At 35.0% G+C, this 103,970-nt stretch overlaps 2 protein-coding genes across 2 annotated transcripts; one reads left to right on the top strand and one right to left on the bottom strand.

Moving 5' to 3' along the window:
- Positions 1-26,429: 26,429 nt before the first annotated feature.
- CCDC73 (coiled-coil domain containing 73) lies at positions 26,430-82,751 on the top strand. Its single transcript, XM_062576308.1, has 18 exons — positions 26,430-26,561; positions 35,411-35,482; positions 38,876-38,947; positions 39,638-39,673; positions 41,177-41,251; positions 43,865-43,903; positions 50,104-50,239; positions 52,674-52,753; positions 58,420-58,548; positions 58,904-58,963; positions 60,550-60,654; positions 66,370-66,480; positions 68,353-68,484; positions 70,906-70,941; positions 72,406-72,571; positions 73,651-75,213; positions 78,492-78,625; positions 82,545-82,751. The coding sequence occupies exons 1-18, from the start codon at positions 26,430-26,432 to the stop codon at positions 82,749-82,751; spliced, it is 3,285 nt and encodes a 1,094-aa protein (XP_062432292.1).
- An 843-nt stretch (positions 82,752-83,594) lies between these two features.
- EIF3M (eukaryotic translation initiation factor 3 subunit M) lies at positions 83,595-99,374 on the bottom strand. Its single transcript, XM_062577121.1, has 11 exons — positions 99,258-99,374; positions 97,597-97,729; positions 96,656-96,794; positions 96,121-96,244; positions 95,480-95,574; positions 90,831-90,914; positions 89,335-89,434; positions 88,783-88,864; positions 84,875-85,018; positions 84,269-84,329; positions 83,595-83,849 (listed from the first exon to the last, which is right to left on the bottom strand). The coding sequence occupies exons 1-11, from the start codon at positions 99,297-99,299 to the stop codon at positions 83,729-83,731; spliced, it is 1,125 nt and encodes a 374-aa protein (XP_062433105.1). The 5' UTR covers positions 99,300-99,374; the 3' UTR covers positions 83,595-83,728.
- Positions 99,375-103,970: the final 4,596 nt, after the last annotated feature.

Here is a 103,970-nt window from a genome sequence, read left to right as displayed (position 1 = left end):
AGAGTGACCTCTGAATCCAGCTGTACCTGCATCAGAGGAGAGGACTCCCAGTGTGCACTGATACATGCTTATGCATTAGTGTTTACAGAAAAAATAATGAAAAATTATTATATTTCGTAATATGTAATGTTAAATGTTATAATAGATGTGCATGAGTTTTATAGTTACTATCTATATTTTATAAATGAGGTAAGCCTTTGTGTTTGCCATCACTACATCTCTGCTAAGATAGAAACAATGAAGAAAAACCATCAGCAAGGTTCATCCAGCCAAGCAGGTAGGGATGGCCTTCATTATCCCCACGGTATGCACCACCTGTGTTTCTGAACTATCCCTGAATTTCTGCTGTCTCAACCTTAGCAGTCAAGTTTGCTGTTTAAAGCAGCACTGTAGCAGCAGGTGTATAGAAGACAACAGTGTACACAGCTTAAGTTAATTATTGTAAAAGTAAATATTAAAATCAGCATTATGCAGTAACTATATAAGTAAAAGTGTGCTTAAATCCTGATTTGTTATCCAGATCATAGGAAAGATAAATATTAGAAAAAGGGTGCAGCAAATGCTTCAAATAAATAGAATAAGAGTATCTCCTGTGTGTATGCAGTTTACAGTACAGCAGAATGATGAACAGCTTTTGTACATGACTTCCCTATTTTTGAATTATTTGTTCAGAAAAAGTAGTTTGATTACCAAGTTATGCAGTGAGGAAGCTCTGAAAAAGACCAGACTGTTAGCAAAGATACTAAGTCATTTTGTTCCACCTTTCTGGATAAATTCTAGTAAACAAGATACAGTGATGTGTAATTAAAGATATTTTGAGAGCTGAAAAATAAGCAATTAATTTAAATCACTTGCTTTTAATGTTTGAGTGAATATAAATTCATATTTCTAAAAATATTACTATTTTACCGACAGTACTAGCTAATATGTTTATGCACCTATATTTTTTTAACTTCAGTCCTTAAAATTATGCTTGGTTAAGATATTGCTGAAGATTTGAGTCAGAACTGCACACCTCCTCACAAGAGGACGGTGATATCAGTTTATGATGTTTGTATAATAATTATTCAATTCTACCTATATTGCTGCAAATGAACAGCAGCATATTTATATTAGTATAGGAAAGGATAATATATTGATTTCTGATTAGGAGGGCTTTGGATCAGAAATGCGTGTAATTCCCTTTATACAGTGTCCCATTCGGACTGTGCTAGCAAGAATTTTCTTGTGAGTGATATAAAATTGTAGAAAGTAACACCCTTTCTTTCACTCTGATATACAAATATGTCGTTCCACAACTTTTTGGTTACTAAATTTCTTTTAATTATTTTTCAGTTTATCATGGACTCTTTCTCAGTTGATGTAAGATGACAAATTGTGGATAGAACTGTTTTGTATTTCAGTAAGGGAAAGTACATGATTGTATGATTGAGAATGACCCCCTCTAGTGGTTTTTGAAAATGTGTGCGTCTGATCAGTTCTTTGTACTGCTGTATTTAATCTCCTGAATCATATGTTATAAATTTGTCCTTTATACAAAATTATATGTGAAGTTTTCATGTTTATTAACTTTCATCTGAGCATGCTGTAGCTTGCTCTCTAAGTAATGCCTCTTTACTAAAGATAATCTGACATAACTAAGATTTTAATTATCGTTTTCATACGATTAACGCCAAGATTCTTAGAACACCACTTTCAATAATAAGCACTTTAATAAATGAGTGAATCGTTTTGGAATCTTGGATAACCATGACATCCTATTCCATATAGCAGATGATGTAGAAAAGGGTTATACTATCTTATATTTGGAAAAAAAAACTTTCTCAAGTATACCATGGCTTTCCCCTTCTGCCTTCCAGTAAATTTTTTTTTTTTTTTTTTTTTTCCTTTCCCAGCTATATTGTTTGGTCTAATAAAAGACATAAAGACATAAGATATCATACTGATTGACATACTTTGCTTCATTCATATCTTTATTTGGGAAAAGAACACTATAGTGATTATGCTATAATATAATTTTAAGTGCATTTTAAATACATTTAAATTTCTGGTATACATATCAACATTTTATCTTTTTAATTAAGGCTAAGCAATTCACCCTCAGAAGACGTAAGTATTCTGTGTGTTGGTCTTGAGGCTCTGTGGAGTTGTGAAATTGGAATCCATTGATAAGCTGTCATTCTAACCACAGAATCTGTCTGTCTAACCATATTTTTATTACAGTTACTGTTCATCTTTTTTACAGGAGAGTTAGTAACTTTTCCATTAAAAGCACCACTAGCATGAATGAAGCATTTTTTTTTAATGATTAAAAAAAAGCCTATATCTAATAAGAATACTTAATTATTAACCACTTAAATGTTAAGATGAATTTTACTGTTCCAAAATGATGGTTAAACGCTTGTAGTAGCAAATGAATAACAAATGTAATTATATGTTAAATTAACAAAGTTTGTCAATGGCAGTATGCAAATCTGTATGGGAAAGTTACTTAACTAAACGCAGTTGTTAACAGAATGTCAGTAAAAGCCTTTCAGGACTGATTTTCAGATATACTTGCATCTATATTCAGTACTTGAAAAGGAATGAAAGTATTATCAATACCGACTAGGGACGCAAACATCCCCTCTGCCTTCAGTAATGGCCCAGTCCTCCCAGCTGCCTCCCAGTCCCGTCTGCTCCCGCTGAGGATGCTGACAGTGCTGCTTAGGTAGCAGGGTTAGAGTCCTGCTTTGCTGGCTGCTCAGAATATTTCTGCATGCAGTGTAGTTAATAAGGTAGCTCTTTATCTATTTCTGTTGCTTTACATTTTCAAGTAAGTCACATATTTTTCTGAACAGTTGATATCCTGTACTTAAATTACTTGCTTATTCACACTAGGGGGAGCTTTCTGATGGCCTTTCAGCTTACTTTTATAGATCTACTTCGATTTATATTTCTGAATGTCCTTGCTGAGAATCTGTACTTTCAAACTATACAAACCTGTATAAAATACATCTTGAAATTGTTTTGTTATCTGACAAAACTGAGTTTTCAGATTATTTACAGGTGGAGTAATGTAAGTAGGCTGGCACTGTTGAAAGGGAAGTTACACTGAGTAAGAAGGAAGTAGATACATTGGGACTGGAAGTGCGGGGCTTGGTCCTGAATTCTAAATATTCACGGCATTCTTATGGTCCCACTGTTGTGTGACTGATCGGGCAGGCTAATAACGTGTATGGTGGCAAGAATAGCAAGCAGGTGCCCTATGTTGCATCATTTCTGTAAAGATTTTGTTATATATTGAGAACATTTGGCTCAAGACTGAGGTTTTGAAGAAACCTCCTATAAAATTCTCTTAAAATTTTCAATGTAGGTTTTGAAACATGAAAAGTCTTCTGGATTGTTTTTATTAAAAAAAACTAGGAAAGGAGACTGTGTTTTTGTTGGAGCTGTGAGGGAAAGAGTTTGTTTCTGAGCTCTGACGTGGACAGTTGCAGGACCTTCATCACGGAGTCTTCTAGAACACAAAATTAGAAAATGGTGTGTAGTGCTGCTCCAAAAATATGAGGCGTTTGAAACTGTCAGCAGCATTGATAATGGCCTGTCAAATTTGAAGTTTTCATAGAAGTTACACCATTGGGAGAGGTTCTGCTCTCTGCTGTGATGAGCTGGATCACAGATTTTTTTCTCTAAGGAAGAGAGATTCTTGGTGATTTGCTTCTTCGACTGTTCTGCTGTTGACTCTTTTCTTGAGGCAGCTGAGATCTTGTCTGCTGTTTAGGTTTCATCTAGACTTCTTGTTGTTGCTCTGCTTCTTTCAGCTTCCATACTAGGAAGAGTAGAGGAAAAAAAAACTTAGAGTTGATGAAATTTGTTTTTATTTGTCCATGCATTAATACGTTGTTTCTCTGGGCAAAACCTGCATCACATTTTGTCTTTGCAAATTATGGTTACCATCATATTAACTAAGATGCTGGGTGGGCTCACGGAATGGTTTTTAGTAAACTATGAATCAAGTTATCGAAACAAGTGAAGAACTTGTTCTGCTTCTTCCTCACTGCATTTTGCAATTTTCTTGTCAGCAATTTTCAGAGAACTATGCCAGTGGAATGGATTAAACAGGTATATTGAATCATACTGTACGTATGCATTTGTTTTAGATGTTCTGGCTTTTGTTCAATATATACCTTGCTTATTAATTCCTATACTCTGCTTATCTATAATTAAGATGCTATTTATCTGACCAACCAAACAAGAACTTTTTATTAACTAGTAAGGAGATCAGCTGTAATTTTTCTCTGCTTACTTTTTTACTTGTAATCTGTTTTATCTGGTGGGGAATAATGTCATTATAAGAATTCACCTGAATTCAATTAATTTGAATTGGGATGGAGCCCATGAAGAGGAGGTGACTGAGTAATTTTTGCAATTGTTTTTAATTTTGCAATTTTTTTATTTTTTTGCAAGTACATGTGGGAGTTTTTCTATCTTTGAGGTTTAACCCAGGGAATAAGTTTGTTTTGATTTTTTGATTCCTGAAGATGAACGAAAAATATTTTTGTCCTTTAAATAAGTAGTTTTCCTATGTTGAAATTTGTAAGTAAGCGCTAAGCAATCATTTAGGCCTCTTAGAAGTTGCAGTTTTTCAGGGGTTGCAAAGGTAATTTAGCTCACTGCATTGTGGATATTTTTTTTATACAACAGTCATATTTTGCCAGTCTGCGTAGCTGTCAAAAATGGCTATACCATTAACTAGTATTTATGCATGATCTAGTAGCTCAGTTATCCAGCTGAGCAGAATTTTTAACATACATAACAGCATCAACTAGTGAATCTTGGAAGTTAGCCTTGAGTCAAAGGGTTGCCTCTGCTCTTAAGGCCAGAGTTGAACTGGATATTGTTGTGACCACAAAAAGAGTGGTCATTATTGTATATGGGCGTGCAAATGAGTTACTGTAACACAACAGGTTATAGCAATGTTCTTGATATCTTTCATTTGTCTAAGTGAAAGATGGACTGAATTAGGAGCCAGAAGAGGACAGGTCTTAGTTCTGCGCACTTGAGAACCTTTACTTAACAAGGCCTAGAAGGAACAAGACTGCAGACCTTTACAGAGCTCATTAAACAGGTAAATTGATTGCCTTCTCTGGGGAATTGATGGTTGCGGTTTGGACTTTGATTTTAGCTTTGTAGCAAGCTTCCTCTCTTTTGCCAGGCTTCCTCATGGTGTGAATGTGATATCCAAACTTAGCTGTGCCCTGTGTTGCAGTTTAGCATCGTGTCACTCAGCTGTAGGAGATAACTCACGGTTCCTGATAGGTGTACAGTATTCACCTGTTGTAAAGAATCTAGCAAATTAAATGTGTGACCCATCATTTGGTGGCTTTAAGCAAGTAAAGGAGCAGTATGTTCACAAAAATAATTTTCTGATTTATTTCTTAGCTTTTTTTCTTTATAATTTTTTTTAGACAAGACTAATACAGTAACTCATGTTAAAGAGGGTAGAAGTTGCAAAGTCAAATAAGTTACAGAAAAACAACAAAAAAAGAAAATTAACCTGTGTCTACACTGATATAGTTTTGAATGTGTTTGTGCATTTGTGCAGAGAGGCAGAGGCCCCATAAAATAGCATAGACTTTAAATCCTCATTGAATAAGTGGTGAGAAATTATGTTCTCTGTTTAACGTGTTTGATTAGTACTTGAGAAAATTAAGTTGTAGGAGGCTTTGTTATGTATTTTCTAGAAAGTTTTCTTAGCTTTTAGGCCAAAAGGGCCTGAAGGATTTGACGATCCAAAAGGACCAACAAATCTGACTTTCTTTAGTTATAGGCTATTGAATTCCATGGTGATCAGTCTTTTTTTTTTCTTTCTTTTTTTCTTTTTTTTTTTTCTTTTTTTTTTTTCTTTTTTGCACAGAGCTTTCATTAAGGCATCTAGTCTTTATCTGGAGTTACCAAGAGATGGAAAAGTCACTATTGCCATTAGTAGTTTGTTCCAATACTTAAATGCCCGAGTTCTTCAGAAAAATGTTTGAATAATTTTTCAATTTGAGTATGAAAGATGCTAGATAAACTGATTATAGCATTTATGCAATAGGCTATATTAAAATTCCATTGGTGTAGGCTCATTTGTAGTGGCTGACTTTACATAAAAAGTACTAAAGAGTTTAAATAAAAATATAATGATGCAATAGTGGGAATACATTTTATATAAGAAATACATTTACAGTACAAGCAGATGGAAAAGCATTGAGTGCATAGGGAACAAAGGGACTTTGAGATGCTTTGTAAATTCCTCTAAGTGTCACATTTGGTAATACCTAGGCACCTCAAAGTTATTTGCCTTATTCTTTGAAACTAAATTTAAATGCACAATACTTGTCAGAAATTCTATTTCCTGTTAGAGCAATCAAAGGACAATTTTGAAGCATATATTTGTTTATATGAAGCTATAAACACTTAAGTGCGCATGTTAAAGGCTGTAAGAATGTAGGTACAAATTAATACAGTTGGAGTCTGAAGAAATGAAGACCAAAAGAACACGCTATTCAACCAGTATTACAGAAATGAGGCTAGAAAAAAACTGTTTTCAGATGCTTTTTTTTCCTCTAGATAGAATAGTATTTACTGAACTTAAAATTATGAAAGAGATTCATTTTATATAACATCAGAAAATGAAAAAAAATAAACACATGCTACCAGCTGCTTTGAAAATGTCTGTTTAGGATTAATTTAGAGAATTCTTTCAACCAAAAAGTATGTGTATGTATTTATCACTTTAATAAAGATATATGCAATTAATTGAAAACCAGAGTAGAAAATTAATTCCCCTCCCACAGTCTTAATGAAGAAATAAAGAAACTAATTTCCCAGTGCTGTTAGAAGGATAATCCACTCCTTCACATATTAAGAAATTAATGTAACAAATCCAGTCAGCCAAAGTGTCTCTCTCCCCCCCCCCCCCCAATCTCTTATACCAGGTTATTTTGTATAATATAGCCACAAAAAATAAAATTGAAATAGACTTAAGTCTCTTTATGCTTTTTAGATGTCAGTATATGCAAGTTTTGTGGCTGATGCTGTTCCCAGTAAAACCATCCATTGAAGTTGATGGTATTGCTGGTTTCAGCTTTTTATTAACAAAGAAATTGTAGGTTTAAAAAAACCCTTTCAAAAAATAATAAATTATTGGGATATATGTAAGTAACTGACTTATTTGCCTTTCTAGTATTTGGTTTTTAGCATTGTAAAGAGATCGTTCTTTTTTAATGTGACATGAATACAGAAGAGTTTTTTATTATTACTATTTAAAAGTTGTTTTGATTCTGATACTATATTTTTCAGGCTAAGAATATATTTGAGTTTTTCAACTGAGAAACCAAGTCAGCAAGTTACTTTAAGGTATTTGAAATGTGTATATGAAATATGTGAAAGATGTGATATCTGAGTTACAGTACAGAAAAATTATTTTTTATCTTAAGGCTGTTTATTTTACCTACATAAGCAACTTGATTTTAGCTAACTATGCACTCAGTGTGTTTAGGCTTTTGCAATTTACATTCCTAAACAACTACAATATTGTGTTAATGTCCTTTTGAGGAAGGCAGTTTAGATAAAAACTGGGAAAATCTCAGAGTAAGGTATTGAAACTTGTTACTTGTGGTAGACATTGCAAGGACTGAATCTTTCTTGATGCTGAGCTATTCAGCAAAGCACTTAACTATGTACTTGCAAAGGGTGTCACTGATCACAAAAAGCTAAAATGTAAACTATATGCTTAACTGATTTCTTGATCAGGGCTGATTCTGCAACAGGTTGAAGAATTGAGCTTTATTAGCTATTACATGCAGGATTTTTTGCTACTGTCTCGTGCCGGTGTTAAGTAGTTCAAAAAATCAGAATATATCCACACCAAGAAGCAGTGCACATACAGCTGTTCCTAATGGCAAGGAGAATTTTAACATATAAAGCTTTTTGAAAAGATTTGACACTACAGAATTTAAAAGATAAGAAGACCAAAAATTTTTTGTGGTATGCAGGGATGATGAGGAAAAAAGAAACATATCTCCTCCGCAAGTCTGAGCAAATATAATGTAGAAAGACACACTTAACGTGGGGGGAGGAGAAGCAGGAATTGGGATCTGAGCTTGGCAGAAGGCCGGGGCCACACGTGGCGTCTGTGCAGTGGGAGCTGCCAGCTCTCAGCCGCACGGTGGGTCCGAGCTCAGCGCGCGCAGGCTGGCCCTGCCTTGGAAAAGGCAGCAGTTTCTGAAGCAGCCTCTTGATCTGGGATGCCTGAGCCATCACCGTCATTGCATCCCTTCAGGGATCCCAAATCGTATGTTTGGTGTTATCACATGCCCATGACAGTCAGTCCGGCTAAAAAAAGGAATATACCATGGAGAAGAGTTAGCAGAAGAAAAAGAAGTAGATCAAGATCCGTTGTATCAGACAAAGGTTTGTCTAGGCCATAATACATAAATTTTATTCAGCTACTGCGTTCTGAGTACGAGGGAGTACTGTAGCTGAAGTAATGGGTATATACACACACTCTCTTAAGTTCGCAGAGGCAAAATGGGAATAAAGGCTAAATTCAACCCCCTTTTGCAAATCCTGAGCAAATAATTCCTTCCGTACTTGTCTTCACTTTATACCAAACCAAGGGAAGGGATGGTATTCTTCAAAGGTAAATATTTAATCTCTCAAATGAGTGAATATTCCTTTTCTTTTTTTTTTCTCCCACACCATGTGTAGCATAATGTCTAACTAGTTGTATGTTACCATCAATAATTGTCAATTCCATCAGGAGAGCTGTGTGAGAAGAGCAGTGTGTTTTTCGGGACTGTATTCATGTTTTTTGTTTGTTTTAATATTTGTATACAGATGTATTACTTATTTCCAAAAATTAATTCCAATGGCTATTTCTTCTAATGTCTTTAACAGATTCTTTTTTTCTAGTATTTCAGTAAGTATTATTATTTTTTTTTTTTTGGATTTTAATATATTCTTGCACAATTAAATTTCTTGTAAACCCAGCTTGCTTAGTTGAAAACCACCACAAAAAGATTGATGTTGCATTAAAAAGAAGCAGTCTAATTGCGATAATTAATAACTTGGAAGAAGATACCATATATTTATGGGCAGATTTTCTTTTAGAGCTTAATGCAAAAATACGAAAGTCTAATGAGCAGTGCACTTGCTGTAGCCTCCTTTCAGATGTATTGGTCTTAATCATATTACAGATTTATACAAAAATGATTATGAATGGAACCATCAAATACAATTTTATAAACAAGTACGAAGGAAGTACAATTCTCATTTTTAGTCTCACACATCTTCACCATATCCAAATCGCTTGTAGAACACACTAAAGACTAGTCCGGGTTATTTGATGCTGCTTTCATACCAGGAATATGAATCTTCAGTCCTAGCATTAAAGGCAATCTCAATATATTTCTTAGTAATTTAGGAAAATCTTATCAGAGCAAAATCTAAAGAATGTGGAATTATTATTAAATATTTATATATAAAATTTTGCAACATATCTGGTTGTTACTCATTTCTATCTTAAACAATTACTGAAATTTTCCTTTCAGATTGAACTTCTTAGACTATCAAGAACAACAGCTTATGTAGCTATTTAGAATAGCAGTCAAGATAATGATTGAATTCACAATTGACTATAACCCTTGAATCTTCATTTTCATGTAGTTAAAATTTATAATGGACCAAGCACATTCTATGCAGCATTGGCATTTCTATTGAAGTTACAGGCAGAAAATAACCTTTTTTTCCTCCCTCTTTAAAGTGTTGTTAGTTGCAACATGTTTGGTCACTTAAAAATACACAAATAACCTAAAATACATTCTTTTTAACACAGAACACAGATACCTAAATTATTTCATATTGTTTTACTATTTACTTGAACTATCTTTTCTCTAATACTCTTGGTTAGTAGTAATAGAAAAGGAAAATACCAGTTGTCTTTTGTGTAGGAGAATGTGGTTCTTTGTTTTAAAATAGCATAAAGTGATAAAGCAAATATTTTTAATTTCAGTGTACCGTGTTCAAATTCTCCAGAGAAGTAAGGTAAGTTTATACAAAAGGAACTTAAAATACATATGCTGATGTAACAGCAAATATTATTCCCTAGAAATATTATTTGTGGTTGAGTCAAAACTCTTCTAATGAATATAATGTTACTCATATTACAATTTTATACATACTGTGAATCTGAAATGCTTAATACAGTTATGTATTTTAAAAGGAATTTTGGTTTCATATCCAAAACATTATATTTTTGAAGAAAATTTATATAAGAATTCATAGTGAAACCAGAAGAGCAGTGATACAGGTTTGCTTACTATGTTAATTTGTTTAGACTAAGAATTGTTATTTTAAAGATTAGAGTGTTATGTTGAATAATGTCATGATTGCCAGCAGCTGTCATAGCTAGTATATACTGATCTGGTGTTCATTTGTAGCACTGTCTTTAAACTTCAGTATAAAGGTCAGCCCTCTGCTCTATTGAGTTTTTAGCTGCCAACTGTGGCCTTGACAGGAATAAATCTCATGTTACTGGTGCCAATCCAAATTATGTCCCAGTCTAATAGATCTAGATTACCTATTTCAAAATCATTGCAGAAGAATGCTTACTGAATGGTTCTTTGGAAAATATTACATTTCCAGGTATCATTATGTTTCAAATAAATATTTTAGTTTTTGCCAAGTAAATCATAAGATTTTAGAAAAAAGAAGCAACTCATTCCACAGTGACTATGTTATCTTTCCATAAAATGTGATTTATGTGCAACATTAAATGCACATGGCTATTGCTATGAACTTTATTGAAAGACACTTGAGCTATACACTTTATAGAAACAATGGTTTCATGGAAGGTCATGCTGTTGTGGAAGATAATATTTTAAGTGAAAGGCAAGCAATTGTGATTCAAAGTCAGAGCAGATTTTTTTTATATGCTTGAATTTTAGTACAGAGAGGAAAATAATGAAAGCAGTTCCTATGTCGGCTTCAAAACAGAGGGTTTTTCTTCTTCTTTCTTTTTTCTTTTTCTTTTCTTTTTCTTTTTTTTTTTTTTAAGATAGGACCCACATTTCTAGAATTCACTTGCATTGCTCCATTCCCCTTGTCCAAGTAATGAAATAGGTATCGAAAACCTGTTTGTTTCCCATGTTCATTATGCCGTTTCTTTTTGCACTTCTAAATTTTCCAATTTGATCAACCAAAGATAGTGGAATCTAATAGCCAATTATTAGATGATTCTACAGCTCACATAAATCCTTAATTAGTAAGTTCCTGAGTCCTTTTTTGTTATACTGTCCATTTCCATGTGATACTTACTTGCTTTGCCTGAGATACGTGACTAAATGTTCCCTTTTCTCACTTCCATGCAACAATCTGGCCTTGAATTGCTGGGAAAGTTCACCCTGTTTCCATTCTAGTTTATTTTGACTTCTTTTCTGCATGGTCCCCTTTTGGTAAGATGGCCTCAATGGCAACAGCTGATGTGGTAGAAACGTGAATGTAGTGTGCGCACAAATAGAATATCCCAAACTGTTAAGGGCACTGGCCCACAAACTGGTAGTGCTAAAGAGGAAATTGGGCTACGAGGTATACATCTGCTTAAAGCTGCAGCACCCATGTGTCCAGTTGGAGGGATTAGTTAGACAAGGCTGTTTAGAAATTTAGTTCCTGACACTTCATGTCTAGTATTGTGGTTTGTCAGTTGTATTGCTGATCTTTGTCCTAAATGTGTAGTTCAGATTGCTGGTTAATTACATGTCATTAATAAATGAATAAACTGCTTCTCTTCTGATTTGATTTAAATTATGTGAGTTGAGCAGTTTTTCTCCTGTGACAACACTCTATATGTGATACATCCTTATAGAGAAAATAAAGCAAAATGGAAGTAATAGCAAAAATACTGAAACAAAAGTTATGGTGAACTTGCAGAGAACTAAGGGAGGGGAAAAAAGGAACCTGCTCTGGCATTTGAGAAAAGAGCTAACAGATGAAGTAAACGGTTGGTACCAGTACAGCATAGTAAATGCTAATAACATTGCTTAAAAGAAAAATAGCTCTTTTCGGGCAATCTTCACATAGGCTTGTATTTTATGAAAGTTAAATAGGTTAATTATGTTGATATATAGACTTTGGTAATATATTTGAACTGTATTGCAAACACTATTAAAAAACTAACATTACCTATATTGACTAGATTAAAAACTGTCAACAGGGAATATCCATTCAGTGTAGGGTCCCATAGTTTATGTCTATTTTTTCGTTACTTACCTGAGTAATACTCTTTATTAGTGGTATTAAGAAAATCACAAAAATAAATGTTAAGTTTTGCAGAGGACTATTGGTAGAGTGATAAACTGACATATGATTGTTACTACATAAGTAATGAGTAACAGCATACAATTTTGAAGCTGTTTTTTATGAACCTGTATGTTGAACACATTTTGGTGGTTCTTCCTATAGTGCCCTTAGGAAAAAAAAAAAGAACTTTTCTTTTCAGTAGTAATTCCCTTTCCATTTTCTTTTTATGAAACTTACAAAGTTGGACAAGCCATTTTGTATTATCTGATCTTTAAATAATCGAGCTGTACTTAGCATGCTATGCTTGTTGTATTATCTGGCTCTTTTTATCTTGAATTCAGTGGGAGTTTTTCTGTTAACTTCAGTGAGAGCAGGATCGAGTTCTAAATATATAACATTTGGGAACTGAACATCCAGCTACGTATATGTGTAAATAAAAGGTCAATTGCAATGAAAGTGAAAATCCACTGACATTTTTTTATGAACAGATAGTATATTCTGGTTATATATTTTTTCCATTAGTAATCCAGTAATACTTAATACAGCGATGAAGACCTATGAGAACATACTGCTAATAACTACTCCACTAGTTTAAGCCTTATGTGTATTAACTGAAGATTTTTTCTGTATTATTTCTACAAAGATCCATTTGCAGTACTTGGAAACAACAGCACTCTGACCCTTGGGTCTGGTAACTGGTAAAGTTAATGAGCACTAACGTGGTAATGGGTTAGAAACGACGAGGTCGCGTGGCCACCAGTTCCAGTAGTGTCTGACAGTGCGGCTGACGGTGCCGCGGTCAGTTAAAATAGAAAGCATTCGGAACTGGTTGTGTAACTGCACGTTTCATGTATTACTAGAATCAGGCTTTCTAAGAAAATTTCTTTGTGACCTTGTGGGGACAAAACAGGCTATCCAACAAAAAGTTTTGGATGAAAATTTATTTGGGCTGGGTAAGCAGAGGAGAATATAGTTCTAATCATTGTAATTCTGCTTGTCTTTTTCATGCCAAACACATGTTATTTCAGGTATTATATTTTTAAAAAATCATCTTTCTGAATTAGAGCGGAGATGATGATTTGATATGAAATATTTCCTTTGGTATGTGTGTACAGACAGAGTTGGACTGTGTATCTCCCAGAAGTGAAATCACCTTTGCCTTTGTGTGCATTTGGACTAGTAGTTAAGTCAGAGTAATATTGCTATGGTTTAAACCAAAGTCGAATAGAAAAATGCAGTTCACTGTGCCAAAACAAACTATTTGGGGAAAACAGCACAAAAACACTTGCATATTTCATGTAGCTTGTATGAGATGCGCTACCAGCAACTTAAATTTCAGAATTAAGTGGAAGTCTGCACGTCCGAGCAAAATACGCGTTGCAGGCTCTTTGGGCGGCGTGGGGAAGCGGGGAGGTACCGGCCTGGCCCCCAGGGGTGCGTGGACGCAGGTACTTCCGAGGGGACGCGTGCAGGTGCGCCCGCGGAAGGAGCTTTCGGGTGTGCGAGGAGGAAGTGCCCGCACTAGCCAGAGGGCAGCCACGCACCGTCCCTCCCTGGGGGGGCCGCGGCTCGTGCCGCGAGCGCCGCCCCGCGAGCCCCGAGCCGCCTCTCCGCGCCTCACAGCTGGCGGCGGCGCGCGGGCGGCGGTTGGCGCTGGCCGTTGGGATTGGCGGGAAGGCGGTGGGGAGGCAGGGGGCCGCGGCGCGCGGGTGGCGGTTGACGCTGGCCGTTGGGATTGGCGGGAAGGCGGTGGGGAGGCGAGGGGCCGCGGCCCGCGCCTCGCCCCCGGGGAGAGGGGTAAGCGGGGCGCCCGGCCGTGGGGTGGGGGGAAGCGGCCCTGCTGCGCTGGGTCTGGGAGCTGGGAGGGTGGCTGGCTTAGCCGGAGAATGACCCGTCCCTTCCCCAGCAGAGGGGAGGGAAGTAAGCAGTTTCCCAGCTCGCCTATGGAAGGCTGCAGCGCTGTTGATAATGCTGGGCCTTTCCCTGAGACAGCTGTGTCTGTCCCCTTCTGGAGCCTGTTACTTTTCGTAGAGAATCGTTCGCGCGATGTCCCATCCAGGGTCTGGGATATTTACTTGTTTAAAATTCTACCTGGGCTACTACCGGGCTTCTGTCAGCATAAGAAGAATAATTAGCCTGCACACTAAAGGTCTATAAGGAAAAACATCACTATCTAGTGCATCTTCTCTGTTGGAGCTGTGCTTTACAAATCTGCGTTTTGAATCTAGCTAAGCCAGAATTACAAGTCTGCTCTTTTTTCCCCCTTTCTTTCTTTTCCTACATGTTGCTCCTTGCACTTACATATATTCCTTAATTTGTTTGATACTTACTGCATCACTTGTGTATGAGTTTCTGCATGTTTCAGCCTACAAGTAACTACAATTACGTGTTCCTGATTTGAGACCTGGGTATCTCTTCTGACTTACTTTCTTCTGACACCTTGGTGCCAACTGCATATCACTGTGCTCGTGGTGATAATTCTTTTAGCTGAAAGACTACCTAAAGGTGTAGCCAACAGTAGAGTGATTCAAGTTAGGAAATTTATCCTCAATAGGAAGGTTTCATTCTTCATGCCTTTCATCTGGGAAGAGGAATTTGAATAAATATGTAGGTAGACTGTACATATTTACACTGCATTTCTAGTAAGAATCTCTGATACACTGTTTCTGGTGTGTATGGTAAGGGCTACAATGTGAGGGGGAAAAAAAGCTCTAAAAATACTGTCTTAAGTATGATGATGTGTAACCTTAAAACTTGCTATTTTGATTTGTCATGCCTTCTGCATTCAAGACTTTATCTCAATGTCATTATGGTATTATAATATCTTTAGAGTAATATCACAAACTATTTTTGCCTTCTATTAAAAAAAAACACAAAAGACTGTAATTGCTAATTTTATATTAGATTGGGTAACTAAAGGAGGAGGGAGAACCTTCCTCTGTTTTCTGAAAACTCCCTACTGCTCTATGGTTCTGGGGATGTTGTGGCTTGGGAGGAGTTACAACATCAGTTTCTGGTTATGGCCTACCTACTTAACTTCCCCTTCTGACCTTCCCCCTTTGGGAGCTGTTCCAAACCTGGTGCTGGAGGAACTCCATGGTACAAGCCTATAGGAGCATGCCCAGATGCAGGATTAGGTAATTTGTCTGATGATGACATGATCACTTCACTGATACCAACGTTCTCTCTGATGCTCAGGCAGTGCAGAAACAATTTTAGCCTTTTGTTATACCCTGTTGCCATAATCTTCTGCAGTGGATTTAGCTGAGAGACCAATTTATTTTCCTTACTGACACTGTCATGTAGGAAACACCACAACTTGTTGTGGTTCTGAATGATGCTCCCATAGCAGACAGCTTTCTTAAACTGCTAATTTTCATTTTGGAGGTTTACAGTGGGGAGTCCCAAAATATTTAATGATAATGTTAGTGTTGTTGTACTGGGGCAAGGATTACAGAGAAAATAGTACTTTTTGTCAAAATAACTGTGTGTGCTTGGGAGGGGAGGGGAGAATCCAGGACCCAAAAACCAACAGCCTTCAGGCTGAAGGCTCTGATTGTAAAATATTAATTCCCCAAATGTATGAAAGGAGTTAATTGGATAGTGTAGTGGTTATCACATCTTCTTTACATGCTGAAGGTCCTGAGTTCAAGCCCCAGTGGAACCAGCACCAGGAAATCTTTGGGAGGTTGGACTAGATGATCTCCAGAGTCCCTTCCAACCTTACTGATTCTGTGATTCTGTTAAGTGGTGCTTGAAATAGCAGAGACCTGCACTTGGAGACACAGGGGATTCCTTCCACTCATTCTACTTCCATGTCTAGCCTTTTGGACTAGATTTAGATGAGAGACTGATTTATTTTGCTTAATGAGACTATCATGTTGGAACCACCACAGCTTGTTGTGGTTCTGAATGATACTTCCATAGCAGACAGCTTTCTTCAGTTGGACTTCAGCCAGACTAAATTTCACGAATCTTTAGATTTCTCACATGAATATGTTTTTTTTGAATATGTTACACCATTATAAATTCATCTGATGTTATATTATTTTGGACTGATCCCTTACTTAGAGGTATTGAGTCTAATTATTTTTGTGATAAGTATCGTTTTAATTTAAGGATTGTATGTTTGGCAGCCCATCTATGATGGATGTAGCTAAGGTAAGAGTGGCCTTTTGCCTTTCTAAGGAGTTGTTTTCTAAGATGACATATAACAAAGGGGCAAGGGGAGGAGTTTTGTGATTTCTTTGCCTGTCTGTTTAGGGATTTAAATTCCAAACATAAGATAGAATTAAGACATTTTGAATTGTAAAAGGTAGCTGGATCTGAAATCTATTTTGACTATGCAGTGATATAAAATCATTATAAAACAATTTAATAGCTTCTAGACTAGTTGGGGGTATTCTTTCAGGTTAGATTTGGGAAATTTAACCCACAGTTTTGAAATACAACTCTAAATGATAACAGAAATAACAGATGTGATACTTACATGCTTTACACTTGGTATAGTTATTTCACAACTATAATTATAAGGAAATAGTAACTTCTAAATCAGAATAGGAGGGCCTAGCTGATTCAGGTGACAGATGATTGAGTCATTAACTCCATACTTTTAATCCTTCAGCTGCTGCTTGTTTTGTGTTGCTACAGTGCTCTTACTGGATGAGGAAGCTAGAACTCTCATTGCTTCTGATACCATAGTCCAGGCGCAAGCATTCTTTTAAGTAACGATTTAATTGTGGTTATTGTCCCTAAATATAGTGCTATGCCTCAAGTATTAGGACACCATAGTTACTAGGATGTCGACTAGGTGGCAGTATGGTGTTTTAAACGAGTGTAATCTTTGAGTCACTGTGCAAGACAAACAGACGATGTAGTTGTATTGCATTTCTGTAAAAAAGATCTCTAGGACTTTTCTATGTCTATAAAATTTGGATAGATTTTTAGGTTCTTTTAATCCCTTGAACAAAGAATTTCTCTCTTATTAATCATTAAAAACAGTTCAAATAAATCTTGAAAAATACTAAGAATGAAAGGTTAGGGAGAGGAGGAGAATATATACCAATGTGTTGCAAGTACCTACACATCTTAGTTTTAACTAGATTGCAACTGACCTGTATTTCCTTCTTTTTTTTTCTCTGAAATGAGCTGACATTTTTCCCTGTTAATTTCTTCATAATCATTTTACTTATACTTGAAAAATCTCCATTGTCTGTGATCTTGCTGTAGTTTCTGAATTTGCCCTTTAAAAGATGGATACAATATACTGTATAACTATTTTTGATTGAAGAAGGCTAGGATCCTGAAAATGCATTTCTGTGTTTGTTAGATGTACTACACTGGCTTACATAATATGGAAATTTTAAATCACCCATTTTTTTGAAAATGCTTAGGCTGGCTGGCTTTCAAGAGATGATGTAGTGTCGTTAAAAGAATTCAAACTACTGAAGGGTCCTCTTGTAAAGGAAAAGAAAAATATGTGGATCCAAAACATGTTAGTATTTGGACAAGCAATTCCAATCTACTAAAATTTGTCTAGAATTCAACAGGTAACCAATAAACATTAGAGTGCCTGACAAAATAAGCTTAAAAAGTTCACACTTCAGGTTAAATTACTACTGTATTTAGAATGAAGTAAATCTTTACTGAATTCTGGTCTAAAAAACTAAATTGGAACACTTTGCTCGAAACAACCATCATCTCAGAAAAATCCAATATTGCAGATGGAATAAAATCTACTCTCAATTAGAAGGACTTTCCCATGTGCTTTCTGGGTCATCAGTTTGGTCTTCTCAGGAATGTGTCTTATTCAGTCTCCCTTGTTTGTGCTCCAAATGCTGTCATATGTTTAGTATACCCATAGCAAAAACTTAGCGGTTTTATTTAGAATGGGTTGAGGAGTAAATGAAGATCTTAACTATACCACTGTATTTTATAATAATTCCACTTCTCTATACTCCCTATCAGTAGTTTCATAAACATGTTGAAACTGAGAGTAAGGAAGATAGAATCTTGTGGAGTAGCATATGAAAGCTCTTCGGGAACAGCGGAAAAACTCTCAAACCATTAATTTTTGACTAAGAAAACCTGACAAATCCAACAACCAAGAGTTGTTTGGCCAATATATATTTTTTTTTAAACCTGAAATTTTGAAAAGAATAAACATGTCAAAATGTGTATATACTTGCAGCATGTTGATATGTAACATCAAGTTCTCCTCTTCTCCCTAACCTTTCAGTCCTAATATTTTTCAAGATTTATTTGCACTCTTTTTAACTACTAGTAATAGAAGAATTCACTGGCCAAATTGTCTCAGATTACTACTGTCTAATGATGATTGGTCAGCAAAGATTCATTTGAAGAAACTTTTTTAAGGGCAGTTGTTGTGTTCTATTAAGGAGATACTGCTGACACAGTGCTTTCCTGAAATTTGACAACAAAGTCAATTTTGGAATAAAGGCACAGCTTTCAAATGAGAATCTTTAAACTCATCTTGAATTTAAACAAATACTATTGAATTTAGGCCAGAAGCTTTTAATACAATAACTTGTATTGGTGACTTGATGTGAATAGAACTATTTTTTTATTTGAGAAACAAGAAATAATTACAGGTTTACTGATCTGCTCCTTGGATAAAATGCAGTGAATTAGAAGCTTTTAATACAATAAATAAGGGTGACTTGATGTGAATAGAACTATTTTCTTATTTGAGAAACAAGAAATAATTACAGGTTTACTGATCTGCTCCTTGGATAAAATGCACTGAATTAAGTGGAATATCTACTATATGGAATAAATCTACTGTTTCAACTCTTTAGTTATTACAACAGCACAGAACAACATTTTGCTTTCTTTAACAACAGACCATGTATTACTAGCTTTGTTTCAGAATTTCTGTCACAAGCAGTCTAGACAATTCTGTCTTCTGTGATTTCGCTGAGGTAAACTAGAAAAAGAGCATGACATGTAAGTTCAGGAAAGAGTATGAAAAAGCCTACCTAGAACTACTTGATCAAAACAGTAGATATGACAAAGTCTTATTAATCTATCGGTGAAGGGATACAGAATGTTCTCCAAAAAAGCCTTGAAGCGGCAGTCTGGTTTTACCAGTCTTCAAAGGTGTGCAGTCAGAACATAAGCTGTGTGCTGATAGGAATGTTGTACTTAACTCTTCCACTACAAAAAGCAGCACGTGATCCAAATTAGTGCTGCAGGTTAATTTAAGAATCCTGTAGTTGCAAGGTCAAGGATAAGATCCTGTTCCATTTAGTAGAAGAGAGTTACAGCTGGACTTTTGTGCATTATTGACGACATAGTGAGCTAGAAGGACCCTTTGCCTCACCTGTGGCAGCGGTTCTTATATTAAATGTATGTTCCCCAAATTTACACTTATGTACTATACAAATAACAGACTAGATTTTATGAAAATTTAGTATAGTCAACATTTATTTAGAATTATATGAATTAATATGAAATGATCCTTTAAAATATATCCTTTGCATTGCATAATTTATTGAATTTTGTAGTAAATCAGGTAATGTTATCAACCTTCTGCATCCAGAAAACAACTCTGCCTTGTATGCCTATCTCATCCTCCTCCTAAATGGTTTTGAATATAAAATGTTACAGTTACAAAAAACGTATTTTAGATTTTTATTAGTTTTCTTCTGTTCTTTTGAATCTTTTTAAAGAGTCTAGTTCTTGGTATTTTCAGGAATGAAGAACAGAATTCTTTTTTAAATAAAATTAATGGGACTCTGCATAATTTGGAAGAACTATCTTGTAGGTTGGCAATTAAATTTTGCAAACAGGAAAATTCTGGATTTTTAAAAATTGGTTCACTACAAAGATTTAGGAGTCTTCAGAGGAAATGCTGTTTTTTCATGGTGTTATAGGAATCTTTAGAACATCTTAATATTAGATGAGAATGGATAGATGCAGTTAATGTTTTTAACATGGTAATAGAAAAAGTCTTCAAAATACGATTTTCATGGTGGATTCTCTGCTAGGAAATAGCACACTGTCTATGTAAAGATAAATAATTTCTGTAATTGCTTTAAAGAATTCCTTCATTTAAATAATTTCTGTAACTGCTTGAAAGAGTTCCTTCATTCCCGGAACCTGCATTTTTTGTGAAATGTTGAGGTTATTTGGTTTGTTTGCCTTTTATTTTCACAATTAAAAACTAAAACAAAACAATTCCTCAAAGAGACACAATCTAAAAGGAAAAGAAATAGAGAATTAAGTCAGTACATTTCAATCTGAAGAATATCATATTCTTTTATCTGTTATGTGTTGCTTACAGGCAGTATATGCTGCTACCTCTACTCTAAAACCTGAGAGAAGCTCTAGGCACATGCTGGCCTGTCAACATGGCTTTTTCAAAGCTTGAAGGAGACTTGTACAGAAGAACTGTGGGTAGGCAAATCCAGTGTGTGTTGGCTGGGTGTGGGTGGTGTCTAGGAAAGGTGTACTGTAAGTTAGTTCCTCTTCCTAAGCGGGTGGTGTATATTCCTGTTAGAAGATATGGAATGAAGTATTATTATTTTCTATTAAAAATTAAACCCTTATGTTTCTATAAAGCTATAATTTGAAAAATGAATTATAAGACAGTATCAAACATAACTGCATAAAATAGTGTTAAGTCTGTAATGTTTTTTTAAAAAATTACACCGCCTACAGAAATTTTCTTAATCTAAAATAGACAAAAATACCAGTTACGATAGGGAAAGAGTGCTGTCTTTGAATATTATTTCATCAGAGTGAGCCCAAGAACTTTAAAATGCTGTAACTGTCATGATCCAGTAAGATAGATGGTAATTCACATAAACATTCACACGATGGATTTTTGAGTGAGTCTGTGATTCTTGTAGGATGTAGCATATTTCAGTTTTAACGTCCATTGTTGTCCCTACAAAGGATATATGCTAGGTTGAGTTACAGGCCGTATTTGGTATCCCTGTGTGAGAGTAGGATATCTTGTCATGAAGGAATCTCACTTTGATGTAATCATCAAGGACTGTCATTTGCAGCCGAGGTGTAAGACAAAAAGTTGGTTGGAATCTGGAAAATGATTAGCACCTACTTTTACTCTTCCTAGCAAATTGGGGATCCTGGGCTCTTTAATGGTCTTTTATGCCCATTTGGTACAGTTTGAGACTTGTTTTCAAATTTCTGGTCATTTTATAATAGAAGTCAAGTATTTGTCCCCATTTATTCTTTAATTAAAATGAGTGGATTAAAGTTGAATCTGTTTTTACTTCTGTCCACTAAAAGCAGTTAGTTGTCCAGTATCAAATACATTTCCTTGGCTTTTAACTGATATTTTATGAAAGGAAGGAAAAAGCGTATTTGTGAAATTTATCATCTTTAGTCTTCTAAAGGACCAGTTAGTGCCTCCAAACCTATTTTGGCCTTTAATGATCGTAAAAGTAATTTTATCCTTTTTTTAAATACTGATAACATTATATTTAAAAAGTCACAGTCTTACTGTGCCATTTTTGGATAGGAAATTTTTTAAAAAGAAAATTTGATTTTAAAACTGACAGTATTTTTTAGTAGCTTTTAGTTTAACATAAAAATATGGAGCATACTAATTAGACTGTAATTTAGGTACTGATAGTTCCTCTGCATCAGTAACATCTTGAAAATACATTAGCTCAACATATTCCTATTTAAATTCTAACCAGTGACTTGACGTAAGTGTATATTCATACGTACCTGGAGGAATTTATTTCACTGGCATCAACTTTTGTATTGTTTTTTACAAATAGCTGCAGAAGCATTTTTTTAAAACGTCAAACATAATGCGCTGCATCCAAAGTTTAAGGGTGATAGCATTCATTCTCATAATTAATGTCTGTTCATGTGATCAGGATAAAATATTTTTTTTAGCTAGTCCTTGGATCAGAAGTTATAAGACTGAAGAAGGTAAAATTTCTTCACTAATAATTTCATTTCTCTTTTTCACCAAGCACAGAATTTGATGATTTAACTTCAGCTTGCTTTTTCTGGATATAACATTTGTAAACACTGGACATATAAAAGTCTGAGTTTCTTGAGGCAAATGCTTTATCTGATGTTTTCTTTTTTTTGGTCTGTAAATAACTGTAAACAAACAAATGAAAATCAATTATTATTTATCAATGATGATACATGCTTAAGAACTGATGCAGCCTACAATGAAATACCATAAATTATGCTGTTTTTAACAAGCCACTGAGGGTGTTGTTAAAGTGCACCTGAAGGGCTTTTTTTATAAAAACTTCTTAGAAATCTGCACTCTGCAACATTCAGATGTGTTAAGTCTCTTAACAGGAGGAATATATTTCAAAAAAAAAAAAATAAAAAAAAGTATAGCCAGCAGTTGCACTTTTGGTGCTTGGATGTTTTAGTTAATATCAAAACCTACAGTTGTTATTGTGGTAAAATGATAGTGTGAAATTGATGCTGTTATAGTATAACGATAAGGACGTGACTCATGTATTTTATGTACACATGCATTCAACTGTAGTGACAAATGGTTTCATGCTGTGTGATTAAATGCATATTAGCATTTGCCCTAGGCATTTGATTATTACCATCTTTACTTCATTACATTACCACACTGTATGGCCATATAATTTATAAGATAATACAGACATCACTTTGTTGCTGATAGGAATTATTCTGTTTTATGGATGGTGTCCTTTAATTTTGCCTTTCATGGATTATAAAATTGGTTAATATCTGCTGAAGTGAATCACTGGAGAAGCAAATAAAGATGTTGGCCTCGGGTCACAGTGTCATTTGTGATACTGGCAAAATCTTACAGCCTCATTTATCCCTGTACATGATTGATAACACCATGGGTTAAATGGGGAAAGCTTTGCTTCCATTAAAGGATCATCATGAATGAAGACCTCCCACTTAAAAGTCAGGCATGATGAGAAGACAAGAGACTATCTACAGGTCAAATTAAATAACTTAAATAATTTAAGTGGAATGACAGTGTAATTTGTTCATTCTGTGTTATTACCCTGACCCCTATCAGGCTTATAGGCTAACTTACTTTCTAGTGTATTTAAGATGTAATTTTTAATAAGTGCTTTTCAAAGATATAAAATCCTTTATAGCACTTAAAATTGTGTTTAAATGAACTTCATAATGTGCTTTTTAAAAAGTGGTCTTTGTCATTATTTTGTTAAACATAAAGCAAGCAACAGAAAAACAAACATAAATGCTTCAAAATAGGAACTTCAATCACTTTTTTAAAAAAAATAGATCCAGTTTTTTTTAAATTATTATTTTACAGGTACTCTGACATATACCAGTTGTTAAAATAAAAATGTATCTATTAGAAATATTTTTGGTTGTGTAGAAAGTTTTGTATATTGTTTGCTGTATCAAAAGGACATCTATTAGTTATCATACATTTTTATAGTCTCTCCAGACAGTTGTATTTGTTATATTAAAAGTAGGCATTTTATCAGTATAAGGCAGATGTTTTTGAAGTATCCAATTTTGAAACTTTGTTTCATTTTTTTTTCTTGTCAAGCATGTAGTATAAATTATTTAGCGGACAATAAAGTTCTTTGAGTTGTGGTGGAAGAATCCACAGGGATGTCTCACACTCAACTTGGAGGAGGAGGAAGAGAGGGAGCAAGTATAACATGTGCTGTACTGGTTAACATGTACTGTACCTTCCAGTTTTCAGCAGCAGGCTGTGTTTTGTTGCAGTCTCAAAAGAAAGTCTGACCTCTCTGTACCAGAATAAGTACAAATTACACCTGAGAAAATGGTACTTCATGGTGAAGGGATGGGTGAAGACTCAATGAGCTTTACTTTGAAAATCCTTTATCCTTACTGCATTAGGGAGGTGATACTTTGCTTATCAAGTGGTCCTGCTAAGATCAGTGAGCTGAGGGAAAGTCCATGGATGCCTGAGGCCCCTTTTCTTCTGTTCCTCAAAGTATAACACTGGTTGGAAAATATTCCCCTGAGAAGATAGTCCTCAAATTGTTTTTATGATGGAGAATAAAATTACAAGCCTGAGCCTGTAAAGATTAATGTATGTTCTTCTACCAGTTGACTTCAAAAGAAATTACTTCTTTGCTGAAGTTCTTTAGGTGCATCTACCTTTGTAGGATGAGGCCAGAGTTAGGGCACCATTTTTCTGTGTCTGATTTTTTTCACAAGCGCTCTTGGCTGTTTGCTGTAGCTACACGTGCTGTCATGATTCTCTATTTGGTAATGGTACTGTTTTGCAGAAGTTCATCACTGCAGAATCCCTGAACTCCAGTGTTTATAATGTGAACTGACAACCAGTAGAATGAGACCATGGATCATGTCTTAGCATTATATTCTCAGTATCTTGTTCTTCAGAATAGAATACAACCTGATCAAAAGTGATATCAAATTTCTCCTTAACTAATTATTATGCATAATATTAGCATTTTTATTAGCTTTGTAGCCATGGAAACCTCCTAATATCTGAAATGGTATAAAAAGTTTTGTTTGTAGAACTGTTTATGAGTTAAGGATAGAACATCTATCAGGATGGAATTGATTTTGAAAACTTGGATGAAAGAAACAAATTTTTGTATGCTTTTGGTAGTCTTATTTTGTCAATTCTAAATTCTTTGGGTAAAAAAAAGATTGGTTTCTGTGCTTCATATCCTAGTGCTTTAGATTAAAAATGTTAAGCCTAAATTGTATCTAAAATGCATGCATATTGGTTAAATGCACAATATATGTTGGCACATTGAGGTTACAGATTTGTTGCCTGAAGTGGTGTATGTCTGTGCATAGCTTTTATTCAGATATTTATTCAACTCTCCTCCTCTGAAAATCCTTCAGAAATATGTGTTTTTTCACTGGCAAAGGAATGTAAAAGCTTATTTTTGTCTTACTGAACAGCTCAGGAAGTATTGGTTGTATATTTTAAGATGTAAGTGAGCCTATGTGTATGGGATTTGTTAATTTGTTTATTAACAAAACCATCATTTCAGTAACTTCATCCAAATTAGTGGTAGGGTAAATGAGCAGGGAATTAATCCATTATCCATGACTAAGCAGCTTAAGTTTGATCTGTACTGGAATTTTATTTAGATGACAGAAAAAAAAAAAGAAAAAAAAAGTGGTAAGCCCTGATTTGTAGTTGTTATGGCTCCATGATACAGACCAGGTCTCTGTTCTTCCTGCAGTAATTCCTTCCAAAGGGTTCTGCAGCAGCAGCCAGGTCAATTGTAACTCCTCTACTCTGCCTCTGCCTTTCTGAATTCTTAGTACAGAAAACATACTTAGCCATGGTGCTGGGAAGAGATAGTATTGTATTGAAGTGTACGTGACTAAATTGTTTTAGTGGACTGTTGGAAATTCAGTCATGTGTATAAAAAATATGATACTGAAGTAGAGTTGTTACCTATTCGTAAATAAATCCAAATGCTCATTTAACTGACAAAAGTAGTGTGATCATCTTCTCTGATATTATTAACAAATATGCCTTGCTCCTACAGAGGCATATATGCCTCATATGTTAGCATAAATCCTTGCTCGTCAGTAGTTGATGTAGAGCCCAAAATTTTGGATTTTGGTACTTGATTTAATGGGAATAGGAGAAAAACACAAACCATTTCCCCCCCTTAAAGTTCAGAAGCAGAAACACGAAATATTACCTGCAGCTCATGATTTCAGGCCAGCCTGAAGGTTTTCTTTCTCTCTCGCCTTTTTTTTTTTTTTTTTTTTTTTTAAATTGAGTCATATTTGTGACTTTTGAAATCTTGGGGTTGGCAACGTTACACTATTTTTTCATGGCCTAATGTACTAGTTGCAGTACCTGCATGCCAGTGCGGGGCAGTTACTCTGGAAAAAACCTGTACTGCTTCCTTTTTCATGCTTACCATAATCTTTGTTCAAAACTAAAAAGAAAACAAAATAAAGCTGTTTGTTTTTTCTTTACAGTACTACACGTTAATTTAAAATAAAAATGGTAATATTTACATATTGGCTATAAGTAGCAGTTTTACTCTTTTTTGCTTCCACATTTGCAGTTTTCTAGATTATCTTCTTTAAAGCTAAACTGAAGAGGAAAAACACGCTTTTTATTTTACAGAAAAAATTTAAGAATGGATGAAGACTTTAAGACAAAGGCACTTGACTCTACTCTTCAAAGTCCATCAGAGACATTACTTTCTATTCAACTGTTAGATTTTAAAACAAGTTTATTGGAGACAATAGAAGAACTGCGTATAAGAAGGGTAAATGTGTTTATATTGTTTTATATTGTTTTCAGCATTTCTTTGTCTTGTTTCTGTCTTCCTTTATGTGATCCTGTTCAAGTGTTTATTAATTTATTAAAGTTCTTACAATATTTTAAATAATCCACCAACTAGCATTATGTTTAAAAATAACATGGACTTAGGCAGTGTTTGTGTTTGCAACTTTTTTGTGGGCAGCAGAAAGACAGCATGGTTGAGCAGGATCCATGAATTTATCTACAAAATTAGCATACCTGATCTCTGGGATATTGGCAAAAAACTATATTAAATTTTATACTTTATTATAGTCATTTCATATCGTTAAGAAAGGCCTTTGATATGGAAAAAAAACAGATAGTCCAAGTTGTGACCAAGTCCATAACTATCTTTCTCATTTAAAAGGTGGTTTTTCTTGCAAATGGCAGATCAATGCTTTTAACTGGTTTTATTTTTTTTTTTTGTGCTTTTCTGAATAACAGAGGAGAGCAAAGAGCTAATTGCTAAACTGTCAGGTTAGAACTCTCCAATACTAATTTAAGTGTTTAGCGTTTTGTTTTGGTTTTGAAATAAAAGCAGAATCATGAAGTACTATGGTCGTTGTTTCTGCATAGCTAAAGGCAGTTATATTTTTCTGTGGTTAATTTTTCAGTTTGATTTTTTTTTTTTCCTCCTAAAGTTTTTGAGACATTGTATTTTTTTGAAAGGCATAAAGACATACTTTAGGTATTTGATGAATTTGACCTGTTCAAAAGATGCGTATTATTACTTCAAAAACTTCAGTATTAATGACATTCTTGATTTATGCTTATTTTGATCTAAGTCAAATCCTGAAATGCTGTAATCCTCTCATTTAAAAACTGTAAACAAAAGAATTTGAAAAAGTCATCCAATGCAAAAAGCCAGCTTTTTTTTTTTTTTTCCCCAAGTGTGGTATTATAGAAAGTTACCAAAGTCTATTCACTAGACTCTGTTATAATGGTAAGTTTTAGTCTGGTCTAACTATTTTTTTTAAATCAAAAGTAAAATCTGAAGGATTCCACTTGCCTAATATTCCTAGACAGACTCTTTCCTCGCGAGGTCTGTTAGTAGCCAAACTCCATTTACCCTTTTAACCTAATTTTGCATTTTTAATATATTTGATCAAAGCCTAAGATATTTAAATTCATGGAGAGTGCCTTCAAGTTTCTTTTTTTGTTGTTGTTTTGGGTTTTTTTTTCTGTTTTGTGTCCACTGTACTACATGAGTACAGTGGCTGTGGTTTAGTATGGGCTTCCTCGGGAAGGTAAGCCATTTTTTGGCTAAAGATGGCTTTGGTTTCAGAATTAATGGTAATGCCTGGACCAGAAGCCAGTTCCCATTCATAAGATATGCTGTCAGTTTTTAAAACATTTGTGCCTTCATTCATCCCAAAAAATCCTTACCCATTTATATGCAAGTTTAAGTCCAAAAAAGTCAAGCATTTTACAGCTAGTCAATATGAAAGCTTAGAGTATCCCTACATGTGTTTTTTGTTTGCTGTTCCAATCAATTCAGGGCTGCTTGCTTAATAAGTTTGAAAATTGGAACATAAAACAGTAATATTTTGAATAAGTGAGAGCTATGAAATAAGGTGGCGATGTGTAGTGCCATTCATTTTTAAAGTAGAACTCTGTGGATGTTTTTGCTTAACAATGGTGGTACAAAATCCTTTCCTTATTCTAGTTATACATGTTACATATCCAACCATCACAAAGTTACTTGGTAAATTTACAGTCTGCTCTGAGAAAAAGGTAATGCCTGGATCTCATACTCTAAGGACGGACCAAAAAATAGCGCAAGCTTGCAGGATTGCAGTGCTTGCCTTCTGCTGAGATAGTTTTTCCATGGGCAAGAATGAAACAGCAGCTTACCATGCTATCCACTGAATAGGAAAGTGAAAGGCAGAGCAGACAGTCTGCTAATTTCTCACTGCTTTTGCAATTTCCTTTCCAAATTGCTTATGAGGCTCATAGTAGATTAATAGCCTAGTGGAGGCACCATAGCAAAATATGGTGAATTTTACTCTCAATTTTTGTCTTTGACCTGTGGCTTTACCTTAGATGAAACATTTTACCTCTGTGTGAAAACAAAAAATTTCATAAGCTGGAGCTGTATTGACTTGCAGTTATTGGCGAGTTTCATACTTCTATGTACTTTTATGTATTGTGTAACAATTCTATTGCTTGAGTGAAAGGGGGGGTTGAAGTAGCAGGTTGTATGAGAATTGGTCACTAGAGGAAGAGATGAGATGTTTCATATCTGATCATAACACAGGAATATGAGGGTTTTTCAACTTCCGGAATCAATTTCAGGAGTGAAAAGGAATGCAGTAGATTCTCCTATCATTTTACTCCAGTATGTTTCATTTTGTTACTATTGATTCTATTCTCCTCTCCACCCCCGACACTAATGCCTCTTTTCCCTATTTTTCTTTTCCCTATTTTTCTTTTTTTTTTTTGCCTGTCTTCTAGTATGCCTTCTTCTGTTCTTATATAACTTAGACCTCCCTTTTGTACTTACTCACTTTTATGCTAGATAACAAAATGATCACTAAGCAGTCATGGAGAAAGAAAATACAAAAAGTTCTTTTTTTTTCTTCATAAAAAGACAAACCCTGAAATCTGTAGCCTATTATCATGATGCAGATATTTTGCCTCTCAGAACACCTCATCTTGAGCTTTTTACAATAGCTGTCTGCAGAAATTCTAGCTCACCCTTGTTCTGCAGAGCTGTATGTGCTCTTCCTCTCAACTAAATTTGCACAAGTGTACTGCAGTTCCTCTTTGTTATGGCTTTGGCTATTCTAATCTGATTTCTTTAGCATGTCGACCTTTTCACAGGTTTTGTTGGGGGATGTACATACGTATATGAGCTCTGCTCATCCTGAACTGCTTTCCTCCATTTGTAGAACATGTTCTGCTTTCTGGCAGTTTGTGAAAGGATTTGCACTGCCCAGGACCACACCATGCAAGGACACTTCAGTTAGCACAAATGCACCAGTGCCAGAATGGAAAAGGTGTGTGTAGTTGTGCTAGCAGAGCTACCTCGTTTGTTTAGCTGTGCTACAGCCAGTAACATAGGCAAGTGTATGTTCAGTCTTGAGTTGAAAGCTGAAGATTTGTGTTTGGAAGAATGACTTATGCCCAAAGGAAAAAGTGGTGCTTGAGGTATTAAATGAAGAAAGTTGATGAAACCATAAACCTGCTTACCAGGAGGAGCAAAGTAGAATTACAGTTGAGCTATGAAAGATATTAAAATGTTGGTGGACTTGCCAGTTATGCTTGTAATGGTCATATTGGCTGTGTTATATCTAGAATGAAAATAACAAGTGTTATGATGGGACACAAACTAAACCTTACTGGAGGGATGCTGTGCAGAAGAACCATCTTCAGAAGTGTGGAATAGCAGTAAAATTAAGAGTAGCAGCAATTTGGCAAAAGGGGATTAGAGGCACTTGCAGTAGATCTATGGTAGTCTAGGGGACAGAATGATCCACAGTGAACAAAAATGTAAATTTGAAACTGTTGCAGAGGTGATTTTTCTTTTCTTTTTTTAATGAAAAAGAGCTTGGTTTTAAGATTTCTCCAAGCTGTTGTGTGGGATGAGGTTACAGTCATGAAAGAAAGGTAAGTTTCAAATATTTTGAAGTTAGTATTAATGAGAGGGGCAATTATTTTGTAAAAGGGAAGTAAGGCAAAAACATTTTATAGAACTGAAGAGGATGCTGGGGAGGTTAAAGATTTTGGTGAGGTTTATTGCAAGAAACAATTCTGACAACTAGCAAATAATAACAGTGAGGTGCTTCATTTCATTTTCTTAAATGATAGAAGAAAAATAGAGGGGAAAAAAGATGCAATGATAAAATAATATGGGATAGAAAGGTTACTTTTATTTTTTTTTTATCTAGAAGCTGGCAAGCAGGGCACTACTAACTTAATCACCAGAGAAACAGAACAGAAGATTGCAGTAGTCTGGTAACTGAATTTTTGCCTAAGTGTAAATTAGGGTACTCTTAAACAGAATGGTGGAACCAAAAAAAAAAAAGCTGAAAATAATAATAAAGTATCCTGAAATAAAAGAACAAACAAAATTGAAGAGCTGTACAAAATTGTTTGTTAAGACAGTAAGCAGTATGTTAGTTTATAACTTCTATTTTAGCAAATAATGTGTCTTTTGATTAGGAACAGATTACTTGGAGAGAAAAGCGTAAACGTCAAATGTAAGCAGTTAAAGGAGTATGTTTAGATGGATGATTTTTATTTAAATATAGAACAATTACAACTTTTTTAGTGGAATCAGAGCAAAGCAAAGTTTTCGAAGGAAAAGAGATGGTTGGAATACGTTTCTGTTTCTCTACTTGTATGAAGATGGAGTTGATAGTGTGCTTCTGACTGAGGAATGCTTTTGAGAATAAATTCCGAAGACATGGTTATTCAAAGTTTTGATTAATTGTCTTAGGATGTTTTTGAATCTTAATAGCTATCAGGAACTAAAATTAGAAAAAAAGCTGTTATAACATGAATAGTAGAAGGTAGTTTCTCTACCTTCAATGTTTGCCCTGGGGACAAAACTTAAGAAGAATATCCATGCAGTCTGCTAAAAGTGGTACTTGATTGTTTAGTTTATGAAGGGTATTCTAATTATACTAGGAGACAATCAGAAACTGTGGTTTCTGTGAGTACTATTTGATTGAGCTGCATGAGAAATTGCAATTTCGTAGGAGGCAGACTGTGAGTTTGAAAAAGATAATAAAAGTACCTAGCAGCAGTTTTGGCTGCTTGGACATGAGCCAGCTGTACTCTGTTCCTAAATCTGTTCAGGGTCAAGAATCGAGGGGGCTTGACCAATCCACAGCCCATCTTGTAAAACTACAGCCTGAAGCAAACACTTTAAAGAAGGCTTGACACTTTCTAAAGGTTATAACGAGTAAATAAACCATCAAATTACTCCTCTTTTATTGTTATGGTAGTCTTTTTATAAAAACACTTAAATTCATGTAGTCCTAAGGCATCTAATAAAAGGTAAACACTCTTAAAATTTTGTGTTCTTTGATACCTCATCAAAGTTGTGTGTAATATTATGCTCTTAAGTATAGCAACAATGTTTTTGTCTTATTAAACAGTTGTAGAAACTTTTTTAAAAAAAATGCTTTACACAACTTTTAAAGCTTTCAATTCAAAATGAGTGAACTATAAATGTCCTTTAAAAGAAGTAAAAATGATGGATAAGGCTTATAATTGTTAGCCATTTCACAAGATAACATTTTTAATCATATAATTGTCATTCTTACTTTGAGTATTTATTATGTTTACTGTTTTTCTCAGCAGTGGTTACATATATACACTTTTTGATAGCTTCCAGATTTTCCTTTAGAATTTGGATACAAGTAGATTTGGGAATAAATTGTAGGAATGTTATTTGTTCACTCAGTTCTTAACCTCTTTAGTATTTAAAGCTCATTAAAGTTCATTAAGAATTGAATATAATGCATTTTTCAAACTTGTAATTTTGTATTTAATTGGCTAAATGTAAAGTACTGGTATAGATAGCGCAATTACTAAACTATAACTGACTTAAATGTTAATGTGCTGTTTCTTAGAATAATATCGAAGTTTTAAACTAAGTATATGCACAAATGTATTTGTCAGTATGTTGCTTTTCACTATTCTCATTCAGATTTTAAATCGTTACCTACGCATTTTAAATTGAAATGGTGTGCATGTTTGATTATAAATTGCCTGTTCCATTTTATAGAAAAATGTTTTGGTTTTAAAATCATTTCCTTCTTATATACACTAAGACTTTTGGTTGCATTTAGGTAACTTTAGGTAAGCTTAGTCTATTTGAATGGAAATTTTGTTTGTCAAGAATTTGTAACATTAGTGTTTGCTACCTTGCTCCCCTTTTAAATAATACATTCTTTGTACTGAGCCCTGGCACAGGTTGCCCAGAGAGGTTATGGAGTCTCCTTCTCTGGAGATATTCAAGGCCCGCCTGGATGCAACCCTGTCTGACATGCTCTAGGTGACCCTGCTGAGCAGGGGGGTTGGACTAGATGATCTCCAGAGGTCCCTTCCAACCCTACTGATTCTATGATTCTGTGATTTTCTCTCTGTTTCTTCAGTTGAGTTTGGATGAATATTTGTTGATCTCCAGCAACAGTGGAAATCAGTGATATTTTTGCCATTAGTTTCAGTGAGGTCAGAATCGCACTGCATACGCTAATTTTTTAGTATTTGTTATTTTATTCTCATAAGCTGTATTTCCTTTCTGATGCTAGTCTGCTGTTGAAGTTTGTTGCATAAATGCTGTAAAACTGTGCTTTTGGCTCAACAAATATACTAAGAGTAATTGAGTTTGTAAAGAAGAAAAGGCTAGACAGTTTTATTTATAAAATCTAAAGAAATGCAACAACCGTAGTATGATTGGTCTGCATATATTCAAAATATATTCTTCCCACTTGCTTGTTTACTGGATCGAAATCCTACTTTTGTCTATCAAATAGCCTTACATATGATAGTGCCTGCATAGGAGAGTGATAGAAATATGTAGCCTGGAGTTAGTGAAGACTACATTGAAATCTTTATGAAATCTTTAGGTCTCTTCTCCAGCTGTATCATGTTGGCTCATATTGGAGAAACAAAAACTAAAGAACTTTTTACTAGTTCTCTGGGGGCCAAGTTTTAATTTTAAATATATATTCAATATTATATTTGAAATTTATATGAATTTTGACACACATTTTTAGGTCCAGCAGGCAATTCTTGAAATACTTAGGAGCACCCTTATATGGACAGAAGTGTGTTATTTCTGTCCACACATGTGCCTCTCAACTTCCTGCTAATCAAGGAAGTCAGTTTTGATCCTAAAACGTATAAACAATATCACTATTAAAAAAACTGTTTTAAATGCTTTTGGGACATGGTTTGCCATTTTGTTTCTACTGAGAGTACAGTGTTTCTACTGATAATGCAGTGGGACTATGAATCAAATATTACACTAAGTGAGAAAAGGTTGGAAAACTGTAAACCAGACTTGCAGTAGTTGTAGCATTATAAATATCCTCGTGTTAAAAACTTGGAACCTTTTATTAGTGCTGGGTTTAGGAAAGACTTTGCATTTCTAAAAGATGCAGCATGCTTCATTATTTATAGCCAACCATTTGTATTATCTGCTTCACTAAGAGGAAGAGCCTCAGTTTGTTCTTTTCCTTACTGTTTCAGAATATTTATTATTTTATCCAATGGTGATTTTTTCATGGTAAGTAATAGTAGTTTATAGTATTGTTAGTCAGTAGAGTTTTGCTTACAGATATAAAGAGAATAATTTATTTAGGACTGGTTTTAGTTTTTTTTAGTAGAGCCATCCACCCCCCCCCTTTTGTTTTGTTTGGTTGTTTGAGCTGTTTTTGTTTCCCCTGAGTACTATAGCCATTTTTTTACAGTAGTCTGGGTTGTTGAAATGTGGGTCATTTCATGAGCACTATTCTTTCCCCTCATCATTTAGAGTGCAGAATTTGAATTGTAGTGGGGAAGACGAATTCAGAAAAGCATAGTGCTACACATAATTTATCAAAATTCAATAATTAAGAAAACATTTCAAGTTTTGGGAGTATGGCTCTTTGTGTCTCTAAAGGATATTCATTACTTTGAGTGTATGCAGGAACAGGACATCAGTGAGCTGCTTATCACAAAGTAAATCAAATATTGTTCTTGAGATAAGTGATAATTCTCTGATAGGAGAACTTATTTTGCTTGGAGTATTGTATTTGTAAAATAAGGTCAACACTCATTTTTAAAAAACCCAATTGACTCAAAACAGTAGCTGATTCCAAGTAGAAGCATTTTGCTTTAATACCAAAACATTTCAGAAAAAATCCCATAAATTGTTAGCAACCTTGATTATCAGCAGAGGTATTTCTTTTATTATCACAGTAACGGTTTGATTCTCAACAAGATACTTCTGTTCTTACAGAAGTAACACATTCCTTCCCAACTGTTATTAGTCTACTTTCTGGTTTGTGAAGTAAGCTTTAGACTTTAATAATCTTTTCAGATAGTCTGATAGCTCACCTTATCAAAACTGTGTTGATTATCCATGACTTATCTCTAATTTTGATTGGAAGGCTTCTTGACACAAAAGATTATGATAAATGTTTCACTTTTTCTTCTAAGTCATAACTGAACAATGTTTTTATTACATCTTTCTATTTTTTTTTGTAAATGATACTTTTGAAAGCTTTGCAAAATATAACAGAACTGATTGCTAACAAAAATTTCTAGTTGTTTTGGGAAATATCAAAAAAGAACAAAGATATAACGCTTTGTGAGCTGAATCATTAAGATGTCATGAAGATTCTGAATCATTAACCATGATTATCTGCATCATTGGTAAACAGTTGATTCTTAACACACTTCTAACTTGTTGAATTTATTTTTGTCTCAATATTTTGGTGTGGCTCATCAGAATCTTCAGGCTTTTTTCAACTGAGAAATTAAGATAAATCTGCCTGTTCTATTCCTCCTGACTCTGGTTTTGTTGTAAGATGCAGAAGAGAGTATATATGAAAAGGGAATTGTTCCTGGTAATTAGCCATGATCTTCTATTCTCCTTGTCAGTCTGTTATTTATTCTGCAAATTTTCTGATTTAAACAGTAGGTCTGCTATTTAACCACATATGGAGCTTTGTCTTCCTTTTGCTGTACAGTATATAGGCACATACTGTTTTGTGCACTGAACTGTAACGGAAGAAAAGTATAAGAACACATTGTATTGGTATTTGATTTGCAAGCACTGGTCTTATGTAAATTATGACTTTTTTTTTTAACTAGGAGACAGAGATTCATTATGAGGATCAAATAAATAAAATTGTTGTTGAGAAACAGGAACTTGAGTGGCAGAAGGTTGGTAACTTTCCTACATAGTTTTAGTATTGTATTAGTTAATTTCAATGTAATATTAATATGGAGTGTGACTTGATATAATCTTTTTAAAAGATTATTATTACTTTACTAATAACATGGTAGAAGCTACTTTACTGTCTAGTCATAAACTTCCGTAACTTTTTTGATTGCTGCCAGCAATATGCTAAAAATCTGACTAACAAAAAAGAGTAACATCTCAAAATTTGGCATAACTAGAAATATTTAATCAGATGAGATGTAGAACTTGAAGCGATAGGGCATTTAGTTTGAAGTGAGGCATCTTGACACAATATTGTGGAGGAGGCTATACAGCAGCTTGTTTGCACTGTGCTTGGTTTTGGCAAGAGCTAGTACTAGTGCAGTTGTTCAAACAACCACCTTGCAATATGTTTGGGGTGGGGGGAGAATTTTTCTGAATAAATTTTGAATTTGTTTTAAACAGCAATTTACAGGTAATGTACATACTTAAAAGTTGTTAGCTTTAAATGTTCAGAATTAAGTTTTTAATAAAATGAATCTAACATTCTTTTTAGGGTTAGGGCTGCTGAGGTTATGCTTTCATAGGAAATCCATTCCTTTTGCTAATACTATCAAACCTATAACCCTGTCACTAGGTCACAAGATAAAAGGCTTCACTCTGTATTTTACGATCACAGAAAAAACAGTAACTTCAAGTCTATCCTTGATCTTGGGATTTTTTTAACATCTCAGTAGTAAGGGAAGGCTATTTCTTCTTGGAGTTCATCCTAACAATCTTAAATTAATAATCCTAACTATGTGCCTTTTTCTGAAAGATATATATGTGCACACAAAAACAGGAAACATCTTATATTTATAAAAGCAACAGTGCTTTTAACTTGTAACCCTTTTTTGCTTTTCTTAATCTAGCATTATGATCTTACTCAATAATTGAGATTCAAAAACAGTGATTTCTATTCCTTCTGAGACCTTGACAACAATTTAATTTACCATTTAATAAAAAGATGTGACTTAAAGTCAGTTAGATAACTGTACTTTTTTCTGCACTTCGTATTTAACATAAACACATGGCAAAATTAATGTAAACAATGAGTTGCAGGTCTTAGTAACTTCATGCAAGCACATATGCAGAGCTGTGAAACTTCAAAGGAACAAACTAATATGAGTTTCCAGTTCTGGAGAGCCAAGTAAGATGAAAATGCTAAAAAGTGTATCATTTAAATTGAGTTTGTGACCTAATGCTTTCTGAATGCTGAATCACACTGACCTCAACAATAGCTCAGTAGTAGCTCAGTAAGTAGTAAGTTTTTACTCTTGGATTATAAAAGGTTTCTGTTGTATTCTCCTTCAGAGATCCCTTTCAGCCAACATTTCTGTGATTTGGCATACATTTTATTTTACCTTAAATCTGGCAAACTGATTTCAAATAAGGACAAGACTTAAGCTAAGTCTCTGATTTAGTATCATGGTTATAGAGACAACTCTTTGTCTTCATTTTATGAATATTGTTGCTGCTGTGCAAAAATGCTAGAGTGGGGAAAACAATGAGTGGAGAAAACACTCATTTAAACCTAACGAGTATACTCGTACTTGCTATAACATCACAATATTGCAGGTGATTTTACTTATTTTTTAAAAAGTAAATGTCCTCTACACTCTCTGTTGTTCACACACACATACATACTGTGCACAGGAAGTATAACCCAACCTGAATTTCTGAAAAGGTTATGTATAATCATATTATTTAAAAGTCTCAGCTGTGAGGCCTGTTGGGAAACCAATAGTATGATGAATATCTGTAGAAAGTTGTTTTTGTTTTTAAAGTAAAATACATGACTAATATAAAAGGAAAGACTGATACATTATGAAACGTTCACTAATTCTTTTGTCCGGTTATCCATGGTATCAATGACAAAATTATATATTGGATGATCGTTTGTGAAACCAAACTTATATCTGCATAAATTATTATCTAATATTACTTTGAATTCCTATAATCTAAAGATGAAATCTCAATTTAATTAACTGTAGATATCAAATTTACTCCTACATTGTGTCCTGCTGAGAATAATTGATTTGCTGGTGCTGCAATACCGTTTCCAACTTTCTAACCTAGTTGTTATGCCTTTTATGCACTAGAGAACTGATGTCTTTGAACATAAGTTCTAAGAGAAAACTTGGCTCAGTCCACAGGACTCTTGCTTTTCACATCTTTGAGTATTTATTTATGTAATAAATACTACTTTTTAGAAACTTTCTGTAACTATCTTATAGTGAATTAACGAGTATGTACATTAATATTAAAACAGCTTACCCTCACAGGTTCTCTTCTTGTTCATATTAAAGGGTAACAGCTTACACTTGTGGAATTTGAAAGTGACCAAAATTTTCTGGAAAAAGCAGCAATTTTGGAGTTGCCTTTATCTCTTGAAAAACACCTAATCTCTCAAAAAGGGAGGAGAAATTATGCTTCCTATTTGTGAAACTAGTTACTGATTGAGTTTCTCCCATTCTTTTTTAATAACTTAAATTTTTATTTATTTTGTACAGTCAATCAGTTTCCTATTTCACACTAACACTTCTTAGCTAAAGGCACATTTGTATTTTGAGACAGTTGCTCAATGACAATCTTTTGACTCCTTTTACATAATATTTGCTAGTGTGAGGAACTTCAAAAGCTGATCTTATATCTTCCATATTACATCACTTTTGATTTTTATTTATTTACTTATTTATTTGTATAAATCTTGAGTGTGGGATCAAGAAGCTTGCAGATCTTAGACTGCCAATTTATGAAGAGTAGTATCAGTCTGAGATTATGATATGAAACAGTAATTAAAAAAAAGGCACATCTGTAATTCATTTTCATATTTTTTATAAGTAGGAATGTAGCCATGTACCAGAATGATTAAAATCTTTCTTACACTTGATATTTTCTGCCTTCCTTCAGCTCTTTCAGGTAGTTTGTTGAATGACTAGAATTTAACTGAAAGTAGCATAACAGATTATTATTTTTAATTGGATTTTGTTAATTGAGATGAAAATCAAAATTATATTTAACTCTCTGGAACTATGTCAGGATACCGTCTTAAGATGGCAACAGATGTTGGATTGATTCTACAGTTTAATAGAATGGATGAGTGTTAGTTCTGGAGCTGCAACAAATCTAAATTCCAGAGGACAGAATTGTTACTTCATTATGAATTAGAAGAGACCACTACCAAAAAGATGATTATCAGTTAACAAATGTCTCTTTTTAGTCGTCAGTCTTAGTTAGTTAATTGATTGTGTCTTTCTAATAACATTTAAGAATCTTTTTAATTTAAACACTACATGTAAGATTTGTTCTACAAATGATATTTAAAAGATACTTCTGTTATTTCCCATGAGCAGGAAGCTCTGCAGCATCAGACTGACATGTTGCATCAACAAAACAAAGAAGCCGTGGCGGCTTTTAAAAAACAGGTAGCAAAATAAGGGCCCCCAGCTTTGACAATAAGATTTTTAATTACGATGGCATCAGTTGGTATTAAAATACTTTTCTATTGCATATTAAGTGATGGAATATACCACTCAAATCAGTAACCCAGTCTTCAGAATCATCTTCGTTACTACCAATTTGTAAGCACAGAATCTATAGACAGAATTCTTGGAGAAGATACGGCTGCTTTTAATCTGTTCTTTTATTTATTTATTTTTTCCTCTCTCTCTAAAATAGCATGTCTTCTGCAAGTTCAGATTCATAACTCACAGTAGATCTAGCATATAGAAGTTTAATATTTTAAAGTATGTTTCAGTCTGTGAAATCAGGGTTGTATTTTTATCTGCAATATGTGATCAACAAGTAGTGTATGAGTTGAAAGAACTTGTAGAAAGCAGTCGTGAGAACTGAGATTGTTCTTGCATGGAGTGTTGAAGGATTTTATTGCTGATGCTGCATCAGCAGTCACACTATCACACAAAAAATTAGCAAGTGATGAAATTTTTCCATTTGTCTTGACAAAATAATTTGTGATTTGCAAGTTGCTATTGCAGTAGATCGGTAATTAAAAAAGAAACATTATGCAGAGTAACGTAACCATATTGTCTTGTCAAGTTGTATGAATAAAATACTATGTGTTGATTTGTTGTTTTAATTCTTTTATGACAATCAAGTTACAGGCAAGGGTGTTTGCCATGGAAGAAGAAAAGGTATTGTTTGTAACTATTTATTATTTGTCATCCAGTGAAGCACATAAGCGAGTGCCAATGTTTTATAGCTTGCCAGATATGTTCTAAGTATGAACTAAGTGTATTATTGTGTATTATTTTTCTTGCTTTTGGCCTTTGCAAAAGATACTTGTGTATAAACTAGAGAATTATAATTACTTGTGAAGTATAATTACTCGCTTGTTTTTAACCTATAGAACTTTAGTTATTTGTTTTTTTAAGGCCTGCTAACGCTAAAGCAATTGAAGAGTAAGTGTTACTTTGATAGTTCTGTATTGAAGCTCTACAGAGCTGTGCTTCATTTGAGGATTTTGGAATACTATGTCATAGCCTTTTTCACATGCTAGTTAACCAAAACTAAACATTTTGACTGGCTTAGTAAAGCAGTTTTCAATAGGTCGTTTATTGGTTTAATTGAGCTAGTTTCATGAGAAGCTTAACTAAGCTGAAGTACAATGTTCCGAAGCCTGAATGTGCCAGTATGTGGTGGTGTTTTTTTAACCACCTGAGTTTTTGTACCAAATGGAGCTGCTGTTTCCTCTCCTGAATACAGGATTTGCACAGGCTATTAACAGAGGCCTGTTCTGAACAAGCGGTCAAGCCAGTGAATGTCTCCATGTGCATTCTCTTGTTTCACTTAAATTTCCAAATGATTCTTAAGTAAGAGTGGATGGGTATGCTTTGTATATCATAATAATTCACATAGAAATTTACTAAACAATTAGATGAAACTATTTTTAAAAGTATATTGATATAAAATATTTTGCTGCATATGTAGCATCTAGCTAAGTTCTTTTTAAAAATATTTTAAGTTTGTTCTTATTAATTCATCCAGCTTGTCTATACAAACCTACGTACAAGTCTCTGTTTGAATTTTCAATGATAGCTGTTGATTCAGAATTAAATTTTGTATTATTGTTCTTATTTACCTCTAGTTGCTTCTATTGAATCCAATAGTACTTTCAGTACTTTATACCAAAGTAACTGAAGGAAAAAAAAAAAAAAAAAAAAAAAAGCAGTTAATGTTTTAGGACAGAGTTTGAATACGAAGAACAGTTTTTGCTCCAATTTACTTTTATATATTTATATATTTTTTCTGACTCGTTGTGGTTGTTTCAGGAGTTTGCACAGCCAGTACTATGTTAGAAACAAAATGAGCACCCCAGGAACAGTTGAATGGATTTTCCTGCATGCACGTGCACATGCACATGTGTGCACACAAATGTATACACACATATTTATCTGTATATGTGTGTATATACATATATACTGTATATAGTACATATACACAGTATATATGAGTATATGTATATATACACAAACATATATATTTATATACAAATAAAGTGATTTGCTGAATTCTATCTGAGTGTTCCATATATGAATTGTCCTCTATCATAACAGGGCATTGCTTTATTTTCATAACAATTTTGTTGTAAATGTATTTATTTTGTCCAAATTCTGAAGTATAGCTTTTTTTGAAAGGGAAAATATCAACTTGCTGTTGAAACAAAAGAAAAAGAAATTGATGGACTGAAGGAAGCATTAAAAGCGTTACGGGTAAACTGTTAAATAACTTTCCTTGATTTTGTTTCTTGAGGTTTCTGTATTTTCTGCTTAATCTATGGCTTGCAAATGCCTGTTTTTCAGTAAAAGTAAATTTCAGTGGGATAAACCCACAATTCACGCTGGTAGCACTTGATGCTATTTCTGAATGGTGTTTTATCTTGTTGCATGATACTGGATCACCTGTCATGGCTGATTATCAGTATTTGAAATAAGGGAAAACTTCTAATTTATATTTTTCAAGAATATACATAGGGACATAGCAAGTAGTCAGTTTTCTTTTAAAGACTGAGTTGGGTATGTTTGAGACATAAGAGAGTAGGACAGTGAAGGCGCACATTCAAAACAGGAGAATTAGCATTGTGATGTGTTGATAGATTTCAGGTATTGTCAGCTTCTAATTATTTTTCCATGCAGAAGTGAGTGGTATAGTCATTAATTTCAGTGAAAACAGAATGGTTATAATTCACTTCAATTTCAGATTGGAAGAAGAATTTTCTGTAAGATAGACCTATTTCTATTTACTGTTCCACTTTTTGGGGAGCAGGTTTAGCTCAGTTGGGTAGGGTGTGGTGGTGTTAATGCCAAGGTCATGGGTTCAATCCCCGTATGGGGCTATGCTGAGGGTTGGACTAGATGATCTCCAGAGGTCCCTTCCAACCTTACCATTCTATGAATATCTATAGTCTTTTAGGTCAGTGAAATCCTAGATTTAGAACTTGACACTAAATGTAGATTTTTTTTCACGTTTACCTACAAACTGATTAGCTTTACATTTACTCAGATTTGCTCAGATTTCTGGATCTGAGTGAATCTCCAAGTTGGGGAGAGATGATCTTCATGGATTTTTTCTGATTATTTTGTGTTATTGTGGATGCAAAAGAGATAATTCAATTCTACAATAACTAAAGAAATGATAACCCTTCTGTCTAATTTTGTACACCATTTAGACACGTACCAGAAGCACTACATTTAATCAGAGCCTCAGTTAGGATAACTGAAGTGTTTTGTAAGTTGTAAATTGATCTGATAAGTGGTAAAGTGGTTTTACAGTGGAATTCTGGTAAGTATGGACATATCAGATATAGTTGGAGAAAATCAGAAGTAGACTTGCCAAAGGAAGGATGATCTCTGAATGATCTGGAGAAATCTTATTTGTGTTTTGACACTAGAAAGGTAGTAATTTCAATTGTTGGAGATATTTTGATCTTAATGTTTAAATGGAATTATTTGGTTACTATAAATGCCATATATTAAAAATAAACTTGGTGATGCTCTGTAGGAACTTTAGTTCTTTAGGTATTCTTCTCCATCTAAATAGTGGATAGTAAGATCCAAATAAGATATTTGCAAAATATTTCGTTTTTGCTAATATCCTGTTATAATAGATTGTATTAACCTGATGTCACACAGTTCAGATTTAATCAGCTGGTTAACACTGAAGGTGTTCTGGAAGCAAAAGAAACTTCTTCCCATGGTTGGCTTTCTTTGCCATAGCTGCAAGGGTTTTGTTGCTTTGTTCAAACCTTGGCATTGCATAAGTGATGTATTAAATCCTTCTATGGTCTGCTGAACATAATAAATGGGCAGCAAGGGTAATGAAAGATTCCTCTGGCCTTCCTTAAGTAAGGTAAACTGAAATTAAAAAAAAAAAAAAAGGTTTTAAAATGTTTAATATTCAGTTGAGAGTATAAATCAAAAATTTGAGTAATAGTATAGTTCAGTCTTCAGATCTAGGAAATTTCTGCTGTGTACAGGGCTTGACGAACCAGGAAATCATAGTGTGAACCTGTGGGCCCTGAAAAATTGTTTGGAAATCAGACTAAAATAGGAGTGGGCAATTTCTAAATCAGTTCTGCAGTCCCTAACTAAAAAGTCAGAATTCCACCTTAAAGTAAATGTTCTCTAGACTTATTTTTTCTAGAAATAACATTTCCTGTGTAAGATTTATGCATATTGGGTTCTTTGGTATTTTTTTTTCTTGACATTCTCTATATCTCTTGTAATTTTTATAGAAACATTGAAAGTGATGCTCTTGTGACATTAAGTATTATCCTTGTCAAAATCATCTGTGACATCACTGGTGTCCTGAAACATATGGTAGTAGAAAGAAAAATACTGTGTTAATGACTACAAATGTCAGTCATGTTATTAAAGCATACAAGATGGGTATAAAAGTCTTTATATCCTATCCTTCTAAATGACTTCCTAGAATTTTGTTTTTGAACAGGGAACACATCTTAGAGTATAAGACTTAAATGAATATTGCTATTTCTATCCCTATTTTCTTCTTTGTTTTCTTCAAAGCATCCAGATTAGAATCTGTTTACACATCATTTTTATGATATATGTCAGGACACACAGATTTATACTTTTTCAAAGTTTGTATAGAAACAAATCGATGTAATGTTTTCTACATCATTTAAGCATAGAAATGAAACTGTATAAAGTGAGTATAATAAAATAGCGTAATCATTAATTTGAAAATAGTATTACCGTACTGAATCAGCAATAAGTTGAGTGTGTTGAGAATACCAAAAGAATGTACAGGCTGTCTTCAGAAAAATGTAACTACAATTTAATTAATAGCTCTTTTTGGTTTTACAGATTTCGAAGTACGCTTTACAAAAGAAATTGAATGAAATGGTAAGAAATTAATAAAAGTAATAAAGAACAATCTTTATGAAGTAGAATATCAACTTAGAGAGAGATACGAATAATGGAATTATATTACCCTTACTCTTATAGGATCAAGCATATTCATCCTCAAGAAGTAGCAGAGATGTCCAAGGAGGAGATTTGTTTTTGTTTGGTTTTTAAGAAAAACTGATAATATTTTCCTTTTTACTTTTTTCCCTTGTCTTTTCAGAATTACTTCTTAACATCAGTTCCCCTGAATAGTTTAGATTTCATCCAGTACAGCTTACTCCCTTTGACATTGAGAATAAATCTATACAGAGTGACAGCTTAGTCACTCTGAACCCTGTTGTCTGTTTTAGGAAGTGAAAGAGTGAGCTGCAGAAACATTGCTAAGCTTGATTGGGTAAATGCTGTGAAAATTCTGCTGCTGCTCAACTGGAAAGAATAAAGATAATATTGTCAGACCATTATAAACTGTGATTTTAATTAAGAAGCTCAAAAAACTAGAGTCCAGTTTAGCTTTAAGTACCATGGCATTTGTACTGAAAGTCATCTTCAACGCTACAGTGGTTTTACACAAAATATGGTGAAATTGAATAATGTGCCCTCTGACCTGGGAGATAAGGCTACAAGTTAAAGATCAAAGGCAACATAAAATGTGTTTTGTCTTACTTTACTTTTAACTTGCATTTGTTCTTAAAATACATCTGATTTAAAACATGTTTAAAATAAAAATGTAAGTTCAATAATTTTTATTTCATTTCACATAGTACCATTTATTAATGTGTAAGTTCTGTTTTCCGTATGAAAGAGAATATTTAAATCATTACACCTTTCATATAAATTAGAAATACATCTGTGCTGCTTAACCAAATATCTTACTTTCCTATGTTTATAAAAAAAATTAAAATAATTTACTATTTGAATATTTTGAAAACATTGGAGTACTGTTATTTGGATACACAATATGCTTATTTAAAATGCTATTGAATGAGGACAACTTAGAAAATCTCTTCTGGGTGTAGCACTACTAAATGTAACACCTATGGCATGGCCATGTTTATACAGGATTCTCTGATAAAAGATGATGAAAAAGAAAAGAATGAAGAAATTAGAAGTTAATTGTTCAGTCTTATGCAGCAGCAGGTTAATAAAGTTTTAGACTGGGTCAAATTCTTCCAACTTTATATTATCACAAATGGCTAAATATATAAAAGTAAAATTGGGGAAATTCCAATTCATTTATTTATTTGAGATCCATTTCTATTTCAGTTATAAGCTTGTTAAAGAGAGATTAGATTGTGCTCTGTCTATTGTCATGAGAGCAAGCAGATGTACTGTTTTATTTATCTTTGGTACCTTAGAAACTGTGCTAGTCAGTATAGCAGCCATATCTGCTGAGGAACTGAGCGTGCCCTGTTGACGTAGCACTTTGGTTTTGTTCATTTTATTGTTCTTTGAATCTAGCATACACGATGTTCATGTATTGTATATACACCGTATTTTTTATATCTATCCAGTTAAGTTTATGTGAAAATCATAGTGTTGGTATCATTGATATGATGAAAATATGCCAGAATTCTGAAATAGTCAAAATTTTTGGTTTGTATTGAAAAACTATACAAAGATGAAGAAATGAAGGATTTTTTTCCTTCCATTTTCCTCCTATTTCCATTATGAAAGTGTTGATTACTGTGTTGCGTAGTCACTTTGCACTTGGTTGCATATGCCAACTCTTTATGCAGTCCAGAGGCTACAGGGTAATTTTTACCAAGCTAGTTGTCTGACAGAATAGAATTGAAAATGGCTTCTGCGTTCTTTCCCTTTCTTGCTGCTGAAGTAAAGGAGTAACTGTTGGAGGAAAGCAGTCTTGGTCAGGTCTTTATTTGCTCTTTCACTAGTTTCCTGGGAGGTGATAGAATGTAGTGCTAGAACACTCTGAACGTATAAATAAAATCTGATACAAAGTAGGGGGGAGGAGTAAATTTTTCATCTGTTTGTGCATTTCAACCTGCATTGTCTGTTCCTGGGCATGTCTGAGGAGGTGAGCAGTTAGAGTTATTTCTTTTCTCCACTGATTTTTTGCTTGCAGTACCTAAACCTTAAAAATGCAATGTGGTGCTAAAGTATAAGAATCAAGAGTAGGACTAAGGCTGCTGTTGGTATTGTAGAGACAGTGTCTTGGATGCAGTCCAAAGGAGCAAATTTGGAGTGCGAATTCTCTGTGTAGTCAGTGGGGAGACATTGGTATCTGCAAGGTAGTCATTCAGAGCATCCATGTTAGTATGATTAAAATAGATAGGGTCAATACACCTGTGAATGTGTAGTATTTGGTATAGTTTCACTTCCTAATTGTGTTTATGTTGGTAAATTAATTTTCTTGGGACCTTTTGTTGAAGCTAAGGTCAAGTGGCATGAAATGGCCCAAGTCCATTAAAATCTATCCCCCTTCAAAAGAAAGATGCTGCATTCCGATGTGCTGGATCATTCTTCGTAGTAAGTCTGAACTATGTGCAGGAACTATGTTTATGAGTGCTAGGTGGCCTAAGCCAGAATATGCTAGGGACATTCTAACAAAGAATGAGAGAGTAAAGACCTTTCCTGAGAGATTCTCTGCCACCATTTAGTTTCATAAAATAGATACATTTAACAAATGAAATGAAAAAGGAATCCATGTAAAAGATTATGTCATTTTTAAAAGTTGGTTTGTTCTTAATCTAAGATAGGAATGTTATTTTTATTTATTATGTTATTTTTATTTCCTTTTCACATTTTTTGGAACTTGCCTGTAATTTTTCTATGCTGTATAACAATACAGTGTATAACAATACAGTGTGAAGGAACTGGTACAATCTAAATTAAAAATAATGATTTTGAGGGAAAAAATGGTGAGAACTGTTCAAACTAGTATGGGAATTGTCTTCCTATTTCAAAAACTTAAAGTTGGTAGCTCTGTGCATAGTTTTCATATGGTCTTGCCTCAGGTCTCCATGCCATAACAACTCCTTTTTCTCTGACACTTTCACCTCCCAATTACCACCTTCTGTTTCGCTGCATAACTCTGAGTAGTGACTCAATTTCCAGCATATTTTTCAGATATGAGCAATTCCCTCTTTGCCTTCCTCCAGTCACCTACCCGACCCTGAACTATTTCCCTGATCTAGTTCCACCAAGAAATCATTGTGCCTCAACAAACCATATGGCCACAATCAGTTCCACTCCCCATCCCAGCTTATCTTTATTACTGGTGAAGGGCAGTGCAATAATTCCTTTTCTTGCAGTATCAGACATTAGGATGGAGAAGCAAGATTCTGTGGGTCTTGCTCCAACTCCAGGGTCATATCCTCCCTCTCCTGTAGTATCTCCTGGTGATTCTTTATTGTGTTCTATGGAAGAATATTTTAGAGACCTTTTTATTGTGAGCAGAAGATTCATATACTTAGGAAGGATGTCAGAAGGCAAACCAAACTGCTTTTATTTTACTGCACACTAAGTCTGAAGTATGGCTTGCCATCAAAAGTCATATTTAGGCAAGAGGTAAACTCCAGCCACTCTTAACAGAACTTCTGAGGATATATCAGGCCAATTCCTTTTCTCATTGGAATGAGCCCTGGGGAAAAAACAAAGCATATTTTACTTTTCTAGTGAGGAGGAGGGAGGGACACTGCTGTGCTTACTTAAGAAATGAATTGGCAGAACGCTAAGAAAAATGCATATAAAATTACAAAAACTCAGATTTTGCTGCTATTCAAGTCTCTCATTGGTGACACTTGCTTGTTCGTGACACCTGAATGACTGTCAAGACAAAGTGAAATATTGTAATTTTTCCATTTTTTGCTATAAAACCCTCATCCTAGCATTAGTTAAGCACAGTACTTCAATACTTTACTTACAATTAAGAAAAATAGAAAGTATATGAAAATTCATTGCCTATGCTCCTAGAAGTGATTCTGTAAGTGGTGGTGTTTCTTTGCTAGTGCTTCCATTATGACTTTCCATTTACTGTAATGTGTTTAATTTCATACCTTATAAAACATGAAAAATTTGTATTGTATATCCTGTTTTGCTAGTCTTATGTTGGTCATTTCTTTTGATTACTATGAGCTTTTATTATCCTCTGATGCTTGGACATGTATTGCATTTGTTACTGTATGAGAAAGGAGCCTTACAGAAACCGGCCAGACTGGACCAGGTTCATCCTTGTTTAACTGTTGAATTTGCACATAGAAATGAGTTTGGCCTGATTCATTTTAATTGCTGTGTTGCTCTGCTGAAGATTAGGAATAGATTAGATGTCTAAATAAATGGGTATATTTTCTGAGAAATTAATTAAAGTGCTCTCTTTAAAGGAAATTAATTTAAAAGTTATCCAAATAGTACATGCAAAACTATCACCAAAAAATCAATATAAAGAGGAACAGAAAAGGAACCTGATGTATAAGAAAGGAAAGATAGCAATTAAAAAAAAGAACAGTGACAAAAATCACTGAATTTAGTTTCATGTGAATGTATGTTTTTTATCACCTCCTCACAAAACAGTAAAGAGTTATTGGTAAAATTAATGAAATTTAAATACATTTTACTTAATTATCCTGTAGTATTCATTACAACAAGGTATTACTTGGACCAAGAAATTAACAGAAATAAAATAAGGTATTAGACTCTTACAAAGGTAATTACAAAACTGCAAATACATAATCTTAAAATAGAACTGAATTCATATTTCAGGTTATTACAAGTGTTTATTGATACTGCTTTGGAAGTCATAGTTGTTCATTAAAAGATTACTTGCATTTTCTGTGAAGCATGTGGTATTAATCTGTATTACTTTCACTAATTAACTAAAAGTCCTGCCTGCTCTTTAGAAGTAGTTAAGATGCTTCCGTTTTTAGCAAGTATGTTGAAGTTATTTTTTTAGATGTCTCAAATATATAAATTCTTTCCTAACTGTCCTTACCCTATGTCATTTTTAAAAATCACAAAATGGTTGAGTTTGGCAGGGACCTCTGGAGATAGTCTAGTCCAAGCAAGGTCGGTTACAGCAGACTGCTGAGGACCACGGCCAGTTGGGTTTTGAGTATCTCCAAGAGTGGAGACTCTCTCACAGTCCCTACCAATGTTTGACCACTCTCACAGTATTAAAAAAGAAAAAAAAAGTTTTTGTGTGTTTAAATGCAATTTTCTGTGTTACAGTTTGTGCCCTTTCTCTCTGCTCCTGTCATTGGAGTCTGGCCCCTGTCTTTACTCCCCCAGCATCAGATATTTATACACTTTGATAAAATCCCTGTGGGCCTTTTCTTCTCCAGGCTAAACAATCCCAGCTCTCTCAGCTTCTCCTCATATGATAGGTGCTCCAATCCCTTAATCATCTCTACGACCCTATGTTTTGAACAACATTGAACTGTATTTTTGTTTGAGTTTTCATTTGTATTGCCATATAGTGTAGAATGCTTTCCTTCTGGAAAAGGCAGTACTTGTCCCAGTGTGTTTACAAAAACAGACTGGATGCTCTTCACATCATAGATTGCTAGATTGCTCTTTTTATTGTTTGTTTGTTTTTTGTTTTTTTTTTTAATTTTTAATTTAGCAGGATTAGTGTGGTTCAATGCTATTGTAGGGTCAAACGAGCAGCCAGGGCAGTAAGTTGCAAACGTATTGCTGCTGAAGCCACTGTTGTTGAATCTGCTGCTGAGGACATGGGCAGGAACCGCTCCAATCTGAACAGCTGATGGCGGATGGAGATTATTAAGCTGCATGGACATCCTACATCAGAGGAGTGAGAGTATGCAATGCTGCGCTGAATGGTGGTGCAAGAAGACAAATGTGTGCCACAGGCAGATGCTGAGACAGTGCTAGGCTATATTCAAATATAGTGACAGACCATATATATTCCATGTAGGCCACATAGCAAAGAAAAAGTTGAAGTAAGGATTTGAAGGAAATTAATGTAATTATGAGTATATTTACAGGAGAGCATAAGGGACAGCCTATGAGAATATGTGAAAATGCTTATTTGATTATCTAATCAGTAGATGGAGAAATTTGGAAGGAGAGGCCATCTGGAAATGGGAACTGATCATCAGATATGAAAAAATATTCTGGGAACGATTTTGCATTTTTATGCTATTATCATGATAAGCATTTGGAGAGGTCATACATGCTAGTTTGTATCAATAAGCAGGTGCTTCATTTCTGTTTCAAAATAGGATCAAAAGTTACAGATGCACTTAACAGCGAAAGAGGAACATCATAAGAAACTAAATGAAATTGAGAAGTGTTATGCTACTATTGCATATCAGTTTGGAATTGTGAAAGGAGTTCATGGAAAATTAGAGCACAGTGGTATGTATGTCTTCAGTGTCCTTCAGCGCTTTTTTTTGCTGTATTTTCCTTCAACACTGAGTTGAAAACACTTAACAGAGTTCAAAAATTGTAGCTGCCATGTACCATCTACGAAAAGTATCAACTGACCACTTATATGAGTAGTTAGTTTTTACAATATTTCTTTTTGTGGCAATGCCATGTTAAGAGCACAGTCTGTGTACCTCTTTTGCTCATTGCTGTTACACTAATACAGCTATTTATGTGACCCCATGGTGAATTATACTGAGGAACTGATTTGTGTTCAAAGCAATCTATCGGCAGACTCCCATGTCCTCAGAAAAAGTGTTCTACTTGCTTTGTATCAATTTCCTGGTGCTATTCGTCATACATCCACCTAAAAAGTTATAATAGCTCAAAAGAGGGGGTTAAAGAAGTAGTATTTCATTTTGTTGTACAGAAGTGGAACATCTTAAAACCAACTCAGTAAATAAATAAAGCTAAATAAACATAACTTTATTCAGTTACCATTGTTAGCTAACTTCTCACTAAATTAGATATTCAGACATTATAAATCTGTACCTCACCCTATTCATGTATTAAAGCATAGCAAAATTATTTGGAAATCTACTAACATACAGAAATCTTATTCCACATACCTTCATCTTCACTTTATGTGATTATATATATTTGTGTTTTCAATCTATAAAGTAATAAAGCTGGTACTTCAAATAATGAAAATCTCATTTAAAATGTAGTTTTGCACTCAGTAATTGAAATCCTTGTTTTACATAACTAAGAAGTTTTTTCTGCCTGAAACCAGCTCACTTTTCTAGTTTTAGTAAGTTGGTAAAATGTTGTGTGGACATCTGTGGTATTTCAGTACCTCAAGTTACTTCTCATATTCACATTTTTTGAAAATATATTAATGTTCAATATTAGGAAAAATGAAGAGAAAACGTTGCTGTGTTTCTTTTTACCTGTTATGGAAAAGCTCTGTCCAATGTGTGTCTGATACAGAAAATTCTCTTTGGAATTTTGTGGAAAAATGACATTTGCTGTCAGTATTTATACTACTTGAACTACATTTTAGCATGTTTCTACTTATATTTATCATTAATTGCAAAATGAATGTCTGGAAAAGATTGTTATGAACTGCTTTTGTTCAATAAGAAGCCAGTCTGTTCAGCAGTTCAACTCTATTGCATGTTTTACTTCAGTAGGAATTCAATTTGCATGGTAGTACATAGGAGTTATAGTAGGCACATAAATCGCTTTTAAATTCTAAACAAGAAACTGCAGTCAGTGGAAGAGTCATACAGGAAGGGTAAGAGCCATGTGTTTTACACAAATTTTTTAAAGTCATAAGCCGTTGTTCTTTATCTGTTATATTAAAACAGTATGTAGGGAAATAAAAAGTGAAAGTTGATGGATTAGAGTGTTGCATAGGGAAAATTCTACGATTTATAGTAGGATCCCAAACTTATTGCCTGTATGGGGTCCCACTATTAGTATTTTAAGGCTAGAGAGTGAATTTAGTGATATTTGTTGAAGTTGAAAGATAGGAAAGACTTGCACCAGTTTAATATCTGATCCTTTTCTTAATTGTGTCAGAAGGTATTTATTACAGTCTTGATAAGTATTTCATTTTTTAAGCACATGCTCTAAAGTAAAACTGCAAGCTTGCTTATTGTGTTCTAAGGCTGGTGCCCACCACTTCCCATGGAGTTTATCTTCTTAAAATAGCAAAGAGGAAAAAGGTTTTGGGAAACTTTTTTTGGGGGAAGAGAACAGATGAGAGGGTCTGGAGTTCTTGTGTTCATTGTTGTGCCAGCAGCTTTTTGAGAAAATAACATTAGGAGTTCATAAAAAGGAGGCAGAAAATAGAAAAGGCTGAAAATAGATACCAGAGGATCAAAATATTGAGACTGGATAAAGGTGACTGAAAAAGTGTAGGGACTGGTGAGTATCTTCAGGTTTTCACTGTAAAACTTTACACAATTTCAAAGTGAAATCTTGGCCTGGATAAAATCAAGGAGAAGATTCCTATTCATTCCAGAAGGGACAAGAATTTATTTTTAGCTCTTTCTCTTCTTCATTATCCTTTGCTGTTTGTGGTCTTTCATGTCCTATATGAATATAACTGTACATCTGTTAACTCAATTATTTGAATGTTCTGTAGTTCATTATGATAGGTCTCCTATGTTCTAATAATTAAAAACATCAGAAAATTACAAATTACAAGATGACACAGACCGTCTATTACTATCTGATGTAGTATTTGTATATAGTATCACAGAACACAGAAAGACTAGTTAAATCATATTTTCAATCTTAGTTACGTTTCCACAAAGATGTTAAATTGTTATGCATTATACAAATACATTGCAGTTGTAAATCAAATATACATTCAAATTTGAAAGTATATATTGACTTCTTAAACTTTTATTTAAAGTACAGGAAGCAATACAACTCAATAAGAAACTAACATCAGTGAATAAAAGACAAGAGACTGAAATAATTAATCTGAAGGAAGTAAGTATAATATGCATTTCTAAATGGCTAGACTGGCTTCTCTGGGACTTCTACAAGCTACTGTAGTATTAATTGAAGTAGTGTTCAGGCGGTAGAACTGTTCTTCCTAATGTAGTCAATGGTCTTGTGGTCCATTTTTATGTGCATATATTTCAGATGAATGCCCATCCAACACTGTGTAGCTCTGTAGAGTTTCTATAACTTAGGAATTTTTATTTTTCTCTACAACTTCCTATTTTTTTCTTGTTAGCAGCCTGTCTTTTCCTTGTGCTGTATTGTCATTGCCCCTCTTGTCTAATACAGAAAAGTGGAAGTGATTTTTTTTTTCAGTGTAGTCAAAAGAGACAGAATATGAAGATGAGGAAGATGGTTACCTATGCCATGGAAGCAAGGTGATAGCTTGATGGTAAGATGAGAGGCATAACAAGATCTCCATTAGGAGCAGGAGAATTTTGTGACAGGGCAACTGAAAGAGTAGGCAATAGGGCTGCTATCAGCAATGAAGCTGTCTGGCCAGTGAGCTCTTTTCTGCTCCTCATATAGTAGTATTTGCCAGATACGTTTTTGGGCTGCACTATCTCTTGAACAAATATAGTGGTGGTGTAGTAGTGTCTTTCTACCATGACCATTGCTTTTATGAAAAGTGAGATTTGAAGATACAGCAGTAATTTAAAATTTAGTATTGCATTTAGCATTGTTTTTTGTTCTTTGTTAGGAGTAGACAACTTGTTGTTGTTAAATTTTTTTGGAGTAAAATGCCTCTAGAAACCTGATTTGAAATTGAATTTTATCTTGTTTTGTTTTTTCAAGCACTTATCTTCATGTAGTAAATACCAACATTAAGTAATTTTTATCACAGAAAAGATTAATCACAAATTCAGTCTAGATTTGTTTAGTTGCGTATTAGATTATAACATGGCAAGCTGTCAAAAAAAATCAAGTTCTGAAGTGAATGTTTAGTCTCAAAGATTGCTGAACTACTATCATAAAAACAGACCGAGAAACACAACAGCAGTAAAGCAGAACACAGGGAAAATTTTCTACTTATTTTATGAATCATTATTAGGTTTTATAAAATTTAGAAATACTTATTGCATACGTAATTCAAATGATGAGTAAAAAATATATATATTTAATATATTTATCTGAAATATTTGGTGGGAGAGCAGCAGAGAAAAATTGAAAACCTATTTTTAAGTTGTCAGTGTTGATAACTTTCCTCTGTAGAAAAGCTATAGCTGTTAGAATGGCATTGTCATCATAACTCTGAAGGTCTATGGACAACTTTGTCTTCCCCACAATTGATAGATTGAAATTGTAAAAGTATTTTTAGAAGAACTGTAATTTGCATGTGAGTAAAATGGAAAGTCATCTAAAATGCAGCATATCTTTATTGTGATACATTTTAAACATAAAAATTCAGGAATTTGAAATGTTAAAGCATCACAGTAAATTTGATGGTTTTGGTTGAAGAAACCAAGAACAACTAATTACTTAAAATTCTATGAGGGTAAGTAATTTGTGAGATATGAAAAGAAAAATGTTTAAGAAAGTTTTTTTGTAATTAAATTTGTGAGTAATAAATATGTGCAAGACAAACTGGTAGTGATTTGTGTATACCATAATCAAACATATTGCTTGATCCATTTTTTCAGCTGTAATATTGATTTGTAAGGTCATGGGTGATAAATTTTAAATAAAGTGCTGTTAGATAAGCAGAAGAAGGGGCCAGATGAAATTTAATCTGACTTCCTCAGTTCACCAGGAAATGCCTTTGTCCTGGCTGTGTGAATTTCTTACTGGATGTTCAGTATTTGACTGTCTTATTCTGAATGTGTGTGGAAAAATGAAATAGGATTTAATTCCTTAGCCTGCTAGCATTGATGTAGTGCTGCGGAACTTTACTGCAGTAACGCCTTATTCTGCAAAAAGAGTGGGGTTTTGTTTATTTGTAAACGTGTTATAAATAACGTTGTGTATAATAGAATGACATGCATTTTTCCTCAAAATACAGAATTTCTGTGAAAACAAAGTTAAAGATAAGCAGTGCAGTAAGAATAATAGCCCATTTTTTCAACATTCCCTAGTTCAACAGCTTGTTTGTAAAGCATTTCTGGTAAGTTATGTAGCGGGATGGTGTACTCCTGATGTAGAGTTGTAACAGAGCTTCTTAGTTCAAGACAACTTCTGTTTGCTAGGGCTACAGACCGGTCTTTTGTGTCAATGTGTAAGTAAAGAGAAAGGAACTGCTTGAATCCAGTAAGAAATGCCCTGAGCTGATTTAATTTGCTTATGATTGTCCTGTACTTAGCCTAACTGTTGCAAAAGTGATCTCAAAATAGTCTTTCTCTCTCTCTCTCTCTCTCTCTCTCTCTCCTTTTTTTTTTTTTTTTCCTCTTTTTCTCTTTTTTCTTCACCTTTTTTCATGTTAGGAAATGTATCTGTTGTAGAGCTGAGGGAACCTACAACAGATGCAAAGCAATTGGAAAACTTTGACATTTAAGAGTTTGGAAATGGGATTATCAGGCTGTTTTCACTTGTTACAAAGCTCAAAAAAGTCCTTATATCCACAGCACAAGTTAGGGTAACTTACAAAGCTGATTATATATGCCTTGGACACCGGACTGACCTCCCCGAGATCTAGCAACTTGTGGGTGCAAACTACTTTTCTCTCTGTGTGTATTAGTCTCACAGCTGGAGTAGGAATGAATATCCTTGGTACTGAAATCTTAGTTTGGCTGTCAAGCTCTTATCACAGCCATTACTTTGATTCAGACCAGGGTGATTTCACACCTTTTTCTTAGTGGGAATATGAAGTTAGTGAGTGCAAGTTAATGTTTATGGATAAAAGTAAACTAATCTCTAAACTTAATAAAATTACAAGTATGTGATGAGGGTGTTCAGTGTGCACAACAGTAGAATTTGGGTTAAACAAGGGTCCATTCTTTGCAGAGTTAGTCTTCGGGGATTTGTGGAAAGAAACATTACATAAGAGGATGTGTTTTGTTCTTGACATGCTTATAATTCTAGTTATGATACCTGGCTTAACAGGCACTCTGGCATAATTTCATTTTCCATAACATTCACTTTAGGATTTGATCATTTACATATTAGATGTGATAGGATTTTTTATTTATGAACTATGAAATGCTTGATTTGAACTCTGGCCAAGAACACAAAACAAATCTTTAAAGAACATCTATGCTGACTGAGGCCTGAAAGTTTACCAGAGAGTTGCACCAATCTAGGTAGAGAGAAAGGGAGGTGGGGTGAGGGGAGTCTGATTATAATTTTGGATACACTCTAAGGCACCGGCACTGTCCTGGGAAGCAGATACATCTGCCTGCCTTGGCAGCTGAAGCCCTGAACCAGCACTTTGTGCTGGCACGTGGATTTGTGACCCAGAGGAGAGCAGAATGAGAATTTTGCATTGATTGAAACTAAATTTGACTAGAAAGGAAGTGAATTTTAGCTTAGGTCAGCTGGCAAAAGCAAAAAATGCATTTAAGCAGCAGGACTGTTTCGTTCTGTGATGCTCTTGACTTATGCTGACTTGAAGTATTTCTAAAGCATGTCCCCAAGTGTTGCTGCTATCAACATCAAAGGAATAGGCCTAAAGCCTTAGTTGTTTTTTAGCATTTTCCCACAAAATTATAAAATTATTTTCTATTCAATACAATTTATAAGGTTCTGTATACTCTCAGTGATATTTATTAATGACAGAAAACTATTGGAGGAGAAGCAGAAACCGGGGCTGAAAATTTCTTAGTTTAAGAGGACAAGAAACTGGATGTTTGTGTGCATGTCTAAAATTATTACATAATTTTTACAGCTAGATATCATTCACTACAGAAAACTTCCCTTTTATTTTTGGTGATCTATGTTCGTTCTTTTTGTTTGTTTTGTTGTTGTTTGTTTTTTCCTCGTACCACTTTGGTAGATAACCAGATCTGATATCTGATTGATATCTGATTGATTATACATATCTACCTGCTATATGCAAGGAAGAAAACGCAGTCATCTTTCCTACCCCGTGGTCATGATAGAAAATCAGCAGTAAGATTTTTCTGTGCATGGCACTAAACTCTGAATTTTGGAAAATAAGTAATACCAGATCCATAGCAGGCTTTTGCACCTGCTTATATAGCATACAGAGCTTAATAACCATTTTCTACATACCATAAATCTAGTTCTCAGTAAAAGACTGGCATTGTGCATCTTTTCACTTTTACAAAGTGAAACTGCTTGCATCGTCTTTTATTTAAATGTGGGAGCTCTCTTGATCTCTGTCATTACAGAGGAATCTAGTAAAAACAGTACAACTAGTATGTGTTCTTTTTATTTCAAAGATGGAAAAAGACTAGGTAACTGAATATTACAGTTCTAAAGCATTATTCTCTGAGTTGTCTAATTGACTCAGAGATTACACATAGTCCCTGTGTGATCATTTTAGATTTGTGGCTAAAATATTTGAGAAATTGTGGTGTTAGCAAAAATGATTTATTTAGAAGTAGTATCTATACTTGAGTTTTCCATATAACTTTGTATTTGTGAATTTCAGCTACAACATAATCTTCCCTTTTCTTTTGTACTGCTATATGATTTTGTCCAGAACAGTTAAACCATTGGTCTGTGATAAGATGGAATTCCAGTTTTGTGAAGAAAAGTTAAACAGACCAAACTTAGTTGTTAGATAAAACTATTACCATTCTGAATGCTTGGTTCACCACTATGGCATCATGAAGAATTCTTGATGCTATCTGTGAACAGCATTCATAACCTCTGCTATTTGTCTGAGTAAACGTCAGAGCACTCAAGGAGAGAGCGATATTAAACAGACTACCTTGTACCAGAATGGGAGGGGTGGGGGAGAAAAGGGCACAATATTTATGACTCCAGGAACTATAAGTTGTAATTTAATGAGATCAAAGCATCTGCTGTTTATTCGCTGCACTAGAATCTTGGAATAAACTGGTTAGAAAACAGATACCAAAAAAAAAAAAAAAAAAAGCAGGATATTTAAGAGATTATAAAGACTGTAAAATCAAAGGCAAATTTTAAATGAAAAATCATGTTGTACAAGCCTCTAGTATAAAATTAATTTAGCATTCTCCTGAGATTAAGTAATTAATGTTTCAGGGAAAGCAGAGATCCTCCAAATTTATAGTTAGTTCCTGTTTTTGCCAGATATTCACTGTTCTTCCTTTTTTCCTCCTGTTTCCCATGAACATACACAACAGCTCTTATAGGTACTTTTATTTCTATTGTATATCTCAGTGTAGGGGTTCTTACCAATATTAATTACTGTGCAACTCAATCTCTACTTCTAATATATTTCTAGGAAGAGAAAATATTGAAATACAGATTCTTATTCGTAAAAAAAAAATGACTTTGTAATGATTTTATCCAGAAATACTTCAATCAATTAGAGTAAAATTAGTGCAATACCATTTTACTGCTGAAAATAAACTTTTAACCACATTTGACAGTTTAAAGTAGAGCTAATCATTTTTATGAATTTTGGTTCCTCAGTTTAATTTATTCTGGTGTTTCCATACATTATTTAAAAGTAGGGCACGACTCAAGATAGTTTAAAAGATTTGTCTTTGTTTTGAATTGCAATGCCTATACTGGATGAACTATTTATACGTGTTTCCTGTGTTAAGGAACTGAAGAAAGTAACTACAGACTTGATAAGGTCCAAGGTCACATCTCAGTACAGGGTGGGAGAAGAAAACATCAATCTTGCAGCAAAGGAAAAAGTGTTTCAAGAACTGCAACAAAAAATCATTATGGTATTTTGGTATTTAAAGAAATTAAATTTTTGGTTAATATTTTCTGTTGCTTATTTAGAAAACATTGTGGCAATGATTCTGTGGTGTGTACAGATCAGTGCTTGCTTTCTCCTAGCTGCATATACTATATAATAAAATTATTTCCAAGACAATCTACCTTTTCTAGGAAAGTAAACGTATATGAAAATGAATAAAATTTCATAGCAAAATAATATTGCTAAGAAAACATTTCCAAAAACGCTTTAAAAAGTCTATAGATGATGATGCACAATCTCACACTAATACAATATTACTAAAGAAAGCAGTGTAATTTTAAATGTCTTTTGCAGTATTTAATGTTCCTTATTTTTTTAAGGAGACAGAAGTTAGTAAAAAAGTTCAAGAAGAGAACACTCGCATTAAAGAAGAAAAGCTGGTGAGTTGTTAATATAACTTCGGTATTTGAAATTGCTTATGAATGTCTATATATTACATGTAAAATTCTTATATGATCATACACAGCTATTAAAATTAACTAACTTGTTTACTTTTCAGAAATAATTTAATAAAATCACAGATGGGCTCTTACTCCTCAGTTTTGAAAAAGTAAATTAGCAGAGCAAGCTACATTTTTGACAGTTTATTCCAAGTCTTAATTTTTATCATTGAATTCAAATGAGAGAACTTTGGTATACCCATGAAAATAATTGTTCACGCATCTGTTCAATACAAATAAGCAAGAAGGTTTGCGTAATTATGCCTGCTGTTCTGCATTCAGGTATCCAACAGTTTACTGGCATTTAAAATTGGAATCATATCAATCACATGGCAAGGAAGTTGCAGAATTTTCATTATGCAGGTCATTAAATCAAACATGTCAGAAGTGTTGTCCCTCCCTCAGAACAAGGGTGATAAGAGCAGCAGCTTGCGTACGTACTCACTGAACAGTCATTAAAGACTAATGCAGCAGCACTGTTCCAGTCCTTAAAAGTCTGTCTGTATTTTGAATTTGCTTTTGAAAAATAATAAAAAAACCCCAAACAAACAAAACAAAAAAAAAAAAAAAAAAACAAAACAAAAAAAAAAACCACACATGGTCAGTCTGTCCTCATTACTTCCACAGTTCTGGATGTGCTGAGACCATTTCTGTGGAGATGCCTATTGCCTAGTTCACGTGTTATATGTATTAGACTAGGAGAAGGCCTGGTATTGCCCATGTTTATCCGTTTTGTTTTATATGAATTGTTTTTTCATAGGTATCTGTTCTGGTACAAATCTGAGGAGATTACAGATATAGACATTAACTTCATGTTTTCCCCAAAAGTTGGGCTTAGAAGATTTTGATTTTTGTATGACAGAGATCTAAAAATTTGCTATCTGGATTAAGTCAAGTTTTTGGCTTCAGTGGCTGTTGAACTGAGGCTGAATATATTATCTAAATGATAGCCTATTTACAATGAAGTGTATGCAGGGAAGCAGTCTTACCTAGTTAATTGAACACTACTGGACACAAAGGACGTAATTGACTGTGCTGCTGACCTGTCAGATGGTGCTGGGCAAGTCATTTCACATCTCTGTCCTTCAGTTTTCTAACTGTAAAACTGAACTAAAAATAACTTGGAACTTCAATGATAAACATGATAGACAAACTTTATTTCTCTCTGCATGAAAATATACCAAAAATATTACTTTCATTTTAATTAGGTGGCTATATCTGCATATGTGATAAACCAAAAATAGATAAACTTGAAAGATCTTTATATGTTTTAATAATGTGTTTCTCTCTCAATACATTTTGAAGCAACTGAGCACATTTAAGGCTATCTTCTTCCTCAGACTCAGTTATGTTCCTGCACAGATCCTCCTTCAGTAACTGCTGGTCTGGTCTTTAGGGAGTAGAGACTGGCTTGGCTAGATCATCCCTCTGTCTTAGAGTCTTTTGAAGGGTCTTTGATATTGCTTAGTGTAAAATGGCTTTCATTGTCTCCATTCAATGTATTTTGATTTGTTTTTATTAATAAGGAAATTCTCAGCTCTCTACAATGTGTGCAGGAGTTGCTTCAGCGAATAACCCAAGCGAATGTTAGAATGGAAGGTGAATTAAATGCACTGAAAGAAGAATATCAGGTCAGATTTTTCTTGATTAGACAAGCTGCTACTATTTGCTACGTATGTTTAAGTGTAGGGCTGTTAAAGACATCTGTACGCTTTTCAGAACTTTTGACCTCACTTCCATTGCTCCCTCAGCTCCCTAACTGTCAGCGTGAACCTTGAAACACACTCTATGGTTTCCCTTTTCTAGTTTTCCACCAAAAGTAAATCATGGTTGCCGTTTCTTATCAGCCATTTCTGGAGGGTAAAACCAGAATATGCTTGTGGTTTCTTTCAAGTATTTAGTTCTGAATAAAAGATTTTATGCTTCCTTTTTTTTGCTTGTAATTAATCTGCATGTAAATTATACTTCTTGTTGCTGGACAATACTTTAAAATTTCAGATCCTTACTGCGAGAGCTTGTTCCCGTTTTTATTAGAGCAGAGGGACCAAAAGAGAGGATATTCTTGGCTCTTTCTTGGTGTTCTGTCCAGTGTAGAATACTTGTTAGGGATGGTAAGTATTCGTGTTGGAGTATGTTGAAGGGCAACATTTCCCAGTTGCTCTTTGAGAGTATGGAAGGGACTTTAGAACAGATTAGAATCTAAATTATATTAGCAATCAAATTGGCCCACAGTTTATCAAAGATTAAGGTCATATCTATTCCAATCAGGTGTCCCATACAGAGTTCAGGTTCAACCGTTGATAGGACTCGTAATAATTTTTGTATATTACTTATCCATATAACTGTACAACTATTCTATTCCTTGCATAGCCTCTAAGGTCAAGATTTTGAACTACGATCTCGGTTTCAGAATTAACTTTTTGTGTGCATGTATGCTTTTGTTTCTAAGTAAGTGATTCTCTGCTGAATTGCAACTAGATTCAGTTCAAATAAGCCTTTTGTTTCACTTTGCTGTATGTGAGCAGTTTATCTTCTGCTGCACTATAAATATATGTTGCATTTTGGTTAAAGATGAGCTATGCTCTCCATCAGAAACCAGCTAGAAATTCACTGGAGACTAAAGTATTTGCTTTGTAGTACTGGATAAAGCTGTAGTGATGGGAAGAAGAGAAGTAACTGATTTCAGATGTCTATGTTCCTGCATTTGTGTTAGGCTAGAGTGTTAGTTTTTTTACGGCTATTAAAATTCTTTGATCTGAGTGTGCGCTAAAACCAAGAAAATATACTTCTCAGCTTGGAAAACGGTTCCACTAGTTTATTACGAATCTCCACAGTTTCCAGTTTCTTTCTCTTACATTAGCTTTACTAAAAACATTTAAACATGACAAAACATAGCTTAATGGGAAAAAGTTAATGTTTTTCTCTTACCATGTTTGAAACTTTCGGACAAGATCAATTTAAGCAACTCTACAGGCAGGAGATTATTTATATAGCATGCTCTTCTTTAACCATTCTTACTTATGCATTGGGTCATCAGTTGAAATAGTGAGATAGCTGAATTAGTTGCTATTCATACAATATCAATACTACAGATAATATCAATACTACTTTTTGTCAGAGTGAGAAAGTAAAGTTCATTTTCTTTTCTAAGCTGATTAAAAGTACTTTGTAAAGAAAAGCAAATTTCCTGAAGCTCAAAAAAAAAGTTGAAGATAATATTCACAGCTTAGAAGCAAAATAAATAAATGTGTAGTATTACTGTATTTCTAGTTTAATGTGTACACATTTTTATTGATGATTTTCATAACACTTTTCAAGTCTCTGTTTCTGGACTATCAATTAGAAGATGTATTCTAAAAATACTTTTTTTTTTTTCTGATAATTGCTACGAGCTATTATTTCCTCTGTCAGGTAAGTTTATACTTCGGTATGCACTGAAACTCCAGCTAAAGCTATGAAGTCTGTGAGTCTTTCCTTTCAAGACTCTACAGAAATGTCTGAGTTTAAGAAAAGTATGGCTTATTTTCTTGTTGTTAAGATTTGAATTGAGTACAGATCCGTGTTTTGTAGCCTCTGCAGGTCAACAGTTAATTTCTGTTTGCAGTGATATTAATTGTGATCTTAAGAGCCTGCTCTCATTTGGGTCCTGTTTATACCAGACATTGGGATGGTATTCATGTTTTCTAATTTCCTAACCACAAGACAAACTTATATTCATCAAAGCTTCAGTGTAGTTCTCAGGAGTAATTTCTTGTGGACACAACTGTTCTGGATGAATTTGGTGTTACAAGACATGGATAACTAATAGGAGGCTCTGACTCACCCTTTGAAAGCTCTGTTGACTATATAAGGAGTCTGGAATTCTTAGTTTGATGTTTGAGTTTTAAAGTTTGATGATGTAAATATTCTTTCTTGGTCTTCACTGTGGCAATTAAGATCAACTAAGATTTAGTCTCGGCTGAGATTTGTAAGAGCATTCTGTGCATTCTCAAAACCAAGGCATTCTCACTTGAGAATAGGAATTAAAGGATTTGTAATATTTATATAAGTGCTTGAGAGCTGATAGATGATTTTTTTTTCAAGAGATCACACCTGTAAACATAAACGTGGCTAAAGATTTTAAGGGGGGTTTGAGGGTTTTTTGTAAAATTCAATAAATATATAAATACTGTGATTCCCTGTTTTATCCTAAATGGCATGACGTGAATAACTGCTATATTAAAGGTGAATGTCATAAGGCTCTCTTTGTTCCTATGTGCATTTATAGGGTTATTTTGATGTGTCAAAAATATGTCTCTTTATGTTTAAACAGTAGACATACAATATTGTTGCCTTTTGCAGTTGCTCCTTTGACTGACAATTTGAGACAATTACTGGGCTGTTCCATTAGCAAATTAGCTACTTATTTTGCCTTGTAATTTCTAAAGCAGCAAATGGAACTTCTAAGTAATGGGCTTGAATACATATTTTGAGGGATCTTCCCACTTTCCTGCCAACTTCGGTGCTATTGCTTTCATTCTTATTGATTCTAGAATCTCAACCTTATGAATGGGGCCTGGAGGTCATGTAAAATTCCTGTGCTCCAGCCTACTTTCCTGTTGTGTTTGTGGACCTTGCTAAATAGGAAATTGGTATTTATTTCTATCTAAATAATAGACTTCTTATGGAGAATACTGGCCTATCTTGGCAAAAGCCTGTTTGTCCAAAAGAGAAATTGATTATCATAGCTAATGCATTACCACAAGTTATCACAACTTTTTTGTCAACCTGAAAGGTTGGAAAAAAAGACCCCAAAAAACAACAGAAAAAAAACCCTTCTTATTATGCGTGTTGAAAGCAAACATCTGTATCTGTGTGCCTAAATATTGTTGTTCTCCAGTACAAAACCTGAAGGACTTAAATGCTTGGAAATGTTTTTTCCAGAAGTGTTCCTTGGTCAATTGGAAGGAACATACACCATACAAACTCTTTCTCAACACAAACATAACTGTACTATTCAGTATAAAATATTATTAAAGTCCCTTCTACTGGAGAGGGACTTGCTTCTCTTAGCTTTGTTGGCAGCTAAAGAAGAAGGTTTCTCAGAATCTCCCCTAAGAAAGGATGTACAAAGGTCTCTTGATCATGTATGTTCTTGATTCACAGGACTAAAATATCTATAACTTTCAATTTTGCAAGCCACACACAAAGTCAGAGAGGACTTAACCAAGATGATCATGCTAACTCTGGCATATCAGAGTTATGGCTAACTCTGGCATATCTAAGCCAGAACTGGCATAGCCAAGTTCTGCTTCTCATTGCTGGAACAATCTACATACCCAGTAGTGGTCCATCTGCCAGTCATTGCAATCAGTCACCTCTCAGTCTTTCAGGATTATTCCGTATTCTAACAATTAGATACTTTGACTCAATATCCCTCCAAATTAGGAGTCTTCCTCTTCTTGGTCTCTAAAACTAGAATATTTCCTTTGAGTAAAGTAAAAAATATTAGACTGATTTATTTACATATTTAGAACAGATGTGGCTTTGTTTTGCACTACATGCCTCTTATCTCCACAAATTTCATGCTTCAACAACGCAACAACATTAATAATACTGAACTGAAAATGAAGATGGTGATGCTATGCTTGCTTATGGAAGAAAAGTATTTTATCTGTTGATATTCCTACAATGGATCTTCAGGATTAAAAAATGTTTACAATTAACCTTTTCAAATGTAGGGTTGATCTCATTTTCTGATGTCCATACTGCTTCTAATTACATCCCTTTATGATTGTAAGAAGATACTTTGGATAGTTTATTTTGAAACTATTATTATTTCAAAGGTGTTTCAGTGGGATATGGCTGTTAGCTGAGGGGTCCTCAGCTAATATTCAGTAGGCATTTCAGTCAGTGATCTCATATGCTAAATGGGCAAAGCCAGGGTTTACTTTAGGAGTGGAGATCTTCAAGGAAAGCTTAGGTAACACAGCTAACTTTATTTCTGCAGTGTTAGGTTTGTGCATTAATATGCTGCTTGTGTTATCCTAAGAGCTGTGCTATAAATAACTGTTATATTCCACCTGAGAGGAGGTTGCATTTAGGCCGCAAGTAAAAGAATCCTTGGTATGTGAGCAAGTTTATTGAAGAAAGGAGGCCTTGGCCTCCTGGTTTGTAGAACTGGTTGGAAGGTGCTACGTCAATGTAAGTGTTATTATTCAATGTATTGTTTGCATCTTCTTTTTAATTAGCTCATAATATAACAGATTTGCTCTGATAGATTCTGAATAATTTCTTCCATGTATATTCAAATGAGAGGTATTCTGAATTTTCATACTGTTGTACTTGTAAAATATATTTATATTAATAATGTAGATAAATGAATACAGGCATTTTTAAGTTGTTGCCAAGTGAATCAAGACATAGATTCATATTTTAATTAAAAGATTAAGTAAAAAGCAATTCCTCTTCAGTATGTCTCCATACATAACATTTTTCAGGTGGACTTTTCGAAGCAGCTCAGCAGTGTCTCACACATGTGCGTGCGCACACACACACATGCTAAAGTTATGTTTACATTATCAGATGTGTTTGTATCATCTATACAGTAGAGAATGAATGCAGTAAGTCCTTTATCTTCCATATTGTAGCCTATAAAAATATGATAGGATAAAAATTCCAGCAGTACCTGAGACATGTGAGAAATGTTATGTTGTATCAGTCTTATGATGTAATTTATCTGTATCTGTAAAGCTGAAACAGTTAAACAAAAAATGTTGCAAATACAATTATTACCACATAGAAACTTAATAAAATAGTACTATTATTTTAATGCCTTTTTATTCTGTTTCTATCATGTAATAAAAATCATCAGACATATACTAAATACTCAATGTTCTGATAAATATTTTTTACAATTGAAAGTTAATACAATTTATAGAATAGGTTAATAAACAATTTAGGCTAGAAACATTGATAAGCAAAACAAAGATATTTTCTTTGTCTATTTAGTAGTTTTTTCTTTAAGTGCACTGGGCTTAGATCATGCTACATTTCATACTTCTCATCTCTGCACTTTATATTACTTTTTCAGCACATTAAAACTTATGCAGTGAAACTGAATAATGGCAAGTGTTTTTATACCCTTTTATAGCCATTTCTTTTTTCATAACCTCCCCCTGTTTCCTGTTAGCTAAACTATAAGCACCTTTCTGTTAATTTATGAAAATTATTGTTGAGATAGCACATTATCACTGATCTGTATGGCACTTTCAGCATGTTAGAAGCAAAGGTCCAAGCAACATAAAACACATCAAAATTCATTAATGTAGTATTGATTATTTTTTGGATAATTAATTTTATTGCAGACCCTTGAAAGAGATAATGAGCTGCAAAGGGAGAAGGCAAAGGAAAATGAAGAAAAGTTCCTTAATCTTCAGAATGAGCATGAGAAGGCACTAAGAACTTGGAAAAAAGATGTAGGTTTATTAAATTAAATGTTAGAGTATTAAAAGGATTTTGAAATAGTCATCAAGCATTTCAGATAATTCCTAAAAGCCAAGAAAATACTGCAGAAATAATACAATCTTAAAAATATATAATTTCCTTTCCAGTAATGCAGACTTTTCTAGAAAATGACTGTGCTCTAGTAGAGGGTCAGTGTATTTCCTGCAATCCTGTAAAGCAAGAGCCAGGGTATTAACTGTTATCTTGAATTTAGCATTTAGAAATATTCTTGCCATTACCTAGAAGTAGAAGCTGATATATTTTTTCATTTACTTTGATTGAATTTTATGTAACTTCAGAATGTTAGCAATTTCATATCCTACTTATTCAGAGTGTGCCAACATTTCTAGGCTGCACTCTTGTACCCTAAAAAAAGGAATGTGAATCATATATTAAAAATTGAATGTACATCTGCATGGACTGAACTGATGCAATCTAAAGACACTCTCAAAGATCCATATGCCCAGAAAAAATGCAACCCAAAACTGAATCAGGTAGAGATGCTGCTGGATTGTATAAAGGCAGAGGGCCTCATTTGACAGGAAGTATTCAACATGGACTATCGGATGAGAAGGGAAAGGGGATTAAAAAAAAGTTATTCAATATTTCCTCTTCTTTCTACTACTTTATTATTTGTAAAGAATAATTTGTAAATAATACTTCAATAATTATTTAGTCCAAAACTATTGGGAAAATACAATAGCTGTAAAAATTATCTATGATAATAAATGCATGTGTAGGAGTGAGAAAGACGAATACTTTTTTAATAAGGCAGGAAGTGTTTCATGTGTAGAAATTAGACTTGTTAGAAATTACAAAGTTAGAAAGTAGCATTTGTTTAACAGCCTGCCTTTTGTCTTTTATTTCTACTGAATTGGCACCTACTGCCAGAAAGGTATTGAAGTTGATAGGAGGACTGACTCAGGGAACACTTTGTGTAAATTATATAAAGTTGTTCTTGTAATCCTGCTTTCCGCAGACTCTTTGAGTGCAGGTACTATTGGAGATGGTTGTAAGCCTAAGGCTACAAAATAGCTGCACTGCTCTGATGCTCACTGCTCTGAGGTTACAAGATTCCATCTCCTTGATTTCTAGGAGAGTCTTATACTACAGTTTTATGTATAGACAAGGGAATTTGCCATTTCTCTCAGCAACGTTTGCAACTAACTTTCAGAAGATGATTTCTCTTCTTCCATGTTTCTGCTATGGCTAAGTGAAGATTGAATCTCCTAATGGCTTTTAGTATAGCAGCATCATGAATAATGTTAACATACACTGCTCTGGAAATAACATTTGTGAAGTAAATGAAGAAATGTCTGTAAAATAACCCTTCTGCTCTTCATGCATCTTATCTTTTTGACCTTCCTTTTTGTTCTGAATCTAAAAATGTAGTTGTTACATATTCCTTGAAAAAATAGTGAATACTTCAGTACCCACTTACAGAAGTAGTACCAAGCAAATCATCTGTCATAGGTTCTTGACACTGTAGGTAGAAAATGAATGTTGACTAGCATGTCTATTTTTGAGCAAAAAAAGGAAGAAAGGTACAAATAAAAATCTTACTTTTTTTTGAGAGTTACCGCTTGAAGTAATAGATGAACAAAGCCTGATTCAGTAAAAAAGATACTCTGTGAGATAATGGAAATGTGGTTAAAATCCTTAATTTGAAAGGGCTCAAAATCATCTGATTCTGTGCTTCCATGGAATCTGTACCTTCATTTTATTATTCAGCATAAGGATTCACCTTAATTTGATAAGCTGTTAATAACACTGTAAAATGCTGTCTTTTATGTTTGAACATGCAGTAAAGATCAGTGTGCTCTGTGTACCCTCAATTATTGTAGGAGGAAAATATGAGAAAAGAGATAGATACTATTAAAAATGAGCTGAATTCCCTTAAAGGAGTTTATGGACGTCTTGAAGATTATCATTCTCCTCAGGAAAATCAGCATTCTGAGCAAGCAGAAAATCTGCAGGTAAGTGTATCCAATAACTGTAGCACTTTCCACTTTTTGTGAAAATACTAGACCATCAGAGAGAGATGGCAGTTAATAATCTGGCTCTGGTATCCCTTAATCTCCCTTTGACATTATTAAATCAAGTAATTTCTCTGATGTAATCAATGATTCAAGATCCCATTGAAACTTACTGTACACACAGAATATTCCTCTTTCTTCTTGACAAGTGCTTGTTCCATAAAAACTTGAGATGTTCATTGCCTCATTAATGAGTTTATACATAGTAAATAGCACTTATCTTAAATAGTCTAGGTTTACTGAGTCCATTTCATGATTATATAGATGTTTCTTGAATACTGTCTGTGCAGACTCACTGACTCTACCTATGTACAAGTTCCTTGGAAATGTGGAAAATTTTACTCAGAGGAACTACTTGCAGCCTCTCTAATATGGAACAGATCAGAATCTTCATTTTAACATATAGATTTTCTAAGGTCTTCAGTTTTAGTTAAAACCAACAACTTTATTTTGCTTAGTATGTTTAAGAGTCATCGAAGGTATAGCAGGCTGGACAAGCAAATGAATGCAGGAAGCAGAAGGCTGTTTTAGGCAGTGCAGCTTGAACTAGAATTTGCCTTGCGTTGCATGTGATTTTGCATGTGAACTAAGTTCACATTCAGTTATGTATTCAGGGCATGTATGAGAAGTCAGCAAATGGTTAAGCACAGAGTGCTTCTCTTTTGAAGCAAGAAACAGAATGTAGCATTGCATCTACGTGCTATCCCTTATTCAAACTAGACTGCAAATTTATAGCCAAGTTCTTTATAACGCAGAAACAACAGGGAGAGTGATAAAAACTTTCTCTGTATATTGAGTATATTATTTTTTTGGTTGAGTATTGGTTATGCCTTTTTTTTTTCTTTAGTTCATATTTTCATCATAGTCATTCATGTAGTGATTTCTCCTTCAAAAAAGGGAAAAATTTTGCATGTGCATGATTTTGTTTTCAGTGTTATGAAGACACCTTTACGGATTAGGATTGTAAATTAGATTTTTTTTTTTTTTAAGAATTAGTCTACGAGTGGCCAGTAAAATGATAAACCATAATAAAATTTTAGAATTTGGAAGAAAAGGAAGTTCTTCACACTATACATATAATAACCCACACGCATATATAAAATGTAGTTTGTGTTATATATACACATGTGTATAATACATACACACATATAAGAATACATACATGTCTCTTCAGGCTTAATAATGCAGTGGAAATTAGACCTGACATGAGTAGTCATCATGTAACCCAGTTAGCTCTATGAATTCTGCAAGCTATATGTGAATAGTGTAACTTTAAAAGTCATTGTTTCTTTGAATGGAAATAAAATATGAATTGTGTGTTAAGTTTAGGATGCAGAATCAAGGCATGCTACTATGATGCAGATTCAAGGCATACTACTAGTCATGATAAACAGTACTCATACTTACTCAGATAATGTATGTGTTCAAAAGTAGATAAGCTTAAAGCATATGTTTATAAACACAAAAAATGTCTGAGATGTTTTCCAAACTTGTATCTTAGATTATTTTATGGCAAATTGCCATACCACTGTGTGTTCTATGGTCATGAGATTTCAAAAGCTAAGCAGACTAGGCTGAGTCAAATCTGCAGTAGAAAGCTGCCAGGAAATTACAGGAGCTGCAGAAGATGATATCAGTTATTCTGATTTGTGGCTTTTCATCTTGTACCAGTAATGAGTTAGAGTCTAGTATATTAGATTTTTAACTGTGGCTTCCAATGTTTCAATGAAAATATGCATATATTTTTACACCTAGTGCAATCTGAAATTCTTGTGATTACTTGTGGGGCATTAAATTTAGCATATACGTAATTTCTTCATACTGCTTAACTTGTGGAATGGTGAGTCAACGGCCTCTTTGTCAGGTGTCATCACAGAGCCAAATTCAAGTGTGAATAATTACACCCCTTTTATTTATTTATATATTTAATGATAAGCTTCATATATAGTTTAATATCATCTGTAATACAGCAGTGTACTATCCAAGAATTTAGCTACACCTAGCAACAGGTTATTTTAATTCTTGTGCATGTATATGTGTGTATGTTTGTAAAGCAAAATAAATAGGTAGAGAGAAGTTTTTAGAAGGATCTGGATTTCCTGATGTGAAATATGCTACAGAGGGAAACATCTGATATCTAAGTATGTTAGTTTATATTTTACTAAATCAAAAGTAAAACTTTTAAATAAAATCCAGGTTTGATATTTAGGCATTTTAATTTAGACATCTTGGATCTTGTTTTTAGAAGTGCTGAACAGCCATTTGAAGTTAATGGAAACTAGGTGTATTCAGCCTTCTGAAAATCAGTAGAGAAATTATGTAACATTTATCTCCTCCTAAGAACCTTTTATCCTGTTTCAGATGCATTCAGCAGTTCAGCCCCTATCAAAGAATGGGGTAAGTTCTTCTATACCTCTATGAAAGAGTAACATGCAGTTTTACGGGGTTATATGGTGTTTCTGTCTAAAGCCGAGCTCCTAGAAGAAAAATATTACAGAATAATTATAGCTTTCATGAAAGAAGTAAATTTCTTGTATTTGTATTGAAAATAAAGTTTTGAATATATGATGCCAATGCTGTATATCAAGAAGCAAATTCAATGAATTAGAGAGTTAGAAAACAAAAAAAAAAATAGTATTTTTAAGTCATCTAGTGTTGGGTTTTTTTTTTGTTTTTTTTTTTTTTTTTTTGCATCTATCATGATTTTTAAATGTCTGCAATTGCTAGCACTTTGTGAAATGGATATAAAAGATGTATCAAACTAGAATAATTTGGAGATAATAAAACATAAGAAAAAGAGAAAGAAAGTTCAAACAAATTGAAGATGGATTATTGGGCAGAGGAAAAAAATGTAATTTCAGACCCCTTCTGCATTTATCAGCAAATTTGGTCACATAAACATCCTGGTGCTCCTTGTAGAAACAAATTCTTTCCTGCAGGTTTGTATTGTACATCATCTACAAGCCCACCATTGCAATAATCCCATTTTCTTGCCAGTGTTGTCTATAATCCCCCTCCATTCTGTAGTACGTTATATCCTCCCTAAGCATCCTGTGTCCAAGCGCAGTGGTTGTAACTCCCTCCCACATTGCAGCCTTCTTTCTTCAGTACCTCCAGGCACCCAAGTATCTTCAGCTTTCTCATGTCTTTTATGAGCTAAGCAACACCCTTGCTCCCTCCCACATCTACCTACTTTTATATCTTGTCTTTAGGGCAAGGGGCAGCATGCTCTCTCTGCCTCTCAGCTACCAAATACAACAGATAAAGGATGCATTTTTTTTCCTTTGGTGGCTTTTTATTAGGATGTTTCTTCATTGTACAGAACCTTACGGAATTTAACATCTCTTAGGCTTCTAGTCCTGTTGAATTTGACTCAAATTCAATTTCAAAAGTCATTGGGGAGGGAAGGAGGAACTGGGTTACAAATATTGCAGAATTCATAAGCCTTATTTGCCTATGAAACTAAGCTAAGAACTCCAAGTGGCTCATGTGCGTGTATGCATGTGTTGGAGTGTAATTAGCAGTTGTGCTGACAGAGGGAGTGATCCAGTCAGCACATACAGATCACACATTCCTTCCTCCGAAAATTTTGACGGTCTCTTTTTTTTCTTCCTCCTATGAACTGTAGCATAAAATGACCTAGTTTCTTTCCTGTTTTTATAGGGTGCTAGCCTGTTTTTAATGGTATTTACATTAACCATGTTTGCTGCAAAAGAAGGGTTTTGGTTTACACTAGAATTGTAAAAAAAAAAAAAAAAAAAAAAAAAAAAAACACACTTCAGGTCCTGATTGATAAACCTAATCAGAACCCGTAGTGAATCTACTAGAATATGTATAATTTTTTGTTACTTTTTATGCCAGTGTTGTCAAGATCAATCAAAAGACAGTGAAATACAGTCTATTCAGAAAGAAAATGAGTGCATACAATATATAACGACAGACAGTATTTTGGGACATAAAGAAGCAGTCGGAATAAAAAACACAATGGACTACTCATTAAGCACGGAAGAAATACAGATAGAACAAAGTAATAACATTCCATGGACAGTAGAGATAAGTAGTGTTGTTAATGGAAGTATAAATGTTTACAGATACAGAATATGACAAGAGAACACCTGAATCCTGAATCAAGTGTTTTTGTACTAATGCTAGCAAAATTCTTGGTGTGAGTAGTGCTAATTTCTGAGAAGTACACAAGGTTCTGGGTGAAAGCACAGTACTACTAGAAGCTGCCTTGGGACAGTAAATAAGATCTGTGTGCTATCACCTTTTAAGCTGTTGCAATACTTTCTCTACATGCCAGTTCAAGAGGTGAGTATGGGTTAGGAGGAACTGTAATGCTTACTCTGCATATAGAAACAAAACTGAGGAAAGGCTCCTTCCCCTTCTCTTAAACCAATGAGAAAAGGCTCAAGGGAGTGATAGCATTGCACAGGGCAATGAAGGGTCTGTTCCTCTGCATAATCACAATAAATTTCTGTACAAAACATTTCATAGCTCCAGGATGTAATTTTTTGGAGTTACTTAAAGAAGATGTACTCAGGCTGTAATGCTCAGTCACTAAAATGTAGCAACAGTAAGTAGAAAGTTAAGAGCTTATCATCACCCAGATACTTGGTTACTGCTTAAAAAGACCAATGCTCATAGCCTTCAGCTATATTTTCAGAAAACACCTTTCTGATAGTGAAATGCTTTAGTTATTCCTTTACTGTCCCAAAATCATTAAGTCATAGCCTATTTCTTTGGTACGAACATAGCCCCATATATATATATGTGTGTGTGTGTATATATATTATATATATATATATATAAAAATGTATGTATACATATATGTCAAATACTACTTTCAAAAAGAAAGATAAATGCACTTGCAGTACTAGACTAGTGACTTAAGCTTTATGTAGAAAGGAATACATAATGAGTTAAGTATGTGTTATAAATTCATAATGAAGATGTTTTTCAATAATAAGGCTAACATACCAGTTGGGAAATATTTTAACTATCATAGTTCATAATATTATGTCTTTTGGAAATTTAAACTGTAGAAATAACCTTTCTTTTAAACCTCTGGCCATCTATCACTAACTAGAGAACACACTTTAACAGTTTTACAAGTTCTTGAAAACACTTGTAAGGATGAAGTTAATGTTACTAACCCTTATGAAGAAAAGCAAAGGGAGTCTTCTTCCAGGAAGAATATCCTCTGCACAGATAGTGATTTAATTACCCAAGGACAAGCCTGGGAAATACATGCCACTGAGTGCAAAGGAGCAGAAAATGTAGGGACAATGCCCGGAATGCCACTGGAGGAAAAGAAAGCAAGTTTAGAATGTAAGCTGCAGGACAGCACTGATTCACTGGCAGCTTTCCACATGGAAATTGGAAAGGTATTTTTAGACACTATTGACATAGCAGGTGTCTACAAGAAGAATGCAAGTCAGGAGACAAACTCCAGCAAGCAAGAGTTAGGCAATGCTACAGATGAATCAGCTTGTACTAACGCTGACAAAATGACAAATACCATACAAGACACTAAAAGTGTCCTTACGACTGAAGCACCCAACAAAGAGTCTGCAGTGGTCTTTAGCAGTGAGGATAATGGTGGGCCTGAGAGAAGTACAGACAGTCATCAAGCTAAGGAATTAAATTGTGGCATCCTATCTTCTACTAAAGAAAATCATCAGGCAGAATACCAGGAATGTAGCTTGCTGGACAGTGACAATTATGTAGATAACACACTACGTGAAACAGAAAAAAACTTGTTAAATCAGAGTGATTTACGTACAGATAAATTTCTATGTAAACAGAAACACGTAGATGTTGAAGAGAGAAATTACAAAGACAATGCCCGAGCTATAAGCAGAAATGATGCTCTACTGAGTGTAGTTTTTCCTGCAGCTGATGCTGCGAATTTCCCCACTGTTTCTTGTGATAAGGTGAGCGGTGATGACATCGCAAAGGACTGGAGCAGTACCAGGCCTCTTAGAGGTACTTCCAGTGTATCTGCAGAAGCAGATGGAGGCATAAAGGGGAATGACATGCCAAGCAACCAACCCAAACATGCCAGTACTGAGGAAACAGGCAGTGATACAAATGCATGCGCTTTGGATGCTGAAAACATATCTACAGTAAATACTGCTGATGTTGAAATAATCATTCATAAAGAAATCTCAAAAGACAGAAGCAGTACAGATAAACTAACACCGTCTGAAAAAGTTAATGATGATAAGCAGATAGAACCCATCAAAAATGAACTTTCCTTGGAGGTTAATGATAATTCAATAAATAATGCATTGTTAAAAGAGAAGAAAGATTCACTAAATAATACAGTTCCAGGAAGTAAGTTTGCTGAGGGTCACCTGAAAGAATCATGCCCCTTACCCATGAGAACATCTGGAAATTTAGTAAACATAAGTGGAAGGTCATCCTTTGATCTCTCAGCCTCTAATAAAAAAAATGAGAAAATGCAAGTATACTTAAATTTTTTAGATCTCAGTTCTTGTTCAAGAGTAAATCAAGTGAGAAGTCAAACAATGTGGACTTCAGCTTTACAAGAACCTTCCCTTTTGAAAGAGAAACTACCAGGTCCAGCAGAAAACAGAAAGATTATTTCAAAAACACAGTATCAAAATCTCAGTGGAAGTGTTGTCAGGAAAGAAATGGGACTAGGTAAGGAAGATCATCCTTCATATTTTGATGTATTGGATATATTTAGAAAAAAAATCAAAATTCAAAATTTCTACATGTAAGCAGTTTAGTGTAATATGAGGAAAATGTAAAACCTGATGTTTTAGTTATGTAGAATAGAAACTTGAAAGATATCTAAATTATTTTAGAGTGTAAATGCAAATAGTTTTTTTTTTTTTTTTTTTTTGCTCAATTATCTGATTAAATAAATGTTCTGTCTTACTTTCCTTTGTAAAAGAAAAGCATTGCAATGACAAACTGTAGGCATTTCTACTCCAGTGTAGAGTGTATTCTGTCAGGGCTCTGCATATGATCTGAACTGTACTGAGCACCTTTTAGATATCACTGAGTGCATAAAATTACTTTGGAAATCATTTACTTTGCATAAAAATTGGAGTAAGCTTTCTCGTTAAAGCCAATTCAAAGAAGCATCTACTGATACTTTTTGATACTTCCTTGAATTGGCTTTATGAGAAAGCTTGCTTGTGTGGAGGTTTTCTGTTTGTTTTTGAGGGTTTTCTTTTTTTGGTACATCTTTAATTCAGATGGATGCTTAGAGCTACCTGAATATGGTGAATATGTGAAAGGGGAAGTTTATATTCTTTGAAGCTCTGGGAAACAGACCTGGCTGTTAGAGCTTTTTCATCTTCTGAGATGTGTTTTTCATCTTCTGTTGTTGGCATTTGGTGACTATTATTTGCTGAATTATATTTTGCATGTGCAAAATGGTAAATATGAATTTTGTTCCATGTGTTTCTAAATCATTACTGAAATATGGAAGAATTATACTTTAGATTTATTTTGCAATAAACCGCTAATTATCTCTGTATTTTTAACTAAAAGTGCCATTTTAAAACTCAAATAATCTCTTGATAGTTCCACAGTAAGGTGACTTCAACACCTTTCTATATGTTTCTCTACCTCAGTAAGGGGATACAATCAAAATAGTTTAGGTTGTGTTTTCCCTTCTCAGAATAAAGACTGCCTACAGATTTTATTCTTAATGCATATGTACTGTAAACTTGGAAAAGCAGTTTATCTGGTACTCTCCAGAAGACCCTGATTTCTTGGAAGAAAGGAAATGCAGATGCTTGAATGTCTTTCAAGATAGATCCACAATACAGGGTGTTTGTGTCTGTTTGAGGCTTTGTTGATGTCTTTGGTGTTTTTGAGCTTCATCACTTGAGCGAGTTTTAATTAGAGCAGAATGGATGCTGTTCCTTAGTTTTGTGGCTGATGCCACAAACACATGAGAGAGAATACCTCTCACATGAGAGTGAGAGAGAATACCTGCAGTTTGACTTCCTTACATTGTTCTGCTGTTTGTTAGGAATACAGGTTCACAGGTAATTTTGTTTCTGTAGTTGGTCTTGCTTACGTATATTTGTATACACACGTTTTTTTCCAGGTTTGGGTTCAGATGAGCTTTCATCCCCAAAACAATAGTAGTGACAGCAAAGTAGCAGAATCATGAGCTCAGATTGTACACTGGTTCTTAGGATGTGAATTTTGATACCTGCTTCACCAAGAAAATGAATGCATGCTTATGTGATGTTCTGCATGTATCTTTTCCCTAAGCATAGCCAGAGCACAATCTGAAGTTCTTGTGTTCTTCCTCCTTCTTATCAGAAACCTTTATATATGCAAAATAGAGCAATTCCAAGAAAGGGAATCTGAGAGGCTCACCCACAGGAGCTGAGAAGGTCTGTAATTTGTAACAGTTTCAAAAAAAGGTGAGAAATTTAGCTGAAGCCTGACAGAGCTCAGCCAGCGAGGATTTGAATACAACCCTCACTCCCCTGATGAGTTGCCTGATGACCAGCATAGGTCACCAGACCTCTTTACCTCTGGCAAAGCTTCACAGCTGAAGATCTTGGGTTGGGTCCCAGATCTGCCTCTCCCTGTCATCGTACTGGCTAATTTAAATAGGTTTTGACTTCAGCTTCTCTGCATCCTTTGCTTGTTCTTAGGGGTTAGAAAAATCTCACTGCTAAGGCACCAGAGTTAGAGCATTGCTGTACTCAGCACTGCAACGTCTGAGCCTTTTTTTTTTTTTTTTTCCCATCCAAATTCTTGGCAGATGCCAAACCTGGAGCAGAATCCATGTGGACATCATCTCTTTTAAAAGAAAAAAAATATACTTTGAAGCATAAATACTTTTAGTTGTATGGGAGACCTGGGAAGACCTTCAATTACCAATTGCTTTCTGGATTAGCTAAGGTAGAGAGAATTGGTGAAAGGGTTCAGTAAGCCTATCTGAAAGAATTCCTTTTACTGTCCAACCACAATATAATTTGCTATTTAAAAAACAACAATGGTTCTAGATAGCAGCCACAACATGTGTTAACAGAGGAATGGGCAAGATCTTCCTGAAGAACTTTATTTTTAATCAAAGTAAAACTACAGTTGCCTTGTCACCCTCCCCTAAAGGAGAAAATAACAGTACTCTTTAATTAATTCTTTCTGCTACATAAACATTAGATAAGTATACCTATTTTCATAGGAAGGTAATTATTTTACTATTATAGCAATGACTGACAGGTATCTGTATAGTGGTATAATAGCTATTTTTTGTATTATGAATAATTTTGCAAGTACACTTAGGTTTTGACTTTGCAAAGAATTTGATACTGGTTTTAGTAGAGCCTACTAACATTGCATAAAGTCACTGCAGGATTGGGGCCTTATTCTATGGTTAATATGCTTACTTGTCCCTTCTAACTTTGGTTGATAGTTTTGCCTGATTTAATCAAATATTAGGTACATCCATTTACAAAAAGAGTCCTTATCTAAAAGAAGTTAACTGTCTAAATAATTTTGTATTTAGAATGTCTTTTTTTATTGTAACAACTCACCCAGCAATATGATGTCAGGTTGGCAGTACTTATGTATTTTATTTATGTACAGATAAAGTGGCATGGTTTGAAAAATATATATATATTGAATTAGAATATTCAGAAAACAATATTTTTATAAATCACAAATTTAATTTGCAATTAATTTAATTATGAAAAACAGTATTAAACATTTTTAATCAGACTGAAAACCTGAATCATCTTCAAGAGACAAAATAGATGCAAAAGTATGTGAAAGAAAAAAATGAAGAGGGAAAAACCTGCAACAGATAGTGATTTAAAACAAAATAATTTGTGGAGTTTTTTTTCTTTTCAAGATCAGAGGTAAACCAGAAATTTAGTTACTTTACAATTAGTGCCTAGAGACTAAATTGCAGTTGTTACCATTTCCTTTTTGTCAATCAGGTTCTACCAGTTTCAAGAGAGCTGCCAACACTTTGAAAATCTGTAGTATCCACCAAGACCCCCAGGGAGACCCTAGTGAAGAATGGAATGCTCCAGCAAAGACTTTTTATGATTCTTCTTTTCCCACAGAACATGTAAGTCAATTAAAAATATTGCGGACCAGACCTCAGTGAGCTAATTCCACAGATATTTGTACAACTGTACACATCTGGATACTTTAAGGCTGAGTCAATCTCCAAAATAATATCAAAAGGGCAACAAGGCACCATTTTTCACAATTAAGGTTGATAGAAAGCAGCAGGAAAAAGTCACAGCATATGAATCAAACAGATGCTAACCAGTCTGTTTGGGAGGGGAGATAGATAGTTCACTGTACCTTAATAAAAATCATCACCTACAGAAAAAATAGGAGTAAAAATTTTTAAATGTATTTTGAAAAAGTATAAGAACATTGTTTCCTTTATTACTCGATAGGGATACATTATTTAAAAGAATCTGTCACAGGTTAAAAATTCAACATATTTATGAATTGGAGCCTATCACTTAGTTTATTCTATGCTGCAACTGTGCAATGCTATATTTTAAAAGTTATCATATTACTTAGTGTAATTACATTACCTGAACGTGTATAAAAGAGAATTAAAAGGAAACCTGCTGTTTGAAGACAGCATCACTCAGATGACACTAGCAATAGTCATGCTGCGTTTTCGGTTCTACGTTAGGATGTCATACATTGTTTATAATTTGAACAGCTACAATTTTTATTAAAAATTTGACCTTTATTAAGAGGTAATGCTAAACATAGTATTAAAGAGTGATATAACAATTTACAATTGCAATGGACCTTCCTTTACAGAAGTGGCTCCGGAGGAGTTTTTCAGGTAGGTAGGGCTGTCTTCGCAGGATATAGTTTGAGGTCAGGGTTTACAGTGCTTTCAAATGATAAAGTCGGCTGACTTCCACTGATCTGATCAGTTATCCTCATGCCACGGGCATTCAAATTCTTCAAAATTCAAAAGGAAAGGCTGATGCTGTTAAATCACTCAACTTTCCTAACATGACACTACTTGGGAATGATAGTGAAGTTAACTTTCACCTCACCAAGCACAACTGTGGTGATGGTATTTGCAGTGCTCTCTTTTGCTTTTTCTCTTGGACATAGAGATCAGTTAGAACTCTTTGCTCATTCTCCTTTGCTTGCTCTCCCTGCCTCCCAGCTAAGCTTTTGGAAAGTAGTGGACACAATCTACAAATAGTTAAAGTGATGTATTTCATTATCTGATTGCGGTTATATATTTTTATCATCTCCACGTTAAAGTTCCTTATGTACAAGCTAAGTAAAAGCTGAGATGACAGAAGAAAAGCGTGCCTTGCAGATTTGACCTTAGATGGTTTTCAGAATACTTGATCTATGAAGTCTCAGCCTGGGATTTTGCAGACCACTCTTCCCTCTGTGTTGGTGTCACTCTAATACCTTCTTTCCTCAAATTTGTCATTTTTATGACTGATGTGAAAAGGCTGTTGGAAGATTAAAAAATAGGCTCAGCAGCCCCTTTTGCCATTCAGTTTAGTTGTTTTCACTAGTATGTATAACTTAGAGCAGTCTTAACCTTCTACAGTGTGGATAATCTCATTCAACCAAAATGCACCACTGTAAAAAGCGATAGGGAAGATAAAGTACATATACCTTTTTATCTATCTAAGTTCTAGTAAAAAATATGAAGAAAGGTTCCCAACATTAGTCTGTACATGCCTAAGTACTAAGGTCAGGATGCATAAACATCCTCAGCTCATTTGTATTTTCCTCTTTAGCAGAAGTTGGCACTGTTCAGTGCTGGCACTAAGACATGTTGTTCTACTTAATTGCAATTACTTCTTCAAAGAGGTCTGAAGGCTTGTGGTATTCAAATAAAATCCTAGTAAAGTGGCATGGCTTTCTCTTACTAGAAATACCAAATCATAGAATCAGTAGGGTTGGAAGGGACCTCTGGAGATCATCTAGTCCAACCTCCCTGCTCAGCAGGGTCACCTAGAGCATGTCAGACAGGGTTGTATCCAGGTGGGCCTTGAAGATCTCCAGAGAGGGAGACTCGACAAACTCTCTGGGCAAATGTGAAAGAGGAGAATGAAAATTATTTCTCTAAGCTTACTAGTAGAGCACAGATGATAGTCTAATGCGTTATTCAATCAAAATTTTACCTAGTGGTCTGCAATGAAGTATGATCCATTTTGTTTTGAGGCTTTGGAAAAGAACATGGGAGAACATACATATATGGCCACAGGAATTAACAGCATAGAAGTTTTTATTGCTCAAATGAAGTTACTTCAGTTCAATAATGGTTGTGTGATCTCCATAATTGTTGCAGATGCAAAAGGCTAAGTCAACAATTTGCTTGAAATTTATTGTTCATGTTTCAAACTTCAAGAAATGCTTGTGTATTAGGGAAAGAAAAATTTCTAATAATCAGCTCAGCTAGTGATATGGATATGCTATCTCACTGCAAAACTTGACTCTTCAATTTTTTTAAAACAAGTAATTCTTACCTTTGATAAAATAAAGGCAGATCTGATAAAACTGTGTGGTTTCCAAATAGGTAGGGCACAGTTACTTAATATTCAAAAATAATTGAATAGAAAGGGGAGGCCTCCCCTCACTATCTGCAATGGAAGAACAACTCTAGCCCTCCAACGAAGAATTAGAGGTTATGTTGTGAATGCGTAAGCACAGCTGCGCTGCTGGCTCAGTGTAAGGTACTTTGTGCAGGTCGCTGGTGCTGCACAAGCCTCCCCAGGAGCTTGCCCAGCACCCAGCTCAGCATCAGGTTACCAGGGGAGAATTAGCTCCCAGCGTCCCTCTGGTTTGAGGATGAATAGCTTCAGGCTATATTCTTAACTGTTACCTCCCAGCCAAGAACTACACAGGCTGCAGAACTCCTTTGCTTCACTAGTATCTACTGTCAGTCTCCTTAAATTAAATCACTGTTTTAATGGTGGAGTTCTGCTGAAGAGTATAAAACAGCTGAGGTAGTGTTTAAACACCTGAGACAGGGTGTTTGCCACCTGCAGTCAAATCCAGCACTGCTGTTCCAAACAAAAATAACACAAAAATAACAGGACCAGAAGATAACCCAGAGAGATGGAACACAAAACTTCTGTTAAATAATTGCATCAAACCAATCCTCACTAGTAACTGAAACTCTGAATCCATGACATTGCACACAAGGGCTAAGATTGAGACAGTTCAAGCTTCTCCCAAAAGTAGTAATTTTTTTTTGCACGCATTTAGCACAGAAGCAATGACACCATGCTGAAAGGTACTTCATGTAGTTATTCTTCTATGAAAAATAATTAGCACAATTCTAAAATGCCAGTTTTCTAATGGCTGATTAGTCTTACCTACATCCTTTATCAGTAATCTTCTACATAAGAAGGAAAAAAAAGCTAAGTTTTATTCCAGTAGACCTTACTGTAGGATCACGTATGTTTTTGCTGAGGTCAAACAGAGCAGACTGTCATTCAGGCAAAAAACTTTCACTACTGTACTGCCATACACGTTTGATTGCAAAGATATGAAGTACCTATCAAATAGTAATTAAAACTATTCAAAGAACAAAAACATCTTTAAGAGGCAAAATCATCTGACTGTAGTCTTTGCTTTAGTTAATGGTGTATACGTTCTAATCAATAAAGCTAAGCAGAGAGGGAGTTAACACCATAAGCCTCATGAGTTTGGGTTTTGTTAATCAAGTGATTGCATAGCAATCGAAATGTCAATTGCAACATTAAACTGTTTAATTAAACAATTTATTTTGCTGAGCTGCATTCTAGTGCAAGGTTGTCAGACATTTTTAAATCATAACTTTTGTACAAAAGTCTTCACTTTTATAAAAATATATTTAGCATTATCAAGTTTTATAAATTAAAGTTTACTTTAGCTTTAAGTTGAATGTCTATTTCAAATCATATTATCCTTCTGTTCATGTTTGTTTACTGCGTAGCAAAATTTGAAAATTTAAACCTGTATTAACAACTGCTCAATTTGTATTCTGTCAGGTGAAGGAAGGATTTGATGTTTTAAAGCATGAGCAGAAGTCTTCACATATGACTTTAACTCCAGTAGTGAGTGAAAGTGCACTCAGAGATGTAGACAGGTGTTCTACTCAGAACTTCAATATAGTAAGTCAAATAGAAGAAATAGAGAAGTTCTTGAATTTGGAAAGACTTCATTCATCAAGAAAGAGAAAATATGAAGAAAGCTGATAAACAGCAATGGCAGGAGATGAAAATGCAGGTGTGACTGTGTCTTAAGCCCAGATCAATCACTTCTGTAAATCAGACTGGTAGAGTAATTTCTATATAATACTTTGTTCTATGTATTGTACTTTCTTCTTTAACAGAGAACAGTTCTTTTTTTTTTTTTTTTTTCCCCAATGGATACAATTCCTACTAAAGAAAATGAGTTCTCTATATTTCTGCCCTCAGATTCAACTTATTATGGTTTTTGCCCTGTTAAAATGTTTTCAAATTATTATTTTAATCTCTTAAATAAAAATAAAGAAAAAAGTAAATCTCCTGCTCCTGAAAAGTTTTGGCTGAAATACTTGAATTCTTGGTCAAATTGCTCACTTAGCTTTTAAACAAAAGCAGCAGCAACTGTTTGACAAGAATGGTTCCTACAAACATTTATAACAACTTACAGCTATTCTAGGTGGCAGGAAAACAAGAAAATCTGCTTACCTTTACTACAGACTTTAATAATTTAACTGTATCTGTAGTAGTAGATTCTATCTAAATAATGCCTCTTTCAACAATAAATCATCAAGTATGACTTACAGAGATAAAAGCAGCAGATACTGCTTCATAAAGTTTCACTTTTAACTGGTTCACATATTTCCTCCCTTAAGGTTTAATGGAAACTTTCACTTCAAAATTGCTTGCACTATCATTTTCTGATCTCTCTCCCTCCCTCCCCCTACTTTGTGCGAAGAAAGATCCTTAATCTGTAAAACTGAGTAACAACAACAAAAGAAACACAACCGATATTGTCACTGTCTGTTATTGCCAGTTATAAGAAAAAAATCAGAAGAGATTTTCCCACGATAGTTGCAATTTAGAGTATTTAATTTTCTTAAACCAATTGAGTACATTTTGGAAACAATCACAAATTGTCAAAGTTTGAATAAATTTCATGTAGAGTGAGACATTTCTAGGTAGAAAAGACTTTTTTTTTTTTTTTTTTAGGTGTCTGAGAGACTGAGGAGACTGTTTTTCACTTGATTCAAATTTTGTTTCCAGGTGTTTAGTGTGTCATATAATTGCTGCCATTGCTGCTTTCCAAAAGTCCGATGTGTGCTGTGACTAGAGAAGTAAAACAAAATTGGAAGAGGATTACTAAATGTAATGCTTACCTGGTAATTCCTTTAGAGCATTACTTTACTATTGCACATAATAGGGGAATTTTCTCCATATAAAGAGCTATATTTTACCAGTTACAGAATTCTGTAGCCTTCCCAAATATTTAAAGCAAGAGCAGTCATTAGTATTCTTGTCACTATTAGGTCATTAAATGAAATGTGCTGGAAAATAGGACTCTTTCATTAAATAAGCTAATCACATCCAGTCTGAGCTTTAATAAAATTATGATAAATAGCAACTATTTAACTACAGGCAATAGATAGGAACAATACCTTCCTTCTAGTTAAAATATTCTACAACTGTACGTGAAATAATTAGAACATACTAAGTTCTGCAAAATGCTATGAAGAATTAAGTCTTACCTGACAACTACTTTTCTCTGCGTCTGATCTATTTTGCAGTATACCATCTTTGTCTTTACAGCTGCAAAAAAAGCAATACTGTTTTGAGCAATATTTTCAAGATGGGGGAAGGTATTAAATAGTATAAAACCTCTTTAAACTTTGATCAGTACAAATATAAAACACACTAGTTCACTTAGTGTTGTTTCACTGTTGGTTTTAACAGTCTAGTAGGCAGAAAAGCAAAATGATGCAACAAGACAAAGGTCATGCATGAATCCTATTGTTTTGTGCCAATCTATTAAAGCAATATCCTGTAGAGTTTTTATGAACTCCTCTCCCTTGTGATTACATCCTGTTTTAAAGACAGCAAGCAAAAACAGATGACAAATTAAACTAGCAAACATCTTACTAGTTCTGTAAAGAATTGTTTGAAATATAGTTCCTGTCACTGAAAACACTCTTTAAAAAGTCAACAGTTGAGCATGTGTAAGTTTTACAGCTATATCTTAAGAACATATATAGCAATGCAAATAAAGACTTTTTTCTTAATATTTAACAGAAGCTTAGAAGACTAAAAAGCATAGTTCATTAGCATTGTGTCAAGTATGTTACTACAGTTCTTACCATCAATAACAAATGCTTCTACATCATCAGCTCCAATCTGAAGTTCCTGTTGCATTGTGTCAAATGATATTTCTTTATTTTCTACAGCCATTCCCATGAAAGTAAGTAGCCTCATTTTTGCCATATTTTGTTCATGCAACAAGCCTGTATGAAAGTGTTGATAGTTTATGGATATGAATTACAATGTAATAAGTCTAAAGGTTTCCATATTTTTCCTATATGTACTTCCTAATAATTTTAAACTCATTTCATATTGAGTCCATCTGGCTTTATCAGCTTTGAAGGAAACCATTCTTCTTCCTGCATCTTTCTTGTGTTTTGCTAAAATGTTTAGTTTAGTCATGAATTTTTCAAGACATATTTGTCAAAGAAAGTTAAAAAGTATCTTAAAAAAATAAAAAGCCCTAAACCCAAAAACTCAAGACCAGAGTTTTTGTTGAACCAGTAAAAGCATTATTGTAACAGAGTTTAGGTGTTTCTATTCACTTACAGCTATAATACCCATTGAGGGGGCAAGTAGTCCCCCCCCCACCCCATTACATCATCAGGAAGTATAGCAATGCAATAAAAATTGGAAAACAAATGTCTGGTGATGTCAGAGCCTTTCTACTACATCACCACTCATATTGTGCTCTAAAACAAACAAGTCTCAATAATCATTCAGCAACATAAGATTTTATTCCCCTAAGCAAATCCATTTGTGACACTGAGTAAACGTTTCCACCACAGGACAAAAACATTATGCATCACGTGGTGCACTGGCATACATGCTCTAAGCATACAAGAAAGTGTTCTTCCAGAATACAAGAATAGAGATTAAAACTTGTTAACTTGTTAGATCTTTTATGTGATGGTATGATTGGCAACACAAGGAACTGAACCAAGGGCTTGCACATCTAAATCATATACCATTTTCCTTAAAAAAAAAAAAAAAAAACTCCCCAAGAAACAAAAGTAGGTGAACAAAGCATTTCTTAAGTCCTACGGGAAACAAGCTAAGATTCACAGGAAACTTCATTAAAATGAATGCCAATCATTTTGTTTTGAAATGATGTTATGAACATTCACATTGCTTCTGTAAATATTTAAGTTTGGAATTTATAACATCCATACACTAATAGGAAAGCACATTAGTGCAGAACATCATGTTGTGTTAATTAGCCATAATTATGATGCAGGCTTTCTATTTGGCACTGATTCAACAAAAATGTGATCATCATAACTCATATGAATGAGGAGCACAAGCAACTATACCTAACTGGGCTTAATGGAACTCTACAAGCATCAAAAAAAAAAAAATCAATTAGCACACATTAACCCTAATTAACAAATGCAAATGAGATGCTGATTAACTTTCTGAAAAAGACTGCTGATAATACCAGATTAAATGTGGACATGTTAGGGCGATTCAGTTGACACAGATAATGCTACTGCTGGCCTAAGTTGTCAGCATTAATAAAACAACACATTGTAACAAACTGATGCCACCTGTAGGAGCCTTCACCACACAGCTTTTGCAGACTAATTTTTAATTGATCCTGATCCAGAAGAGGTTAGAATTAAAGCTGATGCTGGACTGCCATTGAAATTCCATTATTAATATCCATTAATTTAAAGCCTGATACTTGCCAAGAAATAGTTACTAAAAAAAAACCTTTAGCACATGGTTAAAAAATATTCATTTTAAAAAATATAGCATAGTATATAGAATATTTTCTGAATGCCTCAATATCTCTACTTTGGCTACTGCACAAAGGCATTCAGAATTTTCTGAGTACACCAGAAAGCAGGTCAGAAAATAGATAACTAGAAATAAGACTGCCTTTTAAAACACTATTTCACAGGTATTTAAGAGTTTTACTAAGCTTATGCATATATTGGATATATTGGAAACATCAATACTACATGTTAACTATGCAGAGCACAGAAAAAGGAAGGCAAAGCAGGAACAATCCTGACTTCATTGCAAGTATGATATATAATGAATGCTACGTATCTGCATAACTCATCTTCCATAAATTTACTCAAATATAACTGCATTTTCAACAAAACTTTATATTGGCAACTAAGAGATAAGCTATTTCAACATATAAAAACAAATAAAAAATGAAAAACACTCTCTCATAATGAAGAGAAACATATTGTCTACAGAACTAGTATTAAAATAAGTAAGATAAAAGCTACACTTACCCTCTGAAACCTTACTGTTAATTTTATCCACAAAAAGTCATATTGAAATTTCCACCATTTTAATACCCAAAACGCTGGCTTTGAGGGTAATTATTCTCAGAATTATATGATACTATTAAACAAAATGGTGCATGTGTTAAAACACTGCACTGAACTCTGTTTTGTTTTAATAAAACTATGGCTTCAGCTACTGTTCAAGTGTCATTTCAAAATCAAAGTTATAAAAAAAATCTGATTTTTATGGAAACATTTATTCATTACCAATATGTCAAAGCTTTAATGCAGTAATAAAAAAATCTGCATCATTGAGCAATTTCTGCATTGTCACTGACCCCTGTCCTAAAAAGCTGCAATATAAAAAACGTAATTTTAATGCATGCAATAGCTTATGAACCAGTGCTCCTTTGAAACAGTCAATTACACATGAACGGGGGAGTGTCAAAGTGTTAATTACTACTCCTTTTTTCCACAGTGTGTAAATAAAGAGGGTGCTGACATTAACATTCCATCACATTGCTTCATGTGATGAAACAAATTAACTGGGACAGAACGTGCCTTGCTGGGTCCAACGCATCAGCACTCACGCACGCACACACAATGCGTGCTTCATCTTACTGCTTTACCTCCGTACAGAAAGAACGATTTAGTAAGTTTTAAGCATATAAGCAATATAGGGATCTCCTTCTCTTCGCATTATGACTAAGTTAGTGCTCATTAAAACACCGAGCTGGAAACACAGTGTGAGTAGACAGCAAGCATGGGCAGTGCCCTCCGGTCCTGTTGTGCGCAGCTGACAAGATTCAGCTGCGTTTAACAGAAGCCAGTCCCAGCACACCGGCAGACAGCTGCTGAGGCTGGGATGCAAAGAAAGAAAAAACAGGGGACACTTAAGACACGTGCTGCAGCAGCTCTTCCTTAAAATTGCATAGGCAAGCATGGCAAGCATTCTTGTTCCTGAATAACATGATTTTCAAAGTCTCTTATAACTAAACTAGAAAAAGAAAGATTTAAAATAAATGATTTTTTCTTCCATTTTAAGTTATTTCCATATTTATTACTTAAGACAGCTGACAGACTAAGTTCCATAGACATCATGAACCCATCCCTCAATCACTCAGATACACATTTACCTTAAGGAATTGTTTGCAATAAGAAGCTACCCTTTACATCAGAAGCGTACATCAACTATACATAACTACGCCTACGAAAAATATGTCAAATATGGGTGAATTCTGTGGTAGTACCTGACTCCAGCCTTTTCACCTAAAAAGTTAAAGCACAGTAAATGAATTAGAAAATCATGTGGTAGGAGACTACCTGTTCAGGAGAAGTATTTGCTGTTAAAGTTATTGATCATAGTAAATAAATAAATAAGCTTCATACAAACTGCTGTCTTACTCTATTAAGAAAGCTATGATCTCTAATCTGGCCAATGTGTCATGTTCCCCTGAAAAAGGTATAAACCAGAAGAATGGGAGAAAAACACAAACCCTCTTCAGACCCCCTAAAACGTCTCATCTTGGCAGACAAACCATTCTTAGATGGTTCATTTACCACCTATAGAGTTTGGAGTCTACAAACTCTAATCTATCGTCAAAAAAAAAAAAAAATCCTATTCAGATCTTTGGGTTCAAATACAGGTTCAAACTGAAGCACTTCTGAGGTTCCCTATCTTAAGCCATGTAAATAGTCAGAAATGTAATCATTTAAAAACTTACCAAGTGAGTCAATGAAGTCTTTATTGTTCTGATAAAACTTGACATAAGATGCTAGTTTAGCACTTACAAAAATTGTCAAAAGCTAGAAGAGGAAAGATTTCAAATATAAGAACAGTTTAAACATTTTCCGTATTTTCCTTCCTGCAGACTGGACAAATACATAATGCCACTCTTAGTATAGAATAAAAAAAAGTAAACCAAAACATTAACAGTTAAATTTCTGTCTTCTGTCAAGAGCTCAAGGCAATCTGTGTTGAGCTTCCTTCCTTTCCTCCGATCTGAAGGGCAGTTTGGCCTAAATGCATCGGAGGGCATGACTTCTCACTCAGAATCTCTGAACTTTCTGCAGGGGAACATTCTATTATCTAGTCACCTTGAATTTTACACATAATACTTTGTTTTTATAATTCTAAAAACATTAAAAAATTAATACATTATAGCTCAATATTACTGACATAGGTCACTATTTTAATGAATTTCAAAAGACACTAACAAAGAAAAAACAATGCCCTCTACAGATCTCAAACTGTTCTGCCAAAATCATTTACTTACATCATGAATAAGTTCTCCTTCCAAAAATTTGACTGGTTTTAAGGCAAGAAGATGATCAAAGAGAAAAGTATTTGGATCCTTCAACGCTCGTACAATACATCTAAAAAAGAAAAATACTTACTTTTACAGCAACTCACATTTTTATGAGTAAATACAACTCAATTTGTTGTTTGTTTTCTAGGAAATATCCACACGTTTTTAACTAATCTTAAATGTAAGGCACGTTACAGTACAAATAATTTTAAACTTTGTTTTATGGGGGGGCGGGTAGAGAGGGAGCAGACCCAAGAAAGCTGCAAGTAATTTGTGGAATATCACTGATGAAATTTGCCAGGTAGCAGGACTACAGATCAGAGGTTCCAATTTATTTTCTCTATGCATTTATTTCCATCCCAGCCTTCATTCCTGGAAGTACTTTTACTGTCCTCCTAAAGTTTCATAGAATTAAGTTGCTTAGGAAGATTAATTGTACTTGAATATATGACACAAAACAGAAAAAATCCCACTACCAAACAACTGCAAGACCTACAAATTATCAGTTACAGCTCCAGACTATAAATAGTCCTCAAGTGTTTCTAGCACTGCAGATGAAAGCATTTGTCCAATGGCACACCAGAAGATTGTGAGTGCTACACTAGCGCTCGTGGCCTACACTGTGACCCCTACCATTTGACATACACCCCAGAAGAACCTACAGTTTGCGAGAACCTACCGTCTGTGTAGATGCAGCAATGTGATAAACCCAATGTAAATATTTTGTTTCAGATGTAAAAAAGCTCCAGATTTCTGTAGTTTAGTCATTGAAATTTTCATTTATGCACAGACACTATTTTTAAAGCGAGTCATCCCCATTTTTCTGCATGCTCCAGTATAAACCAGTTCCTTGGAAACTTGTTTGTGTGCACCCAGCAGAACTAGATGATTTATTAAAATTTAATTCCCAAGAAGAATCATAGTAGGCAGAATATGAAAATGCAGCTTTTACTTATCTTTGTCAGTCGGAAAAATACCTGTTAAGATTCAGTTTTACTAGCTTATCCATCAAGAGATTTTATTTCTGTGCATTTTATATTTCTTATTACTTGCTTACTGCAATTATACTAGAAAGTGCTATTTGAAAAGAACACTTAAAATCTGAGAATCAGAAACAAAAAATAAATCAGTTAAAATCTGAAACAAAGGATACTAATGCAATTTTTGATTGCATAGTTGATGTAAACAATTTTGCCTAAGGCTGATCTCTCTCAGCAGTAAGCGGAAATATGCCTGTGCACTTGCACAGTGCAGCAAACCTGACTGCCTAAACCCCCCCCCCCCAGATGTTGTGGATTGCACATGTAAAACTCTTGCTCAAGCTGGCCATGCTACAGAAAAAGGGCCATGGCAGAGGGCCCTTGCCTGCCAGGCCATTCAGTATTCTTAATGGTAAGGTGATCTACACAATTTAACAATTTAGTAAAAGCTACTTTTAAAAAAATCCAAGAAGTCAGCATTACCTGTGAGCATCAACTCTAGCCTGGGAAGCATTGTCCTCTGTGTAACTTCCCAATAGTTCCACCATTACTTTTGCTGCAGTGTCACTATATAAGAAAAATAAAGTTACTTCAGGATTGTTGAAAAAAATAGTTCAAATAAGTCCCTTACGATGTTATAGGACAAATTAAATTATACTTGAAAAGATGCAAATGATCCATTTCAATTCTAATGGAGAGAACAAATTAGATGGATATATTCTTTCAAATCTGGTTTTACAAAATGTTTATCTTCACCCTTCATTTCATTCTCTTAAATTGATAAATTACCTGCTGGTTATGGAAAAAGCTTTCTGGACTAGGAACAGCTTTATATGGTTCACTAGAACGCTCTTACGTGCATCTGGATTTAATCATTGCAGAATAAGTAGTGCTGCAAAGTTTATTTCAAATGCAAAATGGCATATCTTAAAGAATATTTATGGTCAGAAAAGTGACTATATAAAAGCTGCCTTTTCTTCCTTCACAGATTCCCTCTCTTCAAGTATTCACAAGACAAGCTGCTCATTTTTCTGGTGAAGTTACGCAGCCAGGAAAATTAGATTGGCTTAAGCGGCTGTAAAGCAAGCAGCCTCAACATTGGTTTGTCAAGATAGTTCTTAGAAAAGCAAATTGAGTAAATCTATGGCCTTGTCTACCCAGATGACTTTTTAACAACAGCTCATCAATGATACTGCAAAGCAGCTCTCAGTTAACTCAGAGCTCATGTTAACTGATTTTTTTTTTTTAAGTACTTCTCTCTACTAGTAGAACTAGTAAGGCCAGCAGCTGTTGATGATTTTTACAAAATTTTCAGCAGAAAGGTGCATTAAATATGCTGCATATATCCATACATACAAAAATTCATTTCCCATTTCTCATGGAATTCTTGTTGTCTATTAAAGTACAAGGCTGTGATAGGCATTAGATTTTTCTTCAGCTACTCAAGTTCCCTGAACAGTTCACTGAGGACTGGAGAACATTCCCAGCCTCTGAGTTTGATTGGTCTTGTATTCTCTTCCTAAAGTCTACCAAAGTCCTTGCTGATACTATCTTCATGCTTGCTTTGGATAAGGTGGTGTGCATGGGGAGGAAGACAGGACCAAATGGAAATGATGGCAGCATGAACATGCTTTGCAGAACGTTTCCAATACTCATGCACAGAGCGTACTAGATGTTCTATTGAAGACAGAGAATTAGTTTAATACAAGACAAACATTCACATGGGCTCGGTTGGCGTGGTATTCAACATAACAAAGTAAGTGTTTGTATTTAAAATGAACTTTCAGTAGTTGTTCTTACACATTTCGGAACTATTACAGATTTCCAGAACTTTTCTCCCCCACTTCGCCTCATCCCTCAGAAGGGAGAATTACAGACTATACATTTTGCTCATTTTAAATAGTATTTGCAATCCCTCTCCCCCTCTTTTTGGAAGGGAGAGAGAAAAAGTGTAAACTTTCACTTGTATTTCTAGGAAACTTCAAAGTGCTAAAAAGAATTACTTCCAAACTTTCTGTGCCCAATTCTTGTGAGCCTCAGAAAATATGACAGGCATTTTCACCTGTGTCAGACTACAATTATAAATTAGGGCACTTAAAGCAGTAATACATGTCAACATGTTACTACAGCTCACTGCTAAATGTGCATCTCACCTAAGTTGTAAAGGTGAAAATGCTTCTAGTGAGATGGCTTGCCTAAGTACTTTTGGCTGCATTTACCAATCTAACATGTAACTTGATAAAAAGTCAATGAGAATGGAAGAGTGATGGTAGAGAATATGAAGAAAAAAATACAGAGTATTCAGAGACTTAATAAGATGTTGGAATCAAGTCCCTCTACATTAAATTACATTAAATACAATTTAAATTAAATGAAATTATTTTGCAAGTGTCTGATGTTCCAAGCTTTCTGCACAGATATTAATAACTAGACTTGCCAGATTTGTTTGAATGCAAATTTGGGCAGGACTAATCCCACTGAATCCTGCCAAGTGAATGGCAGAGACACAGCTGTAAGCTGGATCAGGCTGGAGCCTGGCATGATATCCAAGGCCTCACAGCAGAACACAACTCTCCGGTAGCATACAAGCCATGCATACCTGTAGAATTTCACCTATAACCGGAAAAGAAAAGTTGTGTTACCTTGCAATTTCATACCAATACAGCTAGAAATAAATGTTGAATATTAAAGCAGCCAAGGCACAAAACTCTACTGCAGAATGTTTATATTACAAAGCACAAGCAACAGAGAAAGCAACTATCCTCCTGCAAACTTCAGCTACCAAATACAGTTCTCAGAAATAAGCCACCAGTGGCCATCTGTTTTCCAGCCGCAACCACCAATTTTCTTCAGCTGATCATGGGAAAGATAGCATTCTTTCTTTGAAGAGAACAAGATTATTTTAATCATCAAGAAGAAGAAGCCTCAACCAGAAACTGACTGGAGAAGAGTTGATAAAACAAGCTTTCACTTATCAGTGTAGGAAAAGGAGCGCAATACCCAGCATCTACATGATCTACTTTTCATGAGCTACCAACCTGTTCACTGCCAAGTTATCTGTTGGGGAAAGTCTATTATCTCTGGAAAACAATCTCTTCCGCCACACAGAATGAAGTTAAAACATCAAAAAGAACACAATTCCTTTAAACAATGTATTCTTTTTCCTTGATTATAAATCAATGTGTTAACTGAGTTATGATTATTATGATTTAGTTTTCATTTCCTACACATCTTCCCATACTGTTGTATCTAGCAAAATTCCCGAGTGCTAAAGCTAGAACGCTGCTGAGTTTCCCAGACTACTGCAAACAGTACCCACTGATCCAGGAGAGTGAACCAGGTCAAAAGTGCTTAGGCCCTCTCTTGTTCTCTTTCCTGTACAGGAGTGTTAGCGCTCTGAAAAATTGTTCCCTTCACTGCAAAGCTCACTGCAACAGATGGTAAGGACACTGAGTGCACAAGTAATCTTTACAGAGTTTGTCAAAGTTTTTAATGTCTAACCTAAAAACTGTTACTAGTAAATACATTTTTTTTTTGAACTCTGGAGGCCAACTGCTAAGTGACCTCAGTAGCAAAGCAAAGCATTCAGTATCACACCAATAACAAAAATTGGAAGTTTAATCCATAGATTTGATAAGACTAGTTAAAGAAACACTGATTAAGTGTGGAAATTAACCTAACTAAAAGCTCTCAAGAAATCACCAGGATGAGAAGTGTTTAGAGAGCAGGAGCATTACGGCATATGACCACAATATTTCTAAAACAAAGCACTGTACAAGATCTCTGATTAACATTCCTGATATGATTTTAACCAACGAAAAGCTGTTACAGAGTACTATCAAGGTAAAACCATTTTAATGTTAACAGAAATAATAATTTCCAGTAGTGTTACAGCTCACAGAGTAACTACTCTTTATTACTCCACCAGGATTAATCATCCCTAAATTGCAATGAGTTAGAAATGATCCTGCTTAGCTTACACAGCATTTCCAGGGTATAGTTTATTCTGGCCCAGTGAAACAAACTCTCCTGCCAGAAGAAACTCTCCTCCTACTATGACATATCCGCACTTGCCCCCCCACACCCTTTTTTTTTTGGCAAGGTCATCTACCCCAAGGTCACCACAAAGCTACACAAATGCTTGTACCAGCACAAACATGAGGACTGTCCCCAGCTAGTGGGGACAGGACAGGGGATACAGGGCAAAACTGTTTCCTTCTGCAGTAATGCAAGGTTATGCAAATGTAGAGAACGTGAGTGCAGCTCTGCTACCAGTGCAAGTCAGCAGTGCAGAGGTCCTCTCCATACCCTCTCGGTGGCTGATGCTGCCTCACTTAGAAAACTGACTCAGAAAATAGAGCAAAGGGAGAGGTGCAACAGATACTACAAGCAAACTTGAGTTTGCTCTGATACAACAGAGCAAACTACAGCAGCAACAATTTAGGTAGACCAAAACTGTTGTGGAACCACATGTTAAAAGCACTGCCGAAACCTAGCCCATCTCAACAGCCCTGACCAATGCACTGAATATAATGCATCACCATCATATATTTAAGATAAATTGATCACCGCTCTCAGTTAAGACTTGGATTAATTTACATTACATACAAGAGTACTTTACATGCCAGAAGACTGGTCTGCCAAGTTTGTTAGATCAAAGATTCCTCTTACGATCCAGGATAATATTTTAAAATGGCTAAGCAGGTACTCTGTAGACATTAATTTCCATGATTAGTGGAAAGCTTTGTCTTAGAGGTAATGTTTACATAAAAAGACTGATTCTATTAACTGTGATTGATAAGCCTTCCAGCATCGTTAAATAAGAGATAGCACTACCATGCACTAAAATGTCAAAAGTGCAATTAAATAATAAAATTGGCTTAAAGCTACAATACTTGATGGTTAATATTTACAGGAAGGAATAGTTTTATTAGTTACAAGCCAGGGGCCCTCAAAAATTCACTGTTAAATTTAATACTCTTGGAGACGGTGGTTAAACTTAAGAAAAGAAATTCAGGTATATTTGGATTGAATTAACAGTACAGATTAAGTTAGAAAGGGCTATGATAAATATTTCCCTACAAAGGGCTTAGAATACATCTATTTAAAATAAGTTATTTGGCTTTGTGTACCTCTTTTTGCAGTCCACTAGGACATCATACAGCAATCTCAGAAGGGTATGCTTTTTCTCTGTGCTGAGATTCCAATCAGAAATCCATTTTCGGACCTATGCAGAATGTAAGTGAAAAAGAAGTATTGGGAAAAAGCTAAAGTAAAACTGAAAATATTTCTCATTTTCTCTAAGGCAGAAAAAGATTCAAAAGATTTTTCACAGGGATTGCTCCTCGAGCTCTTCTGACTACTAAGCTCCTCATGTAAAACCTGGAAGTTTTCCCATGAGAAGCCAGAACTCTGCTCTCCATGTACTTCCTAAATAAGGACAGATGGTTTCAAGTCTCTGATTCCAGAAGCAAAAACTTGATGCTCCATTCCTGATCAAAGCTTCTCCCTTTCACAACTGTCACATGAATCAAACAGATGCATCTAACTTTGCTCAACATTAGAGACAGAAAAACAAACAGCAGATTAATTTAGATTCTGTAGAAAAACTTTTATAAGACAAGTAGTTTTGTATTCTGTGGGTTTTTTTTATTTCACTAGGCTCTGGCAATTTATAACAAGGAGATACAGTCTATATCACTGCTGACTAACATTCAGTGAGACACAACATGGTTAATATGAAGGCCATAACTTGAAGCATCACACAAATTACCTGATCAAGTTCAGTTGGAATGTACTGGATGGCACCACACGATGAAGCCACTTTAAGAAGGCTGCAGTACACTGTGTATCTCACAGGTGTATTCTTATCCATGCCATGGAAGAGATTGCTCAGGCTAAACCACAAACGATGAACAACTAAGTTAAAAGAAGTTTAGCAAAACTTTGCTGGAGTGCATACAAATAAGTGTTCCCATTAAGAAGTGTGCTAGTGCACACAAACTACTTTCATTAGTACCATCCTGAGCCCATGATGAATTGTAACAGCTTCCAGTTTTACAATAGCAGAGAAACTGAAAAACAAACATTTTAAGTCCAGAGCACCTGAGTAAAGAAACTATATTGATACTACTATTTTACGATAGAAAAAAAAGAAGAGGAACAAGGGGGGAAAATGCATTATGCAACAGACACAAATCCTCGATAGGCACCTTATACTTTGATTTATGAAAGACACAAAGTATCTCCTTAAAGAGGGACTATTTTATAAGATACCTTAGCCTTACTTTTCCCCCTAAAATACTTACAGCTGCAGTCTAAGAGACGGGCGCTCTCCTTCCCGAAATTTTACTAATTTCTCACACAGGCTTTCAATCAGTGCTTCTTGTTTGTCAGGCTCCAGGATAAGAAGCAAAGAAACGACACTGTTCATTACGCTCTCAACATCTGCACAGAACAAAATATGCAGCTGTTTAAAATTACAAGCAACAATCATCATCAGTAACTATTTAATGCTGAAACATCACTTCTGCTATGAATACTTTATAGATATTTTGTATCAGCAAGATATTATATATGACACTGGACATCATGTAACATAGCAAAAAGCTTTTCTACTATTTTATGCTGATTTGCTTACAGTACGAAGTAAAAAAAAAAAAGTTCGTTCTTAGAAAAACTCTGCATTTTTTCAAACAACATGTTGTTCCTATTTATTTTATGTGTAAAACTTCTAAAACTTCTGACCTACAACCCTAACTCTAAAAGGAGTTAACAACTACCAAAAATTCTAATGTAATATACACACGTAATAACACAATATAATCAATTAATGTTTAGGTTCTAAAACATCTCATTACAGGTGTGTACAGTCTTAATTTTTATTGCTATCTGATTTGGTGCACCACAGACGTGAGCCATCCATTGAGTCTTACTTTATTGTAAAAATTTTTGCAGAAAAGAAACTCGTTTTATATACAACTTGCTATACCCTCATAGTGACCACAGTCCAGCTTTATTTCTGACTTCTTCAAAAGTCAATAAACGTTTGGAGAAGACGAGGCAGAGTACAGGCATATTTTACATGGCACTGCTGGAAATGTGTGTTTTTCCAGTTTCAAATAGATGCACCTTTTTAATATATACAAACCATACAACATACCTCTAAATTTTGTCAACAGTTAGTTATCTGAAAGCATCAATGGTGGCAATATGCTTAGTAAAACTGATAAGACTTAAAGACGCAAACCTTTGTCGTCCTCCTTCAGGCACACGTCACAAGCTTCAATAATCTGTGCCAAGTCAACATGAAGTCCACCTTCAGAGTTCTCTTCAGAGATTTCAGCTCCTTTAGATTTCAAGTAAGCTCGAAGTTCTGCAGCCTTAAAAAAAAAAAAATTAAAACCAAACAGTGAACAGCAAAGCCAGAAAAATTAATTTCTTACTGATTTCTTTCTGCAGTTATTCCTCTTTCCCTGCCCTCCTCACCCCCTACCACACTGTCCCTCTCTCCCATTTTAATACATGACTTAAATACCACCTAAGTAAGCGCAGCGCATGCTACAGCTATTTGGCTAGTGACTGAATAAATCACCTAACTTGGGTTTCTCACTGTAGGAACGCATCACAACTGCTGGACAAAGGACTGCAGCCTTAATAAGTTTTTGCAACAGAGATGTTTTCTTCTTAAGAATTCTTATTTTCAAGACTTCAATTCCCTTCAACAACTTAAGTTGAAATAATAAAACCATTTAGTTGTGTACTATACAGAAAAGGTAAAGAAGGGCACAGAACTACTTTAGAGAAAGAAGAACCTTTAGTCTTCACACAAGTTACACAAGGCAGCTTCCAATACCGATGACCTACTTTACCTCGTTATGATTTAGATCTACAGTAAGAAGATACGTTTTCCACAGTGACAGGCCTATGCACTAACTTCACAATCCATGGTTTCAAAAGCAGAACTACAGCTCTTCAGAGTTAACCTTTATAGGGCCATGCAATTTTTGACATAAGGAACTCTGATCCAGATGCCACAGCAATACAAGATGTAATTTACACCAAGTCCAGTGTGAAGCCAACACAGTACCATAAGACATAACTAAATGCTCTAGGATCCTTTGCTACCCAGAATATGTTTCAGATTAACCCCTTGAAGAATATTTAGCAGATACTAGAGCAAGCAAAAATGAGACTGAAGACTAATATTTCTAACATATATTTCTGGTAGGTCTTAATTTGAGTATATAAGAGACATAAGGAATAACAAATGCTAAAATTCAAAGACAGAACAAAGCAACAGCTCAAAGACAAAATGAACTATTTCCATGACTAATTCAAACATCAAGAAGCCAATAAAAGCAAAAGCAATAAATAATGCTCTAGCTACTATCTGAGCCAGCTTCCTTTTCCTAAAAATGTCCTGTTGAGGAGTGACAAAGAAAAAATATTAGTGAGATAAAGATGATTTTCAAAGACGAAATTGTGAGCACACATTTACAGTCAGTTTCTTCAACTCCCACCCTAAGATCTTCAGCAAATACTGCAAATATTCGCGCGGAGCCTCGCTGGCTGCGGCGCAACCACAACCGCCGTCGGCGAAGCCCCGCTCGCCGCGCTCGGGCCCGCCGAGGGCTGCAGAAGCGGCCCGCCGAGGCCCGGGCGCGGCCCGCGGCGGCTCAGAGCGCCTTGCAGGGGGCCGCCCGCCGCCCCTCGCCCGCCCGCCCGGCGCCCCGCGCACGGCCCCAACGGCCGCCAGGCGCCAACGGCCGCCAGGTGCCAACGGCTGCGGCGCGGGGGAGGACTCACCCCTCCCCCGGCAGCCCCGTCCCGTCCCAAGAACCGGCGGTCGCCCCGCCGCGCCGGGAGGCACCGCGGCCCGCGCGCCCTCCGCCCCGCGCCGCCGCTGACCTGATCCTCCTCCGTGATGTCGATAAACGCCGGGACGCTCATGGCGGCAGAGGCGGCGGCGGAGGCTCCCGCGGCCGCCCCGAGCACGCCGCCGCACCGGAAAGGCGGAGCGGCTTCCGGTGCCGCGTGACGCCACTTCCGCTTCCCCGGTGTGTGTTGTGTGGGGGAGAGGCTGGCTGGCGCTCGCGCCCGCCCCTGTCGCCCTCCGCCCGCCTCGCGCCGTTGGCGCGGCCGTTGGCGCGGCCGTTGGCCCTGAGGCGGCGGGCGGCTGCTCCGTGTGCCCGGCCCGGGAGCCGGCGGAGCCGCTGGCGGGCGAGTTAGTGCCCCTGGTCAGTGTGCCCGGCCCGCAGCAGTGTGGCCCCGGAGTCCCGCCTGTGCCGGGTGTCATCCTGCCCGTGGTGTGGTTCCCCCGGCCGCGCGGGCCCTTTACTGCCTGCGGGCTGCGCCCCCGGGCGAGGCGGGCCCGGGGAAGGGCCCCGTGCGGCCCACCCCGCCGCAGATAAGAGTAGCTTGCCGTCCCTAGCAAGGTATTCCGACATGCATTGGTATCTGGGTGCAATAGATGTCCGTAATGCTGAAGTTACTACGATGCTGAGAGAATCAGAGTTTTTTTTCTCTCCCAAGCTACATTATTTACTACCTTTTTGTTGTTTCTTAGTCTGTGTTTTTGCTGAAAGAGTTTAAATAGTAGACTTACCCTAGGAATGTTGGGAGTGAAAGGTAATAAGAGAGTGGACAAGAGTTTCCTAATTAGATACTTAGTTTGTTCTTAAAATCACCTTAGCTTAAATTCCAGTTTAAAGTAACAAATAGTGGCATGCTGATGCCAATGTGTTGCATACTTTTTCAGTTTAAGAAATTTCCCATTCTACTACTGTGCCAGACCAAAAGGGACATAGCTTGACTTGCCTGATATTTCAAAGGTTAAAATAAAGGCCAGGAAGAAAATAGAGGGAGAACACCAAAGAAACTTCTATTTCCCTGTTGCTTATAAGTATTCACTGGATATAGACATTTAAAAAACACTTAGACACATTCACAGCTAATTGGATTAAATCTTTCTAAAGGCTTATTTAATAAGATCTGGAGGGTTTTGAAAGGAGAGTCTGTGGATGGCTTATTGCTACATAATGGTACCGGCTACAAAGTAATCAAAGAGCTTTTTATTACTCTATAAATTGTTGAGTAATTCAAAATAAATATTTCTTTGGAGAAATATAATCTAACAACCAGTTATGAAATTTTGGAATGTCAGGAAAAGCGAGCTGAGATGATTACTCTTTAATGAGAATTTTGAGGTTGGTGCTTCAGCACTGTGTTTTGTATTGTTTACATTAGAATGTGTGAATCGCCTTGCTGATAGTGTTTTGTAAAGTCATGTCCCTGATATAAAATACTTAAGATAAAGTTCACAGGAACTGGAGATAGCATTTTATGCTTCAAGAATTTAAATAAATAATCTGCAGTATGGAAAAAGGTATACTGCTTTATTTATCATACCATCAAATGTCTTCACAATGTTACCACTGTTAAACAAAAGAACAGTTGCTTTGCTGTCAGTGATACACTCACGTAGGCATGTTTTACAAATGAAGATTTAGCAATGAGTGTGGAAACACAAATAAAATGAGGCCTTACCATCACCATTTGGTGTTCTCAATGGTTTGTATTTAGAAACTTTGGAAACTTTTTAATATTAATGGTAGCCTTAGAGTTTTCAGAGAGGTTCATAACTGTTGTGCCAATATATGTAAGGCATTCAAGAAAAACTGTCAATTGATGATGGTCTCTAGGGATGTACAGATTAAAGAATGACACTCCAGAAAGCTGCTGTGCTTTTAAAGGAGCAGATGCTGCTTTTGTCATCCTGAAAATTCCCTATGAGAGTTTTTAATTCACTGGTAAAATGAATCTTGATGGATTCAAGAACACTAGCTGGGAGAACAAGTTCTACTCCTCCTGCAAAATGCTGGACAAACTTAATTGTGCCTTGGGATTACTCATTTGAAGGAATTAAAGTCATAATATGAAGTCTGGAGGAATATTGTGAGCTTTCAGGCCAGCATTTGCATCTGTTGGCCAAAAAAAAGCTGAGGATTTTACACATTTGGATCTCAACTAGAACACACTACATGATTCTGTCCATAACCTGTTTTTGTTCCAGCCCACAAAACATTTTAGGAAGTGCTTCTAGCATAGGTTTTATATAAAATATGTAGAAGATATTGAAAGCATTATGAGTTTCAACTTTTTTTAGTAAAATAGCCACCTTATTATCGTTGTACCCACTATGTATTTCGAAGATAAAAGTAGCTTTTAAAAACTTATCTGAAGTCCTTAAGTTAATAAGACCTCTGTATACAGATCTGAGAACAATGATTATTAGGTAATAAATAATAATTATTATTATTTATTTATAATATTAGACAATAAATAAATATTACCTAAATAATATTACCTATTATTTAGATAATAAAGGCCCATATTTCCTTCATTAAACTTTATGATTCAAATAGCTTTACATATGCATGCTTGTTTTATTTTTGAATGTGGTTCCACTCTTTTTTATCACCAAATCCTGGCCAATTAATTTATTCTAGTTTTGGCATATTTTTGAAGTAATAACCCCATTGTAATGATAAGATACCTTTACCAAAATTGTTTTTCAAACAGCATATTTTAATATACGTTTATATACATATATTTTTATTATGATGCCAAATAATTTAAAAATGACTACCATAGATTGAAATTTTGGAATTTATAAATGGATGTCTCTTTTACATGCCTAATCTGAAATGGAATCTGATTTTCAGAGGATGGACGCTTAGTACTTTTAAAATGTGAATGACTTTCATCTAATACTACTAAATGCATTACTGTGAGGATAAAAGATAACCTGGTGTTCCGCACACTGGGTAGCAGGAGTATGGATACATTATATATTTGATTTGCCGCGGATCTTTAGTAGGCAGTACTACTAGTAGGTACTGTGTGTTTGTAGCCAAAGTATTTGTTTAGTGCTAGTTTGTGTTCTAGGATATTGTGCCTGGTTATAAGCTGCCAATCTCACAGGCATGAAGCTTTACCACATTTTATTCTAAATATACAAAAATAAAATAACCATTGATCACACAGTAGACAGGACAGGACTTTAAAGAGCTCTGCTGAAATAGCCACATATGGTATGTTGCATGATACTTTATTTGTCCCAGAAGAGTTAAGATGATAGATGGTAGCTGGGATTTGAACTTGTGCATCAGGAAGTCCATTTTGAATATGAAAGGAACAGTGAAACTACCATGTAAAGAGGATGTAGTGGAAGAATGTGTGTCAGTTTTATTGGAATGATGACATCCCTGTAGAAACAAGGCAGTTGTTTATAATGCTGTCTGCAATTAATGAAGCCGATTCAGAAACCTGGTGCAGATGGCGTTAAAGCTCTGCCGAGGGAGCCAGAGATGCCTGCAGAGCTGCCAGGCTTGCAGTGGAGCACAGGGCCAGCCAGGGCCCTGGACCAAGCAGGTCTTCAGGGTGGAGTGGGAGCAGCACCCATCCCCTCCAGCTGCACCTTGGGGACGGGGCAGAGAGAGAACGCAAATGAAGTCACTCCGATTTCAGAAACAGCTACTGTGTCTATGTGTATGTCTATGGGTGTATATACACACACACACACACACAAACGTTCAGTGGCAAGCTAATTCTTGGCTGCTGAAGGGAAAAGAGGAATTGTGACTGGCACCCACTGTAAGCTGGGGCTTTGGAGGTTTTTGTTTGTTTCTAGTAGGCAGTCAGAGAGAGAGAGAGAGAGAGTCTACAGAAGTGGTAGTCTGTCCTGCGTGCTTTGAACATAGTGATAGAAGGAAACAGTGATGACACATTTTCAGATGACACATTTTAAAAATTAGTCTTCATGCAGACAAATAGCTCTTTGAAATCAGTTGGGTTGGAGTCTAGAAACAGCCTCTTCCATTAAAAAAAAAAAAAAAAAAAAAGGATGAAAGGGATCTCAGTATTGAAGAGAAGCACAGATTCTGTAATGGCATATTTTTCACTCCTCAGTTCTTTCTCCCTTTCGCTTTCCCTTTCCCTTTCCCCTTTTCTTTCTGTTTTCCTTTCCCCTTTCCTTTCCCCTTTCCTTTCCTCTATCTGTGTCTGTAGTCATGAGGTGATGAAAGCTGAGTTTGCCCGCTGAAGCACTGGGTAAGAAGAACTGCTTTCTGTGAAAACTGGTCAATAACAATTACAGATGCACTCTTTCATCCCTAATGCAGTATGTTTTGGGCTGAGTGCCCTCTTGAGGTCTTTGGCACACAATGACCAGGAAGAATCTTGGGTAGTGTGACTCTGTATGGGCTGTTCTGGAAGTTCTTCCTTTAAACATTTTCCTTTATTTTTTTTTTCCTCTTTAGAGGAGATGCTCTAACTACTCTAAACTGGGGAGCAGTTCAGGACAGCTATTACTTTAAATCTGAATTTTGGACAATAAATTAGAAAAGGTAAATAATCATTCCGACCTTCCTCTAAGATCTGAATCAACCAAACCAAATCTGTTTTATATTTAGACGTTTTGGTTAGCTTTATTTGTGTATAGAAATGTGCTTCCTAATTATGTTACTGTATTTTTCCTAGTTCTGGCTTGGACAAAAGGAGAAGTGCTAAAATACCCTTTGAGCATCTTTTTGCAAGACATATCAGAGATCTCAATGGAAA

This window comes from Rhea pennata, chromosome 5 (assembly GCF_028389875.1).
Source record: "Rhea pennata isolate bPtePen1 chromosome 5, bPtePen1.pri, whole genome shotgun sequence".
In the NCBI taxonomy this organism is placed as follows: domain Eukaryota; kingdom Metazoa; phylum Chordata; class Aves; order Rheiformes; family Rheidae; genus Rhea; species Rhea pennata.
This window is presented reverse-complemented; position numbering and strand designations above follow the sequence as displayed.

What these genes read in the sequence shown, in the direction of transcription:
- CCDC73 (XM_062576308.1), top strand. Translation starts at nt 26,430, where the DNA reads ATGGATGAAGACTTTAAGACAAAGGCACTTGACTCTACTCTTCAAAGT. An exon ending in AAGCATTAAAAGCGTTACGG is followed by an intron (nt 41,252 to 43,864) that starts GTAAACTGTTAA and finishes TTGGTTTTACAG; the next exon opens with ATTTCGAAGTACGCTTTACA. An exon ending in TAAGAACTTGGAAAAAAGAT is followed by an intron (nt 66,481 to 68,352) that starts GTAGGTTTATTA and finishes CAATTATTGTAG; the next exon opens with GAGGAAAATATGAGAAAAGA.
- EIF3M (XM_062577121.1), bottom strand. Translation starts at nt 99,299, where the DNA reads ATGAGCGTCCCGGCGTTTATCGACATCACGGAGGAGGATCAG. An exon ending in ACATCACGGAGGAGGATCAG is followed by an intron (nt 97,730 to 99,257) that starts GTCAGCGGCGGC and finishes TTTTTTTTTAAG; the next exon opens with GCTGCAGAACTTCGAGCTTA. An exon ending in AGACTTCATTGACTCACTTG is followed by an intron (nt 85,019 to 88,782) that starts GTAAGTTTTTAA and finishes ACTTTCATACAG; the next exon opens with GCTTGTTGCATGAACAAAAT.